At 43.5% G+C, this 121,919-nt stretch overlaps 1 protein-coding gene across 1 annotated transcript; it reads right to left on the reverse strand.

Annotated features, from left to right (window-relative positions):
* Positions 1 to 1,125: 1,125 nt before the first annotated feature.
* On the reverse strand, positions 1,126 to 100,699 carry TTC39C (tetratricopeptide repeat domain 39C; the record flags this gene model as incomplete). Its single annotated transcript, XM_080714458.1, has 14 exons — positions 1,126 to 1,215; positions 2,071 to 2,109; positions 3,861 to 3,965; positions 5,852 to 5,949; positions 9,572 to 9,695; positions 11,164 to 11,273; positions 12,750 to 12,857; positions 16,536 to 16,629; positions 40,808 to 40,976; positions 42,933 to 43,287; positions 51,620 to 51,734; positions 54,829 to 54,957; positions 56,882 to 56,930; positions 100,548 to 100,699. The coding sequence occupies 14 exons, from the start codon at positions 100,697 to 100,699 to the stop codon at positions 1,126 to 1,128; spliced, it is 1,737 nt and encodes a 578-aa protein (XP_080570584.1).
* Positions 100,700 to 121,919: the final 21,220 nt, after the last annotated feature.

Consider the following 121,919-nt stretch of genomic DNA (forward strand, 5'->3'; position numbering starts at 1 on the left):
TAAATATCAACAAAAACTAGAGTTAAGGATTTAAAATAACTACTTTTATATTATCTAGTAACCTGAGAAGGGGAAAATGATTAAATGCCAGCAATATAGAGTCCTGAAAATATTTCACCATCCAAATATTTTGAGGCAGAAACCTCAAAAGATTCAAGAATAACCTTTTCAAGTAATTTGTTAAAAGATTTCCGAAGGTTGGTCATTAGACAATTTTCACACACACAAAAAATGGTAAACTCCTACAATGTTGGCATTATTTGTCTAAACTATAGACACGGCTTCCTAATACATCAGCTAAACAGTTATACCTTTGGTTATAAAATCATCTGCTGTCCGCTCCTGCTTGGTTGTCTTCCAAAGGAAAAAAAAGTGTTTCTCATTTTGAAACAGTTGTAGACAATCTGGAGATGATTATTTTTGATTACATAATTTGAGCAGAATTTTTCAATAAGAAAAACATTGAATTCTGGGTTCTTAACATATCTGTGTATATATATGTATGTATACATGTAGTACAATAAAGGAATTTTTGGCTGGTGACCAGGAGATATGCTTTCTAGTTACTGCTTCATGGATAACAGGGATAATTATTTGGAATAAATCACTTAGCCATTTTGTGCCTGAGTTTCACTCTCTGTCAAATGGGGATAAGAATACCTGTGATAATTATTTACAGGAATCTTTTGAGGCTGAAGTAAAACACTAGAAAGCACTTTTATTTTTTTCAGAACAGAATATAAATGCTATGTCATGAAACCATTAAGAATTTTAAAGGTACCACGTCCTGTAGCCATTCGGATGTGTGCTTAAGGGAGACGTTCCGACGAGATCACAGGATGAATATTCAGTTTGATTTTATTTTAAAAATAATAAATCACAAAGCTAAAATGTCTGAACAAGGTCACTTAACCCTCTCCCCAGGTGGTTAGTTATTCTCATCACTGTCGACATCATCATTACTCTTTAGCTACATGTTTAATACGTCAGCTTCACTGGGCAAATGTGTCCCGGGCACAGGTGGCTTTCAGAAGCAACGCTGATCTTCACAAGAGCTTCGTCCTCTGCTTTTATTTGACGATGCGGACCCGGGTGGGGAGGGACAGAGCGGCCGCCCTGGGCCTGTCATTGAGGTACCAGTTCCCTCAGAGAGGCCAGGGCGGCATGGATGCGCACGTGCAATCTGTTTTCAAAGTCGTAGCCAGAGAAATCCTCCTGTAAGACCAAAAAAGACACTTGTGGACTGTTAGCTCACCGCCCAGGGCCTGCAGGTTCAAGGACACTGCATCCCGTGCTCCCCGTGGAAACCCTGCGCTCCCAGCAAAGGCTTCCTTCCCACTCACCTGCTCCTCTGATTCCCAAAACCTCAGAATTTGTCTACTGTAAACTGACTGTTCATACTGGTCCCTCGGAAAAATCGCCCTCATTTTATTCTTGCGCTTGGGAGGCTGAGACTGGAGGATCATGGTTCGCGGACAGCCTCAGCTACTTAGTGAGGCCTTCTGCAACTCAGTGAGACCCGGTTTCAAAATAAAGAATAAAAAATAGGGTAGGGGCTGTAGCTCGGAAGTTGAATGCCCCTGGGTTCCATCCCCAGACCCGCAAAAAAAAAAAAAAAAAAAAAAAAAAAAAAAAAAAAAAAAAAGAAAGAAATAGTAGTCTTAAATTGTGTTACTGTTAGAAATTCTTAACTCAAAATAGAGTTATGAAAAGTTTCTTTTCCCTGGAGCTGGATGAGTGCCTACAGTCCTCCATACTCAGGACACCAGTGAGAAGATCACTCAGGCCTAGGAGTTTAAGACCAGCCTGGCAACATAGCAAGACCCCAACTCAGAAAAAAAAAAAAAGTTCATTTTCCCACCCACACACGAAGACTAAAACTTAGAAAAAAAGGACTTTCTCATGACCTTGGCAGTTGCACTGAAAATCAAGGGTTTGCTGACTCAGTCAGTCAGCACGTATCCTTTCCAGAGTCACCGGCCAGAGCATCAGTATACAGATTTTTAAAGCTCAGATCCAGGTGTACAGTGGGCAGGGTAAGAAGAGCTTGGGGATGATGAGACGTGTTACCTTTGCTTGAAGAAGTAGAGTCCGGCCTCTTCCTACTGTCTAAATGTAAGAAAAATGTATTATCTCTTAATATCTACAGACAAATATACTTAACCAGAAATGTTATCATAAGAGGACATGTTGATTCAAACAACCCACACAAAACAGCTGAGTCAACTGTTCAGTCAAGTTAGATGGTTCAATTTTTCCATAATATCAAGACGTTTAATAATTTCATCAGGTATTTAATTTTTCCTAGTTTTCACTATTTGCCTAAAAACAGGAACAAGAAAGGTATAATACCATAGGTTAAAATCTTACTAAAAAACCTAAAATCAATAATAATTAACAGGTTTTATCTAAAGATCATAAAGTATATTTCCGTTTGAAGGCACTGCTGTGAGGATATCAACTTAACTTTTTATTTACATTTTTTTTTGGTGGTACTGGGGATAGAACCCAGGGGCCTTCTACCCCCCCCCCCCCCGTTACACTCCCAGACCTATTTTTTTTATTTTTTTTTTAATTTGGAAACATAGTCTCTTAAGCCAGCTGAGGCTGGCTTCGAACCTGCGTGATCCTCCTGTCTCAGCCTCCCAAGTGCAGGGATTACAAGCGTGCGCCACCACGCCCGGCCAACTTACCTTTTTAAAACCATCCATAGTCCAGGCTTATATTTAAGCACATGTGTGTGCATAATGTCTATGCATATTATGCCTAAATATACATTAAGGCTATATGAAGAGAAAAATTCTATTAAAACAAAGACTACAGTGTTACAAGTTCCTGCCCAAATTTATAAAAATCACATTTTCTATTTTGTTAATGTTAGAACTCTAAATTAAAAGAGTTTTGAAATAAAAGTCCATCTTTGGCAAAATAGGCTACATATTGAAAGATTACACTGTAGTCATATTTCTGCTAACCTTGGAAGGCCATGAATTGAAAGTTAAGATGAATTTGCTAAAACATGAAAAATTATAAAATCTATGAATCTCATGTATTTCAGTTTCTAAAAGAAGGTAACAAGCAATTAGGCACTATTAAGACAAAAAACCCCACTCACCCATTGTACTAACTTAAACAGACATCTCAAATGGTAACTGTCAACTTCTATTTGCATGGTATTCTAAATGTTTAAGTAATCCTACATGATATCATCTTCACATACTCATTATCATCTTTATTCAGTTAACAAGGCAAATACTTTTATCCTATTTCAAACAATGGGAGGCATGTGGTTAAGCAAGTTAAGTGTCGTATACTAAAATACAGAGCAGAGTTAAATTATGATTCTTTTCTTTTCAACACACTGCAGTACACAAAATACCATTCTCAAAAAGACGGTTATTTTCCCTTATATGAATCTTTGTTTGAAAAGCTACATTTGTAACTCAAATTCCAGAGAAAACACCTCTTCTTATAGACAAGAAAGTAGAGCCAGGGTGGTAGCACACGCCTGTAATCCCAGTACTTGGGAGGCTGGGACAGGAGGATCACAGGTTCAAGGTCAGTCTTAGCAACACAGCCAGACCTTCACCAACTGAGTGAGACTTCACTTCAAAATAAAAAAATGCTGTAGGCCTAGGGGTGTAGCTCAGAGGCAGAACATTCCTGTGTTCAGCCTCTAGTCCCAAAATCAAAACAAAGACAACAGGATTACTAGCTTCGTGGACTCAACATACTTGAAACTAAGGAAACAAAATGAACAATACTATGGTCAATCCATTTATTTTAAGCGGAGGATGGTTTCCTTGTGCATGTGTACAATTTTGCTGGTGAATAAATTACACACACTCATGAAATCTTACCTCTGGTTTGTCTAGCAGAAGACAGCCAAGTTCATAGCAGGCGTACGGCTGAATATATAGGTTATTCTGACGACACAACTCGTCCTTAGCAGCCCGCTGGAAGAACTGAAAGTGGTACAAAAGTTAACGGCGTGAGTTCGTTTCCTTCCTGGTGTAAGACTCATCACAACACTTAACAGGCAGGAAGGGCGATGCATTTTCTTTTTGCTTCCAGATCAGATTTCCTTGTCTTCATTCCTTTGTATCCATCCCCATCCACATCTCCAAAGTCCTTTACATGCCGCCTGGTGTGCGTCCTCCAGGATGGTAATCCGCTGGGCAGCTTAACTTGTACTGCTTACTCTCCACCATCACACCAATTTCTACTGCTCTTATAAAAGCCTAAAGATTGTGCATGTTCATTTTTTGGTGGTACTACGAGTTGAACCCAGGGGCATTGTACCTCTGAGCTACATCCCCAGGCCCCCTTTTAAATTTTTAAATAGGGTCTCACTAAGTTGTGGAAGGCCTCAGTAAGTTGCTGTGAACCTGTGATTCTCCTGTCTCACCCTCCCAAGTACTGGGGTTACAGGCATGTGCCATCGTGCCCAATTGCATGTTAAATTTTTTTTTTTTTTTTTTTTTTTGGTGGTACTGAGGATGGAACCCAGGGGCCTTCTACCTCCAGGCTACACTCCCAGACCTATTTTATATTTTATTTGGAAACAGGGTCTCTTAAGCCACATGAGGCTGGCTTTGAATCTGCGTGATCCTCCTGTCTCAGCCTCCCAAGCGCGGGGATTACAAGTGTGCACCACCATGCCTGGCTTGCATGTTAATATTTAAAACAAAAACACACAAATCAAGAACCATCTCTTGGCATGTGTCTTCACTACATCTTGCTGGTACTGAAGCAGGTTATCTAAAAATAAGCTCTTAGCCGAGCATGGTGGCGCATGTTTGTAATTCCAGCACTTGGGAGACTGAGACAGGAGGATCGCAGGTTCAAAGCCAGCCTCAGCTACTTAGTGAGGCTCTCAGCAACTTAGTGAGACCCTGTTTCCAAATAAAATATAAAATAGGTCTGGGAGTGTAGCCTGGATGTAGAAAGCCCCTGGGTTCCACCTCAGTACCACCAAAACCAAGAAACAAGAACAACAAAAACCTAACCAGGTAAAGAGTGTGGTTACCTGCCTGTGGTCCTAGTACTTGGGAGGCTGAGACAGGAGGGCTGCAGGTTTGAGACGACCCTCAGCAACTCAGCAAACTTCTCAGCACCCAAGTGAGAGCACATTTCAGAACAATTATAAAAAGGCTGGGGGTAGAGCTCAGAGGTACAATGCCCTTGGGTTCAGTCCTCACTGCCAAAACCAAACCAAACAACAAAAACCTAACAGGGGCCGGGGATGTAGCCCAGTGGCACGCACCTCTCTAGCACGTGTGAGGCCTTGGGTTAGATCCCCAGGACCAAAATAAAAACAAAACTAGCCGAACAAACACTTGGCTTGATAAACCCCTCCACCTGTCCTGGATAATAATGAATGGTTCTTTTCCACATAATCCGTGTGAAGGCTGTTCCGAGCCAACAACTTCCGAGACCTCATTCCCGGTATGGCATCAGTCAGCTGTAGTTAGAGGGGGAGAGTGGCGTGTGGACACGTCAGGCCATTCTAGGTCTTGCTGTCTCTGAGGCCTCCCTGCCCCGCCAGTGGCCTGCCTCATTTCTCCCTCTCCAGCTGAGACTGTCATCTTTGATAAGTAGCTAGTGCCAGAAAAGAAGCCCGTACATACAAAAAAGTGCTCTGAGAATCTGTAGTTACACTAAGAATATTATATGAACCGTCAGCTTTAGCATCTGAAGAGATGGCACTAATCAGATGGAGTGGATAAAGTTCATACTTCACTGACCTTCAGTGGGACCTTGGCTTTAAGGCCATTTCCCTTCCCGCACTCAGACGCATGGATGTAGGTGGTCACGATTTATTTCTTTAGCCACAGCATTCACAGCTTACCTGAAGAGCATCTTCTGAGTTCCCTAAACATTTGTGTATGGCACCGAGAAGCAAAGACTTTAATCCAGCAACAGATGAGTCGTCCACTTCATGGCAAGCTGAAAGACGAGAGGGGTGAGAAGGAAGGAAAGCGGTCAATTCCTTGAGCATCGCCAAGAGCGACGCACTATCTCACGGTTCAGCCACTCGGGCAGTTCATGTTGCTACCCCCTTAAATACAAAAGGTACTCAACTCCCCGGCTGTCATGCAAAGAAAAAAAATCTATCCTTAAAGCATCTGTCCTTAAAGAAAGGCAAAATATCAAACCTCAAAGAGCCAAGAAAATTCCAAACTACATCAGTTACTGAGTGAAAGAAGCCTGTCTGGAAATGAGGTAGGTATGGTTCCTAGACTATAAAGATGGCTAAAGGTCAGAGGTGTTTCTGTGCATGCCTCATTCAAGTATTTGAGAGGCTGAGACAGGAGGTTCCCAGGTTCAAGATAGCCTCAGCACTCAGCATTCTGCCTAACACTGAGGAATGGCAGAATCTAACCCACAGATCTCAGGGTTGGGCTAATTTTTAATAAGGACATTGAAGAATTATTCATATTCACTGCAGAGACTGCACGCTCTCCACCAACAAGCACACCTTTGTTGTTAGTGCGTTCATTCTGAAACCTGGAAAGGAGCGCACAGAATATTCAGTCAAATTTCACTTAAGTGAGACTCATTCTTTTTGTGTTTTCTGGGAGAGGCTACTGGGGATTGAACCCAGAGGCATTCTACCTCTGAGCTACGCCCCAACCCTATCTTCTACAGGGCCTCATTAAATTGCTGAGGCAGAATGGATTCTGCCCTTCCCCAAACCTGCAATCTTCCTGTCTCAGCCTCCCAAGTACTGGGATTACAGGCATGTGCTGCCATGCATACCCGAGACTTGTTCTCGTGCCTGTCAGTTGCTGCTGCTTGTATTTCCGGTTGTGTTTTCATAATCTGTAATAATCTCTAAATACATGATCCTGCACTTGTACATTAAAAAGGCACTTAAGTCGGGCATGGGGACGTTTATAATTCCAGTACTTGGAAGACTGAGACAGGAGGATCACAGGTTCATAGCCAGCCTCAGCTACTTAGGCCTTCCATAACTTAGTGAGACCCTGTTTCAAAATAAAGGATTAAAAACAGGGCTGGGGGTATAGCTCAGCGGTAGAATTGCCCTGAGTTCAAAAAAATAAATCAATAAGAAGGTACTTAAGATCCTTCACTGTGCATGTAAGTTAGACATTAATATCCTATAGCTATCCTATGCAGTGATATCCCCTACTTGCTTTAACAAGAGAAGTTTTAATTTATGCAAATCCTTTCAAAATGAACACAGCAGAACTTATGTACCCAAGAAATTTGCTTCAAGCTATTCCCTTGGCAAGTGATTCACCTGCTCTAGTTACAGAGCCAACCGGGCAAAACTCTTAGAGTTTCCTTTGATCTCTGGCACAGAGTGGCAAAGTTTTGGACTTTCAGGGCAGACTATTTAAGAAATAGAAAAAATCATCTACAGGAAATCTGGTAATAAAAATATGTGATTGAATGGATAATGCTATATCTGGTCAAAATCAAGTGTGTACCATAGACAGATCTGGAAAATTCTCCACAGTGGCTTACAATCTATTCCTGCAAAAAGTCTGAAATGTTCACACTAAATTTTTGAGGTAGAGAAGCATATGTGTGAAGAATAATATATTTGTTTTTTTTTTTCTTTTATCTTTTTTTTTTTTTTTTGCCATACTGGGGATGGAAGCAGGACATTGTATCTCTGGGTAAGATCTTCAATTTTTTTTATTCTTTATCTGGAAACAGGGTCTCATTGAGTTGCAAAGGGCCTAAGTAGTAGCTTACGCTGTCTCTGAACCTGTGCAATCCTCCTGTCTCAGCCTTCCAAATGCTGGGATAACAAGTGTGCGCCATTACGCCCAGCTAGAAGAATATATTTCTAAAGATATTTCCTGTGAAGCAATCCTTTTGGAGGTATGAATTTTTTACTTTAACATAGAAGTATCATCTATTTAACTGTATTTCTATTTTATTTTTCTTTTGGTGGTACTGGGGGTGGAACCCAGAGGCTTTCTACCTCCAGGCTATACTCCCAGACCTATTTTTTAATATATTTTATTTGGAAACAGGGTCTCACTAAATTGCTGAGAGCCTCACTCAGCTGAGGCTGGCTTCGAACCTGTGAGATCCTCCTGTCTCAGCCTCCCAAGCGCTGGGATTACAAGCTATGCCATCACGCCTGGCTTAACTGTATTTCTAGCTGCATAATTTAAGTCTCTTCACACTCCCAAGGTGAAATCGTCTGTAGGATGACTGAAAACTGCTACTCAACAAGTTGTCTTCTGGCGGCCGGGGAGCTGGCCAAGTCCCCTGGCTGTTCCAAGTCTGTTTCGTCATATCACATTGGCACGGCAATGCTGTCTGCCTTTCCTGTCTCCATGCATTGCAATGTGCAGCAAATAATTTGCTAGACTACAAACTTCCATTCCAACGTCTACCATTTGCTAGGCATTGTGGTGCACACCTGTAGTCGTGGTACTTGGGAAGCAGAGACAGGAAGATCACAGGTTTGAGGCCAGCCTCAGCAACTTAGTAATGCCCTTACCAATGTAGAGAGACCCTGTTTCAAAATAAAAAATAAAAAAGGATTGGGAGTATAGCTTAGAGGTAGAATACCCTGGGTCTAATTCCCACTACTACTACTACAAAAAAAAAGTCTACCATTAAACTTTTAGAAGAAATGTTATATTATTTTTAATTTATCTCCCAGTGAAATATTCTTATGACTATAATAAAAATAATTTTATCAAGGTTATCTAGGGTCTTACAGGTTTTCTAATACAGGAATGAAAAGTACAGGCTTCTAATTATACTCCTAGGTATTTACTCAAGAGAAGTAAGAAAGTGTCACTACATAAAATGCTCATCAACTTATACTGTACACTTATTATTCATAGCAGCATTACTCCTGATAGCTAAAAACCAAAAGCAAAGGTTCATCAATAGGGAAATAAATAGTGGTATAGTTATCAACAGGCAATGAAATACTACTCAGCAAATAAAAGATACTGCCTACTGATGTGGGCCTACAACACAGGAAACTCTCATAGACATGATGCTGAAAAATTCATTATGCTGAAATACAAAAACATAAATCCTGGGGTTTTGCTTACATGAAGTTCAAGGGCAGGCAAAACTAATCTCTGGAAATAGAAATCAGAACAGTGGTTGTCTTGAGGTGGAGACTGACTAGAAGGTGCACGGGGACTCTAGGGATGCTGGAATGTCCTATGTGGCCATGCCGAGACATGCCAAGGCCTATAAATAGGTCACAAAATCTCACTGGCTAGATGCTTTAATACCTCAGCATTTTATGCACGTGAATCACAACTGCGCAAAACAAGTGCTTTCCCTGGGAAAACAATGTATGCGCCCAGCAGCACCCGCAGCTGCAGAACCCATAACATCTGTCGTATTAGTACAGAGGAGCATCACCGTGAACTTCCAACCAGGCAGGCGCCCCGTCCACCCCAGCAACGCAGCCTCTCGTCACCTGGGTGAAGGAACCGTCTTCACCATCGCCACCTCTATCCAAGGACGACACACCTGTGCGCTGGCTCACAGTCTTTATGAGCAACGGAAGGAAACTCACAGAGGTGCTGGGTCACGTGCAGGCTCCCATCTTTACCTTGGCTCATCCTCTGCAGGTTGGGGAAGGAGCAGTTGGGAAGGGCTTTCCACAAGTACAGCACTTCGATGGAGGCCAGGACACACAGCGCTCTGGTGGGCGCTTGTTTCCGAAATCTGTCTGCCTGCAAAGCGGTCGAGGGATTGGCGCAGTTTTTTTAAAAAGCAAATTCAGACACAAAATATACTTCATATACATGGAAAAGTCCACCATGCATATTCAGTGAGAATGGCCCTCTCCTACAAAGCTACAATTGAACATTTCTCTATAGTCATGTTTTCCCCGTTTGTTCTGGTTTGGATTTGGAATGCCCCTAAAACACTCCTGAGTCTGGTTTTGCACCCAGCAGGGTTCCGAGAGGGGCTTTCAGGCAGAGATCCGATACCCAGGGCGTGAGTCGATAGCCAGGGCGTGGACCTTGTCTGAGGTCGTCCACGTGGTGAGTGGACTTCCCGGGTGGCAAGTGTGAGGAGGCAGGGCTGTCTGGAGGAGGCGGTCCCTGGGCGTGTGCCTCGGAAGGGTCTGTCCCTTCGTGTGCCCCACTCTCCTGGTGGCCATGGCCAGCGTCCTGTCCCGCCAGGCCCTTCTGCCATGGAGCTTCTCTTTGGGGCTGCTGCCCATGGCGCTCACGCACTCTGAGCAAAACATGCTTTCCTCCTCCAGGCTGCCCTGCCAGGTATTCTGGTCACAGAGACAAAAAGCGAACTCACATGGTTTTGAATATATTTGTAGATTTGTACATTCATTATTCACCTCATTCTATTCTCAGTGGACTCTGAACACTTGAGGGATGAAACAGGACTTATTTTAGCTTAAATCAATGAGTTGGTAGCAGCTGTGTGACACATAGTAAGTACCCTGATGGCTCCATATGGAGGATGTAAGACTAGATACATCTGACTGTGGGTCTATTGATTTTTTACTTTTCTGCTTAGTCCCAGTACTCTCAGTTGCATCTATAATCTAATTTATGCTCACACACATTCATTAAATGTTCATTCAATAAAAAAACTAACTTAAAAAAATCTGCTTATAGAATAAAATAACCGATGGAGTTAAAAAAAAACTGATCTCATGGAAAATTCGGCAAATGACGAGATATTATGTAACTGAAGGTTACTCAGCAGAATTTTATTCTCGAAAATGTAGGATAAATTAGGGACATTGTGCTTATGAGATTTCTGCTGGTAAATCTGATGCCCATTTTTTTTTTATTACATCAAAACGTGGCGTGCTCGCCCCCCTGAGCAGCAGACAGTCTGCATCTCTCTCTGGCTCGGCCAATTCGGATTCCTCTGAAGCTACCTAATTCTTTAGACAGACACTTTTCCTCTCCAGATATGCTCATTAGCTCTGCAGGCTCTGTAGTGTCTCTGCTCATGATAAAAAGAAAGTTTGCTTTAGTTATTTGTAGTGAAACAAACACATTTATTCAGAGCAGAAGGTCATAGGAGCTAATTCTCTGAGTGCTGAACTGCATTTTGCACAGCAGGTAGGTCAGGTTCCAACAGGATATCCTAAAGCCTATCCAAGGCAGGCTCAGTGACAATGTCCATCACAAGGAGACGTGAGGTTGACAGGCTCCAACGTACCTTTTTCACTGAGAATTGTTCAATCTGATTGTTTTTCCTTTTGAAAAGTTTCTGAACTTCTTTAAAGACAATTTGTGCCCCATCCACATCACCAGTAGCTCCCTGACAAACTGTAAGGAAACATAATCATATTTATGAAGTATTAGGGGGGAAAGCCACTGATACCGAGGGTGATGATACTGGAAATGTTACCAAAGGAAAAGCAGGTATGTTTAGAGACGTCCCAGGACGGGCTGTGCTATCCTGCCAACCACCCTCCCACTAGTTCCTGGAGCTTGGGAGATGATGGGGAAGTCATGGCCCTGGCACGCCCCTGCGTTCTATCTTCTGCACTAAAAAAAAATGTTTAAAGTCTTGACATTTCCCCCCCCCCCCCAGGTACTGGGGACTGAACCCAGGAATATTTCACCACTGAACTACATCCTCAGCTCAGGGTTGCCTCTCTAAGTTTCCCAGGCTGGACTTGAACTTGCAAACCTCTTCTCTCAGCCTTTGGAGTAGCTGAGATTATAGGAATGTGCCACTGCAGCTGGCTGCTGACTAGTCTTGAATCCTAAGTAAAAAAAAAAAAAAAAAAGCCCACTTATATGGCTGCATAAGTCCTTGTTACATAAACCTGGGGCAGTTTACATAAGATTACTTAAAGCAGGAAACGCAGAGCCACCTGGGTGCATTTAGTCCCAGGCCTCTCCAGCTCTAAGCCACAAGGCACTTTAGTTATCACAGACAGACAACACTCTTGTCCACCAGAGGGCAGCACATGTTCAGCGATCTCACACAAGTGCCAGGAAGGAAGAGACTCCAAACAGAAACTGCAAGTGTTTCTGCTATAACGATCCATAGAGGTGAGCTGCCTTGCATTCTGTAATATCACACATTAAATATAACAGGTACTATGTAAGTCTCAAAACCTATGCAACCCCAGACCTATTTTTTATATTTTTATTTGGAAACAGGGTCTCCTAAGCCAGCGCGGCTGGCTTGGAACCCGCGCGATCCTCCTGTCTCCGCCTCCCAATTGCGGGGATTACAAGCGTGCGCCACCACGCCTGGCCCGACTTTTCAATTTTTAAAAGTCCTTTCTGTTCTAGCTGGGCCATGGTGAAACATACCTGTAATCCTAATACTCGGGAGGCTGAGAGAGGAGACCGCAGATTCAAGGCCGGCTTCAGTAGCTTAGCAAGACTGTTTTAAAATGAAAAAATAAAATAGTTGGGGTATAGCTCAGAAAGAGAACTCCCTTGGCTTCGATCCCCAGTACCAAAGAACATTTTCTTTAAGTTCTAATAAATAAAAACTAGAGCAAAGAAAGGAAGGAAGGGCAGGCTGAGATTACTGAGGGCAAAATGTCCCCAAACTGGGAAGACTTCACAGTAAGGATTTCAACCCAGCACAGGTGTGGAGGGGCTGGGGAGCACGTCAGGGACAGCGCTGAGTTTCTGGGCATGGGCTGGGTGAGAGGACGTGGAATCCCCTGCTGTTTACTTGGCTGCACAGTGTGAACGTGCCGGGGCACCCGGAGGCATGCAACCTCGGCTTCCTCGGCATCCTCCCCGAGGCCACGCCACAGCCTGCACACCACTCACCTGCAGTCAAGTACGCATAATAGCACTGCGACCATCGGGACTCGTTCTTCAGCCTCTCAAAGGAATCAAACGCATCCTTGAAGTTGAGCTCGATCATGCTGCACCAGCCTAGGAAGGAGAGTCGGTTAGCCAACGGCCCTCCACCTCCCCTTCTGGGTGGAGACATTCAAGCCCTTATTTAAGCTAGGGCTCTCTGGATCGCTGCCCTCCTTCTCTGTGAATGTTGTAAGAAAGGCTGGACACCGACGAAATTACCCTCCCCCCAAAAAACTATTTTCAAGAAAAAGTCAGAGCAGCACAGGGTGTTTTGGATTCCACAGCCGAATACGCAGTATGGAGAGATGACACAAGACGGAAAGAGATTCTGCCTGGTGCCGCTGTGGTCAGCCCCGACTCAGGAGGGCCTCCCAAGACAGGCAGGCACCCGGAAGACACAGCGGGGGAGCAGTGTGGCCAGGGGCTTGGGACCTGCAAACATCCCGAGGCGCTCTCCGGATGACTTGCTCTTCCTTTTTGAGGTACTAGAAATTGAACTTAGGGGCGTTCGACCTCTTGGCTACACTCCCAGCCCTACTTCATTTATTGATCTGTCTGTTTAGTATTAGGGCGTGAACCCAGGGGTATTCTATTTTTGGACTATACTTCCAACCCTTATTTATTTTAAAATTTGGAATAGGCTCTTGCTTGCTGAGGATTTTGCTACATTGCTGAGGCTGGCCTCTAATCTGAGCTCTTTCTCTCTCAGCCTCCCATGTACGGGGATTACAAGTGTGCGCCACTGAGCACAGTTATGAATAACTATTGCTACCGATTCTCAGGCTTTTTATTCATTTAATTTTGGCATTAGAAGATTGAAGCCCTAGGAATTCTACCTCTGAATTATACTCCCGACCCCACCCCTGTTTGTTACAGCTTCTTTCCAAGTTGCTAACTTTGGCCTTGAACCTGTGATCCTCCTGTTTTAGCCTCCCAAATACTGGGATTCCAGGCATGTAGCCCCGCGCGGGCTTAACTCTCAGACTCCCTGAGAAGTAGCGAGCATGCCAGAGTACTGCCCACCCCCTGCGTGTTGGCAGTGGAACGGAGGAGGGGCCCCATCTTTGCATCAAAACACCGTGAGACTGGTCCTCTGAAAAGCATCAGCAGCCACTGAAATCAAAGCACTTTGTTCCCAGAGTTATTGAGAACATCTTCCACTGCCTGAGCCCAGCTGCGCCAGCACTCCATCCTTGCCAGCCCTAGCTGCAGCCCTCAGAGGTAGCCGGCTGTGTCCTCCTATCAGTGGGAGGAAACCTGAGGTGGCAAGGGGTTGGTGACTTCTCAAGGCCACACGGCTGTTCAGAGGAAGGGGCTGTGGACCAAAGCTCAAGACGCTTCCGTCACAGAGTACCGCATCCATAAGGAGACAATTCTAGCGCCAGGCGTACGGCTGAGTCACTGTGGAATCTTGAGCTATTGAAGGGGGAAGATACACACTTTAAGAAAATACGCTGTCAACTTTAAGGGATATGATATTGATGTATTTTAAAGTACTAGTTAGGGCTAAAACCCCCTATAATAAAATTCAGGAGAAGATGTGAATTAAATACAAAACAGAGAGCCAGGCACAGACAGGAGGACCGCAGGTTCAAGGTCAGGCTCAGCAAGTTGGTGAGCCCCTCAGCAAGGAAGTGAGATGCTGTTTCAATATGAATTAATAAAATAGGGCCAAGGATCTGGCTCAGAGGTAGATGTCCCTGGGCCCAAACCTCAGTTCCAAAACAAACAAAACAGAAACCAGAGGTGGAAGGCAGTGCTAATAAGCCTGAAGAACAAGCAGAGTTGGACTTGTCCCTGAGTTAACCTTCCTAAGGCCTGTGTTATATGATTTCCGAGTTTTCTGTGGCTTTAAAGTTCTGTTCTGCCACTGACCTGCAGAGACTGCTAAAGCTGGGCGCTTAAACTCAGGTTCTTAGAAGCACCTTTCACTGTATACTACAGCTCCCAAAGCACACTCTGAGGAGCGTAGACTGCACAGCGATACACATCTCCATTGGACTATACCTCATTTTTGTTTCCCAAACCATAATGCATTCAAAATGCAATGCTCCCAGCATTGGGGAGGTTGAGGTCAGAGGATCGGGGTCAGCGGACAGCCTCGGCTACTTAGAAGGCTATTTACAACTCAGTGAGACCATGTTTCAATAATAAAGAGACTAAAATACAGGGCTGAGGGTGCAGCTTGGAGGTACAATGCCCCTGGGTTCCATCTGCAGTACTGCAAACAAACAAACAAACAAACAAACAAACAAACAAACAAACGTTTGGGCAGGTCCCAATCTTTTTGTTTGTATTTTCTTTAAAAGAAGTCAGGGAGACAATTATGTCCACAGCAGGCAAAGGCGAAGCTAGTGGCGGGCAGTGCAGTCTAGAACTGACAAGTGTCAATCGCTTCCCTAACACCTCAGTTTCCTCTTCCTTGACCCTCTGCAGAGCTTGAGCCTGGTGTATCTGTTTCCTGTGTGATTCCCTTTACTCTCTCTTCCTTTTTCTCCCCCCTTTTTTCTTTCCTATGTGTTGTATGGTGTGACCTTCAAGCGTTTGGCTGAAACTCTAAATAAAAAGTAAGATCCTCTCATTTTTATTTTTGTTTAGAGGAAGAAAGGTCTATTTGGGCTAACAGTTTCCGAGGTGCAGTCCATGGCTGGCCAGCTCCAAGGCAGAAACATCATGGTGGCAGGGCTTGTGGGGGCACTGTGGTGGGGGGGCTACTCAGCTAATGACAGCCAGGAAGCAGAGAGAGAAAGAGGAAGGGCCGCGGACAACAGCCCCCAGTCCTGCACACCCCAGCGACCTGCGTCCTCCAGCACAGCTGCCACCTGCATTCACCGCCCAGGACACACACCCACATTAGTAAATGAATGCATTTATCCACTGATGTACTTACAGTCTTGGTTTATTTCACCTCTCAACATGTTTGCATAGCCAGTAGGTGAGCTTTTCCAGGGGACATGCTATGCCCACACACTATTAAAAATATAAACCCTGGGCCATGGTGCAGGAAGCTGCCTCTGACTCGGCTCAGTCCTCTTCTCCTACAGGTTCCTGACATTACCACCCACGTTCAGGATGAACCTCTTATTTTGAAAAAAATGCCCTTTAATTTCAAGTCAAAGTTGTGTTTATTCTTCTCAGCATATTGGAGAGAAAGTTGAGTGTAGTCAGCAAAAGACTGGGCAGCAACATCAGCGACGAGGGAGGAATTCTTAGACAGATAAGCACTTTGGAGTCCATTGAGAAGTGTACCTCCAGTGGGGCAGATGAGGGAGAAGCACCTGCCAGGTGTGCGGGGCCTCGCAGAGGCCTCACCTAACCCACAGGCTGCGGAGAGGGGGGCTCCTCCGCTCCCGTGGTGCCCATGGGGCTGAGGCTCTGGGCCAGCTGGAGGAAAAGCCAGTATCAGGGCCCAACTCTCTCCTGCACTTTATTTTAAGCGAGCATTGCTGGGAATGAGGAACAAAGAGACTTGAATTCTAACGTGCAGTCCATGAAGGTAGTTATAAGGGGCCATGAAGTTGATTCATTTGACATAGCTTATTATCCTAAAAGTAAAATGTTATAAAGAAGCAGTGGGAATCAGGGAGCTAAACCTCATCACATGGGCTAAGGTCATACTCGAAGTCCTTATTACACAAGACAGCATTTTGCAAAAACAAACTGAACAGCATCATAAGCAAAAACTTACAACAGGGAGCATGAACTTTTCTTACTTCCCAAAAAGAAGCTAGACGGACACTTCATATTTACCAATTTCATACAGACAGACGTGCTGAATTTCCCTCTGATCCACTGCAAGTTCCAAAGCAGTGTGGAAAGAAGTCAAGGCACTGTTGATTTGACACTAGGGAAAATTAAAGAAACAGAGTTACTGGCTAAGATCTGTCACTGACGGTATTATTATCATAGTTCAAAAATATCTTTTTCAGCTGGGCGTGGTGGCGCACACTTGTAATCCCAGCATTTTGGAGGCTGAGACAGGAGGATCATGGTTCATGGACAGCCTCAGCTACTTAGTGAGGCCCTCTGCAACTCGGTGAGGCCCTGTTTTTTTTTTTTTTTTTCTTTATTTTCTTTATTTTATTTTTTTTTAAGGGGAGTAAAAGGTTTATTGGAAGCAGCAGGGAATGGGGCAAGGGCGGCTGAACACCCCCAAAGGGGCTGGAACTCTGGGTCCAGCAGCTGCCTTCAGGACAATACTTGAGAGTAGCCCAAGCCGAATTGCCTTCAGGTGCAGGCTGCTTTCTTCCGGAGTCCACGTGATCTGCCAGAAGAGAATAGAGAAAAGTGGCCGAACACCCCATAGGGGCTGTCGGAACTCCGGGGTCCAGTAGCTGCCTTCAGGGTCACTACCCGAGTGTCGCCCGAGCCAAGTGCCCATCAGTTGCAAACTACTTTCTCCCAGAGTCCACGCGATCTGCCAGAAAAGAGGTACAGGTCACCCCTAGGGGCCTGGTCAGCCATGACGTCCAGCAGAGGCCTTCAGGTCACTACTCGAGAGTCGCCCGAGCCACGTGCCCTCAGGTGCACTCTGCCTTCTCTCAGGGCCAACACGACCTGTGAGAGAGAGAACAGCTCCCCAGAAGGGGAGGGGGTCCCGAGCGGGAAGTCCCCTGAGGCCCTGTTTTTTAATTCTTTACTTTTAAGAATTAAAAATTGGGCTGGAAGTGTCGCTTGGAGGCAGAATGCCCCTGGGTTCCATCCCCAGTACTGAAAAAAAAATTTCTTTCCTAGTTACTTTAAACAGATTAAGCAGTAAAGAAGAGATTTAAGGATTGCTAAAAAAAAAGTACTCCAATTTTGCCTCCCAGAGTCATGCAGTTAATCAAAGCACACAGTTGTGTGTGTGTGTGTGTGTGTGTGTGTGTGTGTGTGTTACTAGGGATTAAACCCAGGACATTCAATCTCTGAGCTACACCCCAGCCATCTATTTTTCACCTTGAAACGTCGTCTTGCTAGGTTGCTGAGAATCTTGCCCAGGTGCTGAGGCTGCTTGGTCTTGAACTTGCACTCAACCCTCCTGCCTCGGCCTCCCGAGCCCTAGGATTATGGATGTGCACCACCACTCCCAGCCTTCTGTTGTTGTTTTAATTTTGAAAGTTGGTCTCGCTCACTATGTTGTCCAGGAGGGTGTCGAACTCCTGAACCTCCCACCGCATAGTACTGGGACTATGGGCACGTGCCACCATGCCCCAATCTAGGACTCCTTTTGCTCAGGAAAAGGATTCCACCATCCTCAGCTCACACCTCCTCCCACAGATCCCCCTTCGTGTTTGTACAGCACAGCTTACTAGTCCAGCTCTGTTCTCAGAGGTGTTCAAAAAAGATCGGGCCTCTATTTCACATTCATGTGTGTGTCCAACCCTGATCCAGAAAGAGCCCTGTGAGCATCCCTGAGCGCACGGAGCCAACCCAGTGGCCAGTGCTTGGTGCCCCCCGGGCCTCGTGTGGTACCGCACAGCGGGCGGTTTGGCCCCCAGGATGCTGGTCTCCAGTCGCTTCTGCTCGTCAGACCTCCTCTCCCAATACTTTAGAAACTCTCCAAGGACACAAATTACATTCCCAACTTTTTAAATCATCTAACTCATGTCCAGAATCAAGAGGCTCCCAGATGTCAGTTCTACTTATTTCTGGTTAAGTACCGTCATCCCCGCCCCCATCTGTAGCTCCGTTTCCTATGGTTTTAGTTACCTGTGGTCAACTGTGGTCTGAAAATGCAGGACGTACAATAAGGTATTTTGAGATCAAAACTACATTCACATAGCTTTTTACTATATTGTTGTAATTGTTTGGTTCAATCATTAGTTGTTGTCTTTAATCTCTAACTGTGCCTAATTTATAAATTAAACCTTTCCGTATACATACATATAGGGGGGAATCCCATATACAAAGGGTTGGTACTACTGTGGTTTCAGGCATCACGGGGCCTTGGCGTATCCCCTCGGCAGATGAGCAAGGGCTACTGCGCACTTGGCCTTTCTTTCCACTGAAAGGTTCCTTTCATAATCTGCCAACCTGATGCCATAAGTACCTGACAAGAGCCCTGAAAACCTTACTGGGATGAAAGCACCTGTCGACTCCCCGCTAGCTGTCGATAGGTGTTCCACATCGGGTGTCCAGGACATGAAAGCCGCGCGTGCCCAGCGGTCCTGACACAGCACCTCTGATGGTGCCACAGCTCCAGCATTCCCTTCTAGCTACAGCTGCATGAACTCTCTCCAGGCCCTGTGCTCCTGGGCTGCAGCTGCTGCCCTGCCATTCATTCCCTCTCCTTCTTTCCCGTACAGCCAGGCAGGGCTGGGAGCGTCCTGCGAGAGGAGCCAGGCCCTTGGAAGGCAGGTTCCAGGTCCAGGCACCACTGAGTGAGTGATCTAAAGGCTGACTCAGGAGCACCGTGAGCCAAATGACCCACGAAGCAAGGCCACTGCCAGATCAGCGTGGCCAAGGCTGACAGTGACACACTGCTCTGTTGGCAGGAAGCTTCCAAATGCAGGGTAGCACGTGTCACTGCATCGCTGGCTTTTGTTCCCCAGGGTGTGTGTGTGTGTGTGTGTGTGTGTGTGTGTGTGTCTGTGTAGGCATTGAACCCAGGGGCATTCTACCCTACAGAGATACACCTTCGACCCTAATTTACTTTTTATTTAGAAACAGAATCTTCCTAAGTTGCTGAGGCTAGCCTTGAACCTGTGATCCTCCTGTCTCAGCCTCTCAATGCACCACCATGCTCAGCTTCAAGTACTTGCTTCAAGCACAGAGTAGATGTAAAAAATACTAATGAGGTGAACACACAGTGCCTTGTGGAGTGTGTGTGCGGTTGGGTGTACACACCTGGGAGCTCCTCACACCTTTTCTACCTTTTTCCTTTCTGGATCAACAGTTCTCTTCCTGCATTGTGTATGCACTTGATTCTGCACCATGACACAGAAACCACAGGTTAGGGGCTTTGCTTTACAGGCATCTTCCTGTTTGCTAAGCTAATGACACAGCTTTCACACGGGGTTTTCTGGACGGGCCACTGACATTGAGCTGTCCCCAGCGCAGGCTCAGTGCGTGACGGTGCGGTGCCAAGCTGCCCTCCAGACAGAGCAAGCATTTACCGCACAACCACGAGCTGCCAGGACAGGCTGCGCTCCAGGATGAAAGGCGAGTTGAAATAAGGCTCTGAGTGCAGGGGTGGGGGAGGAAGCCAGTGTGGTCCACGCCTGTATCCTCAGTACTGGGGCAGCTGAAACAGGAGGATCACAGGCTCAAGGCCAGCCATGGTCTCACACCCTGTTTCAAAATAAAAATTAAGTAGGGCTGAGGGTAGAACATCCCTGATTTCAATCCCCAGTATCACACACAAAAAAAAATTTTTTTAAAGAAAAAGGAAGCTAAGAAGTAATATTTGAATTGGCATAATGTCTCTTAATTCTTCCAAAAAGTCTCTGGGCTAGGCAGGCATGAGTTTTATTTTCAGAAGTTCAAAGAGACCAATAACGTGGAAGCCAACTCATGCTCAAAGTCTGCTCTGATTGCTACCAAAGTTTGTTTCTATTCAGAGATCCTGTATGCAGACGGGTTAAATTTTAAGGATTCCGAGTTAAGGGAGAGAAACTGGATTTTCTCAGTGGGCTGTAAATGGAATCATTAGCATCCTTCTGTAGAGGGAGGTGGGGTTGAGAGCTGACACACAAAGGAGAAGCACTATGACCACGGAGACAGGGAGGAGTGATGTGGCCACAAGCCCAGCGATGCTGGCAGCCACCACAGGCTGGAAGGGCCAGGAGGGGTTCTCCCTGCAGTCTCGGGGGAAGGAGCTCCTGCCGGCCTGTTGATTTCACTTGGTTTAGTTAGTGTTTTTGGAAAAACTCAGTGTAGCATAACTGGCCAAGGTGGAAGGCGCTATAAACCAAAGGAGGGGGTGGGCAAATCCAGGATTGCATAAAATGCAGTTTGTCCGGGATTTTGAGGAAGAAAGACAACAGTAAGACGTGAACAAGTGGTGCGTGTGCTTCACTAGAGAAGGTGCCAGCGGCAGATCAGAATATACACGGGCTTTTTCAAAAACGCTTTAACATGTCAGGTTTCAGCTGAGCCCAGGTGTCTGTGCCCAGCATGAGTGCGCGCTGGCCGCCCTTGTGACTTGTGTATTCTGTGGGCTGTAGAGTATGGGCCAGGGCCACCCGCTGGGGAAGGCAATGCCGCAGACAAGATGGCCGCAGTCTTGCCAAGCTAGACGTCTCTCAATGCCCAGTGACACAACTTGGGACTTCTGGTCTCCAGACTGTGTGAGAGCAAATTCCTATTATTTTAGGCCACCCAGTTGTAGCAATTTGATACACGGCCTTAGAAAGTGGATGTAGTTTATTTCTTTAAAAATTAAACCGTGGGCGGGCGTGGTGGCGCACTCGTATAATCCCAGCATTCGGGAGGCTGAGACCTGAGAGGATCATGGTTCGTGGACAGCCTCAGCTACTTAGCGAGGCTCTTTGCAACTCAGTGAGACCTTGTTTCAAAATAAAGAATAACAAACAGGGCTGGGAGTGTAGTTCAGAGGTAGAATGCCCTTGGATTCTATCCCCAGTACCACACACACACACACAAAAAAAAAAAAAAAAAAAAAAAAAATTAAATTGTGCAGAAAGTGCTGTGATCTGTTACAAGGTCTCACAGAACTTGAAGTTACTAAGACCTGGCTCTTTTCCACTTCTGGAAACAGACTGTTCCAAATCCTTTCTGGAATGTATTCCTTTATCACGGCCTTCCCACTAACTATACTCCCACTTCCCTAAGTACACGGTTACTCTGTATTATCCTTTTTAAAATGATAGTAAAGCAATAAAGCCAGCGGGGTATCACATGCCTATCATCACAGCACTCAGAAGATCGAGATCGAAGGATTACAGGTCTGTGGCCAGCCTCAGGAACTTAGCAAGACCCTATTTTAAAATAAAAAATAAAATAAGAGCTAGGGGTGTAGCTCAGAGGTAGAAAGTCCCTGGGTTTAATTCTCAGTATCACACAAAAAAAGAAGAAAATAAAGTACTAAAACCCTATTATTGATGACATATTCCAAGAATGAGCACGACTACAAAATAATTCTACAAAATAATTCTAGTTTTATCCTGATCACTGATCACTTCTTGAGCAATCACAATAAACAGCCACTAATTAAAACAGTGAGGCTAGCCGGGCGTGGTGGGCACGCTTGTAATCCCAGCATTCCGGAGGCTGAGACCAGAGGATCTCTGTTTGTGGACAGCATCAGCTACTTAGTGAGGCCCTCAGCACTTAGTGAGACCCTGTTTCAAAATAAAGAATAAATATAGGGCAGTGGGTGTGGCTCGGAGGTCAAATGCCCCTGGGTTCCATCCTTAGGCCCACAAGCAAAACAAAACAAAACAAAAACAAACAAACAAACAAACAAACCAGGGAGGATATATCTTCTTTCATTTTTTACCAAAATAATTAAAAATGTTAAAAAATATCTGTGGAAGTTTTTATAGTTACAGAGTAAAGTATCCACCACAGAGCAGAGAAAGAGTTGTCCTCAACCGGATACTTGACTCAAGGTTTCATTTTTGAAGAAGCCCCCACAGCCTGGCTTTGAAGAACATCCGAAAGTGGGTCAGGCTGAAAAGCCACGAAGCTGCAGCTGGCGCCAGCTCTGCTCCCGCCTCACAGAGGCCACCCTGACGCGTGAGCCAGCCACGAAATCACTTTAGACCTCGGTTTCCTCATCAGCAAACCGAGAAAAACTGTTGACTAGCTTTACCTGCCTCCAAAAAAAGCCATAAAGAACAAAATGCACACACATTCACCAAATTAAATGGAGATTTATTTCCCAGTTAGCATCACCCAGTTAGCACTATGTCTATGGGGCGGAGCAAGAGCCTTGTTACCCAAGTGCCTTCTGACCGGTGCACTTCGAGGCATTTCCTAATACTCGAGGCAGTCAGAAATGGGTCTTGTGGTTCCATTTTATTGCTGAGTGTTGCTGGTATTTAGGAAAGTTTTGGATTTGGGCAACTTGATTTTGCATATGTCATATTATTATGCTCTTAGAAAAATCTCATAATTTTAAACTTTCATGTTCCACAGATACTTCCAAACGATCTGCAAATAATGACAAGGTCATCTCATCCTCTGTAGTAGATGCACTTGTTCCCTGGCTAAAAGCACCAGGTAAGATGGGCAAGCATAGCAAACATCTTGGCTTTATTCCTGTCTTTAATGCGGATGCTTCTAATACTGCACTAAGAAATCTGGTTTGCTGTGGGATTTTTTTGTTGATACCATTTTTGCCAAAAGGAGAAATCTCCTTTCTATTTACAATTTGCAAATAGTTTGGTTTTTAAAAGATCTGAATTGGGTAATACCTATCACTAACACTGAGTGGATGATTTGACTTTATCATTTACTTCCTTAATGCAAGAAGTAATGGGTACAAATTTCCTAAGGGGGAACCATAATTGTGTTTTTGGAATAAGCCCTTCTAGGTTATATTACAGCATTTAAAAATATACTGCTAAGCCATGTGTGGTGGCACATGCCTGTAATCCCAGTACCTTGGAGGCTGAGACAGGAGGATCACAGGTTCAAGGACAGCCTCAGCAATGTAGAAAGCCTTTCAGCAATCTAGTGTACCTTGTTTCAAAAACAAAAAATGAAAAGGGCTTGGGATGTAGGTAAAGAGAGACTGCTTGTGGCTTCAATCCCCAGTACCACCACATAAACAAAAATGCATGTACTTATTTATTTATTTATTTATTTATTCATTTATTTATTTATTTTACTAGGGACTGAACCCAAAGGTATTCTACCTCTGAGCAAACCCCAGCCCTATTTTTATTTTATTTTATTTTATTTTATTTTATTTTATTTTATTTGTGGTACTGGGGGTGGAATCCAGGGGCTTTCTACCTCCGGGCTATACTCCCAGACCTATTTTACACTTTATTTGGAAATAGGGTCTCACTAAGTTGCTGAGAGCCTCACTTAGTAGCTGAGGCTGGCTTCAAAACTGTGTGATCCTCCTGTCTCAGCCTCCCAAGTGCTGGGATTACAAGTGTGCGCCACCACACCTGGCTCCTATTTTTATTTTGTTTTTTAATTTTGAAACAGGATCTAAATAAGTTGCTAAGGCTTGGCCTCCAAGTACTGAGATTACACCAGTGGAGATTGCACCATGATTCCCAGCCATTGTGACATTTTATTTGCTAATGTTCACTTAGAATTTCTATACCCAGAATAAAGGATGTACAGTTTTTTGTTTTCCAGCCTTGTAGAACCAGCTGAAAATATGCCTATATTTTTTCTGCTCTGGAACCATGTAAAAGGCAGTTCACTTTTTAAAACCGTACCTATGGGTTGAAAATTTATTTTAAAATGTTTAAGTCACTATCATTCATCTTTTCTTCCTGTTTATTTGAGCATTATAATCATACATTATCATGAGGTACAGAGGGCAGAAGCATACATACACACTTCACACATTTAGCCTTCCCCAATTCCAGCCCCCCCCTTCTCGAGTTCCCCTTAGTGATGTTGTTTTGAATGTACATCATATGCATTAGGGGGTCCCTCTGCCCCTCCCATCTCCTCAGTCAGGTCACCTTCTTTACTCCTCTAAGGTTTCTCCTCCTTTATCTAGGGCCCCTCCTATGTCCCATTTTCTCCCTAGGTTCTGCATATTAGGGAGAACATCTGACTTTTCACTTTTTGTGACTGGCTATCTCATTCAGCATCATGTTTTCTAGTTCCATCCATTTCTCTGCAAATGACATGGTTTTGTTCTTCTTTATGGCTGAGTAAAATTCCATTGTGTACATAGCCCATAGTTTTGTAATCCATTCATCTGCTGATGAACATTTTGGCTGGTTCCATAGTTTGGCAACTGTAAATTGTGCAGCTATAAACAGAGATACACATGCATTAATCTGGTAATTTGGTTTCTATTCTTTTGGGAATATAACCAGAAGTAGTATTGCTGGGTCACAAAGTAGGTTCAATTTTTTTTTTTTTAATTCTTAATAGGCACTTGTAACAAAAAATATTAAGCTTTGTTCAGGAGTTCAATTGCCAATGCCAACTTCATAAACAATACATTTTGAATTTTAGGAAATAACTTTTGTTTGTATTCTTAGGAGATGTTGAAATAAATAAAATTTATATAAATAATATGTTCTTAGGAAAGAATGGTGAGTGAGTGAGTGAGTGAGTGACTGAGTGACTGAGTGTGTGTGAGCGTGTGTGTGTGTGTGAGCGTGTGTGCACGCGCGCGCGCGCGCGCGCGCGTGTGTGTGTGTGTGTGTGTGTGTGTGTGTGTGTGTGTGTTTACAGGGGATTAAACCCAGGAACATTTTACCTCTAAACTATACTCCAGTCCTTTTTATTTTTGTTTGGAAACAGAGTCCCAGTAGATTGTTGAGAGTCTTGACAATTTGCTGGAGCTGGCCTCAAACCTACCATCTTCCTGTCTCAGCCTCCCAAGAACTGGGGTACAGGCATGCACCTTGTTTTTTAAAAAGTAAGTGCACATCACTGACTACTGGTTCTGGGAAATAATTCATGACACTGTTTTCCAACATTCTGAACAAACACTTGCAAAAAGTACAAATTAAGTTTCCCACCTCCTGTCTCAGACTCACCAGGAGGAATTCCAGATTTTATCTAGATCTTAAAAGCTGTTTAAGTTAACATGGTACCACAAATGGAAAACTTTGTATTCTTGCCTTAAAAGCAAATAAACACATGTGGTGCTCTGGAGAGAGCAGAGGCCAAGAGAAATGAAGCTCACATGGATGAAGTGACCACAAGGTACCATTTCCATACAATTAAAAAAGCTAAGTTGTTAATATTAAGTTATTTACACATTATTACCTTTTAAACACTCTTTTGAAAGTAAAGATCTCAAATCCCAAGTATGAAGACACAGAAAGTCTAATTTTCAGCATCCATGCATTGGGATCTGGGGGTCTACTGATGATACATTTTGTTATATTCAAAGATTTTCAAACTGGCCATGGTAGCACTTGCCTATAATCCCATTACTTGGGAGGGTGAAAGAAGAAGATTGCAGGTTCAAGGCCAACCATAGCAACTAAGTGAGACCCTATTTCAAAATTAAAAATAAAATAGGGGTATAACTCAGAGTAGACTGCCTCTGGGTATCCCCAGTACTACACAAAGAAAATATGTATATTTTTAACAATACAAGATTGAAAGGACTCAGTCAATGCAGTTACCCAGCAAAAGGTTCCATCTCTAGAGTTAAAAAAAAAAAGATAAGAAAATTAAAATGGAGACAAGGTCAAGTTCTTTTGGGCACAGCTGTACTGCCAAAAGAACATCAAGTTCCAGAGCTCCCCAAAATTGTAATGCACAGTTCTGCTTCCCAAGCAAGCAGTTTCCTTTTGTCCCATCTCCAAATTCTACTTAATAGTAAATGATGAAAATTCTCTTGGACACAAAGGTCTCAGTTCAGAGCCAGGCTCCTGGCGTTAAAATAATGTATCTCTTAATTCTGCTCGGCTAGACACCAGAGAGGAGGTACTGTTTCAGGGACAAATCACAGACTGCCAACATCCCTGCGGCTGTGCGTGCTGGGGAGGGTACGTGTTGCATTTGCTTCTGACGTGTTGCCAATTCTGGTAGATAAAGAAGTTGGAGATTTGAAGTCACAGGCACACTTAATTTTAAGATGTCTTAAGTAACTAGTGAGCAAAGAGTTTGTTAGACATAGGCAGAACTCATGAGATGTTAAGAATAAATGAAATACCAGCAAATGGAGTGTGCATGTTACGAGAGAAAAGGGCGAAAGGGTTAAAGACACCCAAGTACTAAACCGGCATGAGACTAACTATACAGAGGGCTCTAAGCAGTCACAGTGAAAATTAGCTAGCTATCAAATCAGAACACAATTTTCATGAGGCCTTCTTTAACCATCCATTGGTGATACCTGTCCCAAGAAACACCACTCTGAGCCTAGGTGTCAGATGCTAATGCACTCAACCAGGTGTGCTCTTCCTTTGGGTCTCTGATACCCTCCTCTCTGGAGCCTCACCTCTGGTCCTGCTACCCACCATCAGAGAGGAAGGCTCTCCTGCAGGCAAGGCACTGCACAGGGCGCACCGCAGGACTGAGGTCACATGGTCCTTCTACCCCACTTGCACCCCCTGACAGCGCAGGTGCTCTCCTTTTTCCCAGCTTCATGCTGTGTATTCTACATTGACTTAGCAAACGGAGTGGTTTGAGCCCACTTTCATTGGTTCCCTGGGTCTTTCTGTCCTGAAACCTCTGGGTGAGCTCACTGCTGGTGTGGTTGCAGGGACTTGGGCATCTGCAGCCCTATGTGAAAAGAAAGAGAACTTCCCATGTACCCGTGGGGAGGCGCTTACTGGCATCGACTGGTGACTATTATGTGTGAAACTGCCCCTGTCCAGGGGTTAAAAGTCTGAGCTCCCAGTAGCTCAGAATATGGCCTCTTTTGGACATAGGATTGTTGAAGACATGATTGGTAAAATTAGATGAGGTCCTACAGGAGGACGGACCTTAAGACTAGTATCCTAAAGATACTAGTAAAGACAGGAAGCCACCTAGGTGCACACAGAGAAAGCACCAGGTGAAGCTGGAGAGGTCCGGGTGATGTTTCTCCATGCAAGGAATGACAAGCATTGCCAGCGAGCCACTGATAGCTGGGGGAGGAATGGAGCAGTCTACCTGGTAGCCCTCGGGGGAGCCAGCCCTCCACACCTTGTACTTGTTGCCCAGGACTGACAGTACATCTCTGTTGTGTAAGCCTCAAAGCTGACCTAGGAAATGAACATACCAACTGTCGAGGGGTTGAGTAGCTGTCTACCCCTCCACCCTCACACAGGTGGTGGGATGGAAGCATTTTTCTTTGGTGTACAGCTGAGGGTGAACCCTGACCCAAGCTAGACAACCCATGGTGCTCCCTCAGCTTGCTCCAATTTCTCCCAGGTAGGAGAACATAAGTGGAGAGAGGAGAGGAGAGGGGAGGGGAGGGGAGGGGGAGGGGGAGGGGGGGGGAGAGGGAGAGAGAATGAGGGGCATCTAAGTTATTTCCTCTTAGGTTAGTAAATTTCGTAGCAATTGTATAGGCTGAATGACCACTCTAAAAGATTTTATAAATTTATATACGTACCAACCGTTTATAAGAGCCTGGTTTCCATGTACTGTTTTTGTTTTTGTTTTCTAGTACTAGGGATTGAACCTAGGGAAATTTCACCTCTGAGCTATACCTCCAGCCCTATTTTTAATTTGAAACAGGTTATCAAAATAGGGGGGGACAGGAGACCAGCCTCAGCAATTTAGGGAGACTCCCAGCAACAGATTCTCAGAGACACATAATTTGTCCCAAAACAACACCGCAAATAAATAAAAAGGGCTATTTTCAGGGGTAGAATGAGCCTGGGCTCAGTCCCTAGCACCACCCATGCCGTCCAGTCCATATTTAAGGAAGTGACCATGCAAGGTGAATGACATGAGACATGAAAGACTCAGCAGGTCTGAAAGATGCTACTGACCCCGCGATGCATTCCTAGACACACAGCCGTGAGCTCGGGGAGTTGTGAAGAGCCGGGCGCCTGCACGCCATCTGCTACTGCTCACTACACAGACCAACTGCGGGGACTAAATCCCACAGACTCCTGGGCTACTGACGTGTTCTTTCAAGGTCTGTATAAATGTCTCCTCTGAAGCTCATGATAAATATTTAGAAGATTCAGGTCTCCAACTGAGAGCCATAGCCCACACTCTGCTCTGCAGAAGCCAGCAAATTGTAGGTATTTCTGGATTTTGCAAGATTTTCATCTGCTCCTTGATGCACTTCTGCCGTCTTCCATGTCCTCAGTGAATATGAATTATGTAGACAGAATGAGGCAGTTGAAAATGCGTATTCTGAGCAAAGCAACAAGAAGCTAAGGAAAGTCAATCTGTTGGCCCTTTGCTTTGCTTCATGTGGTTTACCCTGCCACACTACCTTTCTTACTTATTTACTTATTTAGTAATTTATTTTGTACTAAGGATTGAACTCAATGGCATTCTACCTCTGAGACACACCTCTAGCCCTTTTCCCTTTTTCTTTTTGAAGCAGGATCTTTCTTAGGTCGCCGAGAATCTACGTTGCTGAAGCCGCTCTCAAACTTGCAATCCTCCTGTCTCAGCCTCCAAAATACTGAGATCACAGGCAAGCACCACTTTCATAACTCAATTGTTAGTTTCTTGTGGGTGGGGACTTGCAGCACCCAGAACGCCTTTTCCATCAGAGGTTATAAATACTGAAATATGTATAAATAATTTCTATAGTAGTTATGTTTTCATCATCTACACATGAATGAACACAGTCCTCTTGGAAAAGGAGTTATATAATTGAATCTACCACCCATGGCAGAGGAAGGGAGTGATGCACAGGTTAAAAGATTGGTCTTTTGACAGTAACACACATGATTTTGACATCTGCAAGGGAAAGTCCTGTGCGCTGGGACTTGCAATTCAGACACACTTCTGCCTAAATAGGAAAGAAGCACTTGGTAGGTTCTGGGCGTGCACTATGCGCATGGCACTTTTCCTTCCCACAATATTTACGGCTGACATCTACTCCAAATGGAACATATTGCTCTTTTTTTTTTTTTTACAGATCAGGATGTAGAATAAGAAAGCTGAACCAGCCAGGAAGTGGAAGCATCATTTCTGAGATGAGTTCCATCAGTGCTCTGTCCAGACACACAAATGCTTTTTAACATAACAGGGAAAGAGGATTTATATGAAAAGTAGCAGAATATTTAAAAGAAGTGTGCTAGCCGGGCACACGCTGTAATCCCAGTACTTGGGAGGCTGACACAGGAAGGATCGCAGGTTTGCGGCCAACCTCAACTACTTAGTGAGGCCCTCTGCAAGTTAGTGAGACCCTGTTTCAAAATAAAGAATAAAATATAGGGCTGGGGGGTACAGATCGGAGGTAGAAGCCTCCTGGGTTCAATCCCCAGTACCAAAGAAAAAAAAAGTGTGCTTATGGTAAAGATGCAACTAACAAATTAAAAATGACGGTGAAGAGGATATTATGAAGAATTAGCTCAGGGAAAACAAAGGCAAAGAAACAGTGACTCCGCTAGTCTATCCGCAGTCACAGTACTCAAAGAAAGACTGCAACTGGGAAAAGAGATGAACCTAAAGCAGATGAAGTTGACTGAATATACATAGAAAATAGTACGAGAGAAACAGAAGCCAAATCAGGAAAGCAGCCTTAAAAAGCTCCTGGACCAAATGACGCTCTGTGAAGGATGTGAGGTGGGCAAGCTGCTATGCCAGGTTTTGGTTTGTTTTTTGTGTTATTTAGCAGTACTGGTGATTGATGCCAGTACCTCACACAGGCGAGGAAAGTGCTCCTCCGCTGAGCTACATCCTAGCCCTTTAAATTAATTTTCCTTGAGACAGAGTCTCACCAAGTTCCCTAGGCTGGCCTCAAACTTTCAATCTTCCTGCCTCGGCCTTCTGAGTTGCTGGGATTAAAAGTGTGTGGCATCACACCTGGAACAGTCGATTTTTTTTTAAAAAAATGAGGAATTACAGACAAGTCATAAAAACAGGAAAGTATCCCAAGTAATTCTGAAGATTAAAGAACCATAAAAATGTTTTATAACAGCTGAACTGAACTATAATTCACAAACCATAAAACATTTTAAGGTATATAATTCACAGAAACATAACATTTTGAAGTCCAGAAAAAGCTCAAGAACTTCTATACTAACCAAAGAAAGAGATGCACAGTCATCAGGAACCAGGGGGCTGAGCGCTAGGAGCCCAAAGCCACAGACAGGAGCAAGAAGTTCTGCTGTGCTATTGCACAAGAGGTGACCACAGATAACGATAATGCACTGCGCAGCGCAAAAAGCTGGAAGAAAGGAGTTGGGGAGCTTGCACCATACAGAGGTGATCAGTGTTTGAGGGGTTTTATGGCTTGGACCTGGAATGTCCCCAAAAGCTCATGTGCTGGAGGCTGGGTCCCCAATGAGCAGTGCTCAGAGGTGAGGGCTGGGGAAAGTGCCTGGGTCCTGAGGGCTGACCTCATCCTGGAGTAACCCACTGATGGATTCTTAGTCTGCTGGCTCTACTAGGAGGTGGGCAGGGGCTAGCCAGAAAGTTACATTGTGCCCCCCCTTTCCAGCTACCATGGGGAGCAGCATTGCTCCACCACACCTTCTCGCCATTATGTCTCTGTCACCACAGGCCAGAGGCAGTGGAGCCAGCCACCCCTGGACTGAGGCCTCTGTAGCTGAGCCATCAATCCTTCCTCCTGCAAGCTGTTTTTCTTGGGAGTTTTGTCACAGCAACAAATAGCTAAATATGTCTACAAGGGGATACACATATTTAACCTGATTTAAGTACTACATAATGTCTATGTGTCTCAACACATCACATAAATATGTACAATTTTTATGTTTTTATACAAAATAATTTTAAGCCCAAAATCACAAAAGAAAAATAGGAATTCAATATGTTATGAGAATAAAATAATTTTTTGTGTGTGGTACTGGAGGTAGAACCCAGGGGCTTTTCTACCTCCTTGCTATACTCCCAGTCCTATTTTATACTTTATTTGGAAACAGGGTCTCACTAAGTTGCTGAGAGCCTTACTCAGTTGCTGAGGCTGGCTTTGAATCTGTGTGATCCTCCTGTCTCAGCCTCCCAAGTGCTAGGATTATAAGCGTGCACTACCACGCCCGGCCCCAAGTAAAATAATTTTTAAAACAAATATATAATAATAATAATAATAATAATAATAATAATAATAATAGAGTCTAGGCATCCCACTTCAGCAAGGAAGAGTATAACAATAATTGTGTGTGTGTGTGTGTGTGTGTGTCTGTGTGTATAAATGTTCAAATTTCACATCACTACGTATAATAACAATTCTCAAACTAAAAATAGCTTAATGGGGGAGAGTGATAAATATCACTATTGATTCTATTACCAATTTAGAATTTTGGAAAATATATAAGAAATATTTGATTCAAAAGTCATCAAATTTGATTGAACATCTTATATAAAGAAAAAGAGATTATATATAATCATGGAGAAAAATGCACTCTCAGTAATGCTTTTTAAAATATATTTGAGATGTAAGGTAATTGCCATAAATTTACTCAAAGTATACAATTTAATGATCTTTAGGATATTCACAGAGCTATGCAACCATTATCACCACCTGTGTTTGTTTCGCACATGTTCCTCATCCCCCAAATCCAATAGTCACTCAGCACTCTCCTCTCACCTACTCAACACCCACATAACTATCTCTGCATTTATACAGATTTACCTATTCTGGAGATTTCATACTAATGGAATCATACAATTATATGGTGTTTGTGTCTGGCTCTTTTTCCGCTTAACATAATGTTTTCAAGGTTCATCATGCTGTAGTGTATACGGTACTTCATTCCTTCTTACTGCTGAAGAATATTCCATTGTATGAATATAGTGTATATTTTTTATCCACTCATTGGCTAATAAACATTTGTGCTATTTCTACTTCTAGGCTATTATAGATAACAATATGGATTTGCAATTTCTTTTCTCTTGGGCATATTCCAAGGAATATAATTTGCTGGGTCATATGGCAATCTGTTTTTTTTTTTTTTTTATTTCTGAGATTGAACCCAGGGCCTTAGTACCTCTGAGCTACACCCCAACCGTTTTTATTTTTGTTTTGAAACAGGGTCTTGCTAAGTTGTGGAGCGCCTTGGTAAGTTGCTGAGGCTGGCTATGACCTACAAAATCCTCCTGTCTCCGCATCCCAAGCACTGGGATTACAGGCATGCACCACTGCACCTGGCTTAACATTCTGAGGATGTGTTTTAGTGTTTTCAAAGTGGTTACATGCCTTTACATTCCCAAGAGCAATAAAGGGGTGTTCCAATTTCTCTATACCATTGCCCAAATTTATTAGTTATCTTTTTTTTTTAATCACAACTAGCCTGGTAGATGTGAAGTCGTATTTTACATGGTTTTGATTATTTTCATTTATTAAATGACTTATGATGTTAAGTATCAGAGGGTTAGGGGCCACTTGCACATTTCCTTTGGAGAAATGCCTCTGTCCAATTTCAAATTGGGTTGTCTTTTTTTAGTATACTTTTATTGGTGCATTGTGGGCTCACATCATAATGTAGTTCAGAGTGCTAGTGACACACATGCTCACAGAACTTATGAGCTGCCCCCCGGCTCCCTCCCACTCTCTTCCCTTCACCATACCTGATACTAATCTTGGCATCGGTACTCTCACATATGCGTATAACATCAATGGAAGGTCAGATATTTTCTCTCCTATGCAGATTCGGGATTCAAGAGGGAATTCTAGTGGAGCGAGGGAGGTGGTCTAGTGGAGGGGAGGGTTTTGGGAAGGAGGTATCTGTGTTTTTATTACTGACTTTTCACAGTTCTTCACATGTTCTGGATACAAGCCCCTACTAGATACACGGCTTTTGAATACCCTCTCTCCTACTGATGTCTTTTCACTCTCGTGCTGGTAATGGCTTGTAGCACTGAGGTTTTACTTTGCCATAGTACAATCTACCAACGTTTTCTTCTGTCTCTGTGCTTCTGGTGTTTCATATAAGAAACAACTACTGCCTAAACCATGAGCTTTATAGTGGTAGATCCTAAATTTAGGACCATGATCCATTTTGAGTTCATTTTTGTGTTATATATAAGATAAAGGTCCAACTGCACTCTTTTGCACATGAATATTTGGTTACTCCAGCACCATTAGTTGAAAAGACTATTTTTTGCACATTGATTTGTCCTTGTAAAAAGTCAATTGACCACAAATATAAGGTTTCTTTCTTGATTCTCACTGATCTATGTGCACTATGCTAGTACCACACTGCCTTGATCACTCTGCGGTCAGTTTTGAGATTAGGAAGTCTGAGTCTTCCAATTTTGTTCTTTTTCAATACTATTTTGGCTATTCTGGGTCCCTTGAGATTAGAATCAGTTTGTCAGTTTCTACAAAAGAGCAACCTGTGACTTTTGTGAGTGCTAAAGATTTGAGCACAGAGTCTTGTGCATACTAGGCAAGCACTTTACCACTGAATGACAGCCCTTGCCCCATGCTGCAATTTTGATAGGGATCTGGAACTTAATTAGAGGAGTACTGCCATCTTAATGATACTGAGAACTGGAAAGCCTTTTCTTGAAACTGCTTTAATCTGCATCATTAGGGACATAAAAACAATTAGAAATAAAACCATGGGGCAGAATGCGATACCATGCACAGAATAACGAGAGGCTACACTGTGGCTTGCTATTTTTTGAGTATAACCCTTCATTGTTTAACATGAACTGCAGGGCTGTTCATACCCTTGGTTCTAACAGTGGTATCTCTGGAGCTATAACCCAAGGAAACGCAAGAAAAATAAAAACTATACTAATTATTGTAGTATTTCCCATCACAGTAAAATACTGGCAAATAAAAAGTCAGCTATCCCAACAGTAATTTCCCAACACAAGGAAAATATTGATTTATTAGTACCCTGGAATTCAAACAGTCTGCCTGCCTGATTAATTGTAAAAACTGTGAATGCCTATAAACATTAGATTTGCACACAAAATGCGTGGTCTCGTGGATATATGAAAGGTCACAACTTAATCCGAAGTAAAACAGCTTAGAAATTTTCGCTGGGGTGTTATCTTTATGAAGTTGTTTCGCATCTTAAACGCGTATGTAGGTATGTATGAGAGGATCTACTTGTCACTTGCAGCATGGAGAAGGACAAGCCCTTCAACACTAAGGGTGCTGAGTAGCAAAAGTGGTTTAGCAACACTGCCATCAAGGACACCTAGCAACAGATTATGCATTTGACCCCTACCCTTAGGACTAGAGCTGATGTAGGCAAGGGAAAGCTCATCCGCTCAGGCATACTTAGGCAGCTTAGGGATGTAAATCAGTAGTCCACTTGCTTTCCAACCCCAAAGCCTGCAAAGATAGGGTTAAAGGAACAGCAAGTGCATTTATTTATTAGCAAGTGCAGTTGCTATTATCTTCCCCCTGTAGCAAGCAGGCATTAAATCATACAATATGGATTTATCTCACTGAAAAGTGAAGGTAAATACATCCTCCACCTTCCCTCCACCAGATGAAATCAATCTCTCATTTTCCCTATGTCTAAGAATAAATGGGGGCCCTATTTTTTGATGCCCAAAGTAATTAAGAGAACCACGTTGGATGGAAGAAGCAAAGACTACAATTAACAGAACTTCAGGGAATGATTTCTCTTCCTGCATTGCCTTTTTCCTGCTGCTATAAATAACAACATTACATCATGCTGACAAGGCGTGCTATTCAAAGGCAAGAGGCAGGATGCCCTTCAACAGAGCACAGGAACGCTGCTCCAGCCAGCTGAGGATGGGGGGCACCCCAGGGGCCAGAGCAGGGGCCGGGCCTGTGTGTGGCCCTTCTCTAAAGAGCCCCGGGCCTCCTCCGCTTTTCTCTGTCTTATAAATGAGTCACCACAGGAATCAGGGTCCACTTCTTTGTTTCCATCACAGTCATGAAGGATGGGCTACAGAGCAGCACCATCCCTCACTCACTTGGGGGACACGGATGAGAGATGTGATCTTACTCTTTTGTGTGCGTATGGTACAGGAGATGGAACCCAGGGGCATTCTACATCAGAGCTACAGCCCTAGCCCTATCTTATTTAGTAAATTTTTAAAGAGTTCTAAGTTGCTAAAGGCCTCGCTAAGTTGCTGAAGCTGGTCTTTAACCTGTGATGCCCTTGTCTTGGCCCCCCAACATCTGGGGTTACAGTTGTGCACCACCACATCCAGCAGAGAAGTACAGCTCCTCCCCAGGGGATGACCCTGAAGTGAGGGGTGCGTGGAGACAGTGCCCAGACGTGCAGGGAGCAAGCCTGCATGCCAATTCTTCAGGAAACAAGGAGGCAAGAGCCCGGCCAAGGAACCAGGGAGGCAGGTGACGGGAGGGAGTAAGGGCCCGGTGTTTGTGGGGTGGACATGTACCCTGGGCGGGACAGAATGGCTGCGGCTTGCAGAAAAACAAATGTGGCAGCTTCAGCAAGAGAAGGAGCCCGGCGTGAGGGCTCATCACTTACTTCACAGGCAGAAGACAGCAGCCTTTAATGAAACACCCATTGTGCGATTCCCAGTTCATGGGCTGAAGCAGCCTGAACATCTGGGGCTCCCATGTAGCTGACAGCTCTGAAGCCAAGCACACTAACATGCTGCTTCTGTGTACGTCTGGACGGCACGTGCAAGTAACACGCATGTGTATGTCACGGACACACACATTTGAAACATAAAGTTCACTGTAACTTCTCGTGGCCTCTAGGTTGTGTACAAACTCCACTCTGTCCTCATGAATCAGTGCTGCCGGACGTGCCCCACCGGGTAGAGCTTGTGGGAGAAGGGGTCCTGCGGCTTCTCATCTCAGTCCTCCCGGTGCCATCATCGACATCATCATTGTGTAGTGTGGTACTGGGATACTTCTGAGCTACACCCCTAGACCTACCTCTATTCTTATTTGTTCTTTTATTTTGAAACAGGGTCTTGCTAGGTTTTTAAGAATCTCGCTATGTTGCCAAGGCAGACCTCAAACCTGAGATTCTCCGGTCTCAACCTCTGAAGTACTGAGATCACCCCAAACCCAGCTGCACGGTGCTTTATCTAAGTGCATTTATGCTTTGTCCCATTTATGCTCATTTACTCAATTGTAATCTTTGAAATAAAATGTAGCAGTGTAGCTTTAAGGAAATCAAACTGATTCTTTAGCCAGCACATCGGAATTTATTGATTTTTATTTATTTATTTTTGTGGTACTGGAGATTGAACCCAGAGGCATTCTACCTCCAAGCTATATTCCCAATCCTTTTATATATTTTGTTTTGAAGCAGGATCTCACTAGATTACTGAGAGTCCTGCTAAGTTGTTGAGGCTGGTCTTGAACCTGCAATCCTCCTGTCTCAGCCTCCACTGGGAATACAGGCATGAGCCACCACACCCAGCTTAGAGATAGACTAATATTAAAAATTAGTTTTAGCCATGAGGCAAGGCCGGTGCTGGGGCCTCCGAGGCCGGGATCGGAGCCTGCCGAAGGGTTAGGCCGGTGCCGGGGTCAGCAACGCCCGGCTTCAAATTCACATTATAAAATTAAAATTATGATGTAATCCATGTAGTAACTTCCTGACAACAAATATATGTAAGAGAAAAACAGAAAAATTTCATGGGTCCCCTATGCTCAGTGAACATGCTCTCCTAAATGTTCATTGACAAGAGAAAAGATTTTTTGCATGCAAATGCCATATATTTTCATATGCAAATATATGGAAATTTAGGAATACGTAAATACTTATATAGTGTGGATTGTCCCTAGAGCTACACTCATACCCATTTTGCTTATCATGGGCCTAGCTTCACTGCCTGGTCTCAACAACAAGTTCTTTATCCCAAAAAGAAAAAAATAAATAAAAGAAAGAAAAATGACATTGACTTCCTAGGCTTAAGCACCCAGTAAGGCCAACCACCACCACCCTACCATTTCTTAGACAGTATACACCATGTGCTAGGCGTGGTGGAAATAGTTAATGCAGGCGGAGGGGAGAAGCAGATCTGTTAAAGAAATCCTCTTTCCATATGGATTCCAAATAGTCTCAAACAGTGAAGGGCAAAGAACATAAAAGGCTTGTTCATGAGATGAAAAGAAAGAGTGGGCCGCTGCACGCAGTTTGCAAATAAGTACAGGGAAATGGAAACTGGTTTGTGCCTCTGACTAGCGCTCACCCTGCACGAGAAGTAGTGCGTACCAAGCAGCTGTTCCAGTGGTTTGTCAGGTTCTGAGCCTCTAAGGAAACTCAGCAAGTGTCAGAGAATGCACCTGCTTCAGTGAGTGACAGACCACACTGTGTGTGCTCACAGAAAGATCTCATGGGGGCCGTTGCTCTCCTAAATGCTCACAGATTTAAAGAAGAAAAAAAAAAAGGGATTCTTTGCAAGCAAATTGAGCCCTGTGTGTTTTCCTAACCAGAGTCAGGGCTTTAGAGGCATTATAAAAAGCCTCTGACAAGAGCTCTATCACAGTGTCCCTGGGCAGAGTTCATCTGCAAAATGAAGGGTACCAGCACCTGAGACCCCCCCTGGACTCCTGCTTGGAAAGGTTAATGGAGTGCCAGTGTCTGGGCAGCTTGAGAATAATATCAATCATATTTCAAGAAAGCCCTAAAATCCATTCATCCTCTCTCTGGGCCTTTGAGAAGAACCAACAGAAACACTCCATTTTGCTTGGCCCTAATTAAGGCTACTCAACAAGAGCAGTAATAGATTTTTTTGTCCTTTTCCTTCAAACCCAAAGCCAGTTATGTAAGCAAGTTGCTTCACCTTGCAGGGCTCTGATCACGACTAAAAGGGAAGGAAGCTAAGCACGGTGGTACATGCACATGTGTCCCAGTCCTTGAGAGGCTGAGGCAGGAGGACCACAGGTTGTATGTAGTACAGCTTCAGTGATTGAGCAAGGCCCTCAGCAACTTAGTAAAATCCTGTTTGAAAAATAAAAAAGTAAAATAGGGCTGGGGTGTAGCTTATGCTCTTGGGTTAATTCCTAATATTACAAAAAATAAAAAATAAAAATAAATAAGAAAAGATACTTGCTAAGAGCTACAATGAGGACCATGCACTTCCCCAATCATACTTAGGGAACTCCTCTGCAGAGTGAGGCTTCCTTATTTCTAAACCATCCCAACAACAGTGAACCATCACTTGGTTTTGAGCATTACTCTGTCCCTTGCAAGAATGAAATTGTGGCACAGACTAAAACCAGCCCAAGCTAAGATGGGGGGGGGGGACCACGAGGTTTTAGTTGAACTATGAGTAAAGCACTTTTATTTATTTATTTATTTATTTATTTATTTATTTATTTATTGCAGTACTGGGGATGGAATCCAGGGTATTCAGCCTACAAGCTCCACTCCCGAGGTTTTAGTTGAACTATGAGTAAAGCACTTTTATTTATTTATTTATTTATTTATTTATTTATTTATTTATTTATTTATTTATTTATTGCAGTACTGGGGATGGAATCCAGGGTATTCAGCCTACAAGCTCCACTCCCAGCCCTATTTTTTACTCTTTATTTTTGAAATAGGGTCTCACTGAGTTGCAAAGGCCCTAAGTAGCTGAGGCTGTCCTGAAACTGTGACCCTCCTGTCTCAGCCTCCCGAATGCTGGAGCATTTTTAAATGAAAATTTACAAGCGGCATTTTTAAGTGAAAAATTATAAGCAGCATTTTTAAGTGAAAAATTAACTCAGCTTCAAGCAGGGCAAGAGGTAAGTCCCGACTTGTACATTTATGCTTATCGGCTTCAAAACACAATTTGATCCTTCATTCGTTAGTGGCGTGAAAGTGGAGAGCTCTAACAAACGCGTGATGCTACGGTACCTCCTTGACATCCTGCACAGTTTTAAGTTCTAGCTCCTCACTCCAGTCAGCAAATCGCTGCTGAACACAGAACCTAGTTCAGGCTGAAGATCGCTTATCTGAAGTGCTTGGGACCAGGAATATTTTGAACTTTTTTTTTTTCAGATTTAGAAATATTTTAACAAATGTGTGTGTGTTTCAGGTTTGAGAATATTTGAAGATAACATATGGAGATACGTTTCTGTATGTGATTATGAGTGGGATCAGAGATGAGACCCAAGTCTAAACACAAGGTGCATTTACTTTTCACAGAGCCTGACGGAACTATGTTATTATGAGAGAAAGAAGAAAAAGGGAGAGACACAACCAAAGACGCACAAACCTGAGTGTGGAAACAAAACTCAAAATAAAGGGACAAAAACAATCTGAACATGGGTTTAAATAATTTAGATCCTAGAGAGCTTCCTTTACTGTGTTCCAGTAATAAACTATTAGTCTACTTCTAAAATATATCTTTATAAATAAAATGCATATATCTTCATATACATACATATGTAGAAAGAAAGAGCTTAAAAATGAAAGAGATGCTGTTCGTATTTAAGGAATAATTTTATTAAAAAAATGACTGAAGTCGTATACACCACACTATGAAAGAGGGAGGTAGGGAGAGAGGGGGAGGGGAGAGAAGAGGAGGATCTATCCTGTACCTATCAAAGTATTCCTCAGCAAGAGTACCTCTAGAAGTATGCCCTGGGGTTTGTGGGAGCTGACTTCTGCCAGAGTGCCCGGTTAACTGAGCACAAAGTTAAAACCTCAAATTGATTCAATGATACTGCTGCTTAAGAAAATGGGTGGGGCATGGAGCCCCTCTTTTGATATGAAGGATGCCTCTCTTCTGTTTTATTTTCCTGCAAACCCTCATGCTCTGAGCAAGCAAAGAGAAGTGCAAGAGCAGCGGACGCCTGCGAAGGTCAGGGCAAGTTCTGGTTTGGAAGTGGACGGCCTGGGCTCTCTTGCTGGGGACCCCCATCGGTTCCCTGAAGCACTCTGCGATGCCTGCGTTCCTCCTCTATAACAGAGAGTGACGGTTTCATAATATCTATTTGCAGGATGCTCTGAGAAGCAAATGTGATTTTATGTATAATGCTCTTGGCACAGTATCTGGCCAAATTAGACCCATGAAAATGTGATAGAAGCTATTGTTGTGTCACAGTTGATGCTGCCCTGACATGTAAGGCAGTAACTTTTGTATAAATCAGTTGTTATCTAAGATCAATATTTAGAAATAGCTTATTTGTAACTCAAAGAGGGGAAAAACTGTATTTTGTGTTCTTCACCTAAGAGATTCAATAAAGCTCATGTGCCGTAAGCTTTGAGTTCACCAATCGTGTCTCGTTACCAAGGAGGGCTGTCACCCCTGCTTCACCCACATCCCCTGAGCAGAAGGCGGCTGGTGACAGCCCAGGTTCCTGAAAGCATCTTCCCCAAAAGTGACAAAACGAAAGCATTGCTGGGCCTCGGCAATATGCGCCCAAGTACATGAGAGAGATTTGATCATCAGAGGGTTTATTAAAAAGGAAGGCACTGTACCTCTAATCGCTGGATCCGTCCCTTGAAAAACATGAAGAGGGAAGAGTTTGGGTAGGCAGCTTCCTTTTTGAGCAGAATTTCCTTGGCTTCATCCAGGCCCGCTCTGTTATCGCTGCCATCCAAGGCGAAAAACGGACGGACCACAGTGTGGTACCAGAGGAGCGCCAGCCTGCAGGGGCGGGGACATCGAACAAAGAACTTCTCTTAGACGGTGTCCATTCTCAAAACTCAGTACGTGTTCTTCCGATTCACATTCTTTCCCCAAAACTTACTATGCTGTCCGCCAAAGAAGTCAACACGGAGCACGTTTTGGAAAACTAATAGTTTAGCACAGGTGTGAATCAGCAAACTCCCTCTGAGTGACGGCAAGTACGGCAAAAGCAGCACTTACACTTAGCTTTTTTTTTTTTTTTTTTTTTTTGGTGTGGTCCTAGGGATTGAACTCTAGGGCACTGTAGCTCTGAGCAACATGCCATCTCCATTTTATTTTCAAACAGCGTCTCAGGAGGTTGCTGAGAGTTTTACTACATTGCTCATTGCTAAGGCTGTCTTTGAACCTGGGATCCTCCTGTCTCCGCCTCCCAAGTACTGGGATTGCAGGTGTGCACCACCACGCTCATTTACGTTTTCTGAACCTTCTAGATGGGCCGCTGAAGATGTGGCGCGTGACTGAATCCTCCGCCTCAGCCGTCAGTGCACACGCTAGACACGGTGACAACGCGCCATGATTTTACTGCCTCCTCCTAGTAAAAATGTTTCCCTTTGGCAAAAAGAAATAGTGGCTTGCTCTTGTGTTCACAAGTATAAGTGTCAGAGTATAAGCGTCAGAGCCCCAATTGAGATTTAAGAATCCACAGTCACCAATTACATTAAGCTGAAATAGAGAAGTAAAGTGATACCCCTCCCCCAGTCCTTGAAAGTGCTGTTTAAAAAGCAAACAAGTAAATGAATTACTTAAAACGCTCTACTTCATACTCAATGAAGAAAAATGACATGTTAAATAAACTTAAGTAAACAGAACAGTCACTGCGATCTGCTTTCCTGAACAGACAAACATGTTTAACCAGCAGGTCAAACACTTCTATGTAAATGTATACTCCTAGTGTGCTCATGTATTCAATTTTTTATGGACAGCATACTAGTTTACATGATTAAATCCAATCATTTCCAATCAGAGATAAGCACAAAATAATATTAAGATACAAAGAGAGAAATGATCACAAGTTATAAATCTGTTAATCCAAATTGATAAAGAACCTACTGTTTATGTAACTTAATGAGTCTGGGAAGCACAGATTTAAAAAACTAATGATTTTTAAATATTAACTGATTAATAGTTGTTATCTGAACTTCTTAATATGGACACGAATAAAAATACATCTCACTAAGGTCCCCTGTGGTATCAGCATTATGTTTGAACATTTTTGACAAGTGGTAGTCATGTCACACAAAGAATAGCTGGTACTTGGTAAAACTGTTCAAATCACAAATAGAAGATTTTTGCCAAGTTGAAAAAAGGATCATATAGCATTTTTAACCAATGAGGAAATGGGTAAATCCTAGTTCCAGATAGTTACATAAACTTCCCACTCTCTCTTTTCTAAATAAGGGCCCACTGAGCTTCCACTGAGCAGTGTAACAGGACTCAATTCAGTGGTTTAGCACAAAATATCCAAACCACATGTAACAGACCAAGTGTCCAGCTAGGATCATCAAGGAAAATGATCCAAAGGGAAGATTCTTTACAAGAATGTGGCTTTCTGAACCACAGAAAAGGCTTATCAAATTCTCATCTCAAAAATCAGGATTATGAGTCTCAGTGACTGTGGTCAAAGTCACAACAATTGATTATAAAGTCATTGGAAGGTACACAAAAAGGGCACTGTACCTGTTTAAACCACAGGACCCGTAGACTTAAAGACAGAGCCCTGTTCTCTGACTAGTCAGTTTTAGTACCACCCTCTGCACAGAACACAGTCCTTAGAATTGCATTTAAAGACATCAGGCACAGCATTGTGTAACCCAAGCCAGCATTGCTCCCAAGGCTTCCTTTACAATCTTTGCTTGTCGTTACTTACTTTCAACACTATATTATCTACCAAAGCATTGCAATATAGCTACTCACGTAGCTAAAGGGGCCTTCATGTCCTTACTTTCGCTTGCATACACCAGTGAAGAAAGCCCCTGCAGGCGGTCTCCAGGAAAACCCAGCAGGTTGATGATTTTGAGCAGGTTTGGGGGCACCATGGATATGCAAAGGTGGAAAAGGCCATATCCAAAGCTCACGGCACCTTTCAGTCTGTTTAGGGACTCCTCAGTCACCCCGCCAGCCGCAGTGTGATTATCATTTGCAGCATCAGAGGTCAAAGGCTCTTCAGTTAGCTGCTTCTGATACAGCTCCTGAAGGGCGTTGATGTCCAGATAGCATTTATTGTAGATCTTCCAGGCTTTCCTGAGGATCCACCCACCCTTTATGTATGCTATAAAGAGAAGGGAGAAAAGCACTTAAAAACAGGCATCAAGATAATTGCATATTTTAATAATAATTATTAGACAATCATTGGAAAATTAAGCAAAAAATTTAAAAGCATGAAAACTATTACCTAGCATGGTCCCTTGCTTTCTTCTTGTGTGTACTTAGATACTCACGTGTTGCTGATCTCTATTCCATACGCTGCCTGACCATCTGGCAAGAACCGTGAGCTTTTTGTTGCTCACTGTACTGAGCCCCTCATACCATATAGTAGCTAGGGCACAGCATATAGTGTGTGGAGGAGGGAGGAAGGATGGCAATCATTTGAATCCAATTATTTTTCAGGTCTTCTGTGAAACCCTCTATTGCTTCTCAGAACTCTGATGGTGCTTCTGGATAAATTCTTTGTAAAAAAAAATCTCATAGCTGTCTACCTTGTATTTTCATTCCTCAAGAGAAAGTTCTTAATATAGTATACTGCTAAATTTATACCACAGGACCAAGCAAAGATTCTTGCCATAAAAAAAATCATACAAGCGAATAAAAAGGTTAATTAAAATTTACTGGCTAAACAAATGGCCAGTTTATTATGGGGAAAAAACACATCATTCATGTTAAATGAAGAAGTGCAAAGAATCCCCGACTCACCTAGACCTGATGCCTGTTGTGTGGATTAACGACACCTGACTAGGATGGCTTATTTGGTCTATGACAATGTTGACCTACTGCCTCAGCCTAGAGAGATTCAGTGAAGAGGGTAGCAAAGAATATATTGCTCCACACTGGAGGGTGAAATCCCATTATTTTTACTTATTTATTTATTTTTGGTACTAGAGATTCAATATAGTAGCATTTCACCTCTGAGCTATACCTTCAGCCCTATTTTATTTTTTATTTTGAAACAGGGCCCTCGTTACATTGCTAAGGCTGGCTGTGAATCTGTGATCCTCCTGTCTCAGCCTCTCAAGTAGTGGAATGACAAGTATGTGCCACCATGCCTGGCTGGAAAACTATTTTAAATAGTTATTTTTAAATTTCAGAATATACATACTATAAAATAAACTGAAATGTAGGCAAAACAAAGTTAAAGCACATGTGTGAAAAAAGATTTTGCCTTCGCAACTTACTATGCTCAACTGGACATTGAAATAGCTTCCCTGGGGACTTGCCCTACTTCTGGTCCCAAACACTCTGCCCTCTAGAGGGGGATTGGCCGCCACGTTACTTGCAGCAAAGAGCTCTGCAGGCTTTGGACCCCACAGCGCTGCATGGGGTTGGCTCCAATAAGCAAAGACACCAACCTCTCCAACACACCTCTGCGTGTATTCAAGAGCCGAGCAGTGCACAGACTTCGCCTGCCTCCCCTGAAAGGCGAGGTATAAATCATTCAGCCAGAGAGATCTCTGTGTCAGTGGCACAAGGCAGAGAGAGCAGGAAACTGCAGAACATATGCCAGACATAGGTTGCTGGACAACAGAGGGAAGACAGGACGTTTTGGTGTAGTTTTTGTTTTAATCTCATATGGGGTAGTAGAAGTCCTTCTGGGAAAGGACAAAAGTCACCCAGAAAATATCAGCTTACTCTTGGTCTTGGACTGGATTTTTTTTTTTTTTTTTTTTTTTTTTGTACTAGGGATTGAAAAAGGGGCATATTACCTCTGGGCTATGCCCCAAGTTCTTTTCTTGTTTTTTTATTTCAAAACAACATCTGGCCTTGACCCTGCAATCGTCCTGTCTGAGCACGCAGTGTTGGGACTTCAGGAGGATGCCATCACACCAGGTGAATTTTGTAATTTTTCAGACATCAGCCTCTGGTGAGAGTACCTACCATGGTGTTCTGCCTGTCACTTGTCTTACAATGATGCCAGCTAACTCTACAATGAAGGGGAAGTTCAGGCTGGCCTTTCTTGTGACCCAAAGAACAGACTTTTTTTTTTTTCTTTTGTGCTATGGGGGATTGAACCCAGGAACATTCGACCTCTGAGCTACACTCCAAATCCTTTTTTTGTGTGTGTGTGTGGTACTAGGGGTGGAACCCAGGGGCTTTTCTACCTCCAGGCTACACTCCCAGACCTATTTTATACTTTATTTGGAAACAGGGTCTCACTAAGTTGCTGAGAGCCTCACTAAGTAGCTGAGGCTGGCTTCGAACCTGTGCCTTCCTCCTGTCTCAGCCTCCCAAGTGTTGGGATGACAAGCAGGGTTTCTCCCAGTCCTGTTTTATTTTTTATTTTTAAACAGGGTCCAAGTTGTGGAGGACCTCACTAAGTTGCTCAGGCTGGCCATGAACCTGAGAACCTCCCGTCTCAGCCTCCCAAGTACTGGAATTACAAGTGTGCACTACCATGCCCAGCTCAAAGAACAGACTCTGAAGAACAAAAGAAGGTCAGTTCCTCAAGACCTTCACCCCATCACAGACCTCTACTAGACTCACAACTCCTCACAAAATTTCTTTCATGAATGGCATCATCCTCCATTTTTCCCTTTAATTGACAGAATATGCACCTACTGTGTGCTAAGCAGAGGTACCAAGTATCAGGGACACAGGGAACAAAAGGGACTTCATTCTTTATAACCCTGCCCAGGCACAGGATCATGGATCCCTGACTTTCCCAAAGGTTCAGAATCCCTGGTTCCCTGGGCAACCTCTATGATTAACTTATATGTCTGCTGGTTACAGTGTCTTCCTGAATTAGAATTTATCTGCTCAGCCTTTCTCCTTGCTAAACCATGAGTTCAGCTCAGGGCAGAGCTGCCTCTCATTCATCCTGGACTGCCAGCACAATCATCTCGCAGTCTGTGACACAGAGTAAGTGCTTGATATGTGCGGGGAAACGGAGGACAGCAGAGGACCCTGCTCTCCAGGAGCTGAAGCCTCACAGTTCAGGCAGACATGCAAATAGAAATGTAAATTACCGCATGGTAACTGCTCTGCGTGGCTAGCTGTGAGTAGAGGTGTTCCTGGCTGGGAGAGCAGTGGGAACTAAGGGCTGAAGCAGCCATGGGTATTCAGGGAGGAGGCAAGGAGTTCTGCTCAGCAGGATGAGACAGAGGAGGGCAGGAGCCTGGGAAGGGGGCCAGGTTCTTATATACCACCCAAGGAAGCATGGACTCTACCTTGTAACTGACATAGGACAGTTGAGTGTCTAAAATATGGGTGCAACAAGTCTCAGGAAAAAAGCTGCAGGCACAGTGCAGAGAAGGCAGCATGGAGAAGTGGGTGAAGGTACAAAAGGCTGAGCTCCATCCTGGGGCTAGTGCCACAGGACAGAGGGAGAAGCAAGGGGAAGTGTATTCCTTAGCTTTCAGGTGCTGTGACCAAAATACTTGACAAGAACAACTTAGAGAAGGAAAGATTTATTTGGCTCAGTTCCAGAAGTCAGTCCACAGTCAGCTGACTCCAAGGTTGTAGTGGCAGGGTGTGGCAGAGGAAAGCTGCTCCACTGAGGGACACACACACACACACACACGCACACGCACGCACACACCCCAGGGACAGACACAGTCCCCAAGGCCAGGCCCCCAGTGACTGACCTCCTCCAGCCCTACCCTACCCGCCTACAGTTAGCATCCGGTATATGAAACTAAAAACCCATGTGTGCTATGGAATGTTTCCTGAAGAGCTCGTGTGTTGATATTTGGAGTTAATATCACTAAGTGATGAGGCCTGTGATCTCGTCAGTGGATAAATCCATTCGAGTGGATTGACTGGGTGGCGATCTCAGCAGGTGGATCCCGGGGTGCGGCCCTGGTCTCCTTTGCTGGCTCTCCCTTGCTCCCAGCCTCCATGATGTGGGAGCACAGCCCTTGCTCTCTCCCTCCCTGCTCCCCGCCACCATGCCTGAGCACCACAGACCCGGCCTGCCAAGGTGTGAGCCCCTGAAAACTCCAGAACTGTGAGCAAATACATCTTCCTTCCTCCAAGCTGTGCAGGCAGGTTTATGGGGTCACAGCAGTGCGAGCACTGACCGAGAGCACAGCTCTGCTCCCGGTTCTGAGCCCTCACAGCTGTGCAAATCAACCTCAACCAACCCCCGCACCCTCCGCCCTCTCCCTGGAAAGGAAAGAAAACTGGCTGAGCATTCATTACGCCAAGAACACGAGGATGAGTTAGACATGGCCCCTAGTTTTAAATCCAGAAGGAAATAAAGAAAAAAAGTGATAAACTCAGGTGTGAAGTAACACACATATGTTTCTTTTCTTTTCTCTTTTTTATTTGGTACTAGGGATTGAACCGAGAGACATTCTAGCTCTGAGCCACACACTCAGCCCTATGTTATTTTTACTTTGAAACAGGGTCTCGTAAGGCTGGTAAGAGTCTCACTACTTGCTGAGGCTGTTCTTGAATCTGCTATCCTCCTGCCTCAGCTTCTCAAGGCATGTGCCACCATGCCCAGCCACAAATCATGGTTGGAAATAATTTTTTGTTACAAAGTATTACGTGTTCATTGCAAAAAAAAAAAAAAAAAAAAAAAAAGGCCCTTGGATCATAGAGTATCTTAAAAATACAAAGTAGTATGGAAAAGTAAAGACAGAGGACAAGGAAATTCATTATAAAAAAGTTCAAATGAGGTGAACACAAGAGGTCTTTAAAATTATGAAGCATTACAAGTTTTATAGTGACTCATCCCCTCCCAGAACTCTGGTCAGCATGTGTGCCCCGAGGTGCCTGCCAAGGAAGAGGAGGGGCGCTAAGAACAAATGTCTCCAAGGAGGAAGATTTTCTTCTTTCTTCTAGAAAATTTTCTAAAAATCTTCTAAAATGTTTTCTAAAAAACAGACCAAATTATGTATGTGCATGAACAAATATGTAGCAATGGACCCCACTATTATGTGCAGTCATAAAGCACCAATAAAAAATACATGGTTTCCAATAATAAATTTCAAAATGCAAACTGCTACTAAATATATTTATAAGGACCTGAGGCTTTTAAGCCTGTCAGAATTTCACTTCAAGCTGGCATGGCGGTGCATGTTTGTAATCCCAGTACTTAGGAGGCTGACAAAGGAGGATCTGGGTTCATGGCCAGCCTCAGCTACTTAGTGAGGCCCTCTGCAACTTAGTGAGACCCTGTTTCAAAATAAAAAATAAAGAATAGGGCTGGGGTGTAGCACAGAGGTAGAATGCCCCTGGGTTCCATCCCCAGTACTACAAAAAAAAAAAAAAAAAGAATTTCACATCATTATCAATATTACATTCAACAAATTATAAAGCTTCAGGACAAAACCAAAAAATATTATTAAGTATCTATGATAGCCAGGCATGGTGGTGCATGCTTATAATCCCAGTGCTTGGGAGGCTGAGACAGGAGGATCACACAGGTTCGAAGCCAGCCTCAGTTACTGAGTGAGGCTCTCAGCTACTTAGTGAGACCCTGTTTCCAAATAAAGTACAAAATAAGTCTGGGAGTATAGCCCGGAGGTAGAAAAGCCGCTCCACCCCCAGTATCTCAAGAAAATGAATAAATAAATAAATAAAGAGAAAGAAGGTACCAGGTCACGAGGGAGGAGAAGAGCACGTGCCGCCCTATTTAGGGGGGAAATATTAGAAAAATATTAGAAAATATTAGAAAAGCCCCTAGATTTCATCCTCAGTACCACAAAAAGTAAATAAATAAATATCTATGATAAATAGGATTGAATAATTGATTCATATCAAACTATTAGAAGAGTGGGTAAAGACCAAAAGGGCAATCTGTGAAAAAAAAAAATTTATGGATGAAATATCAACATAGGGGCTGAAGTGATGGAGGTGTGGCTCAGTGCTGGAGAGTTTGCCTCATATACGTGAGGCTCTGTGCTTCACGCACACACATGCACATGTAGGGACATGGGGATGCAGCTCGGTAGTAACGTATCTGCTTAACATGCTCGAGGCCATGGATGCAATCCCTAAACACCACACACACAATGATTAATTGGACTTAGAATAAGTTCCATCTCACTAATTGTAACAAAAAGATATGTGCAGCAAAGAACATCCAAATGTCTAAGCCGGACCGATTAAATTACGGCCTATCCCTAATACGCTATTATTTAAAATTATATTCTGAAATTATATTCTGAAAGTGAGTCCTAGGAAAAGAATTAAAATGCAATCCAAGAAAGGAAAGTATGATAAAGAATATATTAAAAAAAGAAAACAGAAAGCTGGGCGTGGTGGCGCACGCTTGTAATCCCAGCATTCGGGAGGCTGAGACCGGAGGATCGTGGTTCGCAGACAGCCTCCGCTACTTAGGGAGGCCCTTTGCAACTCAGTGAGATCTTGTTTCAAAATAAGAATGGAAAATAGGACAGGGGGTGTAGCTCAGAGGTAGAATGGCCCTGGGTTCCATCCCCAGTACCACACATACAGGTGTAGCTGAGAGGTAGAATGGCCCTGGGTTCCATCACCAGTACCACACACACACACACACACACACACACACACACACACACCCCAAAAAAAACAAACAAACAATAAACTGATTAACATAAAGAATAGTTTTTTAAGCAGAGACATTACAGATGATGACCAGATTTCTTTTGTACTTTTTACATTTTCAAAAATTTCCATAATAATATTTAGTAATTTTGCAATCAGAATAATTCCAAAAATAAATAATGTGATCTGACAGTTCTGAACTTGATCCAGGCAGGGAACATGGCCTGTTTTTACTCATTTAGCATAATGTTTAGCACATAGGATGTGCTCTGAACTATCTGCTCAATGGATCAGTGAATGCACAAATTCTGATAAGCTCTCACGCTTAAGCACACATTTTGCTTTGTCCTCTCTGGCTTAAGCGATCCTCCGGCCTCACTCAGCCTCCTGAGTGGCTGGCTACTCTTCCCTCTTAACAGATGACTTCTTAGCTGTAAACCTAGCTCCTTAGAAGAGTGCTCCAGCAGCAGGAAAAACATGTACAAAGTCACAGGAGAACCAGAGCTCCTGTCTTGACCAAAGAACACCAGGTAAGCTCCGCTGCTCTTTCACTTCGCAAGTCAGTGCGGAGGTCCAGAGGGGGGATTTTAAGTCCTTGCCTTAAAGGAAGTTCATATGTACTACGAGCTCTCAACCACATAAGTGAGATATTGAAAAAGTATTAACAGAGAGTTAAAGAAAAAATAAACGTGCCAAAGCAAATGGTAAAGGTATATCATAGGATATATTTCATAAAAAGATAAATTCTTAGGAAGCCCAAATTTTAGAGGTCAAAATAAATGTGAAATTCCACTTTTGACTTGAGCCAAATAGAAACAAAGAATCTTTAGATATGAGACAGACACTGAGACAAGAGAAAGAACAAGAGAGGCAAAAGAGAAAAACTGGTTTCTGATTGTTTAGAAGGACAAGTGTATGTGAGAATGTAACAGAAACAGGTCTTTCTTCATTTAAAATCTGAGAAAGAAAAATCATGATGTTTTTAATTGATTTCCTTTTAGAATTTTCACTTTTGCTATGTAAATGCTATACCAGTGTGGCAGGTTTCTCCTTTCAGGACATAGGAGAAACCTGACCACATAAGGAACAGAATTAGGTCGACTTTGTACACAATCTTACAGCAAGCTATTAGAGACCCAATTGAGTCCATTTCACTTGAGAAATTAAAGCTATGGGAGGCTGGAAAATACCTGTCTTAGACAAACAAAGAAATTAGTTTATAGCCCTTGTTCAAGGTTATTTCTTGCCAGTCATTCTAGTAATTTGGAACATCTTTAATGATCTTTGAAGATTTCTTTTTTTATTATTATTATTATTTGGCGGTACTAGGGTTCCTGGAAACCCTTTTACCTCTGGGCTACACTCCCACACACCTATTTTTTATATTTTTATTTGGAAACAGGGTCTCTTAAGCCAGCATGGCTGGCTTCGAACCTGAGCGATCCTCCTGCCTCTGCCTCCCAAGCGCGGGGATCACAAACGTGTCCCACCATGACCGACTGATGATTTCTTAATATATTTGAAATCATTAAAGAAGGTACTCTGGCCTTCAATAACAATTTCCTGAAAACCTTACATTTAAACCAGTCATATTTCACTTTAAATACTGTTATCATCATTTGATTCCAACAAAGACTCAGAATTATATATCTACACATATATAAAGGGACTACTAATTTCTTTAAGACAATTATCTTGAGACAATAGGATGAAACACAGACTTTGGTACTAAAACTACTCTGCTAAACACACATTAAGCACTTGTGGTTTCAATTTGCCAAGAAATAAATCAGTATCGTGACCCAAAGAGGTACCACATGTTTTCAAGGACTGAAATACAGGTAGTTTTAAAAAAGAGTATTAATCAATTTTGTCTGCTGAATAGCAAAAGCCATTAAAAAAATGCTTCCGCCTACCTGACAGTTCTTGTTTCACAAATGAAAGCACAGCCAGGTAAACCTGACAGTCAGCTATGATTATCTGCCTCTGGAGCCGATCAACCATGGACGGGGTAGATTTTCGAACATCAACCTGTTTGGTGGAAACAGAGCACACACATAAATCACAGAGAACAATATTCCCTCCAAACAATCATTACTTTATGGAAAACAAGAATTTCACACTGGAACTGTGAAACATGGTAGTCACTCAAAGCCAAGAGCAACTTTATGCTAGAAGTCTGGTAGTTCCAGATTCCTTTTAAGTCCAGGTTCATTAAGAATGCAATGCCAGCCAGGCGTGGAAGCCACAGCTGTCATCCCAGTACTTGGGAGGCTGAGACAGGAGAATAGCAGGTTCAAGGCCAGCCTTGGCAACCTAGTGAGATCCTGTTTTAAAATAAAAAATAAAAAAGGATGGAGTGTAGCTCTGAGGTAGAATGCCCCTGGGTTCAGTCCCCCATAGCAAGAAATGATGCAAAACAGTAACAACAAGACAATAGAATATTAAAGAACATTAAATTCAAAGATAACAGTCTAAGCAATAAAGAAAGAATTCATGAGACAGCTGCAAATCAACACAGTACTTCAGAGATGCTTCTTTAAAAAAAAAAAACAATGTAATTTCTTATTTATCCAAAATAAAAATTGTTAAAGGCACAATACATTTTCTAAGTAGATAACCTGAAAAGTCACTTTATAGTAATCTGTCTTCAGGCAGGACTAATATAAAGATGCATTCTATTGGTGCATGGAACTGAGATGCGAGGGCTGGAAGATTACATTCCCATTGAGAAAAATACACACTGGAATTAAAAGTAATCTCTGAATAAATAAAAAATTGCACTTGAAACTTAAGTCAGATAAGCAAAAGTAAGCAAAAAGTAAAATCACAGCAGGGCGTGGTGGCGCAAACTTACACACAGTACACACAACAGAGTGATGTGTTTTCTTTTCTCTAGATTTTAACATAATTCATTTCCTGTCTAGCCAGCACTCATTAGTCTGTTCACATGGAAAAACATGAATCTAACCAAGCTTTTATTTCCTCATTTGCAGCAATATCTATTATGTAGGTTGTTGGGGGGCTACTAAGTCCCTGCATATGAAAATTCCTATAAACTGTAGGACCGTTACAAATGCTAATTATTAGCATGTGCGCTAGGCACGGCAGGCATACTGAGGAGAGACGTGTCAATGAGCTCACGGTCAGTAAGGAGATTACACGATCACTGAGCAGGGCAGTAAGTACTCTGAGGGGAGGCGCGCTCAACAGGACTCAGAGCCCGTGGGTGACATGACTTCTAGGAAGAACTAAAGAGGAAGTAGGGCGTGGTGGCGCACGCTTGTAATCCCAGCGCTTAGGAGGCTGAGACAGGAGGACCGCACAGGTTCAAAGCCAGCCTCAGCTACTTAGTGAGGCTCTCAGCAACTCAGCAAGACCCTGTTTCCAAATAAAGTATAAAACAGGTCTGGGAGGATAGCCGAGAGGTAGAAAAGCCATTCCACCCCCAGTACCTCAAGAAAATGAATGAGTAAATAAAGAGGAAGTAGGAGCCATGTCATGAGGGAGGGGAAGAACACGTGCCGCCCTACTTAGAGGTGGACTTTATTATAACGGGATAAAATGGGGCAGGGACTAAACGCTAAGCAAGCAATGTACTACTGACTGCATTATGAAGTATGGATTGGAGAATCGTCTGTCTTAGGCAAAGGAGGACGGGTGGCTGGCCTAGGGAGACAGAGTGAGGATGGAGAGAAGGCGAGGAGTCAAGAGGTATTTAAGAAAGAGCCATGAGGGCTGCTCACTGAGCACATCCAGTTTGGAGAAGGAGGACACAAGGTCAGCTCCGTGCTGACAGGGCTCTTGGCCTGTCAATGGCTTCCCCGTGGTGGACGTCATAAGCGAGAGCCCCGTGAGCATCTCCCATGGCTGCTCCCAGAGAGGGGCTAGGTAACATGAAGAGATGGGGAAGATGACTTACTCAACAGGCTGGCCTGCCAGCTCCAAACGTGCACGTAGGAGACCCCTGGGGACCCCAAGAAACATCAGGGGTAGGAGCAGGCCTCTCTACAGACTGAAAGGTAGTGGCAAAGTCCAGAAAAGTGGATTTTAATCGTTGTTGGGGCTTTATTTGCAACCAAAGGTTGGTGAGGACTGGAGAAAATGAGGTCCACAGCTGAATTCCAGAAGCATGATGATGTCAGGTCCCTCCCCTCCCCCACGTGGTCTCGCAGTGGGAACAGGAGGTGGAACCAGAAGCAAAGGTATTGCAAAACATCGGTGCCTCCGATCCACCACGTGACTCAGCCCGCCGATGCGTCCAGACACGTGGCCCGTGGGTCTCTTCCCCCACAGCCAGTTGACTCCCTGGAGGGTGCCAGGTTGGGTCCAAATAAAGCAGCGATCTCTCATAACCCGGTTGGTGTTTTTACCTCCCTCCTAAACTCCCTAACTCTATTTTCAACCTTTCACATGGTAAATGCAATTCTCGTACTGTTTGTCAGCTATCACTGAATCGCGTTGAATTAAACATATGAACTTATCACTGCAAGAGCCTGTCACAGGGCACATGATGAGAGAATTTTTCCCCCCGGAACTGGGAATTGAACCCAGAGCCTCACATGTGCTAAGCAAGCACTCTGCCACTGAGCTACAGCCCAACTTTGGAAGAAGATAGTTCTAAAATGTCCTTAGAGCCACTCGAAAGGGGCTTCCACATGTACATACACATCACTACAACTAAGATGTGAGATTATAATGCACCAATAAAAGTATAAGAAAGAGCAAGAGCAAGAGAGGAAGAGGCTTCTTCCACTTCTGCGAGAGATATTTTACATAACCAGAAGCCATGAGAAACCTTGAGTGTCTGTGTTCAGTCATATTCTAATTACTGACAGCCAACTAAATACGTGATGTTCTATATAAGTGGCACTCAAGCTGGGCCTGGTGCCCAAACCTGTAATCCCAGTACTTGGGAGGCTGAGATAGGAAGATTGCAGGTTCGCAGCCAGCCTCGGCAACTTAGCAAGCCTCTCAGCAACTTAGTGAGACCCTGTTCAAAATAAAAAAATAAAATAAAATAGGGCTGGGGGTGTAGCTCAGAGGTAGAATGAAAAGCACCAGTACCATACAAAATAAACACCTAAGTGGCACGGGGTCTGTAATGGAAAGCGGTACTACTCACGCTCTTCTTAATTTTGTTCCTGATGGTTTCGATCACTCCGGCCTCCTCGCTCTCACACAGCTTCTCTGTGGTTTTTAGGTCGTCACACGCCAACTGCATTTTTTCCTCCTCAAATGTCATCATGGCATTCTTCCAAAAAACAAGGAGAGAATGAACAACTCAATTAAGTGCTTGAAACTTAAGGCCAGCCGATTACACCAAACATTATATAGGGAATGGCTTAAGTATTTGTTGCAAGCAAAAGAATCAAAATAATACAGCATGCCCTAGTCATCTAAAGAAACTAGAATCTCAAGCCCCTATGACACCAGTATGAAAAAATATATAGTAAGGAATGTCCTTGCAATTGTCACTCTGCAGTGCTTTCATTGTTAAACATAGTAACAAAATTCCATTTAATTTCTGATTGCCCTGCTCAATTGAGAGCTTTAAGAGTGTCTCATTGAAAAGTTCATGCTAGGCCAGAAGGATCCCTGGTTCCATCAATTACCACTTAGAAATGTTAATGAAGCCACAGCTAGAGGTGCTCTTTGAAGATTATCCGCCTTTCCAGGAGGGCATTTCTCTGGTTGGATTATAAAGAATTCACTTTATATTGCCCACAGTTAAAAACCCCACCGACAGCTTGCCTCCAGGACCTTGATCCCGATGGACTCTGGCAGGCCACACGAGGCTGGGTAAAGGTGACCTCCTGGAGGTCTGCTGAACATGTGCATTTGGACCCAGTAGAACAGAGGTTTCTGAGGTGATTGGGTCATGGGGCAGGAGCCCCGGTTCTTAGAAGGTCCCAATGAACTGATTCCGGCAGCCCTACGTTAGCAACACTCTACATACTTTAACACTAGACAAAACACCCTGCGGTCGCCTTTGTCCCACCTTCCGGGCCACACTCTTCTTCCCAAGCATCCTGGTCCCCTCTGAAATCTCAGCCTGCTATGACTTGGCCTGCCATGCCTCTCAGGCCCACAGGCGCCTCTGCCCAGTCTCCCTGGAAGCCTTCAGTCATCTGGGTTACAATGTCACAATCCCTACCAAGTAGGCTTTCTGTGAGATGCAGAACTATGCATTCTTAAAAAGAGCACACCTTAAAATTCTTATTGCATTATTTGCAGATAAGAGGAATGAAAGAGTCCCAACAAGACCCTGCCCCACTGGAAATGAAGAGCCAGGCTGAGTTCCTCAACAGCTTAGCAGGACCCATCTCAAAAAAAATGGCATGCCCATTTCTCAATCTCTAATCAAAACGCTTTTGCCCTTTTGGTATCTACTCCGTACTCCCCCCAACCCCTTATTTTTTAATTCTATGATGGTTTTTAAAACTTGTTCCTTTGAAAGTAGTCTGTGTGACAAGTGTTCCTGGAAAATAAAAGTATCCACTTTTCTACAATGCCCAACTTACTTTAAGCCTAAACAAACCCACTCCCTCAATTCTCAAGTATTAGGCCTAGGAAATTAAATACTAACCAACGAACTTTAGCTCTGTTCATCGGACTTGTTTTCTAGCCCACAGTTACTCAATAAATTTAGATCAAACCTTTATCACATAAAGCCAGACCTCCCTTCTATCCAACATAGTTATAGTTTCTGAGGTCTTTCAATTAAATTTTTATTCTAGAAAGAATTTTGGTTGGGAAAAATAATACTCTAGACGTAAGATACATTATTTTGTTTTATTTTATTGTTGTGCTGGGGATTAAACCCAGGGGCATTCTACCTTCAAGCTACACCGTCAGCCCTGTTTTTATTTTTGTTGTTGTTGTTTTTAAATGGGGTCCTGCTAAGCTGTTGAGGAACTCACTAAATTGTTGAGGCTGGCTTTGAACATACAATCCTTCTGTCTCAGCCTCCAAAATACTGGGATTACTGGCATATGCCACCACACCCAAATGTTTTATTTTTAAAATTAGAAGTCACTGGGTAATAGGCAAAAACTTTATTGCAGATTTAGACTGTACAAGACACAGTAGTGTGCCTACCCAGCTGGTAGTCGATAACAGACAATAGTTATACTTGTATATCTTTCATGCCAATACTGCTTCTTACGTCAACTTACCAAAAAACTGACAAAGCTGGCTCCAAAACTCATTAATGGGCTATGATTCCTGTTAAGAAACAAAACAAAATTAATGTTATTGTAAAATTTTATTTTAAAAGCATTTGATAGATCTGGATCACTATATAATTCTATTAATTGGATAAAAGTTAATGTCACCAAGCAGATTAAACTGCCCTAAGAATACTATTAAAGAGGCAAGGCAGAGCAGGCGGCACACCTGTAATCCAGTGCTTGGAGGATGAGACAGGAGATCTCAGGTTTGTGGCCACCTTGAGAGCCTTGAGAGGAGGCCCTCTGCAGTTAAGAAAGGCCTAGTTCCAAAATGAAAGCTAAAATAGGACTGGGGGTGTAGCTTGGCATTAGAACGCCCCTGGGTTTGACCACCAGTCACTCTCTCACACACACACACACACACACACACACACACACACACACACACACACAGAGGCAGGATGGTTCACAGCTCCACCTGCCAGGAAAGAATCTGCCCGATTCTTCTAAGCAAGGCCGACCACAGAGCCAAATCATAACAAGAGTCTCCTGAGTAAACTTTTATATTGTGGCTATTAAAGAATCCACGCAGCCAGGTTGTGGGGGTGCACACCTCTAATCCCAGTACTTGGGAGGCTGAGACAGGTGTATTGCAGGTTCAAAGTCAGCCTTGGAACTTTAGCAAGACCCTGTTTTCAAATAAAAAATAAAATAGTACTGAGGGCATAACTCCATACCCCTGGGGTTCCATCCCCAGTACCAAAAAAATCAACATAGTAAACATAAAGATGATAGAAATAGATATGAGCTGCAAAACCACGGCCAAAGGAAGGTGGTTATTATTCATCTATAACTGTAAAACGTGTTCAAAACTCACAATCCAAGAGTGCTGGATGGAGTGCCTCCCTAAGAGCGGGTCTCTCCCCACCCCACTGCCAGACACAGTCATTGTTCAGTTCTGTGCTCAGCCAAACACGAAACCAAGCCGACCGAGGCCAAAGCATGTAACGATGTGGACTTTTTGTCATGGTGGTGGACTGAAATCGGGGGCATCCCACCTCTGAGCTACACTCCCAGTCTTATTTCTCAACCTGTGGCACTACAAAGGCAGCACCACCAGCGCCTGGCACCTCTATTCGAACACTGAATCACGAGGACCTGAGAGACCGTGCTTTCCAGAACCCTGCACTCAGGAGAGAAACTCGTCCACACTGTTGGTAGGACTGCAAATTAGTGCAGCTGTTGTGGATATTCCTCCGAAAACTAGAAACGGATCCACCATACGATCCAGGTATACCACTCCTGGGTGTCTTTAAAAGGGACTAAAAGCCAGGCGAGGTGGTGCACACTTGCAATCCCAGCATTCGGGAGGCTGACACAGGAGGATCGTGGTTTGCGGCCAGCCTCAGCTACTCAGTGAGGCCTTTTGCAACTCAGTGACACCCTGTTTCAAAATAAAGAATAAAACATAGGGCAGGGAGTGTAGCTCGGAGGTAGAATGTCCCTGGCTTCCATCCCCAGCCTCGCAAAAATAAATATAAATATGGGACTGAAATTAGAATATTACAGTGGTACACATACACCCATGCTTACAGCAGCACAATTCACAAGAGCCAAATCAGGGAACCAACCCAGGTGTTCATCAACGGAGGAACGGATTACAGAACTATGGCATATACTACTCGGCAATAAGGAAGAACCAAAGAATAGCATTTGCAGGGAAATGGACGGGCCTGGAGAACATTACGTAACGCGAGGGCGGCCAGTCGCAGACGGTGAAGGTTCCTATGTTTTCCCTCACATGCGGAAGCCAGGGAGGAACTGAGGGACCAGCGGGACTTTACATAATGGGAGAGAATCTTCAGCCGAGCCATGAGGGAGAGGCTCTACAGGAAGGGGGGGGCACAATCCATGAAGATTCCCTTCCACTGACATCATGTACATACGTGAGAACACCAATGCCAATCTTAATATTATGTGTGAGGGAGGGGGCGGGGAGGGCGCAGGGAAGCCGCCAAGTGCCGAGTGCATGCACCACCAGCCCCGTGAACTACATTATGTGTGAGGGAGGGGTGGGGAGGGCGCAGGGAAGCCGCCAAGTGCCGTGTGCATGCACCACCATCACCGTGATGGTGCGAGCTTACGAGGCACCAATAAAAGCACACTTTAAAAATCCATCAACAGGAGCAGACGCCTTGCAGTCCACGCGGTAACTATGGCTTCCCCCTTTTCTTGCTTGCATGCTAACCTCCCTGCTGTCAGAGACGGGAAAGCAGCTCAGGCTGGGGCCCGGTGCCACTCTGCTTCTTACTCTCTTCTAAAATTGAGTTTCTGAGAGTCACAGCAGTTAATTATTCATAGTGTGTAGCCTCACCCTTGTTACTTCATGTGCCATTCCATCACTGAAGTGGAAAAAGTAACGGAAACATTCTTCCCTCCTGGAGGTACTGGCTGGGACCTGCGGAGCACCTGGTGTCCTGGACACTAGGGGCAAGCGCTGGCCCAGGGAACCCGGCCCCGCCGCCCAGCGCGGGCTCAGGGAACCGTGCCCCACAGGCCAGCGCTGCCCCAGGGAACCCTGCCTCGCCTCCCAGCACTGCTCAGGAAACCGTGCCCCGCCACCCAGCGCTGGCTCTGAGAAGTTCCATCTAACCAGGATTGCTTCTTACGTTCACTTGGTTTTCTACTTATGATACTTCAAGTGATCCTATGTTGAATTGCTCTGAACTAGTTAATTTTGCTCCACGCTTGTCTCTATATTTGTATCTGTTTTGGAGATTTGAATATGTTCCCAAAAAGCATGAGGATGATTATTGAAAACCCAGTGTCAGAGAAGGAAGAGGTTCCCAGTTCAAGATTTCCCATATTAGGAACCTACCATGGTGGAATAATCCATGGCATTTGTTTTGTTTGTGTGTTGTATTAGGAATGTTCTATCTCAGAGCTATACCCTCTGCCCCATATATTTATTATTATTATTTATTTACTTATATTGGGGATAGAACTAGGAACATTCTACCTCTGAGCTACATCCCCCAGCCCTATTTTATTTATATTTTGAAACAGGGTCTCCCTAGGTTGATGAGTCTCACTTCCTGCTGAGGCTATACTCAAACCTGTGATCCTCCTTTCTCAGCCTCCCAATACTGGGATTACAGACATGTGCCACATCTGGCTTTTATTTACTGTTTTATAACAGGGTCCTGGAGCCAGGCCAGATGGCCTCTGGTTTAAGCCTACCAGGTCCTGCGATGTGCCACCATGCTCGGCTTTTACCAGATTTTAGAATGGAGCTTATTCTTGCCTTCTAAAGTAGGAGCAGAAGCAATCTTAGGAGGCTGAAGCAGGAGGTTCACAGGTTTGAAATTAGCCTCAGCAACTTAGGCTCTTAAATATTGGCTTCTTTTTGGTAATTTTCTTAATAGGAAAAATATTGCTTGCAAAAAATGATTTTTCATTATGTATACAGATACCTGTAAATGTAACTGCGGTTTTTAATTTGGCGCACTGTATCTTTACATCACCTGGGGGCACAGAAGGCAATGTTATTCTAAGGATGCTGGCTGTGAAGCGTGTGATAAAGCAAGGAGTAAGTTATGTTGAGACCCAAAGTCTGTGCATAGAGGAAAGGATGGGAGTAACTTAAAAATCTGATAAGAGACAATAAAAATCAGTGCAAATCCACTGTATTTTTCTTCACTAAAAGCACACATATTTCCTAGCTCTAAGTGCTAAAAAAGAGCCTAGAAACGAGGGCCCTCTCGTAGCAGCGTGCATGCCCGACACCCTCTAAACACATCAAGAGACCGTGGCTCCTTGAAGAAACGGCCGATTCCAGGTCAGAAGCATAATATGTCTTATTAGAACAGAAAGTAAAGAAGTTAAAAAAAAAATAGGGTCTTGAGAAGACGTTCCCATTAGCCAAAGACAGAACAATTTGGTCACCCTCGAGAGCAAAAACAATAGATTAAAATATCAAGTAAATCAAAACCATGTGTTCACAATGATAATTTTAATTTAAGAAAAACCTCACTAGTTGCCCACGGGAATCCTAGAGAACCAACTCATTATTTTGAAAACAGACTGAAAAGGAATAAGACTGAACATTTACCCTGCCTTTTCTCTATGAACTCAGAGGAACCAAATGTTTGTCCGGGGGGGGGGGTTCTCTTTACAGAAGTATCCTGGGCTAATCAATAAAAAGCACATCACAGAAGTGAGGTATCGCCATTTGCACATCCTGATGAATGAATGGAAATAAGCAATGATCTTAGACGGGGACAGAGCATATTAAACACCACTGTATAGAGGGAACCGGCCAAATCCAAGCCACAGGAAGTTCTACAGGAGGAGGACCCTAGCTTCTTCAACAACAATATAGGATTGTAAGGGGGTCTGAAGGGGAACCTCTAAAGTCAGACATATCAAACAACAGAAACACATAAAGACACTCATGAGACAAACACAACAACACACAGACACGTGCACACATGTACACATATGCAAACATGCAACAAGAAAATGGATTTTTAAATTTTTTTTTATTGGTGCATTGTAGTCATACATCTTAATGGAGTACAAGATGGTGCAGGCATGAATGCAAGCATCACTCATTCAGCCCTTCCCTGGTTCCTCCTCCTCCCTCCTTCTCACGGTTGGCTTAGTGACTGACTTTGATATGTTTGTGAATGTACATCGTGAACATTGGGGAACTTCCCTCTTCCCCCTCCCATCCCTCTGTTCAGTCACCTTATTTGCTCATGTATGGTTTCTCCTCCCTCTAGAGTTTCTCCTATGACCTTTTTCTCCCTAGCTCCCAACTTCCAGCTATTAGGGAGAACATCCGATTTAATTACCTTTCACAATAGCACCAAAATATCAAATCATCTAAGAATAAATCTGGAAACAGGGTCTTGCCAAGTTGCTGAGGCTGGTTGTGAACCTGCAATCCTCCTGTCTCGGCCTCCAAGTACTGGGATTACAAGCATGTACCGTGACCACGCTGGGCTAGTTTGCTTTTTTTTTTTAAGATGGACCATCAGTAATAAAAGGGCGCTAAAGTGAGTCACAGAGTTAAAGGTAGAAAACCTGCTGTGAGTACAAAGAAGCAATTTCTCATCTACTCCTACATCCACCAACCTGAAAAAAGCTTTTCAAGTTTTCCCAGAATATTAAAAACAGGAATAGATTGATGAAGATTTTGTTTCCTGAATAAAGTAGAGGGAATGTATACATTTAGTTCTTAAAGGAATATTTCTCCCTCACAGAGCATAACCATAAGGCAGTCTTTAACTGAACTTTCAGCTTCAAATGCAATTATATTGCCTATAGTAGCAGGTGGCTGGAAATTTTCAAGCCTTTTCTTTGATTTTGCCAAAAAATGTTTTAAATTGATATGATGAATTCATAAAAATAATACAAAATGACTTTTTCTCTACCAGATGCATAGGGAGTATAGGCCCTTGCGGATTACAAAGAAAATGTGGGGCCATTTGAATCTAATCAGCCAATGGCCATCTCCCACACCTTTTACAGAAGCTATGAGATCCAAGGGCTAAAGAAAAAAATGAATTCACACTTCTGTTTTTTTGTTGTTGTTGTTGCGGGATGGAACCCAGGGACATTCGACCTCCGAGCTACACCCCCTGCCCTATTATTGATTCTTTTTCATTTGAAATAGGGTCTCACTAAGTTGCAGAGGGCCTCACTAAGTAGCTGAGGCTGTCCATGAACCACGATCCTCCGGTCTCTGCCTCCCGAATGCTGGGATTACAAGCGTGCGCCACCATGCCCGGCTCATACTGCTGTTCTTAATTGAGGTTTGTCTATTCTGTGTGACCCTCGATGTCTTAAAAATCATAGTCCAGAGGGGACCACTGGAGTTAGCTTTATACACTTAAGCTGGATGCTTCCCCAATGCCCCTGAGCTCGCCTTCAGAAGCACAGCCTTTGCCAAGAGGACAGACACATCCTGGATCGGCTGCTATCATCACTAATGGTGTTCAAGGAGACCACACCGGTTTGGTATTTTATTTTCTTTCTGAGAACAAAGTAGAACAATGACGACTGAAGAAAAGAGCTATGTGAATAAAGCCATTTATTGCAACACTAACCAAAACTGGGGAAAGTGGGTCTTGATAATTACACAGGAGAAAGGCTTCAAGATACTGGACTTGGCAATGGTTTAATGGCTAAGGCACCAAAATCACTGCTAAAAAAGTAAAAGGAGACAAACTGAATGACACTTAAATTCAAAATTTCTGTGTATCAAGAGACATGATCCAGAGCAAAAAGGCAGCCAACCTGTGGAATGGGAGAAAATTATTTGTGAATCATTTCTCTGATAATGTGTTACTATCCAGAATATATAAAAACCACTATAACTTAACAATAACAAAGCAAAAATAAAATAAAATAAAATAAATGGTAAAGGGCTTGAAACTTGCCCAAAGAAAACATACATATGACCAACGAGCACGTAAACGGATATTCAGCATCACTAATTTTCAGGGAAATGCAAATCAAGACTATACTAACACACCGCCTCAAAAAATTAAGTGTTGAAGAGGATGTGGAAGGGAGAACTGTATAGTGCCTACGGAAAACATAAGATGAGAAAGAGAACTACCATACGATTTGGAAATTCCAAATCACTTCTGGGTACACACCCAAATGCACTAGAAGCAGAACTTAAATAGGTCTTTGTTCATATACCTACATGTACAGTGGCATTATTCAGAAAATCCAAGGGTGGAAGCAAACCAAGTGTCCATTAAGGAATGGACGGACGGACGGACAGACGGACAAACAGACAAAATATCGTATATACTTACAATGGAATATTAGCCTTAAAAGGAAGGAAATCCTGACACATGCTCAATATGGACAAACTTTGAGGCCATCAGGCTAAATAATGGTGAAATAATTAAGTGAAATAAGTCAGTTACAAATGGGTGAATATTGCATGAAACCCCTTCTAGGAGACCTAGACGAGTCAAATTCAGAGACAGAAACTGAGGCTGGCAGTGGGGAAAGGATGGAGAACCACTTTTTCATAGAGATAGAATTTAAGACTTGCAAAATGAAGAGTTTAAAGACTGGCTGCAAAATAATATGAATGCATTTAACATTACACCAAACTGTACACTTAAAAACAGTTGAGATATATGTTTTCCTCATACTTTAAATATTTTCATGGAAAAAAGGGAAAACCCTGTCTGTAATAGAACAAATGACTTATAAAACAGCCAAGTAGAATATGACATGAAAATGCTCTGATAGACTTTAATGTGGAAACAAAAGTTCTACGTATACCATGTTCTGGCACAGACAACAAAAAATGAAAATGTTTGTTGTGGGGGCATGAATTTAAGTGTGTACTTTTCAAGGAAGAGCGAATAAACAGCCATGGTGTCTTCACAGTGTCACTGTTGACATTCTCCCTACATTTGCACCCCTCCTTTAGAGAGAACAATTATCTGAGTCAATTATTTGTCCTAAAGAGTCCCTGTGATTCAGTTACTTTGATACAATTTCTCAACAGAATATACTATCCAGGCAATTAGAGAATAATGGGTCAATTCAACAGCAAAGCAGCCGAACCCCGCATCCATGGGTATGAGTTCCTCGCTCAGCAGCACGCTGAGGCCTTGCTGTGCCATTTGGGACGCGGGGCAGCCCTGGCACGAGGCTGGCGAGAAGGTAAAGAGAGAGGCCCAACAGAGGAGCTTATATCCCAAGACAGTCTCTCTAATTTTTTTCTTGAAAACAAAAGCAAGTGATTTGGGAGTTGCTTTTCATATCAGCCATAAAATGAATGAACCTAATTCTCTTCTTATTCAAACATTTTCTTTCATTTTTAATAGTGACATCTTCCTTCTATCTAGCTGACTTTTCCCCATTTTGCCAATAAATAATAAGTAAAAGGCTTTATAATAACGTCAAAATAAAAAGCTAAAAACATGTACCATGACCATGTGAAAATCAGAACTAAACAGCTAAAGCCTTGAAATGCTTCTACTTCATGGGACACAGAGGCCCCGCCTGCAGGCCCCACTGAGCTCATGGTTTCTGGCCCAGGGGCTCGATTACATTCTCCAGTATTTCAAATTCTCTGAGTACGTTGTGGTGATAATCAATAGGTGAGATTAATTTGACAATCTGTGCAATGAACTATGTTTTCCAAGTTTGCTGAACTTACTTTTTTATGCCATTCAGATATGGAAACTGTTACAGAAAGCTACTTGGAGGCCTCCATCTTAATTTGAAAGTGTTGCAGCAAGAAGAGAGAAAAGAATTTCTGGCCAGGTGCCAAAGAGCATAACTGCTCTGTTACTCACAGGCTAGAGACTGAAAGATTTATCTCCATTTATATTAAGATAGCAAGGAAGAACAGTGATGTTCTCAGCACCTCATCCATGCAGTATTCATTCAACAAATGTTTACTAAAGAGAGCATCTTTCTCATGCAAAAAGGATAAGGCCATTGGAAATAATAATGGAAAACTCCAGACCAAAGGCCTAAGAAAAGTGCCAGGGAAAATGGAATAAGAAAAGTTTCATTAAAAGGTGTTTTTCTTGACTTGATTTATAATAGTTAAGAATATTTTTTAAAGCGAAAATTTAGGCTGGGTGTGGTGGCACACACTTGTAATCCCAGCATTCAGCATTCGGGAGGCGGAGACTTGAAGATCATGGTTCAGGGATAGCCTCAGCTACTTAGTGAAACCCTCTGCAAATCAGTGAGACTTTGTTTCAAAGTAAATAAAACAATCAAAAAACCCTAAAAAATAGGGCAGGGGGTGTAGCTTGGAGGTACAATGCCCCGGGATTCCATTCCTAGTACAAAAAAAAAAAAAAAAAAAAAAGAAGAAAAGAAATATCTAATTTACTCTGCATCTTAGCTTAAAAGTACTCCAATTATTTTCTTTATATATTTCATACAGCATTTCTACATGTCTTGTATATGATTATACAGCATCCATGGGATGTTTCCCTTTGAATCCTGCATTATCTGTACTTTTCCTGAAACTTAAATTGCTTCTGTGGTAATGCCAGCAGATCTACCTACTCATCAGGTCTTGATGAAGCCCCATCAAAACTGAGAGATAGGGACAAAGTCCCCAAGCCCACACACTACATTCTCACCAGGATAAATTCCCAATGAAGGATTAAAGTGTCAATTCCACCCAAGCCAAAAGGTTAGGAGAGTGATTAAGAAATCAGGCCAGAGCAGGAGGGAGGAGGAAGAGAATGGGCTGGGAATTGGGGAAGGGCTAAATGAGTGAAGTGTGCGTGTATGCCTCCACCATCTTGTACTCTATTAAGATGTACGACTGCAATGCACCAATAAAAAATAAAAAATAAAAAAACTGAAATCAGGCCAAACAAAGCAATACAATCCACAATCAAAGTCAAAAGAAATTATGGTGTTATAGGTTGCTCCTTGCCTCCATCAACAAAATTATCCAAGAAAACCATATATATGTTCCTTTTGAAAAGCAAGCTGGCATGGTGGCTCATGCCTGTGATCCCAGTACTTTGGAGACAGATAGCAGGAGCTCAGGTTAAGGCCGGCCTCAGTAATTTAGCAAGACTCTTAGCCAACTTAGGAAGACCCTGTTACAACATAAAAAAATAAAGAGATGGGGGTGTAGCACAAGGTCCTGGGTTTAATTCCCAGTACCAAAAAATAAAAGGAGCATAAATGTTTTGAAAATTGAGAAAGCTAACCTTATTCAAATTGCCCCAAAGCCTATTTCAGGCCTCCATAGTACTAATTCCTGGATTCACATGGCACAAAGTAAACTAAATACATCCCACTTTTGTGTGTTTTAGCCTAAGTCAGCAAAACAAGTTTTAACTTCTCATTTAAGTGCTATTTTTAGGTTTTCATGGTTAACCTATATTGTGAATGTTGTCTCATAGGCTTGAAGCTTTCAGACATCAGATGGTGGTACTTTGCTGACCCAAAGAGGAACAGCTATCAAAGCCCTTTGGATGGTCATAGAGGCACACGGCACGGACCCATCTGATTCCCCCATGCCAACTACATGCATGAATGTTACCCTAAAGCTGGGGCCCCAACTTCGTCCCTGTTCAGCTCGAAGCAGTTTATGACCGACTCAGCGTCCTTATTCCTTTGCTAAGGGGTATATTCATGTGATAAAAATCAGGAGAAAGTAATGGAAATTGAGCTCATGTTAACTGTTAATAAGAATTGTAAAAGTCAAAATGTATTTTCTGTATTTACCTTTGGCCTGACAGGTGTCAGGAAGTTACTAGACAGAGGGGGGAATGTACCAGTATTGGAAAGAGGTTTCAAAATGTATTAATGTACCAGTATTGGGAAAGATTTCCAATTTTAAAATATATCTTTGGTAGCAAAGAAACCCAGGAGCTTCAGGAAAAAAGGCCTTTTTACATTTCTAAAGAGAGGCAAACTTCCTCAAGAATGTGAGGAAATCCCAGATCCCGGATAAGCAACTTAACACACCTTAGGAGTATAAGAAAAAGTGTGGGGTCTGTGCCAGAGACAGAGCTGCCCCCCTGCCCCAGCAGGGGCGGATCTGGCTGGGGTGGAGACAGAGATAGGGCGGCAGAGATAGGGCGGTACATCTACATATCAAAGGACCTGCTGCAGATCTGGTAGGGCTGGCTATAAGAATGGCCCACATGTTATATCTTTGGTGAATTTGGTCGAACCACCCCCTCATGTTACCCCTGGGTAACATGAGGCTGTAAGCATCTTCTGTATTTCTATCTTTTTAATAAACTTCTTTAAATCTTAAAAAAACAAATAAAATCACATATTTAAGTCATGACCAGATACCACTCCTTAAATAAAAAGTAAAGTAAAATGTTATATCTTTTCTAAAGGCCACTTCTATACACATAAGGCTTTAGAAAGAAACTCATGAGTCTACTTTTGTTCTATTTATCCACTAACATACTTATAGGACGGCACTACACTATGAGCTGGAGATAGAAAGATGACTTTGCTCTTCACAGAGCCTACACAGCCCAGGCTGCAGCTGGAAAGATATCCTAAACAGCTCCTCTCATAAACGGTGCTGGGAAGTGGGGACAAGGTCATTACTTTGACTCACAAAGTCATCCCATCGCCATTTTCTTCAGGGACAAAGGTTCCTTCTACCTCCATGTTTGATTCCTAGAATTCAAGCCAGGCGTGGTGGCGCATGCTTGTAATCCCCGCACTTGGGAGGCAGAGACAGGAGAATCGCGCAGGTTCGAAGCCCGCCTCTCTGGCTTCAGAGACCCTATTTCCAAATAAAAAAATATAAAATAGGTCTGGGAGTGTAGCCCAAAAGTAGAAGGGTTTCCAGGAACCCCAGTACCACCAAAGGAAAAAAAAATCCTAGAATTCTGTGATTTTTCTCTTTTCTCCTTGTGATTTTCTCTTTTCTGATCTTTTTAAAAGGACACAAAGCCTCTGATCACTCCCTCTTACCTCTCTATATTTTAATTCTCTGTAGGTCATTTACTATATTTGATAATAGTCTCATTATTTATTTTTGCTGGAATAAGTGGGAGCTGTCATGTCTGTTTTCAGGATGCTTATTGCTGGTCCACCTGTAGAGAATCCCTCCCTTCTGGTGTAGGAATGAACCATGGCAGCTCCGTTTTATTCTGTATTGCAGCAGGATGGACATGGGAGGACTTTGTGGGGCAGATCGGGACTCTGGTCCCTTCCCCACATAGGGATAGAATAAAACGGATCAAACATTAAAAACAAGAAAAAAATGCATTCCCCAAGTATGACAAGATATTCCTCAAAGCCACTGAGGGGTATTAAGAACAGACAGGTTCCCCAGTGATCCCCAAAGTATGTGATCTAGCAAAGGAAGAGCTAGCAGATGCAGGGCACCCTTTAGAATTTAGGAGTTCTAAGCAAGGGGTGGGATTAAATCATGGGAACAACAAAAGAGACATAGTGACTGGGGTAAAGGACTGGAGAGCATGGTCTGGTGTGGAGGGCTAGTGCCCAGTGCTGCCCCGCTCACCGTCCCACATGGTGGCTGGAACCCAGTCACCTGGCTTGGAAGGAGGAAGAGGGGAAAAGACAGAAAATAGAAAGGAGATTAGACAGAAGACTCCCCTACTTCTTAACTGCCAAATGATTTTCCAACTAGAATTAACCAGTCTAAACAAAATTTGATAAACTATTTAGTGAGTAGATAGTTAGGAAATAAAAACAGCTACATAAAAATTAAGTTGGTCTCACAATAGGAACAGAGAAAGTGTGAGCATTTTCCATATTATTTCCTTTCATACTATTAGTTTAATCCTTTGGATTTTCCAAAGCAAGATAAAACTTGTGGGAAGGGAATGTGATGTCCTCTTGCCCCGGGCTTTGGCACACAGGGTTTCCCTGCTGAGATACAAACCAGCCACTCTCCTGGTTAGTTTCCGGGTCTCCATCTAAACGATGCTGGTTCCGAAGGCTTCCTGGTCCCTAGGTTGGGCTGAGATGCCCCTGATGGGCTCTGATTTCTCCTTGGCCCTCATCCTTCGGAACAGTACCCACGCCAGCATGGTGCCTAGTTCAGGGCCAGCATCTGTAATGCCCTCAATGGGGGCCTGAGTGAATGAACCTGCCTACCAAACATGAGAATATCTGTATGTTGAGTTATTTAAGGTGGCTCTGTGACACATAAAATGCTGCTATTTCTGTGTGTAAAAGTGTTTCACCGAGTAAAGAAATTCACTAAAATAGTGCTTGCATATAGTAGATACAATAAAATTATTTACTGAACGAAGATGATAAATAATGAATTGGTCTAACTAAGCAAAAGGCTGCCCCATGTCTAAGAAGCCACCCCTGAGATTAGTACTTAGGGACTCTCTGGAGTACACAGCATGTTAGAATGATTTCTTGCCTTTGCTGCAAGCTCCCTTTAAACCATCATTTTGCAAAGGCAGCTCTTGAACTGTTTACCTGCTGGACTGTGAAAATTACTTACGTTGGTATTATAAAGGCAGCTTCTTATACCAGGGCTCCTGTTATACTAAACTTGTACATTTTTCTCTTGAATTAGCAGATATGTCTAAAGAACTATAGAATCATGTATTGATGTCTCATTCTATAATTGTATTTTTAAATTTTAATCATTTTAAATTCAAATAATTAGTGTTGTCACAAGAAATATATTCCATAATAAGAAATAACAAATGTATTTTTTCACCTATACATGGAGTCAGCATAAATAGCATAATATTCAAAAATCCCACTTAAGAAAAAAGAACCTCAAAACAATCATCACTGCTACTTCCTATGAAGAAAAGATATATTTTCTCAAAGTTACATCAAAACAAATTTTATTCCAGTTTAAGAGCTTACACAACTGTAAATTAATGTCTTACAATTTAGCAAGTATTTAAAAACTAAAACTTTGCAATCTTTAAAATATATCTTGGAGCCAGGCGTAGTGGCGCACGCTTGTAATCCCCGCGCTTGGGAGGATGAGACAGGAGGATCGCGCAGGTCCGAAGCCAGCCTCAGCTACTTAGTGAGGCTCTCAGCAACTTAGTGAGACCCTGTTTCCAAATAAAATATAAAATAGGTCTGGGAGTATAGCCCGGAGGTAGGAAGTCTCTGGGTTCCACCCCCGGTACCACCCCAAAAAAAAAAAAAAAAAAATATATATATATATATATATATTTTATATTTTATATTTTATTTGGAAACAGGGTCTCACTAAGTTGCTGAGAGCCTCACTAAGTAGCTGAGGCTGGCTTCGGACCTGCGCGATCCTCCTGTCTCATCCTCCCAAGCGCGGGGATTACAAGCATGTGCCACCACACCCGGCTAAAACATCTATATATATCTTGGAAAGCATATATATGTATTTATTTTCCAAATTCACTGGTTTATTGGTATCACATAAAATATTAAACCAAAGTCTGATATTTTTAATTTTTATGCTAATAGAAGTATTACCAGATCAGAAAATCATAACATAGCAGATAAAACCTACAAAGATGCTGGTTAATAACAAAATGGATTTGTTTCTTCCAGAAAAGACATGTTGCTGTGATGATATTTGAAGAAGGCTACACTGCAGAGAAAAATAACAGACAATGCATAAAATAAAGAGGGCTAAATGGTGAGATGGTGCTCCATCTTCCATAAACTTTCGCTGCCTTCCTCTACCAGTCCTACCTTCAATATAGAGCTGTTAAATTTTAAAGGGATCGCTTATGACTTCTATTAGTAGCAGGAGGTAGTTTCTTCTTCAATCGCTGTATTAAAGTATTAAATTAAGCTATTTATTTCTAAGAGTTGGTTTGGTTGGTTGTGTTGTTCTTACAACACATACTGACTTTCCTTTCTGTGTACCATCTGCCTTCCTGCTACTAAGAGATACAAAGAAGGAAAGAAAAGATGGAAGAAGGCAGGGAGTAATGGAAGGAGGGAGGGAGAAAAGAAAGAAAGACATGCTACACCATAGTCTAAGAGTAATATGGATGTCATGATATTTGAAAATAGATGGGCAATTCACACTAAAGTTCAGTAAGTTATTTATGCACAGGAAAACCTCAGAACTTACGAAGAACTTCAATATTAAGAAAAATATCTAAACCAGGCACAATTTATAAAGAAGTCTGAAATTAAGAAAATATCTAGGCCAGGCACAATTTATGAAGAACTCCAAAATAAGAAAATACCTAAGCAAGGCATGGTGGTGCACACCTGCAATGCCAGAACACAGAAGGCTGAGACAGGAAGATTTCAGTTTGAGGCCAGACTGAGAAATTGAGTGAGATTCTCAGCAAATTAGCAAGAACCTGTTTCAAAATAAAAAATAAAGAAGGTCTGGGGTGCTAGGGTGTCACTCGGAGGTATAATGCCTTGGGTTCAATCCCAAGTTAAAAAAAAAAATAAAAAGACAGGCAGAAAAAATGAATTTTTCTTTTTTTTTTTTTGGTGGTACTGGGGATGGAACTCCAGGGCCTTTTACCTCCATGCTACACCTCCAGACTTATTTTATATTTTATTTGGAAACAGGGTCTCACTAAGTTGCTCACTAAGCTGTTGAGGCTGGCTTCGAACCTGCAATCTTCCTGTCTCAGCCTCCCGAGTACTGGGATTACAAGTGTGCGCCACCACGCCCGGCTAGAATGAATGAATTTGTTAATATAAATGCATATCTTCTTAAGCTGTGGACTTTATTAAATCATAATTTTGAGCAGGGCAGTATGGATGGTATGTTAATATCTGATGTTTTATAATCTGATGTTTTATAGAAGCCAATGTTTAGGGATAGCTAAATACTCAGTAAAAATGTCAATTAGATTATGTGAGAAAGTCAAATTACTTGAAGCAAACCCCCCACACACATCTAAGTGGATTTTTTTTCTGCCAAAGCATAGGCAACACACTATTTGTACGCATTTAATTATACAGCATAGCATTTAGAGTGAGAGGTGGGAATAAACGTATTGAAAACTTTTGAAAAGCTTCATTTCTTTACATTTATCAAGAAACTTAAAAATGTTTCTAAGAATCTATCTTAAGAAAGATGAAATATACAAGAAAGATTTCTATGCAAAGATGTTCAGAGTAGTATTCAATTACCAAGAAGACGACCATGAAGTTGGAGAATGAGAATAGAGACTGTTGGACAAATTGAACATATTATCCAGAAAAAATATTATTTGGTTATATATTACCAAAAGCAAAAATGTCATCACTAAGGAAATGCTTACTCCAGCATGTTTGGAAAAGCTTAGAGCTCCGTCTCAACTCGATCACAGACTCCCCGTCTGTCTCCTCATTTATAGATCTAATGTACTGATCCCACCTCACACGGTGTCATGCACCAACACCCTGAATGTCTGAAGCTTGAATAGACCCAGCTACCTGTCATTCTGCCTTTTAAAAGAGAACAGAACACAAAGTAATGTGTGGAACGTGACAAGCTATGAAAAGCATTCTCAGAAGCACTCTGAAATTTTATCTGTGAGTTAATGGAATGATTTTTCCCTCTTTCTCTAATTTTATTTCCGCTCCAAATTATCAATAAGAATTCATCTTATTGATAATTTAAAAGTCTATGATTTACTTAATGGAACACATTTAAAATACCAGTACACAGCTAAATTTCATCTACTTACTTATTCACAATGCCGTAAATATTTTTTATTACCTATACGTTAGCAACCACTGTTCTAGGCTCCGGAATGAGGCCCTCCCCATGAAGATTTTTTCTGTAGTTTTTATATTTTTATTTTTCAACTCACAGTGCCGTAAAGGAGGTAAAACCAGATTTATGGCAGAACTGTTCCAGCCCTATATTAAGTCTGAATTAAATATTAAATTGCCTCCATGCTCAGTAAGCCCCCGTACCCTCCCTGCAGATGACAAATCCTGATGTAAGGAGCCGGGGGGACAAACTGTTCCACTTTCAGTAGATGAGTCACTCAGCAGAAAAATTTCCATAGTTCACAATATAATACCACTGCACAGAATTTCTTCTGTTTTCCAAAGAAAGCCGCTCACTGTCCCTATTATCAAAATGAATGGTGCTCAGGTGGGAAAGGCCCTTTTCCCAAAACTTCAAGAAATGAATTTGTGAGCAGAACCCCAGCATCCCTGAAGACCATGCTCGTTTCTGTAGGCCAGACCTTTATAGAGAGAGCAGCAGCCATTTGATTTGAACACTCACAGCTTAGCATATCAGATACTACAAAGGATGAGACGCAGAGGTGCCCGGGGCAAGGCCTGTTGGCAGAGGGGCTCCCATGCCCGCCAGGACCCTCCACCTGTTCAGCCACTGCAGGCTCCTCCTTCCCCAGAGTAGGGGTGTGTGTGTGTGTGTGTGTGTGTGTGTGTGTGTGTGTGAGAGAGAGAGAGAGAGAGACAGACAGACAGACAGACAGACAGATCGGGGATGGAGCCCAGGGGGATTCTACCTCCGAGCTATACCCAAGTCCTATTTTTTATTCTTTATTTTGAAACAGGGTCTCACTAAGTTGCAGAGGGCCTGGCTAAGTAGCCGAGGCTGGTAGCAAACTGCAATCCTCCTGTCACAGCCTCCCAAGTACTGGGCGTTACAAGTGTGAGCCACCACGCCCAGCTCGAAGTACAAATATTGACAAATATCTATTTATTGCTAAATCATTGGTTCTATAACTGAATCTATAAGCACTTGTAAAATGGCATTTGCAGCATTTATTATAGCCTTCCAGGAAGCAAACTGAGTATATTAGAAAATTTTGCTCTTATAATTTTCTTGAAGTCTCAATAAGGAGAGAGCCAGGAGTGGTGGCGCACGCTTGTAATCCCCGCGCTTGGGAGGCTGAGACAGGAGGATCGCGCTGGCTTAGGAGACCCTGTTTCCAAATAAAAAAAGTATAAAAATAGGTCTGGGAATGTAGGCCGGAAGTAGAAGGGTTTCCAGGAACCCCAGTGCCACCAAAAAAAAAAAAAAAAAATGCTTACATTTCACTATGCATCCGAATCCCCTGGTTAAAATGCAGAGGCCCACTCAGTGATGGAGACTCCACATCCTCATAGGTTCCTAAGTGATGCTGGTGCTGCTGGCCCAAAAAACACACTGACCAGCAAGGTGGACCTTCCTTCCTTCCTTCCTTCTTCTTTTTTTTTTTTTTTTTTTTTTTGGTGGTGGTACTGGGGTTCCTGGAAACCCTTCTATACGCCCAGACCTATTTTTATACTTTTTAAAATTTGGAAACAGGGTCTCTTAGCCAGGGCCATCCTCCTGTCTCCACCTCCCAAGCACGGGGATTACAAGCGTGCGCCACCATGCCCGACACCTTTTTTTCTTTTTCTTTTTTTCTTTTCTTTCTTTTTTTTTTTTTTTTGGTGGTACTGGGAGTGGAACCCAGAGGCTTTCTACCTCCAGGCTATACTCCCAGACCTTCTTCATATTTTATTTGGAAACAGGGTCTCACTAAGTTGCTGAGAGCCTCACTAAGTAGCTGAGGCTGGCTTCGAACCTGTGCGATCCTCCTGTCTCAGCCTCCCAAGCGCGGGGATTACAAACGTGCGCCACCACGTCCGGCTCCTTTTTTTCTTTTTTAAAGGTAAATTAATAATGTTGGCTGATGGAGTTGTGCTAACTAAAAGATACTAGATTCTATGCAAAGCTTTGACAAAGAAAATTTTCAAAACATCACTGATATTTTCCTTTCTGAAATAAAAAAATATTTTATGCTTACTGAAGTCTTGCTCTATTTAGATTTATAAAGCTATATTAGTTTTTTCTACATTTCTTTGTTTTTATGCTTTATTCTATATCTTATATATAAAACATATTAAATATTGATATTTTCTATTTCTCTATCTTCTATTTCTATTTTTTATAAGTTTCATTTCATTTGTGAAAAATCAAATCACTAGCAATAAAGAGACTTCTGGCAGACAATTCAAGTGTTGTCCTGAGCTGGGCGTGGTGGCGCACGCTTGTCATCCCGGCTCTTGGGAGGCTGAGACAGGAGGATCGCACAGGTTCAAAGCCAGCCTCAGCTACTTAGTGAGGCTCTCAGCAACTTAGTGAGACCCTGTTTCCAAATAAAATATAATAGGTCTGGGAATGTAGCTTGGAGGTAGAAAAGGCCCTGGGTTCTACCCCCAGTGCCACCAAAAAAAAAAAAAAAAAAAATGTTCTGATTAAACTGCTATATACACAATGGTAACAATGAACCAGGTAGAAATTTCTTGCAACCTTCTGCTGATGTGAAAACATTTCTTCCACCCTGAATCTGCTGGGATGAAGCATGGCTGCATATACCTGGGACGTCCCAGCCCCCAAATGCCCCTGGTAGCACATCTGCAGCTCTCCGTGCGCCTCTGCTTGGGGGCTTCGTGGGCCTGAGTCACCGTGCGCTACCAGAGACTGGTACCAGCTCAGAATGTGATATGGGGTGAAATGTGCATGAAAACTCTGAGTATCAGAGCCAGCAGGAAAAGCACACGCGTGGCTCTGAGTTGAGCAACGGCAGTGCGCAGAGCCTCTGGTTTCTCCCTGTCTCTTCTGGTTTACTTTTCAGTGTGCACAAGGAATGCTTTAAGAACTCATTTCTCAATGTTTTGGTCTAAGATGGGAAAGAAGAAGTCAGAAAAAAAGAATGGAGTCACTGAGTGAGTGGTTTTTTTATTTCATTCTTTTTTCAATACACTGCTTCAGTGAAATTTGATTTTTGAGGTTGAATGATAAGCTTTTAATTCTAAAACCCACATTGTGTGTGTGTGTGTGTGTATGTGCGTGTGTGTGTGTGTGTGTGTGTGTGAGTTCTTTACACCTGGCTATGAGATAAACAGACCTCATCTGCTGCATGCTCTTGCCATGGCGTACTGTGCTGCCATAGGCTCACAGCAAGAGATCCAATCTGTCATGTACTGAAACTTCCAAACTTATGGCCAAAATAAACCTTTTCTCTTCATAAGCTTAATTATCTCAGGTATTTCTTATAGCAATAGAAAGCCAATTAACACACAATATGGAGAGCCATTTTAAAGAGAAGATACTTGTTCTCAATTTGTTCCAGATATTCCCACAATGCCTCAGTGTACAGGTTATATTCAATAAATGACTGGATAACTGGAAAAACCCCAAGACCCTAAATGTATAAATATGGAGACTAAAATATATTTATTTCTGCTTGGTTATTCTTTTTACATCCTAAAACTAAAATCATATCACATATAGGACAGGAGAGGCAATTAAAGAGAAAACTATAAAAGCCCCTGTAAAACACCTTTAAGAGATATTTGCAAATATATAACATTGATCCTTCAAGCTAACAGTTCCAAGTCTAGACATCTATGTTCCGCCAGGTGCATGTGAAGACAGGTAAAAGACGTTTTCTAAAGCACTACGAAGGATCCTAAGAAAGTGGAACCTGCCTAAGTATTTTTTCCCAGTACTGGGGATGGAGCCCAGGGGCATTCGACCTCCAAGCTACACCCCCTGCCCTATTTTTTATTCTTTATTTTGGGACAGGGTCTCACTGAGTTGCAAAGGGTCTCACTAAGTAGCTGAGGCTGTCCTCGAACCACGATCCTCCGGTCTCAGCCTCCCAAATGCTGGGAATTACAAGTGTGTGCCATGACGCTCGGCGTGAAATAGTTATTACTAGCATAATAAGTACAGCATATATTTATATGGAACACTTTGCCCAACTAAAAAGTGATTACATTTATTTATACACATTAATATGGAAGACTTGAAAAATTAAAAATGGTTGAGAATGCAAACTGCAAAGAATATTCACATGTATTTTGAAAATAGAAACTTATGTGTATTTAATGTTTAGGAATATGCAATAAACGTACAAAATAAGCCGGGCGTGGTGGCGCACACTTGTAATCCTAGCACTTGGGAGGCTGAGACAGGAGGATCGCACAGGTTCGAAGCCAGCCTCAGCTACTTAGTGAGGCTCTCAGCAACTTAGTGAGACCCTGTTTCCAAATAAAGTATAAAATAGATCTGGGAGTATAGCCGGAGGTAGAAAGACCCTGCGTTTCATCCCCAGTACCACAAAAAATCAATAAAAAATAAAGTACAAAATATGAATGTAAAAGACATAGAACAGGGGCTTTCTCTAGGGATGCATTGTGTAACAAGGGGGATTTTAACTAGAACAGTGATATCTTACTTCTCTTAAAAAAAAAAAACCTTGAAGAGAATATGGCAAATGTTAATGTTAACACTTATCTACTCTTGATATATAAGGCATCCATATTTGTTTATAATATGCTATACTTTTTGTGTGTTTAAAATATTTTAAAAAATTTTTAAAGTGATACTATATATCCATTAAAAGTATTAATTTCTATTATTGAAGGAAACAGTTTAAATAATGCCATAGGAATATATGAGGCCACTGCTACCAATCTCACTAGCATACAGGAAGAGAAGAAGGAGGAACAGGGTGGGATTGGGAAGAAAATAACCAATTGGTGTGTATGTGTGTGTTTATATCACTTTGAACCTCACTATGATGTATAATTATAAGTAATAAAAGTAACAGTGTAATAAAAATACAAATAACAAAAGCAAATCCAGGAAGCAGAGAGAAGGAAGAGGTCCCTAAGCGACTTCACCATTACTAGCTACTCCTAACCTAATGACAGAGTCCAATACTTCTGCTGTCGCATCTTACATTTGCTCAGCCTCTTTTGAGCTGGCAAATGGCACTCTTGGGCCAGGAATGTGGCACTGGGCCACTCACTGCCTGGGTGATTTCTCCACTGCCCAGCTGCCCACATCCACCCATCTGTCAGACAGAGGTTTGGGGCAAGGGAAGCCAGGCATTCTCGAAAGCCGGCAGCCTCCTCTCCTGTGCCAGTGATCAGTGCCAATCCTGTCACCAAGGGGAAACAGCGGAGCATCTTCCATACTGGACCACTGGGCTGACATGCGTGCAGCCAGCTCCTGAAGCTCTAGTTGGCTTTCAGTATTGCCAGAAGTTGGTGGGCTCACCTTGAAGTCATTACCACTTTAACTGATGCCATCAGGAGTCTTAGAAGTCAAAAATTATGAAATGACATGGAAATCTGATATTCAAAAGGAAGCACTCATCTCTCTCTAGGAACCCAAGGGTCCATCCCTCAGGTCTCCAACGTTTTCCCTTGAACTCAATTCACTGCATTACACTACCATATCTAATGAAAAAATTCACTGACACCAGTTTTGTTTTAATTACCATTACATAAGGCTTTTTTGATCTATATTTCCTTTGTGTGACTACACTACACAGAATCATGGAAGGTATAGTACTACCATTTCAAACTGTCTATAACTGACCTGGCTTTATACACATGCACAAAATGCCCACCCAGTAAAACTTCACTCAGCCAGTCTCCACGCACGTAGTCCTCCAGTCTAACCGATACTAGAAGGAAAGGAGTAGACGCCCTCCACCTGCGGAGTATTCAAGAGGGGGCTTTTCTCCCGTACTTACCAGGTGAGCATGTGCTTACCTGAGTAACCTGATGATTATTTCCAAATGACTTTGAACCTCTTGCCCTTATGACATCAATTATGTATTCCACTGTTTATTATGTAAATACATGAAAGTAGGGTACACAAAGTGTTGTGATGTAAAGAACAATTAAATGTCTTGAACAGACTTGACAAGGGCAGCCGACTAGAAGTCGCTTTAGGACTACGAGAGAATGAGGCGGCTGGGCTGTGACAACTGCTCTGGAGCTTGTTTTCTTGCCTCCAGACGTACCGTGTAAACTGCCCAAGAATTAGCTTTCGAAAACAAAAATCTTGTGTGTGTGTGTGTGTGTGTGTGTGTGTGTGTGTGTGGTACTGAGGTTGAAGCCAAGGCATTCTACCTCTGAGCTACACCCCCAGCCCTTTTTATTTTTTTGTTTTGAAATATGGTCTTTCTAGATTGTTGAGTCTTGCTAAATTGCTGAGGCTGTTAAACCTCTTAAGCCTCTTGTCTCAGCCTCTCAAGTACTGGTGGGTGCTAGCATGCCTGGCTAAAACAAAAATCTCATGCTACTCCTCTGCTCAAAAACAACCAATGACTCCTACCACCCAAGAGGCGAGACTCAAAAGTCCTTGGTTCTACATATAATATGAACCTAATCTCCCTGCATCAACCCTTTAATAGACATGTCTATGCGCAGCCATGGAGCACCTTGACCTGAATACAACACATAGCTCATATGAGCTGCGAGCTCAGCCCCGTGGCCCAGAAGCTACTTCCTTTCCCAGGCTCAAGGCACCTCCTCTCTACCTCCATTCCCACAGTCCTGAGTTCAAGTCCTGGCACTGCTAAGTGGGTGAGCGTAAAAAACCATTTAATTCTTCTGAGCCTCAGTTTCGCATCTGTATACAGGGGGAAATGATAGTACCCATCTTATAGGTTCACAGGGAAGGCCAAATAAGGGTGCTCAGCAAGGAGGCCCTCCATAAATGTCACTTGTCCCCGTTGCTACGGACAGAACTGCCCCCCTATAGTCATACGCTGAAGCCCTAACCACCAATGGGCGTGTATTTGAAAATAAGACTTTTAAAAATTAAAGTTAAATGGGGTCAGAAAGCTAGGTTCTCAGTTTGAAAAGACTGGTGGTCCTGTAAGTAAGCAGAAAAGAGAAATCTCTCTCACACACACACTGTTTCTCTTAAACTTGATTGTACCCTTGAACCCAGAGAATGTGAGAGCATGGCGAGAAGGCGGCCGCCTCTAGGCAGTAAGGGAGCCCCAGCAGACTCCAAGGTGAGGGCCTCCAGGCAGATTCCAAGCACAGTGGCTCTAGACCCCCTCCTCCGCCTCCAAAACTGTGAGATAATGAATTCCTGTTTTGTTCAAGCACCCAGTCTCTACTATCTTGCTATGACAACCCAAGCTGATCAATGCACTGTAATTATTACCATTCTCACGATGTGACTCTATTTAAATTATATGCTGAGCCGGGCGTGGTGGTGCACACTTGTAATTCCAGCATTCAGGAGGCTGAGACTGGAGGATCACGGTTCGCGGACAGCCTCAGCTACTTAGTGAGGCCCTCCGCAACTTAGTGAGACCCTGTTTCAAAATAAATAATAAAAATCCCAGCATTTGGGAGACTGAGACTGGAGGACCGCGGTTTGCGCCCAGCCTCAGCTACTTGGTGAGGCCCTCTGCAACTCAGTGAGACCCGATTTCAAAATAAAGAATAAAAAATAGGGCAGGGGGTGTAGCTCAGAGATTGAATGCCCCTGGGTTCCATCCCCAGACCCACAAAAAAATAAATAAGAATAAACAAATAAATAAATAAATAAAAATAGGACAGGGGGTATAGCTCAGAGGTCAAATGCCTCTGGGTTCCATCCCTAGACCTAAATAAATAAATAAATAAATAAATAAATAAATAAATAAATATAGGGCAGGGGGTGTAGCTTGGAGGTCAGATGCCCCTGGGTGCCATCCCCAGACCCACAAAAATAAAAAAATTAAAAATTAAAAATAAATTATATGCTATGTGGATCTTCTTTCACAAATTGGGCCTTCTTTGGGGACAGAGAATGGGTCTTTTTCCCCTCTCAGGACCTGCCATGGTGACTTTAACAGTCAATACATGTTTAGTTTACAAGTGAAAATTTGATTGTAAACAAACATTACCCTTCCATAGCACCAGGTTTTAAACTATAAGAGAGAAACGTGACTCGACGTGCATCTGACTATTCAGGGAACACGAATATACAGTATAGCAAGTGCCAATTTTCTGCTGTCATTTTATTGGCGCCAGGCCAAAGTCCCAAGAAGCAGGATAAGTCTCTGAAAATACTGACCTGGACCATAGCACCCGCTTTCCACTGCCCCGTGCTCACAGAAAATGATGGCCTTGAGCCACTGAGATCACAATAGCAACCTTGACACCAAGTGTACTTCATTGTACCTTCCTAATGAATTTTATATTTCAAAAGGGATGGTATGCAATGTCCAAGTGATAACACACTGAAAATATCAAAATGTTATAACAACCAGTTAAAATACCCAGAGTGTTTAATACACACAAGTCTTAAAACAACTGGGGGGAGTTTAACCTAATTTTCCTGGTGAGAAAGTATAGCTGAGACCCTGCAACACTATTCACAAAAATACCCCATGCAAATTTCCTACTGCAAAGAAGCCACATATTTGAAAAATGGGGAATGAATGGCACGAAGAGCAGGACTGACCCCGACAAATGCCTGTTTAAAGTAAGGATTATTCAGACATCACTCAGTGAGTACCTACTCCACGCTGGGCCTTGGGCTAAGTGCATGGGAATGCAATAGGAAGAAGAAAGGCAACTCCTTAGTGTCAAAGGGTATAGTCTAGTGGAGGAAAACCTTATGCTAGAGAAGACAGGCAGTCCCTACTCCACTCAGTAATGTGGGATCCTAAAAAAGAATCATGCAGGCTGAAAATATGAAAATCAATCTTAACAATACATGGAAAAACCATAATTGTCCTATGTTTAAAACTTTTCTCATCAAAACATGAAACGCACAGCTAACAACATACTCAATGGTAAAAAACGGACAAGCTATTCCTCTAAGATCAGGAACAAGACAAGGATGCCCACTTTCACCACTGCTGTTCAGCATAGTAGTACTAGAGATACTAGCCAAAGATGAGGAAAAAAGTAAAAGGCATCCAAATTGGAAAGGAAAAAAATAATATCCATTCACAGATGATATAAAACCCTAAAAATTTCACAGAAAAAGCTATTAAAATTAGAGAAAAATTAGCAAAGTTGCAAAATACAAAATCAACATAGAAAAATTAATTGTATTTCTATATGCTAACAATGAACAACCCACAAAGGAAATTAAGAAAACAATGCTATTTGCAATAGCATCAAAAAGAATAAAATAGTAAAAATAAGCTTAACCAAGCAAGTGAGATACTTGTACACTGAGATCTATAAAATATTGCTGAAAAACGTTAAGATATTAATAAATGTTAAGCTATCATCTGTGCATGGATTGGAAGACTTAATTCTGTTACGATATCAGTGCTGCCAGGCATGGTGGCGCACGCTTGTAATCCCAGAATTCGGGAGGCTGAGACACAAGGATTGTGCGTGGTTGAGGACAGCCTCAGCTACTACTTAGTGAGGCCCTTTGCAACTCAGTGAGACCTGTTTTATTTTATTTTATTATTATTATTTTATTTATTTATTTATTTATTTATTTATTTTTTGGTGGTACTGGGGATGGAACCCAGAGGCTTTCTACCTCTGAGCTATACTCCCAGACCCATTTTATGTTTTATTTGGAAACAGGGTCTCACTAAGTTGCTGAAAGCCTCACTAAGTAGCTGAGGCTGGCTTCGAACCTGCGCAATCCTCCTGTCTCAGCCTCCCAAGCGCGGAGATTACAAGCGTGCGCCACCATGCCCGGCTGTGAGACCTGTTTTAAAAAATAAAGAATGAGCTGGGCGTGGTGGCGCATGCTTTTAATCCCAGCTTTCAGGAGGCTGAGACCAGAGGATCGCGGTTCATAGCCTCAGCTACTTAGTGAGGCCTTCTGCAACTCAGTGAGACCTGGTTTCAAAATAAAGAATAAAAAATAGGGCAGGGGATGTAGCTCAGAGGTTGAATGCCCCTGGGTTCCATCCCCAGACCCACAGAAATAAATAAATAAGTAAATAAATAAATAAACAAATACAGAATAAAAAACAGGGCTGAGGGTAGCTCGGAGGTAAAATGCCCCAGGTTCCATCTCGAGTACTGCAAAAACAACAACAAAGACACCAGTGCTACCCAGAGTGAGCTACAGATTCAACATAATCCCTATCAAAATTCTAATGATAGCTTAGACTGGTGGCACAGGCTTGTAAACCCAGCATTTGGGAGGCTGAGACCAGAGGATCACGGTTCAAGGACAGCCTCAGCTACTTAGTGAGGCTCTTCACAACTCAGTGAGACCCTGTTTCAAAATAAAGAATAAAAAATAGGGCTGGGGATGTAGCTTGGAGGTCAAATGCCTCTGGGGTCTGGGGTCCATCCCCAGTACCGAAAAAAAAAAATCAATAATGTCCTTTTGCAGATATAGAAATAAAACACCATTTTAAAATTCACATGGAATTTAAAGGGACCCTAAATTGTCAAAATAATCTGAAAAAAATCAAAGTTGAGTGCCTAATACTTCCTGATTTAAAAACAGTACAAGGCTACAGGAACAAAGCAGTATTATATCAGCATAAGGACAGATCTATAGGACAATGGGGAGAACATTCTGCTACATGAGACCAGCCAGTCGCAGAAAGCCAGGGGTCATGTGTTTTCTCTCACTGAGAGCAATCGGAATGCCAGAGGGGCTTTAGAAATTGGAGGAGGAACCCCAGCGGTGCTCTGGAGGGGTCTAGGAGGAGGTGGTGGGGAGGGGAGGGAGACACTTCCACTGGTATAATGCGCACGTGGGATTACCAGTGCCCATCTCAGTCCTGTGTGGTGAGCGGGAGGAGTGGAGACCGAGACCGCCAGGGGAACGCTCACCGAGAGCTGTGTGCATGCGCGTCCCCATTTCTCTCTGAACTACGTTACGATGTGAGGCTACAATGCACCAATAAAAGTGCAAGACTTAAAAGCTGAACAACGGGACAGAGAGATCAGAAATAAACTTACACACACAGTCAAAGGATTTTCAGCAAAAATGTCAAGACCATGCAATGTGAAAGGTCAGTCTTTTCAACACTGGATATCCATACGTGACAGAAGGAAGTTGGCTCCTTATTTTACATCAGACAAAAATGAACTCAAAATAAATCAAAGACTTCAAAGCAGCATTAAATCTATAAAACTAAATAACAGGAAAAGCCTCACAAAACAGGCTTTCGCAATGATTTCTTGGATGTGAAGTCAAAACTACAAGCAAATAAGAAAAGAAAACCTAGCTACACGGAATATGTCAAAATTAAAATATTTTCTGCACCAAATGACACTATCATTGAAATATAAAAGCAGCCCATGGAAAGGGGAAAATATTGCAAATCATACATATGCTAAGACGTAAATATGAAGAATATATAAAACTCACAATTCAAAAGAACAATTCAATTAAAAATGGACAAAGGATTTGAATAGATACTTCTCAAAAGAACATACACAAATGGCCAATAAGCACATGAACAGAAAGTTCAACATTAATAATCATTAGGAAACTTGGGAGGCTGAAACAGGAGGATCGTGGTTCACAGCCAGCCTCAGGTACTCAGTAAGGTCCTTCACAACTCAGTGAGACGCTGCTTCAAAATAAAGAATACAAAATAGGGCTGGGGGTGTAGCTCGGAAGTAGAATGCCCCTGGGTTCCATCCCCAGAACCCCCAAATCATCATCATCATCATCATCATCATCATCATTGTCGTCATCATCATCATCATCATCAGGGAACTGTAAATCAGATATCACCTAACACCTATAAGATGGCTATTATCCAAAAACAAAAACCACACAAACAGACAAGTATTAGGAAGGATGCAGAGAAATTGGAACCCTAGTGCACTGCTGATGGGACTGTAAAATGGGACAACCACTATCAAAAACAGGATGATGTTCCTCAAAAAATTAAAGGCAGAATCACCATATGTTCCAACAATTCTACTTCAGGGTATAGACCTAGAAGAATTCAAAGCAGCTCAGCCACATGCATGCTCACAGCGTATTACTTACAGCAGCCAAAACATAGAAGCAACCAAGGCGCCCTTGGATGAATGGATAAGCAGAAAGTGGTCTGCGATACATGAAATATCATTCATTCCTAAGAAAGGAACTTCTGGCACAAGCTCTCACATGAATGAACCTTGGGAACAGAAGGCAAGCAAAGCAAACCCCAAGACACAGTGCACGACTGCACGTACACACGGTATCTGCGGTAGTCAAATGTAGAGAGAAGGAAGTAGAATGCTGGCTGCAGAGGAGGAGGAAGGGGAAATGAGAAGTCAGCGTTTAATGGGCCAGAGTCTCCGTCTGGGAAAACGAGAGAAGCCCTGACGACGGCGACTGTGATGGCTGAACGACGTCAATGCCACTGAAACGTCCACTTAAAAATGGGTTAAAACGGCAAGTTTTATAGCTTAAAGAGAAGAAAATTAAGTATTCTAGTTGCAAAGTATGCACATATAAAGATGGCTTTATTTTCTTGTGTGAAACTGTTGAGCACGTGACTATGACGCACAAGTTCTTTCTATCTAAGGGGTTTGCGTTTTATAGCAACTTATATTATGACTGGGGAAGGAGACAGTTATGACACTGCCATTGTTATTCATTGCTTTCATTTTCTTTAGTTATTACAAAGTCGTATTTGTTCTGTATGCATGGGCTTTCCTTCTCCTGATGCCGTGTTTCCTCCAGCTTGTTGACCTCCCTGTTACCTGTGTGCCGTAATGTGTGGCTGAATGGGAAGGCTGTGATAACCGTAATTAATTTTTGTAACGGGTTGGCCACACTTGGATCTAGCTAATAAATGCATCTGGGATCATCTTTTCAGAAATTCAGATGTGAACAACAAAAGAAGCATTTTCTCAGGGCAAAAATTAATAGTGGATTTTATTTTTTTAAGGTAGAGAAAATCAAGTTGATTTTTTTTTCAGTGCTAGTTATAGAACCCAGGGGCATTCTACCTCCGAGCTACACCCCACAGCCCTATTTTTTATTCTTTATTTTGAAACAGGGTCTCACTGAATTGCAAAGGGTCTCATTAAGTAGCTGAGGGTGGCTGCGAACTGCAATCCTCCTGTCTCAGCCTCCCAAATGCTGGGATTACCAGCATGCGCCACCATGCCCAGCTAAAGTTGATTTAAAAAAAAAAAAAGGGCAAGTTTTATCTTATGTATACCTTACCACATAAAAAATAAGTATAGCCAGGTGTGGGGGCACAGCTTGTAATCCCAGCATTTGGGAGGCTGAGACAGAAGGATCATGGTTCACGGACAGCCTCAGCTACATAGTGAGGCCCTATGCAACTCAGTGAGACCCTGTTTTAAAATAAAGAATCAAAAATAGGGCTGGGGGGTGGAGCTTAGAGGTAGAATGCCCCTGGGTTCCATCCCCGATACCACACAAAAATATATTTTATTTTAGAGAGTGTGTGTGTATGTGTGTGTGTGCGTATAAAAGACATAGTGGTCAAAGGGTGAATCACGCAGGAGCATGCTACACCAGACAGATCCCATGAAGGCTCTTGGTCCTAACCCTAGGAGCAGTGGGAGGCTGCATGAGTTTCCTGTGGCTGATATAAGAAATGACCATAAACTTGGTGGCTTAAAACAACCAAAATATCTCCTCTGTCAGCTGTGGAGTCCAGCAGCCCAACACCCATTTCACTGGGCTGAGCGGAGGTACTAGCAGGGACGCCCTCTGTAAGCTCTGGGCAGATATCTGTTTCTTGCCTCTGGCAGCTTCTAGAGACAGCCCAGGTGGCAGGGCTGTGGCCTCCATCCCTGCAGGCAGCGAGGCCAACAAGAGCACCCTTGTTAGGGCTGGGGCAGATCTGTCTGTCTGTCTGTCTCTCTCTCTCCCTCCCTCCCTCCCTCTCTCTCTTCCAAGCTAGAGGCATCCTTTAAACCAATCAAGTTGATGACTAAAGCTAGCCGTCCTGGCTGCCGAGGTGACTGGGATTAGGATGGACGCACACACAATGACTCAGCAACAGTCAGCATTTATTACTTCCCGATCCTCACTCACTTGCTTTGCCTATGGTAATTCAGGCAAAGGCTGATCAGATACTGCATGATTAGAAGACTGCTTACCCATGTTCACATTGCTAAATCCCGATGGCAAATTACTGAGACAGTCTGAAAGTAGTTCAACTAACTGAAAAGACTTTCCTACTCACCTTTCAACAAGGACTATTTAAAAATTAACAAAACCAATCCAGTGTTTTTACCTTTAAGATATAAAGTGGTTCCTTTATTATTTGTGATAATAATTTACAAACATCGTGACTACTTTGAGGATTAATCACTTTCATCTATTTATACAAGCAATTCAAAACTAATAAAATTAATTTAATTTTATGAGTAACAGGGACTGAACTCAGGGACATTTTACCTCTGGGCTGAACTTCCAGCCCTGTCTTCTTTTTGAAATAGGTTCTTGCTAAATTGCTGAGGGTCCTGCTGAGTTGCTGTGGCTGGCCTCAAATTTGTGATCCTTCTTTCTCAGGTTTCCACATCCTGGGATTACAGGTGTGCGCCATCACTCCTGGTACACTAATTATTTTTAAAAATCATTTAGATCTTTAGATCTATATTTTTCAGCTAAAAGGCATTTTCTGATGACACTGATTGTTTTAATACTAAAATCTTAGTAAACACATTCTTAGTAACTAACTCTGAACTTCACGGGTATTTGTCAATCACTAAGGCATTGACATTTTTCCTGTTAGTAGGGCATGGGTCAAGAAAATTTATCTGGATTTACTTCATGATTCAGAATCTTCTTTAAATACACATTTTTTATAGCTCCTTGGTGAGTTTTTGTTTTATTACTAGACATTCTTTTATAAGTGGACAGCCGCTAACTTCGAGTTAACTTCAAAGACTCTCAAAAGCCCAGTCCAGATTCAAGATGGCACACTAAGGACTAGAGAAAAATTTTCCCCTTTCTCATCAGTTTTGCATTGGCATTCTCTCTAGAACAAGGATCTCTAAGAAGTCCACCACAGCAGGTCCTGACATTTGGCTAACCTACTTTGGATAGCTATTTCTCCCAGTACTATTTCAAGAACAGATTTTTTTCCCCTGCTAATTTGTAATTCTGATCATTCAAACTGAGTGTCTCATCAATCATCAATACAGAAATAACCAAAATACATTTGGGTCCATGTGGTTGACAGCTGAAGCAAATGACATTTCAGATGTAAACAAACTTTCTGAGCAATTAGATTGCTGTTATGCAGGAAACGTCAGAAACCCAATTGTCCCAACAACTACAGCTCTATTCCAGCCTTGGAAAGTTCAAAAGTCATATCAGAGAAGAATGCAGCCAATGAATTCACTGTGCTTCTTGTAGACCCGAGGATAGAAGAAGTGAATATGATTTGTAAGATGTAAGGGTATCAAGTTCTTTCTTGTTCCAGAGATCTGTTGACAATATAACACTTGAGATGTTGTAATTCACTGCTCAAAATGAGAGAGAAAAAAGACTCAAATCTCTGACAGTGACTCATCCTACTGGGAGCAATCCTAAAGAGGCCATGCAGCATGGATTTTAGTTTAACCCAACTGCTTCTTAATGAAGTTCTGTCAGTTAGCAAATTCAACTTGAACTTGGATGTGAAATGCCATTTCCTTCTTTTATTTTTTCTGTCCTGTTAGAATAATACCAAAAATCTTTATTTGTTATAAAAAAATTATGCAAAGATTTACAGATCTGTTTCTCTTTGACATTAACTTTGTGGATGAGTAATTTACATGAAGTGAAACCCAAAGGAAGACTGCTGCAGAGAGAGGGTTAGTAAGTGCAATTCCGAATGGAAGAGCAGCTATCTCTATGATGAGAAATCCAACCACGACAGGACCCCATGGCACCCAACCACAGGCTCTTGGAGTGAGAAGCTGCATGCCCAGACAGATTTTTCTAGAAAGGCCCCATCCAAGAAAGAATGTTATGGTGCAATGAAGCATGCAAGAACATGCTGAGCTAACATGTATTACCAGATAAAATTGATATCATGGTTGAGGGCGGGACCAGGAAGAGCCCCATACCTCTGTGTATCAAGGAGCTCTATCAGAGATAAAGCTATGTGGAGATTTCCTCCTACTAGCTTCTTATAAGAACAAGCAAAATGGAAAATTATCATGAAGCATCCCATCCTATTCCTCACATTTTAAAAGAATCACTTTCATGGTCCCTTTGGCTATGTAACTTCGGGGCAACTGTGCCTCAATCCCAGGAGAGTTGGCCCTTTTACTTTTCATCTTTAAATTTTTATTTTCAGCTGAATGTGGTGATGCATACCTGTAACCTTAGTACCTGGAAGGCTAAGACAGGAAAATCACATATTTTGAGGCCACCCTCAGCAACTTAGCGAGGTTCTCTGCAACTCAGTGAGGTCCTGTTTTAAAATAAAAAAATAAAATATGGCTGGGGGTATAGCTCAGGAGTAGAATATCCATGGGTTCCATTCCCAGGATCATATACAAAAAAATTATTTTTAAGTTGTGTAATCCTTTGCTAAATAGTAAACAAAGCAAGCAAATTTTCCTGCAAAGGATATGAAAAGTTTGTACTCTGATATCCAAAGTTGGGAAGCCTTTTTGGTAGGCCCCAATGCAGGGGACCTCACCCAGCAAGGGAACTGACCTGGTATAGTATTTGCATATAACTCACACAGTTGCCCACGTAGTTCTAATCATCACCTGATTACTTGTAAGCCCTAATAGAACACCTATACCTCATCTCATTTGTGTGAAGTTAGCATGGTACTTAAAGCATACCAATTCAAGTTTTGCTTTGGGAACAGTCTGGAACTTTTTTCCAAATATTTTCAATTCTTGGTTAGTTGAATTCTTGGATGCAGATTTAGTGGATATCCAGAGCCACTTGCATTCCTTGCACCTAGTGTACACTTCATCATGATTTGTTCGTGATTTTGGAAAACCGTGTCCCTCAACAGCAACGCTGCTTTTTGCTTCTGAGGGGTCAACACAGCACAGCTGTCCCAGCCTGTTTTTGTACCTTTCACATGCCAGCGTTTAACAAAGCTACTAAAGGTCACATTTAAAATATTTAATGATTTAATGTTAAGTAAGACATATAAAATACTAGATGCTAATAAATGTCATTAATTTATGTCTCTTTTACTTCTCAATATTCTTAAGAATTTATAACACACTGAAATTTATGTGATGGAAGTTGCTGAAATTATTTATTGAATACTGACATTATATATGTTGAGTCTGGTTCTTATTTTTCAACCATACTCTGATACTATCATTAGGGGTCACCCACTGTCCACCTCCTCCGTAAACCTTTTCTCCAATTTATCCTTGAATCCTAAACACCTATAAAGGCAATGGCCCATAAAGTTCTTGGTTTGTGGAGAGATTTCAATCATCTGATATGAAAAACCAAGTTCTGTGTGCATGTATATTTCTATCACTCTGAATCTCATTATGATGTAGAATTACAATGCACCAAAAAAAAAATATATATATATATATTTTTTTTTAAACTATGTCAGATGTGTTTTCTGAAACACTTTGTCAGGAGACATATCTTAACATAGAGACTTTATCTATTCTGACACCACCCTGTCAAAGGCAGTCAGGCTTACCAAAAAAAAAAAAAAAAAAAATTACACTCTGGCTGGGGATGTGGCTCCGTGCACAAGCACTTGCCTGGTACTCTGCAGAAGGCCCTAGGTTCAAACTCCGGCACTGCAGAATCAATCAACCAACCAATCGTGCTTCTCATTTCCTCCACAGAAGGCCAGTATTGGCGTAGTCAGCTATTCTCCTTCAGTTACGGCCACCTCTTTCTCTGAGCATGCGCAGATGAACTTGCTGCCCCCCCCCCCTTGTGTCAGATTGCGCTCCTCTCTCATTTCCCCAGCCCTATGCCATGGCTTTGCATTTTCCTACGTAAACCCAAGTTTATTCACGATGCACAAGTGTAAGCATCTAACTAGTTCGTTTTGTCTTCTGATGAAAGTGTGCTAAGTACGCACTTACATTTAAACACATCTGCAATTTGTATAGTGAATTTCTCTTTTAACACTATTTGGGCATCCTATTGATTTTTAGATGTTGTAAATGTAGATAAGTTATTTCACTTTAGGATCATAAAAGAGGAATTACAACATGCTTGTCATCATTAGGTCTGATACTCCAGTCAGTACTCTAAAAAATATCCTTCCCAGACTAGTCTGTCCTGGCACTCAGGACAGGGCCTTGGAGCCTGGGAATACGCCGCTCCTTCTCATGCCAGAGCCAATAACCCAAGAGCTGCTATAGCACCAGCCGGAGGGCCCAGAGCCCTGAGAGCCCCTAGGTGAGGAAGTGAAAGCCTGCCAGTCAGGCTCGACACAAGACATAACACCAAACAGAAAACATCTCTTTCTGAGAATGCAACCGCCCCAGTTACATCTTCCTGGGCCACTTCAGAAGCAGATCAGATTCATAGGAAACTGTGCCTCGTTAGGCCCAGCCCTCCCCACAGCCACCGGCCAGGCCTAGGTGTGTGCAGAGACGGCGCTGGCCCTACTCAGTACCGGGCAGGGCAGCTTTGAACGCACCGTGGAGAAGCAGCTGATGGGGCCAGACATCGGTTCCACTCTGCTTACGAGGAGAGCATCGCTTTTAAGCCCTCTCTGGAGCACCCCAAATTGGCTCAGGACACATGTTCATGAGCATGTGCGAGGAACCCACAGCTTCAGGAGCTCCGAAAGTCACTCCTGCTGTGCCATGCTTTCTAACTGGCAAATAAAAGGAAGTTGCTCTGCTTTGAATACCTCTTGGGCCTCACCAAACCCCAGTACCCTCAGGAAAGCCAGGAACGACTGCAGAGGAAGCCAGGTAGAACCCAGCTCTACCATCACCGCCTCTCCTACACACAGGGGACCGGGCACCTTGTCAACACGGCAGTGCCGGGTAATGGAGGGACGGGGGCAGGCGTGTGGAGGAGTCTCCAAGCCCTTTTGGAAAAATCTGAGCTGCGTGGAGGACAAGGCATGACTGGCTGCTGGATGTTCACACACAACCAGGGTGAAAGGGAGCAGACAGAGCAGACCGCAGCCGGCCGGGATGCTGAGCTCACCACGCAGAGAACGGTGGGCACGGGCGTGGTACAAGGGTCTGAAGCAGCACTCAAGGACAGGTCCCCCTGCGGGGGTTGAAGGGAGTTTGATGCAGTCTCTAACAGCCAGAGTGTGATCTGCATATTGCGGGGGAGGGGCACTTGCCAGAAATGACTTTGACAGACAGGATGACCTTTTTCTGTAAAAGCTACAGAAGAGAGAGGCCACACACAGCCTCTGGAGCCAGGAGGCCTACCCCAGCCCCCACTTCCGGCTGTGCAGCCTAGGGCAGGCCATTGTGTTCCTCTCCCCCTCTGTGCCAGCGAGATGCCTGGAGCTCCCTCCTACCCCCACGCACCCCCAGAGATGAGGGAGGATTAGGAGAGGCGTCCAATACAGAGGGGGACAGAGTGTGGCCTGTACTCTGTAAGCACCATCAGTAGTTTCATTCCATACACTTTGGTGTGTGTGGGGTGGCCACTCCCTTCATGAATACTAAGGAATATTAATATCATGAAGAGTAACATCATGGTAACAGAGATATACTTCCCGATTCTCCAGGGCCTTCTCTGAAATAACCAATGAGTTCCTGTGAGGTAGTGGTAAATACCTACTGTACTTTTGTTGTTGTTGTTGTTGTTTTTAAATACTTGAGCAAAGCTGGGCGTGGTGGTGCTGCACGCTTGTAATCCCCGCGCTTGGGAGGCTGAGACAGGAGGATCGTGCAGATTCGAAGCCAGCCTCATCTGGCTTAAGAGACCCTGTCTCCAAATAAAATGCAAAATAGGTCTGGGAGTGTAGCCCAGAGGTAGAGGGCCCCTGGGTTCCATCCCCAGTACCACAGAAAGAAAGAAAGAAAAAGAAAGAAAGAAAGAAAGAAAGAAAGAAAGAAAGAAAGAAAGAAAGAAAGTCTTGAGCAAGAAGGAAGAGATGGAGAAAGCAACTTTAGCAAAGGAAAGGGCTCAGATGGCAAACCACCAACCATTTTTACACAAGAAGAAAAGCCCTATTTAATCTTCAAATCCTGCCAAAATGTTGTGGCTTGCTCCTCTTATACAGCAAATTTATGAATAACTTCATACCTAAATATCTATTCACAGGCACTTGTTCAGAAACTAAAATGCACTTTCCCATAGATTAGTGCAGAAAGGCCTACTCAGGCTCAAACTAGACTCAACAGCAGACACCAACTTATGGTGCCAGAACCAAGTAAGCGGTGAGAGGTACAGGGGCCCCCTTACCAAGACCCTGTCCAAAACCCCAGTGGATGCTTGAACTGCAGACAGTGGTGACCTCTCTGTGTAAGAGGGTTTTTCCTATACAGCATGCCTAACTTAACTTATAGACACAGTAAGAGGTTAACAACAAGAACAAAATACAGAACAATTTATGAATTGCTTATTTCTAGAATTTTCCATTGAATATTTTCAAACCACAGGTGACAGTGGATGAGTAAAACCATGAGAAATGAAACCACAGAGAGGGCGCTACTGCATAAGACAGGGACTGGCCTCTCCTTACCTCACCCAACCCTTCCCAGGGCAGAGCCAGGACCGGGCAGAGTTTGGAAATCATAGGCAAACTCATCTCGGCCCCACAGCCATGGACCTTCCATGGTTCTTTTACACTCTCTTCTTCCTGAGGCCTTCTTAGCATTAGCCTTTTCAGAGTTTCACTGCTGTTGCCAGGTAAGTAGGAGGGTTACCCTGGCAAAGAAGACTGGATGTGAAAGTGGTATTTGAAGAACTAAAACAGACTATGGGAAAGGTATAAACTCCTGAAATGTCAAGATGTGTTGGGGATCCACAAGTGGTTTTGTATAACTATGATAGAAAGGACTCCACGCACCAATAATACTTCGCTCCTTGTTTTGTTTTTTTGGTTTCTTAACCTCATCAAAACTTTATTTCTCAATCGGGCATGGTGGCACACGCTTGTAATACCAGCATTTGGGAGGCTGAGACAGGAGGATCTGGGTTCGCAAATAGCCTTTTTTTTTTTTTTTTTTCAGTACTGGGGATGGAACCCAGGGGCATTCTATCTCCGGAGCTACACCCCCAGCCCTATTTTTTATTCTTTATTTTGAAACAGGGTCTCACTGAGTTGCAAAGGGCCTCACTAAGAAGTAGCTGACACTGTCTCAGCCTCCCAAATGCTGGGGTTACAAGCGTGTGGGGGTGGGGGTGAGCCTTTTTGCCAACATGCACTGTGTTGAGGATGGAAAAAGTCAACACGAGAGTTCCTTTCTTTCCCACCAGTTCCCTCATACCATTTCTGCTTTTCATTGCTTCTCCTTTTTTTTTTTTTTTTAATTTCTACTTCTGTGAACTCCCCATTAAGCCTAGCAACAAAGCAGAGACATATGTCTATCTGTGAGCAGCCAAAGTGCCCAGGAAACACCAGCAGCCTGAAAGTGTTTCCTGTCCTCCGAAGATTCTGACACGTTTTGAGCAAAGAGGCTCAGAGGCTTCCTAGCACAAGGTTTCTTAGTTATGCATGGGTTTTTCCAGGAAGGCCCACAGTGTGTACCAAGGCTCAAAAAACTTAAGGACAGAGAGTAAATAAATACTTTAAGCATGGCAGGCCATATGCTCACCATCGCAACTACTTATTTCTGCAGTTATAGTGTACAAGCAGACATAGACCAATAAGTGTAGCTGTGCCCTAATAAAACTATATTTACAAACACAGGTAGTTGAGCCGGGCGTGGTGGTACACGCTTGTAATCCCAGCATTTGGGAAGCTGAGACAGGAGGATCACGGATCGATGACAGCCTCAGCTGCTTAGTGAGGCCCTCTGCAACTCAGTGAGACCCTGTTTCAAAATAAAGAATAAAAAATAAGGCTGGGGATGTAGCTCAGAGGTAGAATGCCCCTGGGTTCCATCCCCAGTACTGCAAAAACAAAACAAAACAAAACAAAACAAAAAAAAAAAACAAACAGGGCCATAGCTTACCAAACCCCTGATATACACTGAACCACTTCTACAGTGATATGGGCTCCACAGTCAACATGCTCATATCATGTGGCTTCATTGTATGTGCTATAAACTGTGTTAAGCAATTTATGATCCCTACATTCATTTATGTACTCACACATGTACATGCCACATGTACATACCACTTCCCATGAATCGCTCTTGCTTTTAATTTCTAACATTTTTTTTTTGCCATTTTATAACTTAAAATGGAAAAAGCAATGCATAATACCAACTAATTCTCTATCAAATACTTATTTATTCATGCGTATTTGCCATCAGGGTACATTTCATAATAGAGACCTATATATGCATCTTTTTCTCTCTTTCAGTGCTGGGGACTGACCCCAGGGTGTCATGCATGCTAAAGACATGCTCTAATATGCTTATTTTAGTTGACAATGATTCGACATGACTTTTAATAATATCCACAGCCGGAAGGCAGTAGTAGTCTTGCAGAGTCAGGAGTGTTGGCAGAGTAAGAACCCTGTGGGGTCCAGAAGGATATGGAGCATGGATGCATGATGGGAGAGTGGCCTCAAAGGAAGAGGGAGTTAACTGTCAGGCTTGTAGAAATGAAAACCATAGCGCTCACTGGGCCAGGAGCCCCAAACACTTCTGGTTTTCCTCACAGCTAAATGTACATCACCTCTCCTACCCAACCTCTGATCGAAAATCCAAGTAACATTTCAAATTGAAAAGAAAAAAAGAAAGGAAGGAAGGAAGGCGACAGTAGAGCCTAGACGCCCCAAGGAACTGAGAGCTAATTAGAGATGTGGCATCCATGCTGTAGACCATGGTCGCAGGAAAAAGTGAGTCTACTAGACACCTAACAGTCAAACAGCGCTAAAACAAAAAAGCACCCACAGGTTCAGGCACCAGCCAGCAGTGAGAGGAAAATACCACGTAGAGAATAAGCTATCCAACACAACCACCTAATAATGCCGGTCGGCTTGCAGTCACAACCCCTTTCTCCCGGCGCCCTTTCTGTTTCTATGTAAGGTTCCCACTGTTTGCTCTTCTCAGCTTGGGTGGGACCGCGCCACCCTCCTGTTCTCCTTTGCCTGGTCCTCCAGCATCTCTTCTGCCCACTCTCTAGCTGGGCTAGCTGCTGCGGCCCCTGCTCCTGCAGCTGCAGCGGCCTGTGGGTGTGCCTCCCAGCGCCCTACTACTGTCAGTCTTACCAGAGCACAACACTTAAAAGCCTCGCCTGTCTTGTTCACCTCACCCACAGTCTACCTTACCATGTGCACAGGATCTAAAGGTCCGAGTGTGACGCACAAGCTAACATGGATTCAGACTGTGTTTGTGTGTATGGAGGACACTGCTGGATAAAGGGCTAAGCCTTAAGACTGTAATCAGGAGTTTGATTTCCGGTGGTCACTATCATGATCTTATAAATGTATATCCCTGAGCAAAGCAGAAAGGCCCTGAAGCAGCATGTATCAGTTGGCTTTTCATTACTGTAATGAAATACTTGACACAGGCTACTTATGAAGAAAAAAAAAACTTTATTTAGCCCAGATTTCTGGAGGTTCACAGCCCAAGATCAGCTAGGCCCATTGATTTGGCCTCTGGTGAGGATGGCAGATGGCAGGGCATTCTGGTGGTGCACAGGCATACAGGAGCCAACAGTCACCAAAGTACGGGTGGGGCCTTCTTTTAAAAACAAACAACAACAACAACAACAACAAAAACTTCTTACCTGACTTACAAAAGGGTAGCATAAGAAATACCTCACGCCCCAGTGACCTAAGAACCTCTCACTAGGTCCCACTTTCTAAAGGGTCTACCACCTTCCAAAAGTGCCAAGCCTTTAACTGTGGTAAGGACCCTTGAGGGACATGAACCATATTCATGTCACAGCACAGCACAAATCTGTCCTGATCTCTGGGAAAACATCTCAAAGTGCGTGACTGACAAGTGATTAGCGCCAACCACAGGTGGCTCGTCACTACTTTTTATTATAGTACTGAGGATTGAACCCAGGGACTTTCTATTTCTGAGCTATACCTATACCCCCAGCCCTATTTTTATTATTATTATTTTATTTATTATTTATTTTGGTGGTACTGGGGATGGAACCCAGAGGCTTTCTACCTCTGGGTTATACTCCCAGACCTTTTTCTTTATATTTTTTATTTGGAAACAGGGTCTCACTATGTTGCTGAGAGCCTCACTCAGTAGCTGAGGCTGGCTTCGAACCTGTGCGATCCCAAGCTCGGGGATTACAAGCGTGCGCCACCACGCCTGGGTTATTATTATTATTTTGAGACAGGATCTTACTAAGTTGCTGAGACTGGCCATGAACCTGTGATCTTCCCGTAGCCTCCCAAGTATGGGATTACAAGTGTGCACCACCACGCCGGCTATCACTACATTATACTTATAGTCACAAGAGAAATCGTAGCTCCATTTGGAAATCTCAACTAGAGCCTTGTTGAATATCTCAAAAAAATGTTTTCACTGGGCATACATTTCTAATTCCTACATGATGCCTGAATTATAGCTGCAGACATTTCAGAAATTCAGAATGGCCTTCATGATGCGTCATTTCTACAAAGTAACCACTTCTCCTTAGATGACTGGATGAAGCTTTTCATCTCAGCAGCGTGGCATGAGAAATGACCTTCTTGCTTTAATAAAAATGTTACTGTTAGGCCAGACACAAAACCTTTCTTTGTTAAACCATAACAATAAAACTTTGGGAGGTTTACCAGTAAGACAAAACAATCATTTCTGGAACACTATCATGAAGTCAATGCTGGGCTTCCCCCAGGCCATTTGCCTTGAGGGCAGGAAGAGAAATTTCCAGATGCATGACAGGACCTCAAATTTCTCAAATGTAATATGTAAGGCAAACTTTAAATACAAAAGCTAATCATACACATCTTGTACTCAAACTCTACAGTTACAAATGGAACCCAACAGTAGTAGTCAAGGCAAGTCGAAGCAAACTTGCATTTACTGATTGCCCATAGTGTGCCAGGTACCACGAATGCTTCTTCTAATTTCAACAATCTCACTGTGATGTCAGTATTGTTATCACTACTCAAAGTTTATACTCAAGGAATCCGATTTTGAGAAACCAAAGTCAACAGGTACGAAAGTGACAAAACAAGGACCAGAAGTCAGGCTGCTAGACGCCACTTCGGACCGTTCCTCTAAGCGTGCCTCCCAAAACCTGGATGAGAAACACGCATTTTGGATGAAGGAAGAGAAGGCAGGAGAGTGCTGTCTTCTACCCTCCTGTCACTCCTATAAAAAGGTTAACATTGCTAGAAAACAGAATCACAGGGCAGATTTTAAAGTATAATAAGTTTAGTGAGGGAGGCAGAATGGTAAAATTAAGACTCACTGACTGGAGCCAGGGACGACGTCTATGCTAACACGGAGTCTCAGGCCCTTGTTATAAGTTGTCATAAGATACATCTCTTTCTTGTTGTCATTAAGAACAGCGAGCATATATGAGGCCGTGTCTAGCACTTGTGCTTGGCAGAGAACAGCTCTTGCAGTATTTCTCTTCTTCTTCTTTATCTTTAGTTCCCATTTGGAAATACAGACAGCTCCTGGCTACAGAGGCAAAATCCTCCATGGATTCTCCCTCCCTCGCCCACAGAGCAAACCATTCAAAGCGCATCTCACTGCTACTGACCTGAGAGTGCTTGATCCGCCCTCTATTGACAGTGCATAAAACTGTGCAGATGAGGGCAAAATTTCAAAAGAAGACCACAAGGTAATATTTAAGCACACTAAAGCAGTAATAGAAGGAGAAGGTAAAGGAGGAGGAAGAGAAGGAGGAGGAGAAATCATTAAAGTAACCGTCACAAATTTCAAAACAGAACTGAAATATGTGAGTACATCTATCAACAACTAAAGAAAGTAAATTTGACTTTTTGTGTATGTGTGTGTGCGGTACTGGGGCTTGAAGTCAGGCGCTTGAACTCAGGTGCATTCTATCTCTGAGCTACATCCCCAACCTCATTTTATTTTATTTTGAAATAAGGTCTTGCTAAATTGCCGAGGCTGCCATTAAACCCTCTATCTTCCTGCCTCAGCCTCCCAAGTACTGGGATTACAGGCATGTGCACCTGGCAAATCTGACTCTTGCAACTTTCTCCGCTTCTGTCGTACAACACAAACTGGTAGTATGCAAAGTCATACTACCAGTATGTTTATAGGAATATGTATTTTCATGAATACATTTTAGAGGACTAAAAGACAAGAGATAGTGAGACAAGTATCTTAAATCCTCCATCAACAGCCTTTGATGAAACTATGGCTTGAAAACAGACTTGTATGTCTTAAAAATAAAGTATGCTTAGTAAATCTAAGACTTTTCATTTTCCTTAAAGGTAAATCAGCTTTAGTGAAAAGTTCATAATTATATTAGCTTTGGCATTAAGAACGTGGCAAGTTTAACTGGTGGCGCACACCTATAATCCCAATGTTTCAGAGAGCTGAGACAGGAGGACAGCAGGTTCAAGGCCAGCCTCAGCAAGTTAAGAGAGACCCTGTTCAAAATCAATAAATATAAGGAGCTGGGGGCCGTCAGTGATAGGAGGCAGAATGCCCCTAGGTTCATTCCCCAGTGCCGAAACATAACAATAATACTAATACCAATAATAAATAAAAATGTAGCAGTTTCTCTGGGTAGAAACCACCATCTTTGAGGTCTGAAACTTTAGATCCGCGCCTCTATCTCATATTCTACATGCTGTGTCTCTCCTACACAACAGGACTCTGGTCTTCTCACTTCAACCAAACTACGGGATCTAAAAAGTGTGAAGCATATGGCCTTGGACATGCTCAAGAAAGCTGCTAATGAACATCCTCGTGGGCCTGTCAGCACTCAGAGGGCAAATCGCAAACTCGCTTCCTAAATCAGAAAACAAAACGGATGCTTTGGGTGCCCAATGAAATGAAGGGTCCCCCCCACACACACACCCAGAAGGCTACCAGGCTTCAGTTCCTTCGCTGTATTTTTTTAAGACAAACAAACAAAAAAAAATTTAACTGGACACACGTGTTTCCTCTTCCACGCTTACATATTTTAAAAAGTGCCTCCATTTCCTTCTTCCTCCCTTTATTTTAGGGAAAGTCTTACTAAATCCGCTCGCCTGGCAGGCATCAGAAACTCCTTCGGAGGACTGAGTTTTAAGAAGACCGCTGCCGGGGAGATGAGCGAGCAGAGCTGGGTTCAAAGGGCTCGATCCCGCACGGCGAGGCCAGGCTGCCTGTGCGTGCGTCCTCCAGCACAAAGGCGCCCGCGATGCCGGTGCGGCTCTGAGCCGCGAAGCCGAAGCCGCGAAGCCGCGCGGCGGCCGCGCTCGGGTCGCCAGGGCCGCGCGGGCAGCTCGCGGGCCGACCTGGGCGGACCAGCCCGGGCAGGTGCGGCGGGCCCGGGGGCCGCGGGGCGCCGGGCCCGGGGGCGGGGAGCGCGGCGGCGGCGCTCGGGGCCGGGCGGGGCGGTCACCTGTATTGTTTGAAGAGCTGGTCCGACTCCCTGAAGCCGTTGTTGAGCAGCATGTTGATGCCGGCCAGCGCCAGCTCCGCGTCCTGCAGGGGCGCCGCGGCCGAGTCCCCGTCGTCCCGCCGCCGCGGCCGCTGCTGCTCGGAGCCGGCCATGGGCGCGGGCGGCTGCTGCGGCTCTGCGCCGAGCCGCGCCACCTGCGCACCGGGGCGGGCGGGGGGGCGGGGCCGCGGCGGGGGCGGGGCCGGGGCGGAGCGAATGGCGGGGCCGCGGGGCGGGGCGAAGGGCGGGGCGAAGGGCGGAGCTGCGGGGCGGGGCGAGCGGTGGTAGGCGGGGCCCGGGCGGGGTGGGCGGGGCCCGGGCGGGGGTCGGATCGCTCATCAGCCACCCCGAGCCGACCCCTCCCGGGTGTCTCCAGCCCGCCCAGCCCGGCCAGGCGCCCCGCGAGGCCCGGCCGCGACCCTCCCCAAAAGGACTGGGCCCCGGCGGGGGGTGCGGTGGGCGCGAGCGCTGCAGAGGGGACGGGGACCCGCGCCCCGGCTGGAGACGGCGCCTGAGCCCCCCACCGCCAGCCTGCGCGCCCCAACTTCACCCCCGCGCGGGCTGCGGGCTGCGTGCCGGAGCGGGGCAGCAGCATCCCCGGGGTGCGGGCTCTGCCGCCCCCGACCTCCAGCCCCCGAGAAACAGGCCCATGCGCCTCACGCCTAAATATTTAAAAGTTATGAATTAAGCTGCGAAGGTGTGTGCTGCTCTCGCCCTGGCATTATACTTTCATAGCAGTGAAACAAAAAAACTGCGGTTTTTATATGATAGCAAGATGTCAAAATGACTGTAATCATTGTTGCGTAAGTCGCGCTGTTAATAAGCTGGTCGTGTCTGGATGTATAATGTAGAGACAATCCGTAAGTCGGTTTTTATTTTTCCATAGATTTATTTTTCTCTCCTGTAGTTTAGCGAGAATCACTAAATATACTGTTAAAATGAAGATTAGGTTCTTAGACCGCCTTTGCTGACTCATTGTAGTTCTTAGAATGTAGCTCATTAATTTCAACTTGGAGAAACTTTGCCCCGTTTGAACCATTTACAACATAACTTTAAAAAAAAATTAAAACAATACATAGGTTTAGAAATAGCCCATGAATTTTAAATAGCATGTCCAGTATTATAATGGGATCGGTATAATTTGTCACAGAAAAGATTGTAAAATAAGTCCATCATATATGTTGCTTTCACTTGCTTTGCCATGTGTACTATTCCTTACAAGATTATTCAAATCCACATAATATTACCAACATTCATCTATACAAATGCAAGAGTGATATGGATTACTATCACTCCTCAGCTGTCATCATTTTATTTTCCTTTATCTTATTATCTGTTTTTGAGGTAGAGAGTTGCTATGTTGCTCACATGGCTTTGAACTCTGTGCCCGAGCAATCTTCCTGCTTCAGCCTCCAGCTGGGATTGAGGCCCAGGCCACCACCCTCCAGCAGCTGCCACTGCCCACCCCCCCAGCAGCCCTAAGCAGCTGTGGCAAAACCATGCTAACTTGTGAGTTGCTCTGGACCCGCAAATTGGAACATCAAAAGGGCATGAAAATGAAAGGTTCTACCTTGGGTAACCATGCCCCGTAATTCAGGAGTCTGCATTCCTGCTGAGAAGGACTTGAGGAATTGACCGCTGCTGCTGTTGCTCTAAGCACTCATGTATTTTTTTTTTTTTTTTTTTTGCAGTGTAATAGCGTTATGGGGGGGGCATCTAGAGCACGTGCCTGTATGTCACTGTCAACATGACTTACTAGACTGCACTAATAAAAGCACACAAAAAAGGGAAAAATAGCATTCGTCTCAAGCATCAGCAGCAACACAGCCTTCGTAAACTAACTTTTTGTTTGTAACCATGACACTGAGGTAACAGAAGTATATTCCCAGGGCCTGAATTGCTTTCATAGTAAAAGTGGGTATCCCACTGAGCCAGAATTGAGCATCACAGCTGAGTGACAGAGGTACCCAGTGGTTCTTTAATAAATGTATGTGTATGTTATGATTGGCAGGGCCTTCCATAACGTGCTTGAGGCCGTCCACTCTGCTGAGGCCCACGTGAAGGTCCTGACCACAAACTGCCAGCCTGGCCGTATGCCAAGCAGGAGCATGGGTACTGCCAGCCTGGCCATGTGCCACGCATTTAGAGACCGCCTGAACTTTGGATCTATGGATCCATCCCTCTTGAATCCCTGAAATGACCTTGCGGTCAAGGGCAGAAACCAAACAGGGGAGAGCTGCCCTCCCCCAACTGCAGAAGGCACCCAAGGACAATCCCCTATGCCCTATAACTGGGGAGAAGGAAAAAATAATTTCAAGTCAGGTATGGTGGCACATGCTTGTCCTAGTACTTGGGAGGCAGAGACAGGTGGATCACAAGTTTGAAGTCAGCCTCGGCAAATTATCAAGGCTCTCCCCATCTTACCAAGGCTCTCCCCCACTTAGTGAGACCTGGTTTCCAAATAAGAATCCCCAGTACCAAAAAAACAAAACAAGAAAGAACTTCAAGGAATTGGTGCAACCATGAGCACTGTTAACAAGTTGTTCTTGGAGTCCTGCAGCTGAGGATGCTGGGTAGGGGCTAGCAAAGTCAAAGCAATCTTTGTGGAACTGGTTTTGTCTCAGGAACCCAGAATGGTGAATTATGCAAACTTAGGGACCTTAAACTGTTAAAGTGATTGGGGCAAAGTCCAATGCAACTGCTCAGCTCTCCTTAACAGACAGGGGAGGGGTGGTGTGGACAGACGGATAATTGTGTAATGTGTACCAGGTATAGCCAGGCATGCTGGCGCACTCTTGTAATCCCAGTATTTGGGAGGCTGAGACAGAAGGATCACGGTTTGAGGACAACCTCAGCTACTTAGTGAGGCCCTCTGCAACTCATTGAGACCCTGCTTCAAAATAAAAAATTAAAAATAGGGCTGGGTATGTAGCTCGGAGGTAGAATGCCCCTGGGTTCCATCCCCAGTGCTGAAAAAAAAAAATATATATATATATATATATATATATATACACACACACACACACACATACACATACATATATACATATACTGGTATGTACAAAGTTTTAGTCTAATATAAAACAAATAGATTCATCATCATGAGTAGACATTTTTAAATATTTGTTCTTTGATGAGGGATACAAAGTGGCTTCAATATGGGCCCCGAAATCCCAGGGAAGAGAACACATGGACCATTGATACTTGTGGCAGATGTAGCTGGCCTTGACACCTGCCCAAAGTTCACTTAGGAGGGGAAGTAAGGCTGACTGTGTTGTCTCCAGTAGATAATAAAGGCAGACAGTAATGGGTATTGAAGAAGAATTGTTATGTGTCACGTATAAAAGAAACATACATGTAGATTACTCACACACACGGCCATCATGCACAACACTGTGAGGTTCTAGCACCTTCCTGCAAAACTAGTACAGTTTTCAGTCTTCAAGCGAACAGGACTTACCCAAGGGCTTCCCTTTAGGTAGAGAGAAACAAAGGGGGAGGGAGAAGACGGGAAGGAGAACAGCTAACAAATGAAGGAAAAAACCTATTTCCTTTCCACAAATCCTTCTTGGGTGTCTTCAGCATTTTGTGGTTCTTTGATTTCATTATGAAAACAAAACTGCAAGTTCAAATGATCAGGAAAGAAGTTTTAGACCTGTGTGTTATCATGTAAGTGGTATTTTCATAAGTTATTTTGGTTGCTAGTAACAGAAAAATCAGAAAAGAAAACTTATTAATTGCAGAGGGTGTTTTTCCAAAATGAGGTTCTATCCAAGGCTCTAACCGATGACCAGGTCTCAGTATCTCCCCTCCACCTCTTACCTCTGCCATCTTGGTTCCATTGTCAGATAGGTCCTCCTCTCTTGGTCCCAAAAAATAGCTTCCAGAAGTTCCTACCTGCTAACCTGTCACAGGTTAGTGATAGGCATCGCTTTTCCAATAGCTTAACCCAAAACCCTAACTGAATCTCACTGGCTTTGAATGTCCTGACTGTGGTCCAGTGGTCATCCTTTAACCAATCAGTATGGCTAGGAGGAGTGGATTGTGCCAACTGTCTTAAGCCTTAAGAGGCTCCAGGACTTAAGGGGCTGAAACCAACTATACACAAACTATCTAGATGGGAAACTCCAGGTCTCCTGAGCAGAGGGAGATAGGGAATGGGTGTCAGAGAGACAACCAACAAAACCCTCTATCCTGTCTTCCTAAAACATATTTTGAAAGAAAAAGTACCTTAAGCAAATCTAATTGTGTGTGCTTTCGTTATGTTTTTTTAATTTTGGTAATTTTAACAATCAAGATAAATGCCTTTCATGTATCTTTTTTTCATCTATCTTTTTATAAATTGCACTATCAAGACAGGCATGATGCTACACACCTGTAAACTCTACTTGGCGGGGCTGAGACAGGAGGATCACAGGTTTGAGGATAGCCTCAATAAGTAGTGAGACTGTTATCAACCTAGCAAGATCCTGTTTCAAAATAAAAGTAAAAATTAGGGTTGGGGGTGTAACTCAGAGACAGAATGCCCCTGGGTTCAATCTACAGCACCACCAAAAATAAGTAAATTGCACTATCAGTGCAATGAATACAAGTTCCCCAAATGTGTAGCTCTAAGAAGGCAAATAGGGAAATTCATAGCCCTTACTCTGCTGGGGGCGAGGTAAAATTTAGCTAACAGCTTGTAATAAAAAAAGTCAGGTAAGAGTTGATATGAAAATCCCTATGGCAGATTCCTTCCGTTTCTGCTCTCAGGATGGGTCACTAGGGAGAAGTGGGCCCATGGGGTCCACCTGGTTGCTTCCACCAGTAGATGCATGCTGCATGAAGACCACAGAAGCCACCATGGGGCAGGAATCCTTCTCCCTTCAGACTGGACACCCCTCCATCTACCTTTCCTCAAGGAGGGGTTCAAACAGGTGTTGATAAGGGCTCACTCACTGTTCCACTGCTGTAAAGATTCAGTGGAGGTAATGGGGAAGAAGGCAGTGCTGCTCTTGAGCTGGTCTCTGCCCCAGGAGGAGCTGGTCTCCTCTCCTGCAGGGAGCTCTGCTGGGCAAGCCTCAGGGTGTCTCTGAGTGGGAATGCTGCCCCCCTGGGCTTTCAGATGGTTCTCATTCACATTCTCCTCTCTCTCCCTACTCATGCCTTTCTTCCCTTTTGCCCATGTCCTCCTTTTCCACTGACAATCCTGTTTCCTGGATCTGCTATTCATCTTTCCTACAGAAACAATCAAGTCTTCCTCTCCCTTGGTATTCTCATGATGATTGTGCACGACTTCTCTCTCCACTAATGGCAGCTCTGTAGAGGGAGAGATTGACCCTGGACTCAAGATTGGGGTCTGCTGAGTCCTTTGGGGAGTGGAAAGGAACTCTGGTCCTCTGGATGAAGGAGGAGAGAGGGTTCAAAAGATAGAGCAGGTTTCATTCAGTGCAAGGGTGGGTTTTTCCTGGAGTATTTGAAAACAGACATATCTTGGTACTATGGTAATTCTGTGTAGGTTCACTGTTTTTATTTTGTTGATTGTTTTGGTTCTGGGAATTGAACTCAGTGGCATTCTACCTTCAAGCTATGCTCCCAATCTGATTTTATTTTATTTTTTTTATTTCAAAACAGGGTTTCAGCCGGGTGTGGTGGCGCATGCTTGTAATCCCCATGCTTGGGAGGCAGAGACAGGAGGATCGCGCAGGTTCAAAGCCAGCCACGCTGGCTTAAGAGACCCTGTTTCCAAATAAAAAGTATAAAATAGGTCTGGGAGTGTAGCCCAGAGGTAGAAGGGCTTCCAAGAACCCCAGTACCACACACACAAAAAAAACAACAACAAACAAACAAACAAAAAACAAAACAAAAAAAACAGGGTTTCACCAGGTATGGTAGCACAGGCCTGTAATCCCCATACTTGGGAGGCTGAGATGGGAAAATCACAGGTTTGAGGACAGCCTCAGCAAGTAGTGAGATTCTCATCAAACTAGTGAGACCTTGTTTTAAAATGAAAATAAAAATAAAAATAGGGCTGGGGGCGTAGCTTAGAGTGTTCCTGGGTTCAATCCCTGGTGCCAACAAAAAATAAAACAGGGTCTTGCTAAGTTGCCCAAGGGCCTTCTAAACGGATGAGGTCACCCTTGAACCTGATATCTATCCTTCTATGTCAGCCTCCCAATTATTCGAATTATAGGTATGTACCACCACGCCCAGCTAGGTCCCCTGTTTTTACCTAAACAGTACTTTTTTTGTCCTTCCATTCATGTAACTTTACCTTATTTCTTACTAACAAACTTGTCCTCATTAAACTAAGATTATTAATCCTCTCCTACTTTGGTAGAAGACAAGTGGTGCTTCTCCAGATGTTGTGTCTAATTGAGTAGCTTCTTCCATGACTGGAGGAAGAAGGAGGAGATGTTTGTCTATTCCCCTGACCACACAAGTGCCTGTATTCTGGGTGGAAACTGTAGTGGCATTGGTATTTGCTTCTCAGAGTGGATTTGTCTCCGAATCTTAAAATGTAGTCGAACCCCTTGGACAGCCCAGAGCAAGCCATAGGTGCTCTGTACGTCCAACTCCTAATGATACATGGTGAAGATGAGCCGCCAAGGGCTGAGCTGAGCGGGCATGGTACTGTATGCCCGGAATCCCAGCATTTGAGAGGCTGAGACGGGAGGATCCTGTTCACAGCTAGCCTCAGCAGCTTAGTGAGAACCCCATGACTTTAGAAAAACCCTCTTTCAAAAAAAAAAAAAATAGGGCTGGGAGTGTAGCTCAGAGGTAGAATGCCCCTGGGTTCAATCCCCAGTAATACATGAAGAAGGAGGAGGAGGAGGAAAGCCTGGCATGGTGGCACACACTTGTAACCCCAACATTTGGGAAGCTGAGACAGGAGGATTGCGGTTTGCTGACAGCCTCAACTACTTAGTGAGGCCGGCTACAACTTGTGAGACACTGTTTCAAAATAAAGAATAAAAAATAAGACTGGGGGTGTAGCTCAGAGATAGAATGCCCCTGGGTTCCATCCCACAAGGAGGACCACAAGGTACCACAAAGGAGGAGAAGGAGGAGGAGGAGGAGGAGGAGGAGGAGGAGGAGGAGGAGGAGGAGGAGGAGGAGGAGGAAAAAATCTGTATTAGTCAGGGTTCACTAGAGTAACAGAACCCACAGGATGTGTGTATGGTAAAAGGGGGTTTATCACACAGCAGCTTACAATCTGAAGCAACATAGTCCAGAGTGGCTCCTGTACTTGGTGAGCTGGAGGAACCAGCAGCTGGTCGAGCGGTCCAAGAGCTGGAGTCTCAGAATCACAGCAACCAGTAATGTGGTCCCAGTCCAAGATGGAAGGGCCAGGAAACTGTCTGGAGAAACGATTAAGGAAGGTCCAGTTCCAAAAGCTGGAGGCCGCTATCCCAGGCGAGAGCAGACGCGCTTTTCTCCTTCTCTGTATCCGGGTCCTGCGCCTCTCAGAACAGTGCTGCCCACACTCAGGGCAGGACTTCCCCTTCAATCCGCCATCATCCCACCAACACACCCAAGTCTCATAATATGAGGCTTTCATAAGCCAGTCAACTTGACAATCCACATTGACATCACAGAGGGTGAGCGGAGCACACAGGGAGAGGGTTTGGGCTAGGAGTTTAAACATGGCCGTGCCCTGGTCTTGCAGTGTATTAACTTTGTGACCTGGGGCAATTTTACTTCCAGCCTCAGTTTCTCCACTTGTAATATGAAGATAATAACTAACTTCAAAGCAAGGAGATGAAATAGTGGACAAGTGAAAATGCTCTCTTAATACCAAGATCTCAACTGAATCCATACAATTTGTTTTCTAATATTAATTAAAGCCAGTGAACCCTTTTGTTCATATACTTATTTCTTTTTTAGGTGAAATTAACTTTATTAATTTTTAAAATTTAATTTCTTTTTTTATTGGTGCACTGTAGCCATACATCTTAATGGGGTACAAGATGGTGGAGGCATACCTGCACACATCACTCAGCCCTTCCCCAATTCCCACCCCATTCCCTCCCCTTCCCTTCTTCTCCTGTTTGGCTCAGTGATTGACTTTGATGTTTGTGAATGTACATCATGTACAGTAGGGAATTTCCCTATAGACTTACTTCTGAACAGTATCATGTTGAAATATCCAGCTCAAAGAAATTTGTGCAATTAAACAACCAGACACATCATATGGAAACGATTAATTTAAGCTATTTCTAATATAAACAATTAATGTTTGCTATTGTTAATGTAGCCTGAGGAAGCAGTGATGATTTTCTTTAGAATGTAGAAAACATAAAAGCATTTTGGTGGCTCTGCATTTGCATAGTATTTCTGCTTTCATGATCTATGAATATGATTTTGACACTGAAGTGTAGGACAAGAAAACAGGTAATATTTAGTATAAAGATTTTTAAATGCATCTCTATAGCCTGTATGTATTAATGTGTTTTTCGGTCAGTGCTAAATAATCTTTGCAAGGTTCGACGCATTGCTCAAAACCATGCCCGGTTCATAAGTCACTGTGCTTTGCTCCGGAGCCCATTCAGCAACCCAGGGGCCCACCCAGAACTCCACACCTCGGAATTCCCCTACAGTAACTTAAGGAGCCAGTCGAGGCCATTGCCTCCCAGTGTAAAAGCATGAATAACCTGCAGTTGGGGGGCCTGACACTGGCTTTCTACAGGACATCCACCTGTGCTCCCATAGGTCAGGAACATGGGTAAGACTGCAAGGCCCTTGCCAATAAATAATGTTAAGTGTCACAGTAGAGCTAGGTGCAGAGTTGCTCAGAATCCATGTAATTTCTGAATTTACAGGGTGGGGATATGTTCTGGGAACTATGTTGCCAGACAATTTTATTGTTGTTCCAACATCAGAATACTTACACAGCCCAGACAGTATAGCCTACTTGAGATGCATAGGATAGCCTATTACTACTAGGCTCCAGATCAGTACAACATGTTACTATAATGAACATTGTGAGCAACTGTAACACAATGGGATGTACTTGTGTATTGAAATATCTAAACATTGCATCCCGTAATTCCAGTACTTGGGAGGCTGAGACAGGAGGATCACAGGTTCTAAGCCAGCCTCAGCAACTTAGTGAGTCCTTCTGTAACTTAGTGAGAACCTGTTTCTAAATAAAAAATAAAATAGGGCTCGGGGTATAGCTCGGAGATATAGTGCCCCTGGGTTCAATCCCCAGCACAATAAATAAATAAATAAATAAATAAATAAATAAATAAATAAATAAATATGCCGGGCGTGGTGGCACATGCTTGTAATCCCAGTATTTGAGAGGCTGAGACTGGAGGATCTCAGCTCACGGACAGCATCAGCTACTTAATGAGGTCCATTGCAACTCAGTAAGACCTTGTTTCAAGAAATAAAAAGACTAAAAAACAGGGCTAGGGGTGTAGCTCTGAGGTATAATGCCCTTAGATTCAATCCCCAGTACTATTGAAAATAAATAAATAACTCTCAGCTCTGTTGCTTACCCCATCATCACCACAAACACGTGAGTAATGTGTCGCTCTTAAGATGAGTATGACATCACTAGAGAAAAGAATTTTTCAGCTCCTTCAGAATTTTACAGGATCTCCATCATATGTGTGGTCTCTCAGGGACCAAAACATGACTGTACTTAACATTATCTTCCCCAATGATTACAACTATCATCTACCTTATAAATCAGTATTCACTAATGTGCTCATTCTTTACTCCTCAGAGTTTGCATGTGGGGCACATCAGATCACCTGCCTCACTCCTTTACATCAAGCCCTGCCGCGCCACCTCCACAGTAGCACTAACCAGTTGAGTTTCCCTGTTAGCCACTCAAGTGAAGTAATCACTATTTTTTTTTTTTTTTTTTTGTGGTACTGGGGATGGAGCCCAGGAGCCTTCTACCTCCAGGCTACACTCCCAGACCTATTTTATATTTTATTGGAAACAGGGTCTCTTAAGCATGCTGAGGCTGGCTTCGAACCTGCATGATCCTCCTGTCTCAGCCTCCCAAGCGCGGGGATTACAAGCGTGTGCCATCACACCCGGCTGTCATCACTACTTTTTAAATTTATTTTTGCAGTACTGGGGATTGAACCCAGGGCATTCTACCTCTGACTTACACCCAGCCCTATTTTTCTTCTTTATTTTTGAAACGAGATCTCACTAAGTTGTAAAGGGCCTCACTAAGTAGCTGAGTCTGGCCACGAGCCTGTGATCCTTCTGTCTAAGCCTCCCAAGTACTGGGATTACAAGTGTGAACACCACACTCAGCTATCACTAGTTTAAGAATCACTTCTGCAGTGATTTACAGGGTGATCTACAGAAAGTAGATTTTTACAATCTACTTTCTTTTCTTTTTTTTCAGGTCTGGGGATGGGACTCAGGGCAATCAAACTAAATCTATAACAATGAAAGATAATTAAAACAATGTGAATAATTTTTTGAAGACAATTTCAGAAGAGGAACTAGAAAGATGAAAATTAATATCATAAAGAAAGCATTTATGGTTTTCCCAACTACGTAAATGAGGAAATATCTGCTACAGTATAATGTATTATGTAGTAGAGCATTATGTATTTTTTTTTGTGTGTGGTACTGGGGATGGAACCCAGGAGCCTTCTACCTCCAGGCTACACTTCCAGACCTATTTTATATTTTATTTGGAAACAGGGTCTCACTAAGTTGCTGAGAACCTCACTAAGTAGCTGAGGCTGGCTTCGTGACTGTGCCATCCTCCTGTCTCAGCCTCCCAAGTGCTGGGATTACAACCGTGCACCATCACACCCGGCTATGTATTTGTTTTGAAAAATTCTATTGGACAAGTTCACTCACTCAGAAGATGGTATACACATACACACACAAAAGAAAACAACCCATCTTAAAAATGTTCTAAAATTAAATAGGGCATGGTGGTGCACACCTGTATTTCCAGTGCTAGAGAGGCTGAGACAGGAGGATCACAGATTAAAGTCCAGCCCTCAATTTAGCTAGGCCCTCAGCAACTTAGTGAAAGCCTGTTTCAAAATAAAAAAAAAAAAAATGAGGACTAGAGTGTAGCTCAGAAGTAGAATGCCTCTAGGTCCAATCCCTGGTACCACATGTGCACTCACACGCACACATTCTAAAATTAGATAATGATAATGGTTGCACAATTTGTAAATATACAAAAAGCTATTGAATTGCGTACTATCAATTGTGAGTTTTACACTATGTAAATCATATCACAATAAAGCTGTTAACAAGAAACACTTTAAATCATTCTAAACTATGGTGTACCAATGGTAACTCCTGGATGACATAGCCATTATTGCTCACCTTTTTGGATACTGGTGTGATTTTTTGCTCATAGTATATGTTTGAGGAATATTTCAGGAATAATTGACTGAAAATAACTATATTATGAATCTTATGGTAAATAATTTTTATATTCCTGCACATAAACAGTTGTACTATTAAACTTAAGATAAAGGTGCATATTCTGACTTTAAATTTTAAACAGCATTTCATTTAATATTTTAAGAAATTTTATGCATTCCAGGGCTATGGGGTGTAGCTCAATGACAGAGTACATACTTGGCATCTGCAATACTATGGGTTTGACCCCCAGCACCAAAAGGGGTGTGGTGGGATTCTGCACATCCCATTGGCTAGGAATCTACATATCTGACGTTTAAAGTAACACTGTGTGGCTATAGCCTGGTCAGAATAAGATAGGCATTCAGGAGGGAAGGATGCGGACACTAAGAAATTACTTAATTTCTAACTCTCGACTTTTTTTTTTTTTTTTTTTTTTTTTGGTGGTACTGGGGTTCCTGGAAACCCTTCTACCTCCGGGCTACAACCCCAGACCTATTTTTATATTTTTTTGTTTAGAAACAGGGTCTCTTACACCAGCGCGGCTGGCTTCGAACCTGCGCCATCCTCCTGTCTCTGCCTCCCAAGCGCGGGGATTACAAGCGTGCGCCACCACGCCCGGTTCAACTTTATTTTTAAATGTGGTTATAAAAGAAGGTTCAGAACATTCTGCGGTGTCATGGCTAAAAATGCACACCTCCTCACTTGTCCTCACCTGCCTCACCCTGCCACCTCTGCTGAGACAGTGAAAACCAAGGCGTGCTATGAGAAGACCAAGAGGAAAGGAGAGTGCCCCTGTGTCCACAGACAGGAGCAGGAGGCCCAGGCACCACCGCGACTGGAGTCTGCATTGCCGGAACCCGGTGCCTTAATAATGGCCCGCGAGGTCAGGAGCAGCTCTGTTTTCCTTAGCTTTCCAAGGCGACTCCTCTGGTGCCCTCGCCTCTGCCTGGATGGTGGTGTCACCTGTTCCCAGACCCCCACAGTGCCTAGGAAACGAAAATGGCCATCTGCAAATAACACAGGCTTCTGTTCTCCTAGCCTCTGGTAACGAGTCTATCACTTCCCTTTGTTTGAGTCAGTAATTCACATAATTTAAAAAATTACTTGTCCTTAAAGAGCTCTTTTAACACAAGTGCCATATGAAGAGTCTAAGGTACAAAAGTGGCTCATGATATAAATAGCAGGTTATCCCAGCTCTTGTCTGAAATTACTTAATTACCAAGTACATCAGAACGATGCTCATATTTGACCTATATTAAGGGCCAATTCAGTTTGACAGTATCTTTTTCAAGGACCTACTATGTGCCAGCCAGTGCATGCTAGGTGCTATGGAAGATGATGTTGAATATGGTACAATCTAGATCTGAGAATCTTCTGGTCTACTGGGTGAGATAGACATGCCCACAGATGACTTACTATGAAATGGCCATGTTCTAGAGGTCTATGCTGCGTGTTTGAGGAGCACAGGGGGCATTAACGTCTTCAGGTCTGGTATTGGATGACTGAGCTCAAACTAGGAGTGAGAGGTAGGGGGTGCATTCCAGGGAGAGGGCCCAGCGTGAGGATGCTGTGAGATCGCAGAAATCTTCAGGCAATGTGCTGCCTGAAGTGAAGCGGTGGATGAGACAGAGGTGAGAAGAAATTCAGGCAGGGGAATGGCAGGATCAGATTTATAGGTACATAAAAGGCTCACTGGAATTGCTATGAAGTACTAATTTAATGAGCAGACTTACAGGAAGGCGACCACAGACAATCGGAGCACTTCTTACTGCCTCGGACTGAGGAACCGTTAGATTCCTCTCAGTTGTACCAGTATGGGGAATGGCCTAGGAAGATTTGAGAGAGCTCTGATTATTAATAAATATATTTCAAAAATTGGGTGAGGGGCAGATCTGTGAAAGGACTTGGTTTCTGCCAAGAAGCAGGCAACTATTCCAATGTAAATTAACCTAGCTAAAGGTAATTAGCAAGTCTATAGGAGAGGGGAACTAGGACTTCCTCATCCTCATTCTAAAGACAGGTTTACATAATTGGGTAATCTAGCTAGGATGGGAGGAGGGGGTCGACCTTCCTGAAAGGAGACAACTTGTCGGGAAAGTAAGGGGAGGAACTTTACAGCGACTTTTACCACTTCAGAATTACGTGAAACAAGATGGAGGATGTCGTGTATAAAAAGTCTGTTCTGTGTTTTGTACTTTGGTGATTTCGTTCAAAGCACCCCCTCATGTTACCCAAGGGTAACTGTCTTCTGTATTTCTATCTTTTTAATACACTTCTTTAAATCTTTAGCAAGAGTCCGGGCTGTTGCATATTTATCCTTAGCTCAGGACAATAACCCGTGCTTTTTATTTTTTGTGGTTTTTTTTTTTGGGGGGGGGTTATTCCCAGGGGTCTAACAAAGCTCCCTGGGGACAGTTCCCCCAGATGGTAACATCTCGTCCAAACCATAACATCTGTTGCAAGTGACAAACTCAGTTCAGAGAGGTGCAGATGAGAACACAGCCTGAGAATGGGTGTTGGGCATCGGCAGCCTGGACACCGTGTTCACTCAGTGAGCCCAGGACCCTGTTTCTCTCTGTAGGTTGTCCTTTCTCTCTTCTGTAGCCAGAGAGCAAGTAAAGAGACAATTCTTTATTCTGGATAACTCTCCTGCACACTGCCCAAATGGAACATTCCTGCCTCCCAATGCCAAAGCAACCACCATCCCGAGCATCGTAACAACCCAGAAACATCCATAAATTTTTAAAAAAGGAGGCATGGTGGAGCACACCTGTAGTTCTGGTACTTCGGAGACTGAGACAGGAAGACCATAGGTTTGAGGATAGCCTCAGCAATGTAGGAAAACTCTCAGCAACCTAGTGAGAACTTTTTTCAAAATAAAATATAATAGGGCTGGGGGTGTAACTTGGAGGTTGAAACCCCATGGGTTCAATCCCCAGTATTGCAGGAAGAAAGAAAGAAAGAAAGGAAGAAAGGAAGAAAGAAAGAAAGAAAGAAAGAAAGAAAGAAAGAAAGAAGAGTCCTGAGTTTAATACTAGAACCTGTTCTAGATACTCAAGGCCTTTTTGGCCACACTTTTTTTCTTTCATACCACAAGCCCTTAAAACTCTAGACAGCTGCTGGCCAATTCAATCTGTACAGATTCTGTGAGCTAGTAGCCATCTGTAGGGATCTTGTTAATTGTAATCTTTAACTCCAGATTCCTCCTCTACCATCTTTAGTTTTTTTTCCTCTCTCTCTTAATATTTGTGTCCAGATTTTCCATTTTTAGAGGGAGAGACCTCTCTCCAGTTTCTTTGGCTCTATTGCCTGGGATGATTATGATTGGTTCTGCTTGCAGATGTGGCAATCCCTCATCCAATCACTGATTGGCCGCCTTAAGACATAGAGGGAGGTGGTGAGGAGGTGGACCACCAAGCCAAACCCACAAAGAACTGCAGGGAAGTTGTTTCCAGAGAAAGGAATGTAGGCAAACAGCTTGCGTGCACCTGGGTGGACGAGAGACACAACAAAATACAATTACTGCACATCTTGCTCTCCACTGTTGCTTTCTGTAGTAAAGACAACATTTCACATTCCCAAACCACCTCTTGTCTCTTTAAAAAATGTGTGTACATTTGGAAACTGGTCTGGTTGAGTGGGACCTGGGAGCAAGTGAAGCCCAACTTTGTTTCTTCAGGACACTAATGATAGGAGTATTGCTGATACTGGAGGCAGAGCTCTGACATAGGGAAAGTCTGTTAAAAAAACAAAACCAGCTGGGTATGGTGGTGTATGCTTGCAATCCCAGTACGTGGGAGGCTGAGACAGAAGGATTGCACAGGTTCGAGTGTAGCCCGGAGGTAGAAAGCCCCTGGGTTCCATCCCCAGTAACACACACACACACACACACACACACACACACACACACACACACACTAGCTATGGAAGAAGCTCAGGTCTCTAGTCCCAGCACTTAGGAGGCTGAGACAGGAGCAATACAGGTTTAAAGTCAGCTGCAGCAACCTAGCGAGACCGTTTTCAAATAAAAAATGGCTGAGGGAGCCAGGTATGGTGGCACACGCTTGTAATCCCAGCATTTGGGAGGCTGAGAGAGACAGGAGGATTGCGGTTCGCAGTTCATGGACAGCCTCAACTACTACTTAGTGAGGCCCTGTGCAACTCAGTGAAACCCTGTTTCAAAATAAAGAATAAAAAATAAGGCTGGGGGGTGTAGCTCGGAGGTAGAATACCACTGGATTCCATCCCTAGTACCTCAAAAAAAAAAAAAAAAAAAAAGGCTGAGGGTATCACTCAGAGGTAGAATGCTCCTGGGTTTAATCCCCAGTACCAAACAAATAAATAAAAAATAAAAGGAAGAAAAAAATTAAAAGGGCTGGAATGCTTCTGGGTCCAATCCCCAGTACAAACACATACACGCACAAAAAGTCTTTTAGAAAGAGCAGGATCTAAAGGGCCGGGCGTGGTGGCACATGCTTGTAATCCCCACATTCGGGAGGCGAAGACCAGACCAGAGGATCGCGGTTTGCAGACAGACTCAGCTACTTACTGAGGCCCCTTGAAACTCAGTGAGACCCTGTTTCAAAAATAAAGAATAAAAAAATAGGGTTGGGGGTGTCACTCAGAGCTAGAATGCCCCTGGGTTCCATCCCCAGTACTGCAAAAAAAAAAAAAAAAATAATAATAATAATAAAAATTTAAAAAAGGAGCAGGATCTAAGCCGGGCATGGTGCACATACTTGTAATCTCAGCATTTGGGAGGCTGAGACAGGAGAATCACAGTTTGTGCACAGCTTCAGCTACTTAGTGAGGCCCTCAGCAACTCAGAGAGACCCTGTTTCAAGATAAAGAATAAAAAAAATAGGGCTGGGGGTATAGCTCAAAGGTAGAATGCCTCTGTGTTCCATTCCTAATACCGCAAAAAAAAAAAAGAAAGAAAAAGAAAAAGAAGAATAGAAAAGAAAAGAAAGAAAGGAAGGAAGGAAGGAAGGAAGAAAGAAAATGATCTAAGCCAGGCATGGTGGTGCACCTTGCAATCCCCAAACTTGGGAGCTGAGACAGGAGGATGGCTGGTTTGTGGCTAACTTCAGCTACTTAGGCTCTCTGCAACTTAGTGAGACTCTGTTTCAAAATAAAGAATAAAAACTAGGATGGAGGTATAGCTTAGCTCAGAGGTAGAAAGCCCCTAATTTCCATTCCCAGTTCCAAAAAAAAAGAAAGATAGAAAGAAAGAACAGGATCTGTGGAAAAAGTAAAATTTAAGAGAAAAGTCAAGAGAAAATGACATTTGCCTGTTGAAAGAGCATCAGTAAAGTAGATGCTTGACAGAAGAAAAAATGAGAGAGAGGAAGAGAAAGAGAGAGAGAGAGAGGGAGAAGACAAAGACAAAGACAAAGGAAGACAGACTGAGAAATGGTAAGACTCCACAATGGGTAAATTAGAAAGGTTGGTTTATTTTTTATTTCTTTTTCTTGCTTAATGTGTGTGTGTGTGTGTGTGTGTGTGTGTGTGTGTGTGTGTGTGTGTATGTATGTTTTACTGGGAATTGAACCCAGGAGTATTCTTCCCCTGAGCCACACCACCAGCCCTATTTTTTATTCTATATTTTGAAAGAGGGCCTCACAGTTGGCTGAGGCTGGCTGCGGACCTTTGATCATCCTGTCTCAGCCTCCCACATACTGAAATCATAAGTGTGCACCACCATGCCAGACTAGAAGGGTTGGTTTATCCCAGGAAAGACAAGAGGCTGAATATCTAGAACTAGGGAGAAGACCCACTGATTCCTAAAGGTGTTTCTCAAGGACCTTGGCCAATGGTAGAAATCCAGTGGCCTGAGGCCAGCAGGTTCTATCTGAACCTAAGCCAGGATGACCTGGGATGCAAGCAGAAAGAGTCTTGCTGCTCCAAAAACACTGATAATCCGAGAGAGGACCGGCAGTAATGACAACACCACCAGTTGAGGTGGGCGGCCCCTGCCGAGGCCCAGGGCCGCCGAGGGCCATTCAGGAGGCCCTGGCTGTTTTCACACATTCAGCTTCAGCCCAGACAACCCAGTGAAGGCAAGGCGGCTATATGAAGGTTTTATCCCCAAATTTGCCCAAATTTCCCCTTCTAGATAGGTTCTAGAATCTCCTGAGTACCAAAATGGGATAAAATACAGACAGTTTAAGCCAGGTGTGGTGGCGCACGCTTGTAATTCCCGCGCTTGGGAGGCTGAGACAGGAGGATCGCTCAGGTTCAAAGCCAGCCTCAGCTACTTAGTGAGGCTCTCCGCAACTTAGTGAGACCCTGTTTCCAAAGAAATTATAAAACAGGGCTGGGAGTATAGCCCGGAGGTAGAAAAGGCCCTGGGTTCCACCCCTAATACCACAAGAAACAAACAAAACAAAACAAAAACAGAGAGCTTTCCATCAGAAACTCTGTGTGTTGACTCTGGGCAGTTCTGTTGACCTTGATTGAGTGCTTAATATCTCTTTGCTTTGGTTTCACTGCCCGTTAGTGCAAATAGTGAGGAAGTCTTGGTTTAATCGCACAAGATGGCTGCGATAACTGGGTGACAGGGCCTGCTGTGTAATTCATGGGACCCAGCGCAAGAAGAAAATATGGGGCTCTTTATTTTAAAATATTACAGAGAACTTCAAGACGGCAACGGGGGGGATGAAGTCAAGGGCTGGCGCTGCAGAGATGAGAGGCCCTGGGTGAGCGCGTGGGCACGCCCGTGAGGTCGGCCTGCCAGGGCAGGTGAGGCGCACCGACCGGCTTTGTGTTCTGTGAGGAGCTCACCAGCCTGGGGAGCACTTCCTTTTTTCCTCGGCTCGCTAGCATTTTATTAGTTCGCTGCCATTACAAAGTACCCCAAGTCGGGCATGGTGGCGCACACTTGGAATCCCCGTGCTTGGGAGTCGGAGACAGGAGAATCGCGCAGGTTCGAAGCCAGCCTGGCTGGCTTAAGAGACCCTATTTCCAAATAAAATATATTAAAAAAAAATAGGTCTGTGAGTGTAGCCCAGAGGTAGAAGGGTTCCATCCTCAATACCACAAAAAAGTACCCCCCCCCAAATAGTAACTTAACCAGCACAAGTTTATTGTTTCAGAACTCATTTGGAAGCCTCATGTCCAAAATCAAGGCATTGGCAAGGTTAGATCCTGTGAGGGCTGTGAGGGAGTGTGCATATAAACATGTATGCACGTGTATGTACGTATGGGTGTGTGTTTTAAATTTTAAAACCGGGTCTTATTAAGTTGCTCAGGCTAGAATCAAACCTGTGATCTTCCTGCCTCAGCCTCCCAAATACTGGGATTATAGGCGTGTGCCAGCACACTTGGCCTAGACCTCCTTAAAGCCTGATTATATAAAAGCCCATGAAGTCCAAGGGGTTAGGACTTCAACACATGAGGTTTTTTTCAGCAGAGAGGACACAAACCCATTACAAACTCAAACCTCTGCACTATTTTGGAGGCAGTCCTACAATTTGCAGTTTTATGGTGTTAGAAGTTAACCAGAGATGAGCAGGGAGGCGCCGTCCTGAGAAGACATAGGAGACCGCTCCACCAGCCGTGGTCACAGACCTCCAGCCCACTCCATCGCAGTAGACACTAGAGGGAAACTCCAACATGGTGGATTTAGCCCAGTCGCCCTAAGCTGTAACAGCCTCAATCACTGCACATGCGGACGGCCGGTTTCTAGACAGTGTAAAACCCTCCTTCCGCTCTTGGACCAGCAGTTCTCCACAGAACTCTTCCTTTCGGAGAGACAAGAACCAAGGGCAATTCAGAGCGCTGTGGCAACGGGAGGCAGCGAGGGGCGAGTTCTCGGCTTTGCACCTGACTGGTGCTGGGCCTCTGTCGCTGCTGCCAGGTCTTGCAGTTCTGTGTTCTCTGAGCTCGTCTCCAAAAGCTCTTAAATGTGAACCAAACAAATACCCCCCCCCCCCGCCTTTTTCAGTACTGGGGATGGAACCCAGGGGCATTCTATACCTCCAGCCCTATTTTTTTATTCTTTATTTTGAAACAGGGTCTCACTGAGTTGCAAAGAGCCCACTAAGTAGCTGAGGCTGTCGCAAACCGCGATCCTCCTGTCTCAGCCTCCCAAATGCTGGGATTACATGTGTGTGCCACCACGCCCAGCATACAAATCCTCTTTTGACTTAAGGATGCTAAGATATGTTCCTGTGGCTTGCAAGCAAAGATGCTGACTGATTCTCAAATATGACGTCACAGTTGGAAAGGGGTGTGTTGAACCCAGTTTTACACTTTCCGGATTTTCCTGGCTCCATCCACCTGCTGGGCCCTGGCCGTGTGCTCAGTGGGGAGCCCCAGCTTCCCACTGTCACCTCCTCTCTGTCACCTCCTCTCTGTCACCTCTGCAGATGCAGCCTCCGCTGAGCTCAGGCTTACAGGAGCCACAGAGGTTTGTGCACAGGCCTTACCACAGGGTGCGAGCTCTCCCCTCGCCTGTGGGCACAGGCGTAGCACCGTCCTTCCTCCTTGCTGGGGACATAGGAGATGGCTGCCCTGCCATTGCTGGAGGCCCCTGGCGACAAGCTCAAATTGAAGGAGGCTGGCTAGGAGAACTGGCTTTGACCAGTAAGCCAGGAGAAGGAGGCAGAGGTAAGGCCCTTCCTCCTCCACGCCAATTTCCACGTAGCCCACTGAGAGAGGCCAGCGTGGCTGAGCAACAGAGTTTTGCACCAGCCTAGCCACCTGGCAGGCACCACCCTGCATTGGCTCTTGCTGCTCTGGGACAGGCTCTTACACTTCAAAGCTCACCTCAGGCTCAGCTTTCAATGGATACCTGGCCAATTTCCAGAGGAATTAGCCCCCCCTGGTCCCAAAGGCTTGGAGCCTGGAAAAAGTCTGGAATCTGGCAAGGGAAGGGAAGAAACCATCTCACCATGCCCAAATGTTTGCAGCTCTCGACTTACTGAGGCTCAAACACAGACAATGGTACAGAACCGGGGTCATGAGTGGTGAGGCTGGGCGTGTCGTGAAAATAACAAACGTGCCAGAGCCATTCAGAAAACCGGGGCAGCCATCCAAGGTGATTCATGACTGAGAAGACAAAAGGGCTTTCACCTGGATGAGCCTGTAAAGGTGGCTCTGGAAATGGAAGCAGGGCCACATGTGTACTTAAAGGGCGCGGCTCACTCGCCCACAATTACAGGCTCTGGAGTAGCAGGATGGAAACAATCTTCAACATTGTGCAATAGATTATCATTTCAGAGAGCTTTCCTCTCTGTGTAAAAGCAGCTTGACATGTACAGCTCGGACTGCAGAACTGCCTCAGAAAAAGAATCCAACCAACCACTGGGTGTAGTGTTGATTTTAGTCACACAAATGGTGGCTAGGCAGGCCCTCGGGGCTATGTAGATAAGTTTATCAACTCTTATTGCTTCTTCTGTTTTCAAAATGAGGTTCGAGTAAGTCTTCTAAAAAAAGAAAAAGAGCCAGGTGTGGTGGTGTGTGCCTGTAATCCCAGTACTTGGGAGGCTGAGACAGAATAATTGCAGATTTGAAGCCAGCCGCAGCAACTCAGTGAAGCGTGCGTCAATTTCATGAGACCTTGTTTTCCAAATAAAAAAGTAAAATAGGGCTGGGAGTGTAGTTCAGAGGTAGAATGCCTCTGGGTTCAATCCCCAGCACCACAAAGAGAGAGGGGGAGAGAGAGAGAGAGAGAGAGAGAGAGAGAGAGAGAGAGAGAGAGAGGAAGAAACATAGAGAGAAAGGAAGGGAGAGAGGGAGAGAGAGAGAAAGACACTAGAGTCTGGGACTACCATGGTCAACACTAAGGAAGATTCCAGAAGGAGAAGGAGTTGTGTCATTTACTAGCTTTATGACCTGGGGCAAATGACCAGTTTCCTCATCTATAAAGTGAAGAATATAATACTTTCTTACTCTCTACTTTATTATAAGAATTATGGAAGTTAGTCTGTGGGAAAAGCCTAACACGTAATTAGTGCTTCATAAATAGTAGTTATTGTTGGT

Source organism: Muscardinus avellanarius, assembly GCF_963383645.1.
Source record: "Muscardinus avellanarius genome assembly, chromosome: 17".
In the NCBI taxonomy this organism is placed as follows: domain Eukaryota; kingdom Metazoa; phylum Chordata; class Mammalia; order Rodentia; family Gliridae; genus Muscardinus; species Muscardinus avellanarius.